At 47.9% G+C, this 129,657-nt stretch overlaps 8 protein-coding genes across 8 annotated transcripts; 4 read left to right on the top strand and 4 right to left on the bottom strand.

The window, feature by feature from the left end:
- Positions 1 to 10,064: 10,064 nt before the first annotated feature.
- Positions 10,065 to 11,018, bottom strand: LOC135813407 (uncharacterized). The gene has a single exon (XM_065326504.1). It carries the CDS (start codon positions 11,016 to 11,018, stop codon positions 10,065 to 10,067), a length of 954 nt encoding a protein of 317 aa, XP_065182576.1.
- A 799-nt stretch (positions 11,019 to 11,817) lies between these two features.
- LOC135814541 (synaptojanin-2-binding protein-like) lies at positions 11,818 to 17,344 on the top strand. Its single transcript, XM_065327669.1, has 4 exons — positions 11,818 to 11,977; positions 12,110 to 12,246; positions 14,601 to 14,741; positions 16,622 to 17,344. The coding sequence occupies exons 1-4, from the start codon at positions 11,926 to 11,928 to the stop codon at positions 16,703 to 16,705; spliced, it is 414 nt and encodes a 137-aa protein (XP_065183741.1). The 5' UTR covers positions 11,818 to 11,925; the 3' UTR covers positions 16,706 to 17,344.
- Positions 17,345 to 22,083: 4,739 nt separating this feature from the next.
- LOC135814540 (protein Daple-like) lies at positions 22,084 to 55,158 on the top strand. The gene is made up of 37 exons (XM_065327668.1): positions 22,084 to 22,578; positions 23,175 to 23,260; positions 26,208 to 26,316; positions 26,775 to 26,844; positions 27,033 to 27,091; positions 27,511 to 27,594; positions 27,973 to 28,037; positions 28,225 to 28,300; positions 28,527 to 28,577; positions 29,599 to 29,747; positions 30,135 to 30,216; positions 30,477 to 30,635; positions 31,232 to 31,322; positions 31,597 to 31,652; positions 32,098 to 32,174; positions 32,749 to 32,816; positions 32,948 to 33,017; positions 33,440 to 33,605; positions 34,158 to 34,285; positions 37,787 to 37,876; positions 38,281 to 38,320; positions 38,749 to 39,449; positions 40,562 to 40,921; positions 41,504 to 41,683; positions 45,014 to 45,103; positions 45,350 to 45,413; positions 46,491 to 46,544; positions 47,145 to 47,207; positions 47,425 to 47,487; positions 48,103 to 48,297; positions 50,316 to 50,461; positions 50,805 to 50,879; positions 51,055 to 51,115; positions 51,623 to 51,913; positions 52,442 to 52,606; positions 53,035 to 53,365; positions 53,830 to 55,158. The coding sequence occupies exons 1-37, from the start codon at positions 22,528 to 22,530 to the stop codon at positions 54,471 to 54,473; spliced, it is 5,310 nt and encodes a 1,769-aa protein (XP_065183740.1). The 5' UTR covers positions 22,084 to 22,527; the 3' UTR covers positions 54,474 to 55,158.
- A 984-nt stretch (positions 55,159 to 56,142) lies between these two features.
- LOC135814539 (uncharacterized) lies at positions 56,143 to 74,760 on the top strand. The gene is made up of 4 exons (XM_065327667.1): positions 56,143 to 56,404; positions 57,636 to 58,017; positions 58,718 to 58,796; positions 71,609 to 74,760. The coding sequence occupies exon 4, from the start codon at positions 71,640 to 71,642 to the stop codon at positions 74,205 to 74,207; it is 2,568 nt and encodes an 855-aa protein (XP_065183739.1). The 5' UTR covers positions 56,143 to 56,404; positions 57,636 to 58,017; positions 58,718 to 58,796; positions 71,609 to 71,639; the 3' UTR covers positions 74,208 to 74,760.
- A 7,285-nt stretch (positions 74,761 to 82,045) lies between these two features.
- Positions 82,046 to 90,592, bottom strand: LOC135814538 (transmembrane protein 116-like). Its single transcript, XM_065327666.1, has 13 exons — positions 90,054 to 90,592; positions 88,861 to 88,904; positions 88,457 to 88,520; positions 87,601 to 87,723; positions 87,088 to 87,189; positions 86,731 to 86,789; positions 86,421 to 86,486; positions 86,063 to 86,120; positions 85,693 to 85,764; positions 85,086 to 85,137; positions 84,757 to 84,849; positions 83,960 to 84,045; positions 82,046 to 82,613 (listed from the first exon to the last, which is right to left on the bottom strand). The coding sequence occupies exons 1-13, from the start codon at positions 90,129 to 90,131 to the stop codon at positions 82,443 to 82,445; spliced, it is 1,068 nt and encodes a 355-aa protein (XP_065183738.1). The 5' UTR covers positions 90,132 to 90,592; the 3' UTR covers positions 82,046 to 82,442.
- A 1,388-nt stretch (positions 90,593 to 91,980) lies between these two features.
- LOC135814537 (uncharacterized) lies at positions 91,981 to 109,468 on the bottom strand. Its single transcript, XM_065327665.1, has 8 exons — positions 109,281 to 109,468; positions 107,778 to 107,862; positions 96,335 to 96,427; positions 95,354 to 95,997; positions 95,106 to 95,164; positions 94,772 to 94,912; positions 93,872 to 94,361; positions 91,981 to 93,551 (listed from the first exon to the last, which is right to left on the bottom strand). The coding sequence occupies exons 2-8, from the start codon at positions 107,800 to 107,802 to the stop codon at positions 93,393 to 93,395; spliced, it is 1,611 nt and encodes a 536-aa protein (XP_065183737.1). The 5' UTR covers positions 107,803 to 107,862; positions 109,281 to 109,468; the 3' UTR covers positions 91,981 to 93,392.
- Positions 109,469 to 110,638: 1,170 nt separating this feature from the next.
- Positions 110,639 to 117,314, bottom strand: LOC135814536 (galactose mutarotase-like). The gene is made up of 8 exons (XM_065327664.1): positions 116,889 to 117,314; positions 116,282 to 116,328; positions 115,630 to 115,787; positions 115,135 to 115,341; positions 114,026 to 114,107; positions 112,012 to 112,168; positions 111,635 to 111,809; positions 110,639 to 111,227 (listed from the first exon to the last, which is right to left on the bottom strand). The coding sequence occupies exons 1-8, from the start codon at positions 117,113 to 117,115 to the stop codon at positions 111,147 to 111,149; spliced, it is 1,134 nt and encodes a 377-aa protein (XP_065183736.1). The 5' UTR covers positions 117,116 to 117,314; the 3' UTR covers positions 110,639 to 111,146.
- A 9,738-nt stretch (positions 117,315 to 127,052) lies between these two features.
- LOC135814535 (protein disulfide-isomerase A3-like) lies at positions 127,053 to 129,380 on the top strand. Its single transcript, XM_065327663.1, has one exon. The coding sequence runs from the start codon at positions 127,154 to 127,156 to the stop codon at positions 129,083 to 129,085; it is 1,932 nt and encodes a 643-aa protein (XP_065183735.1). The 5' UTR covers positions 127,053 to 127,153; the 3' UTR covers positions 129,086 to 129,380.
- Positions 129,381 to 129,657: the final 277 nt, after the last annotated feature.

Below are 129,657 nucleotides of genomic sequence, written 5' to 3'. Positions count from 1 at the left end.
AGGGAGGCAAGAGCTGACGAAGTGGGCTGGTAGGATTGGAGCACAGTAGCTTGTAAATGTAGGTACACGCAGCTACCATGCGCCGGATAGACAGGCTTTGCAGCATTGCGCCGGGGCCAATCAAGTGGAGGGCTGAGCGCTGCGTCTGGTCAAGTCGCTGCAAGTGACAATCTGCTGCGCCCATCCAGACCAATGGGCAGTACTCCATTACTGGGCGCACAAACCCACGGTACACTGTAGCTCGGCTGCGAGAATCCAGGAGCGGCGAGGCCTTCCGCAGGAGCCCGAGACGCTGGCGTGCTCTGATGGCGATGGTACGGAGGTGGTTGCGGTGGGAAAGTTGGCTGTCCAAGATTACCCCAAGAAGCTTGAGGTTACTCTCTCCATTCAGGGGGACACCCGCAAACTGTACTGCTGGGAGGTCCCAGGCGGGGCGGTGATGGTCAATAGTCATGGCCTGGGACTTGGCTGGCTCGAACGCAATTCTCCAGCTGGTGCCCCAATTCACAAGGGCATCGAGAGCATTTTGCAGGACTGTCGAGCTGTGGGCAATGGTATCCATGGCGGACAGGCACTGAAATAGCGTTGTGTCGTCGGCATAAGCGGCCAGATCTACACCTGGTGGAAGGTGGTCATCGGCATCGTTCGTGTAGAGGAGGAACAGCGTCGGTCCCAACAAGCTACCTTGCGGAACACCGGCTGTGATGCGGTGTGGGCTGGACGACTGCCCACCAACGACAACACTCAGGCGCCTGTCCAGCAGGTAGTCCCTCAACCATGCAAGGAGCATGCCGGATACACCGTACCGCTTGGCTTTGTGGATCACACCTGGGTGGGAGACTCGATCGAACGCTCCAGCAATATCCACAGCAACAACCCGCACAGCTCCGCCCCCTGCAGCCACGGTACTCCAACGATGGTGTAGTAGGGTCAGGAGGTCCTGCGTTCCCAGGCCGGAGCGGAATCCGTACTGGTTAGTGGTGAGGATGTGCCGGCGCTCAAGGAATCCCATAAGGCTACGATTGATGATAGCTTCCATGACCTTTGACAGTATTGGCATCTCGTGGCAAGCAATGCCAATACATGAATTGAATGAGAGGAGGGTGATAGCCAACCACGGCCAAATCAACAAAAGAAAAGTAGTAGACATACATGTATGATTGTAGACTACATGAATCGATGAACGAGCTTGGCAAAATACGTGGAATACTGTACGACCATGACAGCATGCACACGTGGGTGCACGTGACGTTTTTTCTTCTTCTTCAAAATACTGTATTCCAACAGCCTCTTTTACGGGCAAAATTGAAAGCAACACAATGATGAGAAATCAAGAGGGGTAAACACAATAACTTTATCAAATCTGTTGACACGCGCCTACACACACACGCACACACACACAAGATCTTCATTTCAGAAAGCAAGAAGTCCGTCTCAGTTGACAAAGAGCCAGTCCCCGACATCCTTCTACCAACATCCGGCGAGAGAGAGCTTGCCCAAATCACCACCACACCCGCCGAGGTAGAACAGCTCCTAGGAGCCCTTTAATCCTTGCAAAGCCCCTGGGTTTGACGACATCCCAACAAGACTCCTCAAGACCACGGCGCGTGAGCTGTCGCCGTCACTCTCCCGACTTTTCAATTAGTCATTTCGGAGAGGTGAACAACCACAGGACTGGCGTGATGCCACTGTGAGCCCACTGTACAAGAAAGCCGAACGGTCATTGGTATCAAACTACAGGCCCGTATCACTTCTCAGCGTTATCACTTATCAGTAAAGTGCAGGAGAGGATCGTCCACAAGCGACTCTACAAGCACGTCACACCCTTCCTCCCAGTGGATCAATCCGGTTTTCGTGCCAATGATAGCACCGAACTCCAGCTCGCCAGACTCGTGCACGAGGTTTCCGAGAGCCGAGATAAAGGTCTTTCCGTCCACACAGCTTGCTTTTTTGATTTCTCGAAGGCTTTCGACAGAGTCTGGCACGCCGGTCTCCTCAAGAAACTGCAACACCTCGGCCTGAAGGATACCGCCCTGCAATGGATGGTCAACTACCTCACCCATCGCCGTCAACGTGTTCGTGTCGGCGACGCCTTCAGTGAGTGGCAAGCCATACCAGCAGGGGTGTCCCACGGATCCGTTCTAGACCCCCTGCTGTTCTTGATCTACACCATTGACCTGCCCTCTGCCTGAACCAACTCGAACACAAAGTGCAGCCAATTTGCAGATGACACGGCGCTCATTGCAACACACCAGAGCCGTTTGACATCGGAGTTGTCCCTGCAGTCAGCCGTTTCAGCTGCCGCAACCTGGCTGCGCAGATGGCACCTCCTCGTCAATGCCTCAAAGACCGTTACATTGTCGTTCACACCAAACCACCAACTCAACATCACTCTTAACGGCACACCCCTAAAGCAAGTCAACGAACACCGTCACCTTGGAATCATACTACAAAACAACCTCCAATGGAACTCACATGTCACGCACATAATAAACAAATCCAAAAAACTCCTTCACCAACTTCGTAAAACACGAGGCCAACTTAACACCCCCAGTCTGCTCGTATATCTACACCGCCTACTTTCGCCCGGTTGTAGAGCACGGCAGTCTCGTGTTATCCAACACCACCCGCACACAGAAGGACCAATTAGAACGCGTTCAGCGACGAGCAGCCCATATCTGCTTGCGGATCCCCCTTTTTGCACCAGTCCATCATCACGGCTCACTTCTTCATCATCTCCAACTCCCCACATTAGTCTCCCGGCAACTCTTACGACAGGTTACTCTTGCCCACAACATCAAGTACATCCGCGCTCCCCTTCACCTGCAACAGCCTCACCTTGCACGACCAATCACAGAGCAGCCATATGCACTACGACACATGAGAACATACACATTGAGAACATCACACACATACCGACACACCAACTCACCCATCAACCTGCCCCTTCACAATTTCAACCAACTACCCCCCGACCTGCGTGAAACAAATAGCAAGCATGCGTTTAAATCAATGGCGTCTAGCCTCATTCTATCATCCACATGCTCCTGAAGTAGCTCATACTGTACCCCATCGTAACCCCATTCCCCTGCAATGTGTTCGGGTTTCCTTACTTGCTAGACTGATTTTATATGATTCTGGACTGATTTGAGTCATAATTATTATCTTCCTTATTGGCCATGGGCCATCGTGGAAATAAAGAATAATAATAAAAAGATAGTAATGATACTCAGTACTTAAACTGCAGGAGTTGCAAAGAAAGTTAAATCAATGCAGCCTCCGCGTTTTGCTAGGACAGCAGACTGATCATTGACGCGGCGCATCCGCCGGGCACCGCGAAGGCAGGCAACACTGGCACGCAGGAGACCAAAACCAAGACGACAACGCAGCAACGCCGTCACCATTGCGTATGGCTCTCCGGTTTTCTCTCCAGACAGAGCTAGGACAGCAGACTGATCATTGACGCGGCGCATCCGCCGGGCACCGCGAAGGCAGGCAACACTGGCACGCAGGAGACCAAAACCAAGACGACAACGCAGCAACGCCGTCACCATTGCGTATGGCTCTCCGGTTTTCTCTGCAGACAGAGCAGCAATTCGCTTGAGAAGAGCGGAAGCAGCTCGACCGGCTCCACCTGTGGCTGAGAATACGACTGGTACGAAGGAGGCTCGCTCAACTTCTTGCACCCTCTGACCATACCTGCGACGCTTCTCGCGCTCATGGCTCAGGTAGCGAGCAGCGAGAGAAGAGGAACGGTTCGAAGGAGCGAATGGGTTAAACACCTGTACATCAAGATAAACGCATTCAAACCGTCCTCCCCACACGCCACTCGCCGCCACATCCAGACGGGCCTGATCCTCGGTGGACGCCGTCCGGTAGCGGAAAAGCTCGCCGGTGAGGGGTTGGAGATGAGGCTCTACTTCTACGCTGTGTGCTACCTTCTTCAGTTGGCCAGCGATGATGTCCCGTACCTCATTGTGGCGAAGCGTCAGGAAACCACCAGTGGGGCAAGAGAGAGCATGCTCAACAGAGAAGGTGGCACCACAGACACAAGTAGAAGGGAGCCGTGCCGGGTGCCAGCCATACCGCAACGCCAGACCATCGCGAAATTCACACTTCGACAAGCTGAACCCATGCCGACGGAGAGGGCGACACGTGAGCCAGCTGGATGCACCCGCCTCACTGCCAATGTTGATGGAGTGCTGGAGGGCAGAGGAGGCTCGGGCGGTGAATTGCCGAAGGGCTTCTGCGGCAGCTGCCTTCACATCCTTGCGATTAGAGGCCGTCAGGCTGGCGACCTCTGCCAAAGACTAAGGGCGCATTCGAATTGTCTTCATCAACTGTTCAAACAATTTTATAAAGAGATTAGTTGAAGTGTCGGTGCGACGTTAAAATAAACTTCTACAACAACAACAACAACAACAAGTGTCCCATTAGAACGGTTTCTATCATTTTAGAGTTTTTCAGTGGAATTGTCATGGCGATGATGACGTCCGATCAGTTCGACCATCTCCACGTACTACGTGACCTAGCTATTCCAAACTCTTCGAAACTACCGTATTTCCCCGTAAGTTAGTACGTACTAACTTTCGAACTTAGCAGCCACATGAGTTTGTTTTTCTTTTTAGTATTTTTGGCACCTATGACATCAGGGAATGGATGGCCCACGCCTGGAAAAAAACAAAAACAGAAAACAATGAGGAGCTACAAAGCATTAAAGACAGTCAGTGCGGTGCGCACATGTTCAACGGTTTGAGTGCTACGCACATGCCACAGTTCAGAAATGCAAATTGCACTCGGCAGCCACCAGTTCGGTCGATGATGGTTGAGCTACTGCAACTCTGCTCCAGGACCGGTGTCCTCGGAGGGCCATAATGGGCGAGCGAAGAAGGGCGAACCCCACCCTGCATCTGATCCATGCCATTGTGATGGAGTAAGGCTCATTCTTCTTGTCGCTGATGATCAGTCCGAGCCGCTTGTAAAGGGTAGTTGCCGCCTTGCCTTGGCCTCCGGTGGCACTGAATACGAGGGGAACCGTGGCATGCTCCACCTCACGAACACGCTCCTCATAATGCCGACGCTTCTCACGCTCATGCTTTGCGTATGCGGCGGGGATGGAGTGGACCGAGTTCGAACGAGCATGAGGGTTGAACACCCGAATATCAAAGAAAGCTCGCTCAAACCGGCCACCCCATACCCCGCTGGCAGCAACATCCAGCCTGGCACCATCCTCACGGATAGCCGTCCGGTGATAAAAATTCTCACCAGATAACGGCTGAAGGCGTGGCTCAATGCTGATATCATGAGCTGCTGATGTGAGCATGGTAGCGGTCAAGTCCCGCAGCTCGTTGTGCCGCAGAGACGGATAGCCACCTACTGGGCAAGGCAAGGCGTGCGGGACAGTGAAGGCAGCTCCACAGGCACAGCTCTGGGGGAGGTGGGGCGGAGTCCGCCCGTAGCGGTGGCAGACAGCATCTCGAAACGCGCCCTTGTGTTGTGAGAACCCATGCTGCTTGAGTGGTCGACAGGTGAGCCAGTTCGACGCACCCTTTCCGGCCGCAAGATCCATGGACCTCTGCAGGTCTCCATCCACGCCATCGTACACCTCCTTGGCATGACGCTGCTCCGTCTTTCTGGCGTCTGCCCTGGCTTTAGCTTTGGCTGCCCTGGTGTTGTCCGCCTCCTCCTGTGGCGGTGTAGCCACATGAGTACTAACTTTCGGGGGTGGTACTATCTTTCGGGGAGTACTTTTTTATCGGGGGTAAATGACACGCAGTGGGAAGCCTGCGCAACTCTAGTGTCCGTGCATATGATGTATGTACTGTACGGTGTCTGTACATGTAGGACGGGTACGAACTTACTATCTTTCGGGGGAACTGTCTTTCGGGGTGATAACCTCGGCAGTGGAAAGTGTATTTTTTATAGGGGGTACTAAGTCATTGGGGAGAACTAACTTACGGGGAAATACGGTAATCCGCCTTCCCATCGGATGAGTTTCGAGGAGCTTCGTTTTACTGAAGAGGCCAATAAGGCCACCTCTCCAGAAAAACGAAACTCCTTGAAAAGTCAAAGAGTGACAATTCGAACGCGCCTCTAAACTGCTTAAGTAGTAAGAGTCTCCCAGGTTGAAACTCTGGGTGAGGATTGTTGGCAACCAGGGAGCCGTAAAAATACGTATTTTTACGACTCCCTGTTGCAGTGTTGGCAACATAGGCATAGGCATAGGAGCAGTGATGACGTGCAGTAGCCATGGTAGCGTAGCGGATCGCCGAGTACGAGACTACGATCACGAGTCAGTAGATCTTTAAAGGGGAAGTACAGTGGATATCGGTTATAAAGTCATCGGTAATAGTGATAAACCGGCTATATTGATACAAAATGAAAATATCAAAAGCAAAACCAGAAAAAGCCAGTCAAATTATCATTATAACCAATATATCGGATATAGCGATAAATCGGCTATAAGGATACAGAATCACAATTCAAAACACCTCTTTGTACAGAAAAAATGTCATCTATAATGATAGCAGCACACGAGTGTGAGGCATTTGTGTCTCGACTTGGAGCCACATGTGTGTTGTCATAGGGTATTCTGGTCTGATGCTTCCTGAATGATGCCTTTAGGCCAAGAAGTTCTACACTCTAGACTGGGGAAGGTGCAGCAGCATGCATCATGTATCAGTACGCTACATTAGCGCGATCGAGTACCCACACGTGTATAATATGTATGTATGATGCGCGCAGTTGAAAATCGCCTGTAGTGATATACCGGTTATAGTGATAAAATGTGAAAAATCAGAAGGGCACGTTATAACCAATATCTACTGTATACCCTAAAATCAAAATTTCACCAGTTGTAGTCTTCGGGGTGCTGAGTCGAATGGTCTTGGTCCGAGGAAGCTGCGACGCTCCCTTCCTACTTGAATCCCAATCGAACTCGCGCACTTCCACCGAAACTGGGTAACTGCGCCCTACTAGATGGGGATTTGTATGCAAAATGTCACTAAAAGCGCCATTTCGTTCTTATAAAAGCACGGATGACCGCGATTGGCCCATATGTTGTAGTCTTTTGGACGCTGAGTCGACTGGTTTTGGTCCGAAAAGGCTGCGATGCAGCGTTCCTTCTTTATTCCCAATCGAACATGGTTGAACAAGCGGTCACGTGCTCCTGCGTACACCAGTCACCTGGTCACTGTGCCTGCAGGGTACAACTTACTAGCCTGTTTGACCTTTTTTGGGTGCAGTCCTGTCACTCGAGTTGAACTCGAGTTGAACCTTGGTGTGAAAGTTGTCGCCTGCTGGCGCGGTGACCAGGTGATTTGGGCACCCAGGAGCACGTGACCGCTTGTTCAACCATGTTCGATTGGGAATAAAGGAGGAACGCTGCATCGCAGCCTTTTCGGACCAAAACCAGTCGACTCAGCGTCCAAAAGACTACAACATATGGGCCAATCGCTGTCACCCGTGCTTTTAAAAGAACGAAATGGCGCTTTTAGTGACATTTTGCATACAAATCCTTTTAGGGTATACTTCCCCTTTAAAGTTTCTGGACGAACTGAGCTGGGGTGTGCGACAAAGCCTCAGCTGGAGCGAGAAACTCTCCCGGTAGACGTAGAGGACAGCCATACAGGAGTTCGGCGGAACTGCAACCCAGATCCTCCCGAAGAGCGGAGCGAATGCCAAGGAGCACAATAGGCTGTAGAGCTATCCACTGATGAGGGCGAGTGTGGGCTTTGATAGCTGCCTTGAGCTGCCGATGGAAGCACTCAACCACGCCGTTGGCCTGTGGATGATAAGCTGTGGTGTGGGAACGGCAACAACCAAGGAGACTCAGCAGCTCCCGGAAGAGGGTCCCCGCTTCTTACTGCCAACCAATTGGATCGGCTACAAGTCATGCCGAATCGGGCGGTTTTCGGACTCTCGCATCACACCTCCGCGCGTACCCTCCTGCTGCAATTGGACACCTACAGAGTATCCGAGATATTCAGGCAGAAGTTCATCGTTCTGCTCTGGAGGTCTCGGAATGGGCACGCAAGTTCTGATCTGCAAGCCCTCCTAGCTCTTTTGTCAGCTGGCCCAACTAGGTTGCACTCCATCATGGGTCTGCGCCAACCGCCAGTTTCCACGAAGGTTCGGCAAGGGTTGCCTCGCGTTCCGGGGCGCCCAGCTGTGGAACACCTTACCCAGCGATATACGTGCCATCTCCACGCTCCGCCAGTTCCGCGCCAGCATGATCCCGTACACCCTTAGTACCTAGAGTACCAAACGTCCTGTTTGATGATCAGCTGGCTTAGTTTTTCTCCACCTCTATCCTCATTACATCAGTCCCCAATTTCATTTATTACTGCTTTCTATCTGGATTCGCCACCTTTTCATTGGGCAGATCTGCCCGTTTGGTTTGCGAATTAAAATAAACACAACAACACAACAACAGGGCAGACTCGAAGTTAGCACCCCGGTCCGTGGTGATGACGGATGGCACGCCGAAACGAGAGATCCAGGTCGACACCAAAGCAGCAGCTGTCGATTCAGCAGTGTCGGGCAGGGGCATGGCCTCTGGCCATCGGGAGAAGCGGTCAACACACGTCAGGATGTATGTGTAACCCTGGCATGACGGGAGCGGACCAACGAGATCAATGTGCACATGTTCGAAACGCTGGCCAGGTGGCAGGAAACGACCAACAGGACTCTTGGTGTGACGCTGGACTTTGCAGCGCTGGCAGTCAGGACACGTGTGCACTCACTCCTTGATGTCTGTATGCATGTGAGGCCAGATGTAGCGAGTTGCGACGAGACGGCGGGAAGCTCGAACACCTGGGTGTGACAACTGATGCAGGGAGTCAAACACAGCGCGCCGGAATGAAACGGGCACATACGGACGAGGCTGACCAGGAGACGTGTCACAGGTGAGAGAAGTAGGGGTACCGGGCAACAGAACTGCTTGCCAGGCGAGTGAGGTACTCGAAGCTGCGCGTAACTGGCGAAACTGAGCATCGGTCGACTGAGCTGCAGCCATAGCGGCAAAGTCGAGGGCAGGCACAGCCGTGGCACCCGCAGGCAAGACGGGCATGGCAGCGGGACCAGCAGACAGGTCATGCGCAGCAGTGGCATCAGCAGGCAAGACAGGCGCAGCAGCGGCACCAGCAGGCAGTACAGGAGCAGTAGCCAGAGGAGGAGCAGCAGCAGCAACAGCAGACACAGCGGTAGCACGGGACAGTGCATCAGCAACCGAGTTATCTGTGCCCTTGATGTGGCGAAGATCCGTGGTGAATTCGCTGATGTAGGCCAGCTGACGGAGGACACGAGGTGGATGTGTTGTGGTGGTGGACTGCATGGCGAATGTCAGTGGCTTGTGATCCGTTAATATGTAGAACTGGCGGCCTTCAAGCAAATATGCAGCGGAGACGAGTAGGGGCTGCTCGAAGGACGTACTATACCGAGAGCCAACATGTGGTCGAATTCCTGTCGAGCGGCTTTGAGTTTGTCTGGGGCCAAACGTCGGACAACTAGTCACACGTGCGTGGGCAGGTGGGCCTGTGTCACGATGTTGTGTGTGACAGCATGCCTGACTGGTGTGTGCAGGCTGCGATTGACATCCGTGAGCTCAGGATACTGCGCCACAATACGGTAGCACGGGTGTGCAGGGTCAGAAACTGGCAATACCGGTCGCACAGACAAGCCAGTGTTGATGTGACCTATGGACGCCAGAGACGTTGAGGAGTCGCGTAAGCAGCGCTGGGACAAATCGACCTGTAGTCCATGGTGTGCCAAGAAGTCGAAGCCCAAGATGGGCGTCTTGACGTCTGCAATGACGAAAATCTAGTGAAACTGACGGCGGAGGCCAAGCGTTAAACACAGTGAACGCTCGCCATATGTCCAGATGGACATGCCGTTGGCTGCCTGGAGCTGGACAGAGGATGGCGGCTGGGCCAGGTCTGCTCTGGAAGGCGGGAGAACACTCACGGCTGCACCGGTATCGATGAGGAACGACCGTGCTGTGGCGGGGTCCCGAACATAGAGGAGACGGCCAGGTTTCACTGCGGAGCCAGGGACCGAGGCCGTATTTAGTTCCTGGCAGTCCCGTTTCCCGACTGGTATTGGCAGCCGGGCCGGCAGTGGAGGGCGCGGTCTCCAAATCGGCGATGGTAGAAACACAGACCGTCACGACTAGGGCTGGAGTCCCGTGACGATGTCCGGCTACCATGGCGACTGCTCAGACGAGAGCGAGATAACTGTTGTACAGCTGCAGTTAAATTGGCGATCTGGCAGCGCAGATCGTCCAGCTCAGATCTCGGAACGTTGGCAGCGGGTGCGCTGGCAACCGGAGCAGCAGCCACAGTTGCAGCAGCAACAGTTGCAGTGGCGTGTGGGGCGGAGACCTCCAGGATGCGGTCGGCCATGTCGGCGATCTTGTCCAAAGACATGGAATCGCCAGAGGAAGCCAATACCATCTGCACCCCGGCGGGCAAACGCTGGATAAACAGTTCCCGGAGCAGACTGGTATCGATGTCTGCACTGCCCAAGAGCTGCTGCATGCGACGAAGCAACTGACTGGGTTTGCGGTCACCAAGGACCTCTTCTGTGAGGAGGTGACGAAGTCGTTGCTGCTGGGACTGCTGAGTTTGGCGGACTAGCGTATCGCGCAGCTGCTCGTAGGGACGATCGTCAGGGGGAGATATAATCATGTCCCTTATTTCAATAGCATACTCCGGTTCCAGGGCACCAATCACGTACTGAAATTTTGTCAGCTGCCGTGTTATCTTGCGGGTGGCGAAGACTGCTTCAGCTTGAGCAAACCACAGCTGGGAGTCTTTGGGCCAGAAAGGGGAGAGTTTGATGGTCACACTGGACTGCTGCACTACAGGCTGGTCCAGTGGCACGTCAGCCGGCTGGCTGGGGCGCACTTGATCCGAGAGGGTACTGCGGCCACGGCTCACGGGTACGTTGGTGTCGGCTGTAGCTTGGTCGCCAGTGGCTGCATCAACAGCTTGCTGTGCAGAGGCCGTAGGCGTAGACATAATGGCTAGCGGGCGTGCGTGGGCACGGAGCAGTACTGTAGGTGTGGACTTGTCGGGGGTCACCAATTTAGAGGTCGGGGAAACCAAGTTTAATGTGTGCCTCTAATTCACACAGATTTACAGAAAACCACTCGATTTTTTATGGTAGGATTCTTCCATATCCCACACAATCAACTGGTAAGTATGATGCCAAAATAACTGCCTGTTAACCACAGAAAAACATCGTGCATGACCAAGAAACCAAACAACCAGTCAACTGCATACCTGTAAAACTCTCTGCCATGGGGTGAAGAGCGAGGCCTCAATAAAAAAGCCTCCCGAAGGAGAGAGTGGGCAGCTAAAAACGGAGCATGCGTACAGTGTGTATAACTAGCAAGGTCAAAAGATCAAATAATGAGCAGTACGCATGTACGTGGAAAATGCCATATAATGCGTATACGTGAGCCAAATATGTAACCCATGTAGACAAATAATGCAAAGCAAAGAAGTAGAGGTGGGAATATCATGAATACGTACGTGCAAGTAGATAAAGTGATGGAAAACGATAGGGTTTACGGAAGAAAACGATTAAACCTAGAACTATGTCTATGACTATGACTTGTCTTATGACTGTGTGTGTAAGTAGCCGGTACTAGCCGCACTACGAAGTAGATCTACGAGTCCTCGTACCGCGGGGTGACTGCGACGGGTCGACCGCTTAAATACCGTGTGACGCGACGGCCGCGAAATGTTCGATTTTCATGATTTATAATTATTTTTTTTGTATGCACGGAGATTGGAGGTCATACTTTTTTTCAATACAGAATCGTGACCGTTGAGCGATATCGATCTCCGGAAGAGTTGGTTCTTTCTCAGCAAAGGATTTGTAAAAGTCTCAGATACCTCGAGCAGCCATCCCTAGAAAAGTATGGAAATCCAACCTGAAATTATGGAGATCAAATTGAACAAAGGCCCAAATGGTAATTAATCTTCCTCCGGGAACCCTGCTGTTCGAGTTTATCGACTTGCGCAATGGCCATTTCGATTTTGTAATTATTTCCTTTTTACGATGTTTTGATGTGCGTATAATTCTATGTATCGTTTGCATGTAGGCCTTGGTTTCAATATTAGGGGAGGCACTGACAACGAGCACCGCACAGACGATCCTGGCATTTTTGTCACGACTGTGAGAGAAAAGGGTGCTGCTGCTGAGGATGGCAGACTTCGCCCCGGTGACAAAATAGTAGAGGTGAGTTGACATGTTGCTCTGAATGCAAGATCGTGCCATTCCAATGTGCAAGCGTGCAGAGAATCCATGCAGGGGATCACTCTATTAAGGCAGCCACCTGTGCAAAGAGACTACTAGAAGTAAGACCAATGTTTGTATTGTGATTTCCAGTTAATAAGCTGGATGAGGGGATAAGAGGGAGGTGATCAGCTGCACAATCGATTTGGCGAATCCCGAGCAAGTGCGCTCCCAGTGACCGTAAATAATTTCATGGGAATTTCGACTGGTTTCTATGTGCTGTGATTTTACAAACCGGCAAGCTATTCGTGACAGATCGCGCTCTGCATATTTGATTGAGTTTGAAGATGTCTTCTTTGCCACGTCGCGGCACACAAGAATGGCGCTTGGCGTTCTAGTCTCTACGACAGGATAGCTGCCATCAATAGCTTTCCAGAGAGTAGTTGTTTGTGAGAAAGGGCGAAAGGAAAGCGGAGATATGGCAACATTTGTATTTTGTGCCCTGTGTTCATTTTGAAGTTGGTTGCTCCAACGAGGAGCACACGCTTCTTGCCGAACTTGACACTTGACTGACTCACGACTGCCATCCGGAGCACACCAGGAGCACGCCGCACCTTCCGCTCGGCAAACCTGAAAGAAAGCACCACTCCCTGCTCAATACACAGTGTTTCGGGGAATTCACCCCTCATCAGTTGAGCTTGAGTAGGCTGAGGAAGATTGTGCCTGAAAAGCACCACTTATATACTGCTCTCCATGCCAAACCATCACCAGGGATACAAACTTACAGAGACGCTTTGTTTCCAGCGCGACAAACACCCCGTGAAGCCCCAGGTAGCAGCGTGAGTCAGAGTCGCTCATGGAGTTGTGCTAAACAGACGTTGAGAGCCAGTATAGCTATTCACAACGCTGTCACCTCCAACAACTAGTCGCACGTCCGCGTGAGGGACAACAATACGAACTTAGAAGTTGCGACTTCGGCGGTAATGTCATGAAGTTGGTTGCTCCAACGAGGAGCACACGCTTCTTGCCGAACTTGACACTTGACTGACTCACGACTGCCATCCGGAGCACACCAGGAGCACGCCGCACCTTCCGCTCGGCAAACCTGAAAGAAAGCACGACTCCCTGCTCAATTCTAAGTTCGTATTGTGTTCATTTTGTATATGAAATTCTTAACGTTGAGAAGGATGCCAATAACTCACAACGAGGCCGTATTTTTTATGTGCAAGTTATGTTTTCTTGGAAGTCTGGTACTACTTCCAATTATTTTCACATACCACACACATATGCTGCTAAATTGGCACCTATACGTCTTAACACGGAAATTGTACATATGCAAATTGTCAGAGTTCCGACATTGACATGATACTGCCAAAGCAAGTCGACTTCGGAGCGGAAACAAACGCCATGGCCACCACAAACTTCAGTGGCCGTGCCTCGCTCGCAATTGAGAGCAGCATCGCCCCAGAATCGCTGTCCGATGGTTCCGTAAGGTCGTGTGCACGTCACGCTGTGCTGCCGTCACTCAGGTACGTAGAAAATCGATGGCCTAAATTTCCGTCCCTGGGAGACTGTCGACACGGAGATCGCTCTCCATGGCTTCCCCACCATAAGCACCATCAGATTCTTCCAGGTACATCACGACTGCATCGTCTGCAGCGGCTGGAGCTCTCGATATTTGCGTGAGAATTTACTTGGCGTGCGCTCCGCTCCACAATTCGAAATTCGCTTGCATCGGCGGCTGGAACGAAGAAGTTATCTACCGGTATATGTCGTTGGTCCCAAAGCCAAGGACTGCTAGGTCCTCGTTGGAGAAGTCATCTGAGGACGAATGGAACTCACTGCGCAAGAAGAAATGCACCTGACGAAGTTTTGACAGATGCAGACGGCATTGTCGGCGCGCGTGTATTTCCATAAGTTTTCGATCGCGCAGTTCTCAATGAAATGAAATGGGACACGCGTAGATCTCTTCAGCTACCGATAGGATCATACCTAGGCTGTGTGAGGGCCACGGGAAATCCCTATGGGCTGATGCTTCCTGTCATGCCAGGCATTGTTTTGTATGCATGTCGAATGCGTCGTTTACGATGCGGTGCGTTCAAGTATGGGGCTGCCGGTTACAGGGTTAATATTCTAATCCGGTGTTTGGCTGCACCTGTGAAAAAAGCGGATTCTGTTGCATTCCATTTCGTATGTGCTTGATCTCGTTTTGTATAATTATACCACGCAGATTGCCTCCCCCTCCCCAGGTGAATGTGTCTTGGTTCTTGCTCTTTGTTTTCTTGCATCAGCTCATGCCAGGAAGTCATTGCTGTTTCTTTCTGTTGTGGTCCACTTCTCATCCTGTCATGTCACAGGTGAATGATATTGATGTGTCAGGCGTAAAGCACTACGAAGCAGTCCAGGCCTTCCATCAAGCTAAGGATACCGTCAAGCTCAAGGTTATCCGCAACCCCCATCCAGAGGAAACATCTGAGTCAGAAAATCCGCCAGCCGAGGTGCGTTTGCAAGATGTCGTGGGCATGTGCTAATAATTGAACTGTTATCAATGCCTCTCTGGCTGTGTCCCCCGATAAATAATTGAACATCACAAGAACAGACACGCCTGTATTAACTGAGGGCTGTAGTGAATCTGAGCTAGGATTGCTATCAAGAGTACTAGTACATTGCCAAGAATGTGCAACTCCTATCTTGGGCCATGATGGACTTACCCATGGTGGAAAATTTCATTGCTGCACTTTTTGGCAGAAGTTTGATAAAGTGCGTATCCGTAAGCCTTTCCACGATTGTTATGTAGAAAAGGTAGGGCTGAAACGAACCCCAATAGAGGCGAACGAAACATTCTGACGAACTGTACGCGTCGTTTGACGAACTCACGAACTGTTCTTTTAAACGAAGAAAGCCGCCACAAATGTCCACCCAAGCACTCCGTCACATGCGTAAAACAACCAAGAATTGGACGCTCTGCAATCACTTTCTTTTTTGAATGGCTGCGGTTACCTGTAATGGGGACCTGAGGCCACGGGTGGCTGGCTGAGCTCTGCACGATATGCATGTACATTATTATTTTCAGTACAAGCAGGAGACTGCATGTACCTACGCATGCATCGACGAACGTTCGACGCCTTGAAGTCCCATTTGGAGCGAACCTAGTCGAACGTTCTAAAATTCATTTCACCCCTAAGAAAAGGTGTCAGGTTCAGGGCGCATGGTTCTTTAGCTTTGACGAGCGTAGCTGCTTTAAGAGGAAGATCTCTACATTTTTCCATTTCCTTTTAATCTCTGGCTGCGCGCGGTGGCTACATTGAGCCAGATGACCACCAAAAGAACTCCGCTGTGGGCTGAGAGATCGTCGAGTTGCACACTCTTGGCTCTGTACTAATGATGCTATCCATGACCAAAGCGAATAAGCCAGACTATTGGAAATGTTCCGCATCCCGCAAGCTGGTATCGTCAAGTCCGTAAAGAAGTATGTGCTTCCTTTCCAACTTAGTGGTCACACCAGTACTAGCTTTCGGGCACGAACTAACTTTCGGACCTGACTTGTGCATAATGGAGAAGTCCTTTTTCTCCAGCACATGCCGTAGCATATACATGGGCATGCTATGCGCTGCATGTGCGAACCGTGCCGATACTCATTTCCGGCATTATGCTTACCCCGGCTGTCTCGACTTCAGGAGAAAGTGTCAAAAGGATGAAGGTTTTTTTAAATTAATTATTTGGGCGGGTGCTTATGTACGGGCTTTCACAGAAAGAAATTGATGCACTGCATCATATTGTGCACCTCTGAACTACATGATGATAGTGAAATTCTGTACTTACCTGACTTGCCATCCAGTGGAAGTAGCTTTCTTTTTTTTTGCATCCCTATTGTCAAGCAAAAAGTACCTCTGAATGAATATGGCCGTGCATACCACATGTCGTGCAGGGAATAAGGGTTCACGATTGTACCCGAACAAAAGGCGAAAGGCCGACTTCGGGCTTTGAGCAAAAGTTTCTTCTTCTACAGTACTACTCAGTGCTTCACATCTGTTCTTTGAGTTCAAATCTGAACTGCATGGCTGCATTGTTGACTCTCGTTGCCTTGCGGCCACTGAAGATGGCCAGATCGTTAACAGTACTAATATAATATGTATATACGCTGGCTCATATGTATTTCATAGTGAGGTAAGACGTAACTGTGCCCTATCAGTACAGTATTCTTGTTTCACATTGAACTTTTGATTGCCGGGGTGATGTTTTCGGGATGAGCGTGGACAGCTCGCCACTTCAGGAAGATACCTGCAGTCCTGCCATTGTACAATTCCTAGCTTGCCTCGTCTATTCTGAGCAACGTTTTCCAAATGTGTTTCTGTCTCCACTGCTCTCGTGTGTGCAGGGTGGCTCTTACCTTCCCTACATTGTTGTCTTCGGTCTTGTCGGCGTGGGAGCATACTTCGCATGGAAAAAATACAGCTCTTGAACTGCTGCCATCACTATTTAGACTTTGCAACGAAGCAATGAAGCACTGAAGCGTTGGTTGCGGGAGGGCAGATTGGCCGGTGTCTCCTTCTGCCTATCATTGGGTCGAGACACCTCATAGCAAGACGTGTCTCTCTTTATTTTCTCTCGTATCCAGCCTCTGCTGATTTGATCTTTGCCGCACATTCTTGTTTGAATGTGAGGTGCAGTCCTGTCCCCTCTTCTGGACACCCACGCTACTAGCGTGCAATATTTTGAATCTTGACGTTGATAACTCATTTTGGGTGTTATACTTGTCTGTATCGCGTATATAGGTAGTGCTGCTGCTGCTGTCAATGTCGATCTGACGAGGGTGAGTGAGGGTGAGTGAGGGATGTGCTGCCTAAGTAGTATTGTGTAGTGCATCCTGTTTGTTGTGGCCTTCCTGGCCTTGTGGCCTTTCTGGCCTTGTTGTTCTGTATCTTGTTCTTCTCATTGTTGTGCTTCCCGCTGTTACTCTTAATCCCATGCCTGCTAGTTCTAGCCACGTTTTTGCAATTTTTTGCTTTTATGAGTGTCAGGATCGAACTTTTTTTTTCTCCGCACCACAAGCATTCAGTTGTGGCTCATATGCCATGTATTATACTAGCGTTTGAAAAGATCCGAGTGTCTCCTCATTGTGTGTGTGTGCGTGGGGGGGGGGGGCTAATCTTCCAGTAGGCTACTTGCAGAATTGCTGCAGAATTTCTTGTTTTCAGCCGCAGGATTCTGTACGGAGTTCATTGATATTTTTCAACTCTTTGATAATTGCTGATAATTCGAAGTTAGCAAAGTGTAATTCGAAGTTCACTGTACATTGTACTGGTCAGTTCACTGTTCAGTTTGCATGAGCAGGCTGTGCCGGTCAGCTCAGTATCCGTGAAATCTGTGTGTAGGCTGCGTTTACACGACAACGCACGGTCAGTTTTCCGTTTTCAGTCCCACATTTCTTTTTTCGTTTTCGTACGTTTAGGCCACACTTTGTTTTTTCTATGTTTCTCGTCATCGCCCGCGTAGGTTTTCAGAAATTTCGGAAGAAAAAACAAGTTCATACTACGTACATGTGTACATGTATGTATTGTACGCTGCACATGCTGCAGCAGCTAGATGCGTCAATCAATAATCGTAAACGTTTGCACCACAGCATGCAGCAAAGGAGCGCTCCTCGTCTGTTTGCTGCGATGAAGGCTGTCATGACGAAGCTTTCAGTCGTTCACTGGCTGAGCTGAGCCTCGTGGGTCCCAGGAACAGTAACTCGGACGAGTTCCGCGGCAACTGGCGTCTGTGGAACGATGTCGTAGGCAGAAAATCCAAGCAATAGACGCATGGCAAGGAAAAGATGAGCAGCATGGAGACAAGAGTTTGATAAGCGGACACAAGAACGTTTAAGTAACAAAACCAAAAATTAACCTAATGACGAGTGGGAAACGTTTGTTGATGCGATAGCAGATAAATGTATGTTCTCTTCGCCATCTCGTAATCAAACTTTATGCTCTCATTGACATTGTTGCAGTTTGCCTGATATTCGTGGGCTGATGTGATAATGTAGTGCAATCATGTATGAGACTACATGTACATGATTGTACAATGTATACATGAACATTGTAAAATGTATACAGTTTTCAGTAGAAATTGTTCTTGTTTTTTCCTTGGCCTTTGTTTTTTTTCCGCCCGCCCGCGTACCTTTTGTTAAAATTTGCCGACGAGAAACATAGAAAAAACAAAGTGTGGCCTTACACGATCAAAGCCGATCCGATCGAGGTGGTCTCCGTTTGTATCGTTTTCAAGCGTCTACACGAGAGCAAAGAATCCGCCAAAGTTTGTCATGTGCCAAGTGTTGCCGTGGAAGCACCAATCATACTCAAGTAATGTTTGAAAACAGGCACACGACAGCACACGTCACATGACGAAAATTGTAAAAACATTTTTTTGGATTGTCGGATCCGTGTAAACGGCCGAAAACGAAACAAACGTGACGGAAAACTAGGCTAGCACACCGTTTCGACTGTTTACACCAGGGAGTAGTAAAATACTGTATTTTACTACTCCCTGGTTTACACACCCGAATTTATCCAGCACAACATTTCCGTTTTCAAATTCTTCCACCTTTGCCAGCGTTTTGGTTTTCTTCCGTTTTGGTGTACAACTTTCACGTTTTGCTCGGCGTACCGTGTAAACCATGGATCCGAAAGGATTTCGTTGCGTTTTCGCCCCCAGCGTTGTCGTGTAAACGCAGCCTGAGGTCCACAGCGCAACTCTGCGTGACCATGAGAGCATTTTGACATACATATTGTGTTGTGGGTTCATGTTTGGATAATTAGAATGTCCGGATAATTAGAAGTTTTTTCCTGGCATTTTGAGGTTTGAATTATCAGGATTCCACCTGTATACTGAAGTAGGCTCTGCATATCTGTTCAAAGTTACACTAAGTCTTCCTCTGTACATTATTTCTCCGAATACCAATTTCAAACGATCGGTAGGGATTCAGCTAGCGTGACACATAATCACTGATGACTGCGATGATTACATGTATATCTGTTGCATCAAGCGTCTTTGTGACTTTGCAAACTGTGGACAACTGTGGAATGCGATAACTACACGCAGGGTCTGCCATTACAAGTCATGTCCATGACATGTAGATCTACATACTGTCTGTATTACTGTAATAGGCAATACCGGTTGTGAGTTGCGGATTGAAGCCAGAAAACTGGAGCCGCTTGGCTGTCTGGACCATGGTGATGCCGTATCTAACTACTTGCACACCGGGTAGGGGACTTGTTGAGGTGACTGCTTTTTTCCCCCGAGTCTGAGCTGAGCTGAACCGAGCTGACACTTGCCACCGCAGTCTAGTTCTCAGCGGAGGTCTACCGCCGGTAGATCTACCACTACTACACTCTACAGTGTAGTACTAGTAGTAGTACTAGTAGGACAAGTCGCTAGCCGGGCTATTGACTTGTACTACACTACAGTCTACCATGGTCTACAGTCAGTACACTGTGATCACCCCATACTATTATTGTACTTTAGAAGTATTTTAGCTGTAGTGCATGTACATTCTACTAACTAAACCTTGTTTTGTTGAAACAGTCATCATGATCAGTGGTCATGTTGTTGGTTGACAGCATGTCAAGGCGGAGACCACCGTGTTCGGGAAAGCGATCTTACTACAACCTCCGTGGTTGGTAGAGCCGCGGTCTTCATGACCATCTGAACCCGGCCGTTCCAAAAACATGACCTACCCCACAATCGATCAATCATGTACTATACAGTCAGACCTCGCTTATCCGGTCCTCTTTTATCCGGATCCCTCACCATCCGGAAGAAAATCGTTGGTTACCGATTTACAGCATATGCCATGCATACATACAGTACGTGTATTCGATTATCCGGCTCCCTTGCCAATCCGGATATTTTTGTGGAAAACGGACGTGTGCGGTTACCGGTATATGCGAGGTCTGACTGTACATGTACTACATAATATTATGTCATTTTGTAGAATCTTCAATTCTTCATACATGGCCGATATCGACCGGATCGGACCTACGATAAAACTGGGATGTGATCTGGTACATGGTAGGGCGCAAACTCACGCGATCGGATTTAGCAGGTTGTATTACCACTGATTACTACTAGTACTACTCGTACTGGTAGTAGTAGATCTGTCAGATTCAGTGCTAGTGTACTACAACGAGATCTACAGCCTAGCCGAGTACAGCCTACAGGGCATCATTATGATCTCTTGCTGCATCTTGCTGCATGTTCTGTTGCATTTTCAGATGCTCTTGTATTTAAGTCTATCATTCATACTTATTAGTAGTATCAAGACAAGAGTACATAACCCCCCAGGGGTTATGTACTCTTGGTAGTATACCATGGTATACCCCCTTGCTTGGCCTGCACAGTCCATGTTGATTCCGACCCCGGGATGGTCGGAGGAGTGCCCTGCGCCTGACCAGAACAGCTCAAGTCTTGAGTCTTGTAGCACCTACTAGTAGTACTAGTAGGTGCTACAAGACTAGTACTACTCCCATTTTTGTCTTTGTCCGTTTCATTACCTTATGGCCTATACTAGGCTATAGTCTTTGTAGGGATGTGCACATTATTACCGGTATAAAAAAAGTGCGATCAGCTCCATCACCATGATCACCATGAATATCACTGCACTGACTCAGGTAACTGGTTGCATTTGTTCGGGTCTGACTGAGTCTGTGCATTGTCTCGGTCTGTTTGCCATGCATGCATGGTAGAGACAGTACTAGACTAGAGAGTAGAGTCTCCATGTGCAGGGCCGGACCGGGGAGTGGTAGATCTACTGAGTCTGTCTGTAGATACATGTATACCGGTATACAATAATCACAATAATCATGACTGTATTATGTGCAAGACAAAAGTCCATAAATAATTTAAAACACGTGTTTATGCACTCTTGATACGTACAATAGTCATTATGACTGTGTATAGCTAGATAGGTCCATGCCATGCCATAGCATACTCGTGCATAGCAGATCTATCGGTCCGGACCGTTACCGTAGGCGTCTACCGTAAAAAAAAACTTTAAAAAAGTCATGTAGTCTTGTACAGTCTGTATCGGCTATAGCTATAGTGACCGGATATAAGAATAATATTCTTATATCCGGTATATCGGCTACAGTGATATTGGTACGAAATATCAAAAGCGAAACGTATTTTATCCAGTACAAATATCACTATAACCAATATTATCGGATGTAATGATATATCGGATATTAATATTATGATGGCAACAAAGAATCAAAACATGCATAACACACTATAATATTATCGGCTATTGTGATAACTTAAAAATACATGTAGCAATAATATCAAAGGCCCAATTTTTTTACTTTCTTCACGTTGCTTTTTTTTATAGTGATACATGATGTACATGTACATGCACATAACAGAATTTTTTATGGAAATGCGGGCACTGTCAACTATGCAGCATATGCTCATTTGTCAAAACGCCATGCTGGAAGTACATGTCATGATGATTGTACCTTGTATTTCCTTGCCTTTCATGTGTAGATTGAAAAAAGAAAAAAAATCGATCGTATCGCATAATTATTATAGTGATGCATCGGTTATAGTGATAAAATCACGGAAATCAAAAGGGTACGCTATAGCCGATACAGACTGTACACTGACTGACTCGTACTCCAGCTCTACTTACTCTGTGCATGTGCATGTCTGTGGACTGACCTGAGTCTGTGCCTGTGGAGATCATGCATGTTGTGGGCCATGGCATGGGCAAGAGTAGTCTTGCCTTACTCGATCTTGGGCATGGGCCATACTGCCCACATACTCAGGCTGTGAAGTGCCAGTGCGGTGGCGGACTCGTACTCGACGATAGAGCTGCAACGACTCAGCGGAAAATAGGTTTGTCGTTTGTGAAGTGGGGCTGATCAACGTTCGCTGGACATTTCTTTCGCGCTGCAAAACTACTAACTGCGAGTAGTGAGATATATCGATGCTGCACAGGATCAACCAATTTTACATAGCCCGCAGTCGTGTGCATTTTCAGTCTCCATCTCGGGTATCTGTGTAGGCTTGCCTCATCTTTACTTATTATTTGCGCTAAAGCAATGGCGTTGGAGCCGAACCTGGAGAGGCCTTGACTCATTTTTGAAAATGTGTTGGAAGAGACTGAACTGTCAGCTGTGAACGAGGCCGGAGGGCTCGGTTTTCTGCAGTTGAGGCGTTGTAGCTGGACGGGGATCTACGCTATTGCCAACCCGTTCGCCTTGTCGCTTAGGACTTCTCTGCGACGTTTGGAAGCGAGCAGCAGCTATGGCGGAGACTAAATTGGCAAATTTCCTCAGTTCGCCATTGATGGCATGGGTAGGTTGATTGGTGCAGTACTGTTGTTCTTTTGCCTTGACGCTAGTAACACCGTTACAAATCTGGGCCGTATGCACAGATGTCGCACATGTGAAAACCGTTGCGAGCATGTTTGTGTCAGATATTGTCATGCCTAAAGTGAGATATCGTGACTAAACTCCCACCGAGGAGGACATGAGGCCGAGCACAAGATTCTATTAGTGCGAGTACGGGTACTTCCGTGTTCTGTTTTTTATGCGTGTGCTGGTGTTGTGGAGGAGGGACGGTGTGGGACACACGAACCAGTACGAAATTGTGCTCGTGTCAGTTCGTGTGCTTGCCTGGGTATTGTGCTCTGGGCGAGCGAAGATCTTTCCAACACGAGGAAATGATAGACCATGGGATGAAAGACCGGCACTTTTGACTCAGTCCACCGGGATCGAATGCTACAATATCTTATTGTGACAATCATACATACTGCTTCCTTCTCTGACATGACCGTGTTGGCGTTGTTTGTTCGCGACTTTGTATGACATGTTCTTCACAGACATTTTCTATGGTGTGTATACGCATGGTGCGTGATGTTTTGTCACCATTCATGTTCCTGGACTCTGCAGGTCAGGACATACGAAGATCGATATAGGTGTAACACCGTTGTATTGCTGGCGGACGGCATTCTGTTGAATCACATTATGCAGCAAATGTAAGTGTGACTCACTCATGGTAGACATTGCGTGCAGAACAGAATATTTTCTTTCTGTCATTCAACTGATGGTTAGAAACTTAGAGGTACCTCTGGCAAATGCAGGATAATAATATCATTTTCTAAGTGCCTGCAAAATACACTCATTCATGGATGCCACTACTGCTACTAACACAACAATAACTCTGTGTGGCACATGTGCATCTCCATGGCCACTGATCACTGCAGTGTGTATTCAGAAGAAGAGGTGCTGGGCTGCCATTGCAGCAATGTCCTGAAAGTGGCCACTTAAAGTTAGTTGTGTGATGGACTCAGTTTACTGCCATCAATGAATGTGGTGAATACAAAGCTGTCAGGGTCATCTCTCTGCCTAGTCCATAGGACCATAGTCTGAAGTGTTCAGTGTCTGAGTAAGGCTACGACTCTATGAGTATGATTTGGCGCCCTTGGCATTGTACACAGAGTACAATGACCTGGTAGGGTTGCACTTTCCGTCAAGAGATTTTCAAGATATTGTTTTTTTTTGCAGTCCTCAGGATACATTTGGAACGTCCATTACCAGTTTTTCGACCAGTAATGGAGTATCAAGGATACTCGTCGGTGGCATGATGCACACTAAGTTTCTACATGCATGGATGTGGTGTAAATAGCTTACCAAGCTGTGAGAATAGGGCGGGTTAAACAGCTTTAAACCATACAAACATAGCAATTCCTACATTGTTAAGGTACAGTTGCAGCGGGGCTGCGTTGGCAATCTGACCTCGGTAATATGACAGCCCCGTGGCTGAGCGGCCCGAGTGCTGCGACTCCCAACCACTGTGCTATGCAGTGAACACGATCGCAACATGTGTTTGGTTGGGTGTTCTAGAAGATTGTGTTAATGTTTACATGGTGACAAAGTAAGTAGTAAATTAAAGTTCGTACACCCGTGTTACCAATTGGCTATATAAATGTGTTGCGAAACACAACCAGCTTAGGTAGTTTTGCTTGTACCAGGCCACTACCATGCCTAAGTGTGCCAGGGTGGCAGATGCAGTGTCTAGCGGTAAGCGTGTGGCAAAGAAAAGGGAAACCCATTTTCACCTCACACATTATGTATAGAGTGGTTGCACGTCTCGCCAAAGCGGCCGCAGACCTGAGTACCATGACGTAATCCAAGGTGGGCGGCCATGTTGCTGCACAGGCAGCACAGCAAGAACATCAAAGAAGAGTGAAGCGGGTGGCTTTTTGGCACTATTTCTTGCTCTTGTTTGATTGAGAATCCGGCCCTCGGTTAGAGCTCCGCAGACTGGGAGAATGTCATAGATCAAAGGCTTCTCGGCTGCACCAGTTTTCTCGGAAGTGTGCCGCCCAGAATCTTATATTTCTGTCGAGCTACCCAATGACGCGCTCCACGTGGGTATGGACATTTTCAATGGTGCGAGTGTCATGAACAGCAGCTGCTGAAAGTTGAGATTTATTCCTCGTGAATGCTGGTATACGAAGCTGGGCACCTGTGCTGGCAATGGCTTCGTCAATATCAAAGCCTCTCTTGGCGAGTACAACGTCGCCTGGTAACGGATGGTCTAAAAACGCTGACTGTTCGGTGAGGCGCCCGTCGCTTGCCCTGCCACCCCGTGGATGAGGAAGAAATGATACTGTTCCCTGAGATGCACACAAGGTGCTGCAAGCGGATTGCCGATGCCCTGTACTCCTAGTGTGTGAAGGCCAGGTTATGCAGCGGCACGTCAAAATGCAGCTTGATGACAGCGGTCATGAACTCTTGAAATAGAGAGACACACGTGGTATGTGCCGGGAACTCCTCTTGAGATGTGATCAAACGCATGCTGAAGGATTTTCGGAGATGGCAGGCCGGTGTAGAAAAGTACATCATCACTATTCTTCAGGAACTCTTCAGTGTTAAAATTGGCATTGCAACAAAGATTGCTGTGCACTCACCAGAGTGGAGTGTACCCGGTTTGTCACCAGGAAGCTGCCACTGTCCTCTGCACTGTAGGTAACACCAGTTCGGGTTGCAACATCACGTGCTGCCTGCTGCAGTACATCACTTGCTTGATCAGGTTCCGCACCTCCCACGCCCACCGTTTCAGCGCCTGACCCAATGTCCATGTCACAAACTTCAAGCGCAGCCTCACCACCACCAGTCACATGGCCGCTGTGCATCTTCAAACTCCTCCGCTGCATATTTCCAGGGAATGGCAGCTCAGAAATACCCCACTGATTGACGACGCTACCGCGTTGCTGCCGGTACCGCTACTGGACATGACTCCTTGCCCAGTAGGGGAGGTCACAATGCTTGCTGCAGCAGCAAATCTGGCAGACCCTGCAACTCGGCGAGCGTGAGTCCCAGAACTGATAGCAGACGTGCTACTCGAAATACTGCGCCCTAAATCCGAAGTTGGCACCCAGTCCACATTGAGTTGGTCAAACAAAGCCGCAGGCATACCGCTGTGTCTCGCTCAGCTCCTTGGCCTGTTGACCAATGTGTGGGATCACTTTCGGTATCCTGAAAAGACTCACATTATCTCTAGAATTGCGGGTGACATTATAAATATTACAGGGTCAGTCTGGCCGGGTCAAAATAGTAGGGGGGGGGGGGGGGGGGGCAGGGAAAACAGTTATCCCGTAACTCATTTTTCCATTTTCTAAATAACTGTCTTGCAATGCGAAATGCAACGTACGGGCTGAACACCTAACTTCATCCCAGACAAATGTGCCTTTATCTCTAGTACTGACTATTGACTGCGTTCTCGTTGAATGGCATGAAAAAACACAAAAATCGGAAAATGAGTGTGTGGGGGGGGGGGGGGGGAGGGGGCGGCTGCGCCCCCTACCCACCTTTTGCTAGAACCCTGATTATTAGGTGCGCAGGTACCTAAACTATAATGTCTGTTTTCCTAGCTGAATATGGTGCTATGATTATACATTCCGATGCTCTCTTCTATAGATACCCGGACAGTTCTACAAGCATGGTCAACACGGAGATTAATGGTGATGCGAACCTTCGTGCTCAAAACCTCACCATTTTGATGCAGTCCATTCGGCACTTTTTTGAGGTAAGAATTGCAACACCATGTACAGTCAATGTTGCGAATAGCGACCCTCAATCGGGCTCCAGGAAATTGTTGTTATTTTGAGAGGTGTCGTAAGTTGTGGGGTTGAAGTAGGTTGAAAGTATGCAGATGTATTCCAATGGTTCCTCCCTCTGAAGAAAGTGTTGTTATTGGTCTGTTGTCATTATATCTGAGGTTGATTGTATAGCTATTGACAGGAATACGACACAACACCAGCCATCAAACAGCGATTTGATATCAGAGAGACTTTTTTCTCCAAATTTGTCAGTGATGACTTCCGGTAAGGAGAGAAAGAGAGAGAGAGAGAGAGAGAGAGAGAGAGAGAGAGAGAGAGAGAGAGAGAGAGAGAGAGAGAGAGACAGAGCTTAAGCTGACTGACGAAAGGACTGACTATGTTAACCGCCGTGTGTTTCCTGTGTGTGTTCCTGGTATGTGCATAGAATTATCTGCAACAGCTCATAGTTATGCAGCTTCCGGACATCATGGCCATAGCCTATGAGCCAGAATCTGGTAAGCATCATACAAACTGCAGTGCTGCAGGTGACACTACTTGTACATCTAAGAACATTTTAGTGCGAGTTTCAGGTATACTGGAGGTACTGTAGTTAGTCGGTATAGTTACGACCCCGGCAGCTGTGCGTCCGGGACGCCTTTGACAGCGGTGCTGGAACTGTTATTCTGTGTCTTCTCTACTGTAGACTACAGCTTGGATCAATTGGAGAAAATTCTCCTGCTCATGCTGGGTTGTGGCGTGCAGGTACGTTGGAGAGAGTCTGGCATCACTGGATACATGCTGGAATGTCTTGGTAGCCAGACGGAACTTTGATATCTCTACTGCATTCTCGCCCCATTTTCATGTTACAGTCTACATAAACACAGGAGACGGGTAAATGATTGACTGGAACTTGAAGTTCTACGCACTTTAGAACAGCAGCTGGCTGATGATGGCGTTGTGCAGGAAACTTCAAGTTTGTTGCTCATCTCCTATGTGTGTTCGTGCACGGGCGTATGTATACGTGTACACAGCTTTGCACTTAGGTGCAGTGAGTTGTTCAAGCTGCTCAGCCTGATTGGATCTGTAATCCAGCACTGAAACGGTTTTTTTTTACTATGTATCTCCAGACGTTGTGCATATTGTCTCCTTTGTGGTTCTAAAAATCCTGTTGTTTCCTCCAGTGCGAGGCCAAAGAAAAACTTATAGAAAATATCAAGAAGATGGACAGCAATCTTCAAAGCAGTCTTGTGGTCCTCATTCAAGAGGTAAGTGGTGCTTGTAGTTGTACGGCTTGTGCTTGGACTATGCTATGAGGGTGTGTGTGTGTGTGTGTGAAGTGATACAATGCCGGCAGCTCTCCCTTGCGCAGGTACTGGTGCAGGAGTTTGCAGGTACTGGTGCAGGAGTTTGCAGGTACTGGTGCAGGAGTTTGTGCTATTGGTGGATATCCCTATGCCACTGTGTCCTATCCCATTGTCAGTTTGTTGCTGCGCTGGGGTTTGTGCATCCCAGTTTTCTGTTTGAAATTCTGACCAAAGAAGGAAGTACTTGTATACGCTCATGCCAAAGTCTGTAGGCTGGTACTCACCACGTTAGTATATTGAGCATTCTCTTGCACTGTGTCTTGTCCCCTGTTGTGTCAGATCACGCACAACGCAGACAACGTGTACTCCATGGACTTTGAAGGTCTATCCACGTTACAGAAGAAGTAAGTCTTGCTGCAAAGGTTAGCTGAATTAAGGCAGTTTGTCTTGAGCTGTGCGTGTCAACCGTTTCAAGATAACCCTGTAGCGCTTCAGTTCCAATGTCGACGTGTCTCCATAGTTTCGATACCACTGCACAATTCTTCACTATCCCATGTTGCTGTGGTACATGTATTACTTGCTGATGTGCAGGGATCTGGAAGCGGAATGCCAGAATGCATACATCCGACTAAAACGCGTGACCAGAGAAAGAGATAACTACTACGCGGTAAGTACCTCGGCCATTGACCCAACTATGAATTATCTATAATGCAATGCCTGTATTGTATGAGATATGCAGGGAACTTCCACCATCCGCGGCATGGCTAGTCAATCTGTGCCAAATTTTTTCGTACTAGGTGGTCGATGACTTGTACATTCCTGCTCGCTTATGTTGCTATGGATATTGAAGAATGCTTTGTTCTCTCCTGTGTCCTCCTAAACACTTCCTACAGTCATTCAGCGAGGCTGCACAAGAGAAGAACCACTTTCGCCGTGAACTGTTGGTATGTACCGTGGGCTATCTCAGAGTTTGTCATCCTTCAATGAAGCATGTCCCTTGTCATGTAGGATTGGAGCAATGCAGAATGATGAATAACCTGCACTGATGAGAAGGTCAATATCAGTGGATCTGTTTCAACCCAGTTGTATCTTGTTTCTGTTAGAAAATGTGGAGTGTAGTTTTACGAAGTTCTCCTAAATCGTCAATTCGGAATTAAGTAGCAGAGGTTGTGTTGACTCGTATCGGACGTTCAGAAAGGAATTGTTGTGTTCGTTATCGCAACAGTGCTAGAGATGAAGGCTCATGCACACTCTCTCGCCAATTCTACATTTCACTACACTACACCGCGAATATTATATTATTAACACATGGATATTAGTACAGTTGAACATCGATTATCCGACCACCTCTGGGCAGACAACTGTCAGGCGGTGTTCAGATAAGGCAAATGTTCTGGATAAGAAAAAACTGTCACTCACACACTTTCAGTGGTTATTACTAGCCGCACGACCTTTTTACTTTTTTCTTTTCAAAATTTTCGTATTTTTTGAATGGCTTACTACATGCACAGTGCGTACTCTACGGCACGTGCGCCCAAAAAAACTGTTACGGATAATCGAATGGTCGGATAGTCGATGTGCGGATAATCGATGTTCAACTGTATGCAGTCTCAGAGGTCCAGTGTTAGCTCCCGGCTAAATACGCAGTCCCCTCACACTTGTACAACACAGGTTCCATAGTTTCAGAAGTATTGAATATGGAAGAAGTAGAAGACTTAAACTTAGAGAAAGGGAACGACAAAGAGTAGACAAGAGAGAAGAAAAACTGGAGTATGCGCTCTTCTATACGAGATTCTCATCACTATGGTGAAGCAGCGGGAACTTCGAATAGTGAGTAGAGTGTATCATACTGTATGGATGTCTAGTATAAATACACCTGTTACAATTCCTTTCGGTACGTTTTAATCACAACCGGTCTCATATTGGCCTCTACACTTTGTCTGCATCATTTCCTTGCGTGTTTAGGAGACCAATGGCCGTCCACCGTCCAGTCCCCTTGGAGGAACTGTGTCCCGCACCAGCTTGATTAGCGATGCGACCGCTGTAGGCCTCATCGCTAGTCAAACCGAAGTAGCGGAGCTCAGAACAAAACTCCGGGATGTTACGGACCAGATGTAAGCTGCGGATGTCTTATAGGAATGCCGCATGGTAATGTCTGCTGGATTAACAGATGTAAGCTGCGGATGTCTTATAGGAATGCCGCATGGTAATGTCTGCTGGATTAACAGACGTAAGCTGCGGATGTCTTATACTTAGTTATAGTGATGCCTGGTTAAGTCTGCTGGAATAAGTTATGGCAAGGTGGACAGGTTGGTATGTTGCTGCAATAGGGCACTAACTTATAGAATAAGCACTTGCCAGTGCAAGTACCACCTTGATAGTTGATACATGGAGTGAATTCAGCAACGCACATACATTGCAGACAGTGTTAGTAATCTCTGTGATACAAGCATTGTGTTGATCACATCAGTTTTTGTTGGGTTGTTCCGATGCAAACACAGGGATCTGAAGAGTTTATCACTGACGGAGTCCCATAAAGAGATCATCATGCTACAGGAGAAGATCACCAAAGTTCAACAAGAGGTGAGTCTGTCGCTTTGTAACTGCTGGTCTCCAGGACATTAGCTATGGTGATCGAGGAGCCAGCAAAAAAATTGATTTCTTCTTTGCTTCATGTTGGATAGCCTAATTTGTGGGGAAAATATGAGTTGAAATCACCCATCTTGTTTAGAAGTACATACGCGTATTACCGTCTGGTATATTTTCGTTTATCGTGTTCCGTACTATTGTGTACTGCAATGATTCTAATGAACATGTTGACTGGCGATTGTGCCAATGCTCAGAAACAAAGAATGATGGAAGAAGTCCAGTGGTCCCGGGATCATCATGATGAACTGGACTCGCTGCGTCTGAAAGCTAGGCGCATTGATCAGTTGGAGACTGACAACAGCAAGCTGCGGAGAAAGCAGGAAGACATGGAGCATGTCACCAAGCTGATCAAGGTACGCTATTCAGCTTTCTTTTTGTCTACGGCACCAGACACAGCATAATTATGTTGTCATTGGGCTGAAAACCCTTTTTGCTGCTGAGGGTCTGATGCAAAATCTCAGGTTATGGCACAGGCATATTGGCATACGAGTAGCTCTGCTCCACGGCATCTCAGCATGAAGGTTTTTCGGACTGATGCCCACTTGACGTACTACTTTATTACTCCATGTGAGTGATTAGTACTTCATTGCAGTGATTAGTACTTCATTGCAGTGATTAGTACTTCATTGCAGTGATTAGTACTTCATTGCAGTGATTAGTACTTCATTGCAGTGATTGATTCTGGAAACACTGCCGGCTACGCGCCTGTGTGGATGCAGCTGCACGCTCAGTCACTCTTGTGCCGGTGATGTACCCACTACTGTGTACACAGCCCACTCCCTGAGAACAATAGTCCGCATGATCCTACCCATAGTGTTCTGTGGCTGCTGTCCATTGTAGTCGGCCGAAATGAATGAGCTCATTCTTTGCCCTCAAGAACATCACGTCATCTTGTTCTGTGTTTGGTTCTTCCACTACTATGCATGTTTTGTGCTCTATGGGAATACAGGAAGTGAAGAATGAAAAGCGGCTGCTCGTCGAAGGGAACAAGTCATTGGAGGCCGAAGTGGAGCGTCTAAACAGCCGGTTCTCTGCTCTTGGTGGGTGGACGTGCATGTGCATGCACCTGACTATGCATTGACCATACACTGGCCATGCTCTGACCATAAACTTACCATGCTTCGACCATGCACTGACCATACTAATCATTCTGACCGATCAGTCTGTATGTAATGCACTATCAAGTCTCTTCAATGCTCCTGTATTCTCAAGTGAAAAAACCCAAATGAACAGTGCACACATAGACAGTGTTACTGCACTGTAAACAAATGGTTCATCCCAACTTTTGCATTTCAATCCACTCTGTGCTTGTAGACGATGTTGAGATGGAGAATGCTCAGCTTCAACAGCAAGTGCGGGCATTGACTGAGGTTGGTGATTCTATCTCCTATGCACATCGAGTCAGGTTGTAGAACCCCGGCAACCGTGACTCTAGCAGATCACATACATTCTGCGGTGTCTTGCTGTTCATTTCATGCAGTATGCTGTGCGTGAACTATGTTGTTTTGTATGTTGAATTGTTGGATGCCAATTGCACACAACCCCTTTCTGCTTTTTCCGCCATTTCTCTTCCTCGCTGATATTCGCTTGGTGACCGCGAGTGTGCCTATGGTCTTATGCCGTGCACTTACAATCACTATGATGATGGGTGTGAAATATGGACCACCATGGTGACGAGTGTGGATTATAATTAATAATTATGGTAGGCCACTGGCCCGTGAAAAGTTCCTCTGTTTGTGGACAGTTTCTACTTACTATTATCATGTCTCAGCTCAGCCTGACCAGTGACTGCACTTTCCTGTTTCCAATCTTTAGGCAAAGGAAAGTGACATGGAGCAACTTCAAGTACTGATGGAGCAGAATGCCAGACTGGAGCTGAACGGCCAGCAATAGTAAGGCACAGCATTCGTAAATTTGTGAAGTATTTCTCCATGGGTTCAGGTACAGTAAAACCTGTAACTAAAGACCACCGTGACTAGCGACCAGCCTGCTACTACAGACCACTTTGCCAGGCACGGACGGTCTCACATTCATATAATGGTTGTACAGTGCAAACCTCCAACTAAGGACCACCTGCCACTAAAGACCGCTTTCTCTGGTCCCAAGGGGTGGTGGTTGTTAGTCACAGGTTTTACTGTATTGTCAGCTGCATGCTTGCTAGTACCAAGGTACTTCAAGTAATTGTATTTCAAACTATTTCAGTACTGTGCGCATAGTGCTTATAACAATCCTACCGGTGTGCACGTGACCTATAGTAGTGATGATAAGAGACTGGGTATGTGTCCAGGGGAGAGGTAGTGGATGAATCTTTGGTTCACCGCAGACAATTTGGGTGTGTTTGATTTTCCACTGAGTTCACTGACTTTTTCGAATTGGTCTCTTTGAGTCAACATGGGTTTACTCGTGGTATTTGTGACATTGTCTGCCTCTGATATGATGCACTGTTCTCTGTTGTGTGTCCCACAGTCTTGATCAGATTGAAGATCTGAGGCAAGAATTGGACAACTTGAAGTTTGCCACGCCTGCTGGCTCAGGTACTGCACTGTACCCTTAAAAAAAACCTTGCATATTGAACTTTGAGATGACACTGCAAACGATGGATGGCATGGAATACCAAGAGATGGTCATTGCTGTTTGTGGCTTTTCTTCCTACCCTATTCTGCAGTTACACCATCCCTGGGAAATGTCGAGTTCAATCTGGCACAGGCTGCCCAGGAGAAGTCTGATGCTGAACTGTGAGCTGCACGCACATAGTCGTCTGCATGTGTTACAAATCACTGACATAGTGTTGCTAATCACTGATATTGTCACGTACATCAGACGGTGTTACAAAGCGCTCACCTAGTTGTGTGTATGTGTTATGAAGCATAGACATGCGCACAGCAGCACTGTTACAAATAGGAAAACTGCAGGACCTCCACAGATATAGGGGGTAAACACATTGTAGGAAGACCTCAACTGTGCATGCACGAATCATGGTAATGATGTCATGGCCTGGAGAAGTCTAAACAGTCTAAGGTATCGGCTTCAGTGCAAGCCAGGCGTAACTTGGCTTGGCATGGCGATTTCCGAAATTTGCTATTTGTATCAGAACATACCGCTATTGTGGCGAAAGTGATATGAACTGTGGTTGAATCTTTCTGCTGGCTATGCCTAGACTCCAAAGTCGACTGGCATCGCTGGAACGGGACAATCGTGAATTGGACCGTGCTGCGGCTGACTTGCGGGAAACGAAAGCACGCCTATCAACCCTGGAGACGCAGAATAAGACCATGCAGTCACAGCGGTTTGGTGAACAGAAGGAACTTGCAATTGCTCGTGAAGTAAGTGGTGATGCATTCTCCTGTGGCCACCTGACCGTCTCAATCCTGAATATATGCCTGTGGATGCCCATTTTGCATTGATACATGTTTTTTGAAATATAATTAAAATAGAAGAAATCACTGTGCTGTAAGTCTACCAATTTTCGGCCTGTTCAGATTTCGGCCTCCCAGGGCTAAAACCCATTTTGGCCGCATTAAATTTTCGGCCTGTACTGCTGCCACTTGTATACACTACTGCCACACTGAACCTTGCAAAACAAAATGTCGGCAGCAACAAATATTCGGCCAAACATGACCAGGCCGAATATAGCTGAAAATAAAATAAATATGCGCCGAATGTTTGTTGACTTACAGTACCTGCAATTCCATTAGATTATATTGACCACAGGCGAGGACTACGTAAACCTTCCCTCTCTCACGTTGTGTAGAACTCCATGGGAACTCACTGGGAGGCTTCAGAGTAGACTGATAAATAAGTTTCAGGTTCAGCATGGATTTGGAAGGACCTTCTTCATGGGTTGCGGACTCTCTGTGGGATTTTCTTTCTTTCAGGAACTGAAGCGTGAACGAGAGAAGGTCAAGGAGGCTGTTGATGAGAAGAAGAAATTCAGGGAAGATCTTCAGCGGCAATTTGCCCAACGAGAGCATCAGGTGCAGGGGCAGCTTATTGAGGAGAAGCGGTAAGTCATTTAGCGTTCAAAACTGCTGCTTAGCTATTTATGATCTCCTTGTGCAAATAGTTTTTCCACCCGGCCTGAAACCCATGAATTCCCAGTCGCTCGCTGAGCCTCGCTCTCTGTCACTCTGCAGAGCAGACCAGCGATTTGAAAAAAATCTAACTTCACTCACCAGGAACGGAAGTTGATGATCTTGGGCTCTTTGGAAAGCTTGAAGCCTTCTCTGTCCAAACGAAACGAATAATCACTCAGCATGAGCAATAGAGTTGCCTTTACGCTCCGTTGGGAGCTGCTCTATCGGGCCTCGAAGAGATACTCCACACGCAGTCACAAATTTCTTCACTTATACAGTTTTACTCAGACAGCGCAGAGGAAAAATTCAAACTCTCTCAGATTCCTGAAGTTCAAGCGCTTATTTTGGTACCCGACACGCATGGGCTGTGCCGCTGTGAGTCACAGGGAAAGTCCCTTCCCGCGGATCTTCACTCGAAAATCCGATGTGCGAAATGTTGTGCCCTGTATTTCGGGCGTAAATTTCATTTCCACCTTCGGCACTCCAATATTTTTACTTTTCGCCCCAGCAAACGACATAACATTGGAAAGCTTATTCCTTCAGCTTTCCAACGAGCTGTCAGGTGTGAGAATCGAAGAAAGTATAACAGAGTTGCGAAGGTTTGAATAGCGAGGTATACGCAATCCGAGTTCACTGTACATACAGTACATTTTCTACCCGAGTATACTCGGGCTTGGGAAACAGGGCATGTAGAAACATGGCCACAGTGCAAATATCAAGCGAATTTTGCATACACACTTATTTTTTCCAGCAGCGTATACCCCAAGCCCAAGGAGTCACAGAAAAGTATAATATTGAAAATTCCAGCTTTCTATGTGACCCCAGGGCCATAGGAAATATATACATAATTGCGAACTATTCTGAATTATAATGTGAACTTATAGATATGAGTGTCAATGGCCTATACCAAGCCTTTATCTTGTGTATTTCACTAGCAGCATATGCCCTAAAGAGTCACAGAAAAGCAAAATATTAAAAATCCCAGCATTCTATATGACCCCAGGGCCATAGGAAATAAATAATTATATACAATTGCGAACTATTCTAAATTGTAATGTGAAAGTATACATGTCAGTGTCAATGACCTATACAATGACCTACTGAGGTTGCGTTTGGTTGGGCATTTTCAGAACGTAAATGACAACTATTCTGGAATGGGAATGGGTGAGAATCACCTGACCAAACAAACGCGCCAGAATCAACTTCTTCAAGTAGGAATCATTTGACAGAACAATTCCATGATGTTGTGGAACGGCTGCTCTCTTCACTTTTACCCGACTCTAGTTTCCTTGAGAGAGTCAAGGTACTTCTGAGTGCATGATTTGAGGCACTTGAATCTGTCGCTACATTGTTTGGCTTCCGGCAACCGTTATCATTTTTGATTCCGGAATGAGAATGCTCATGCCAGCATGTGAGGTGGAATGATCATTCTCCAAAAAGAGTCAATCTCAGCAATTCCCATTCTGGAATCTCAGCGATTCCCATTCTGGAATGGGACCAACCTAACGGAATTGTTTGACCAAACAAACGGGCAAGAATGATTCCCAGTGATTCCCATTGTGGAATGTGACCAACCAAATGCAACCTGAAAGTACCAAGCTTTTCTAACCTAATTTCTAGCGGTAAGCATCATAGGCAGGGGAATGGAACAATTGAAAACAGTCTATCGTTTGTGATGTTTATCTGTTTATCTCTGTTTATCATCGCGGCAGGCCGCACTGAAGCAAACGGTCTTCGCCTGCGCCGGGTATGCTGGGTCTTCCAGCAAACACTGCAGTTGGCACCCCTGCCTTCATTCTGTGGAGTGTGGGCAGTGTGTAGTTGCTTGAATTTGGCTACGGCAGGGGCGTGCGTAGTTTCCGGTGGTGCACACAATACAATGACAATGACACAATGACAGGCCACCGAGCTGCCGCACAAGGTTCTCACGAAAATTACGTGGCAGGCCTATCAATTTGTCCTGCGTTCAGTGTTTGGCAAGCTACCACCAATTTGGAAGCCGTTATTGTGGCTATTTCTAGCATATCCTAAAATAATACTTTGCCGGTAGGACCAACATTCAGTGGATTGTATGCATTATTGGCATCACAAAGCGTATACGACTTGAAGCCCCACTTCACTGGCTTATGTTTCACGTATACCTTCATCTGCTGTCCACCCTTGAATCTGATTATCCTCTCGTCAAGCGATACTTGCGCGCCCGGTTGCCATAGTTGCTTGCACCGGCCGCGCAAGTGACCGTATAAATATATAATTTTCCGGAGTCGATCATTGTCTGCTCATTCACCGAACGGGGAGCAATGGAAAAAGGCCTTTATGGCACGACAACGAGCTCAGGACAACAACTTCCGTGTCCAGAGGCCATGGTATATACTCCTAACGCTCCAATGCTTGTCTACGTCTGGAACCTGAACTAGGCCAAAATACAACAACAGAGCTATGAAACTTCTAATTTCTTGACATGGAGCATCTAGCCATGACCCGTTCATCTCGTTCTCGGGCTGAAAGTCGTCCGGCAGGCGAAGTCCGTGTTCTCTCGCCGGTTCGCAGACACAAGGCTCTGGCTCAGGGTCGATGTTGTTCCACTCGTGGAAGATTATAGGAGCGGCCGCGGCGTGAGCGCCTCTTCCAGGCCCATGTCCACGTCCTCTTCCTCCGCCACGTGGGTGATCAGCTGATTGGCCTCGACCTGGCCCCGCTCTAACTCTTCCACGTGCTGCGACTTCTCCTCGGCCTGGTCCTGGGATTGGGAGAAAGTCGTCGTCGTCTCCAGAGTCACTCATGCTGCCGCTGCCATCAGAGCTCCAGGATGCCCCGGCATCAGCGGAAAGTGTGTCTTCAGCAGCTAAATTCAAATCGATCTCCTCCTTGTCGTCCGACGGCAGCATGTCGCGTTCATCATTCGACTCGGAGGAAATGCTCTCACTGGAGGCATCATCGTCCGAGGAAAGCATCGCTAGCATTGCTAGAGCAGCGTCCGTATCTAATTTGGCAGCCATTGCTTGTTCTTCTTGTCGTCAAACAGCAACTTTGGCTTGGGTTTGGACGAAGTACTGTGCAAATGCCAGTCTGTCTCTAACTAGTTTCCGCACGGATGTGCTTGAGTGCGCAGTGCTTTGTCGCGCACTTTAGAACCTCGATTCCTTCAGATTTTTAGATACAAACCACCTTGGAAATGGGTTTAGATCGAAGGCAGGTTTAGTTCATGACCCTTTCCCCTTTGAACGAGAGTTCTACGAGCTAAATCACGCCATGTGGAACAGAAAAACGAATGCGTAGAATTCTACGCATTCAAGTATGGGTCGGCTTTTAAAGGGTTAATATATCATATCTTGGGTGCTTTTGTCACATTGCATCATCAGTCCTAAGTATGGCAGAACTAGTTGACATATCAACATGAAATTCCTTTTCTGTGTGCAAAAATTCTACAGCAAGTACTTGGAGTTGGAACAGCGTGTTGATGATGTTGCCCAGCAGAAGTCAGAGGTTGCACAAGATCGCATTGCTAGCTTAGAAGCAAGGTATGGACAAGGTTTACTTCCAATTTGCCACATGTTGTTGGGCAGTGCTCCTGGCTGCCCCCCCCCCCCCCCCCCCCCCCGCCTTCCCCACCATGCGCTTATAAGGTGATTGTCCAGTTGTTGGGGGATAAGAGTGATCAAGGTTAGATGCTGTGGCAATGGTCCTAGAGTGGTTGGAAGTTGCTGTGTGTTGGTTTACCATTGTGTTCCATTTCCTTGTACAGTATTCCTGCATTGTATTTTCTCTTATGGTGCTCCATGTGTCGACAGTATACCTTGTACTAGTATGTAGAACTTTCTCGTCACCATCAACTTCTTGTGTCTGGTTGTCCTCGTCACCATGAACTTCTTGTGTCTGGTTGTCCTCGTCACCATGAACTTCTTGTGTCTTGTTGTCCCTACAGATTGGACTTGTCCGAGAAGGAGAAGTTGCAACTTAGAAATGTACGTTGATCTTGATGTAGACGGTCTCTGGTGGACAATTTGAGACTTAGCCATCCACATCCTTGAGTTGTGATAATAGTTGTGTGAATTGTATGTGCTTGATGCTAAGTGCATACATACACCTTCCGTTGCCTTGGGTTGGTTAGTACGGTGGCGCACCTTTTGTGGCAAAGAAATTCTGCTGGATTAGGCAGGGTGCTGGATTAACAAATCTGATCTACTGTTGCAATGTGCATGAAGAGGACATTTTGGCTAATGAAAATTGTGCTGGTTTATAGAGGGTGCTGGTTTATAAAGTGCCGTATTAAAGAGGGACGACTGTATCGGTGTATTAGTGTACTGTCACGGTAGTGATGGTGTTATGGATAGCACCTTCTGTTGCCAGCCATTTTCTTCATACATTTTCTTTTGCTGCTCTACCTGTGTAGGATCTGACAAGCGCTTCTGAGGAGCTAGCCGTAGTGTCAGTGAAGCTGGTGACAGCTAACCAAGAATTGCGCTCCACATCCGATAAGCTTGTCTCCACCAGTGAAGAAGTAGCTATGGGTAACGATCGCTTGCGCCTTGCTGACGACCAGCTCGAGGAAGAGAAGCACCGTGCCGATCGACTTGAGAGGCAAAACGAAACAGAAAAGACCAAGGCTGAAAACCTGACAAAGCTTCTCCGAGAAGAGAGAGTACGGCGAGAGGGCCTGGAAATTACTCAAAGCGAAACAGCCGAAAGAGTAAGTCGTTATGAGCAGCGTCTCAACGAAGAACGTCAGCATGTCCAGGGATCCGAGGCTGATCAAGAACAACTCAAACGGCGTGTTGAAACACTGGAGCAGAAATTGGCTGAGGAGAGACGGAAAGCTGAAGTGCTCAGAGAAGAGAGGAAGGCAGAGGAGATCAGGACTGCTGAGGTGGGTACATCACCTGAAGTGCAGAATGCCAGTGCGCTGACGAATGGTGAAATGACCGAAGTGGATCAAAATCCCCTGGCCATGGCTCCCTCGCCGATGTCTGAGCACAGTAGAAGTTTAGCAGTGCCAGTGATGGCCCCGGCACCTGTTCGTGTGGAGCAGAGTAATGCTTGTGTACAGACTACGTGTACCGAGTCCCGGGAGATGGCTTGCCAGACAGAAGTTGAGTAAGTTACCACTCTTTATTCTATCTTTTATTTTATTTATTTTTACAAAGACCACTTAAATGCCAAACATGAGATGCAGCTAGGGGAAGCACGCACAACTTTCCAGCATGCTGTTGTGACACGGATTAAGCTTTGTGAATCCAGCTGCGGTTTCATTCCTTCACACCCTTATGTAATACCATATTACTGATCATTGTCAATCTACCCGCACTACCGCTGTGAAGTGGAGTGCTACTGGTGGAGGTCAACATGTTTGTAGTGCTGAAACGATTATATCGATTACTCGTTACTTACTCGATAAGAAATAGATCGAGCGGTTATTATTACGAGTCGTATAGTGCGAGCAGTTCCCATAATTATTAGTGGGCCTATGTTTTTTAGTCTTTGTTGGAACAATTCTTACAGATATGCTAGCCCACTGTAGCAGTGCTTCCAGTGCCACCAATCATACATTTACAAAGTCCATGGCACACACACACACACCTTTGACCTTTGACCTTTGACGCCCATCGCCGGAGGCGATGATAGCAATGCTACGGCAGAAGCCATAGCAACTTGTGCTGGGATTGCACCATTCAACAGCTTGCAAGGCTGAAGAATTGACCGTCACTATTCAGCCTGGTCTACACCATACAGCTATTTGAAGTGACTTTTTCTGGCCAGTGAATCCCTATTTTTGGTCTTTTTCTTTTTTTCTTTTTTTTCTTTTTTTCCCACACACACATCACACCACATACTCCGGCATGCACTGGCTGTTGGTAACCACCCAGGAGAATGAAAGAAAAGTCAGGAAGAGTCTGAGAAAGAGAAGAAAGACGTGTGTGACCATAATCGTCGGGAATCGAACCCGCAACCTATCGATTGGAAATCGCTGCACATACCACTGCACCATATGGGACACACACACACACACACACACACACACACACACACACACACACACACACACGCGCGTGCACGCACACACACACACACACACACACACACACACACACACACACACACACACACACAATGTGGCTGGACATGGTTGGCATTGTTGACCGACTGAAAGTAACAAGAGCATTGTGTCCTGTGTGGTATGTGTTGTTATGTATGTGGTACACTTGCAGGTTATGGTTGGAACAAGTAGTGGCATTGGCTCAGGCAAGAGGATTCCTCGGTGGACCAGATGAAGAAGAAACAGTACCAGAGGACCAAGCAGAGACAGGAGAAGATGATGCATCCGAGAACGCTGGAAAGCCAATGCAGGCTGTCGCACCTGTGAAGATGGGTGCAACGGCAACTCCCCAAACAACTCCCATAACACCATCGTTTGTGACAGCTGAACTTACCAAGTCAGCATCGACCGTGAAGGCCACTAAAGTCATCACGCCTCGTGCTGCAGCATCGCTTCTTCTATCTTCATCGCCAGCTCTCACTCGTGCGGTATCATCACTCATTGCATCTCCGGGTTCATCTCCATTGCTGAGGTACAGCAACAGAATGGTTAAGGTTTACGTCGAGTTACGATGATATGCATCTATGCACTGTTATGTATATCTTAGAAAGCTGTGACCTTGCTGTCGACGTCGGTCATCTCAACCATGCAATCATGTTTCAACATACATACATATGAACCTATGTGCAATGCACACCGGTCTACAGGAAGAACCGTGCTTTGGCCGAGTGGTTGTGGGTTTGCCTGCGAAGCAAAAAAGGTCCCGAGTTTGAGACCCGTGCACGGTTGCAGCGCAGTCATGCAAACTCTACTTACAAGACCGGTTTTCTATGGAGTGTGCCGTGGTTGATAAAAGAAGCTTATGTACATATTTGCTTGTGGCACACTAAGACATGCACACACCCCTGCAATTTATGGGGTTTCAGCTTTTCTCACTTTTTCTGTAAACTATAATAATGGTACTGCTGGGGGCTGTTGTGTTCTAAGTTCCTTTAGTAGAATTTGGTGATTTGTGTAGTGTGGCACTGACTGACTGTACATGGATTGTGCTGTACAGTATGGTAACAACCAGGCTGATTGGTCAAGAAATCTCCTGTGTTTATCCTGCTTTCAGTCGCACTATGAAAGGCGATACCATCACTTCCAAGTCATCCACTGGTCTAGCTATCGTGCCGGCCGTTGTTGGTGTTGTGGAGTCTATTCGCGGTGTGATGGAGACTGTTGGTACGCCCACCACTCAGCAGAGAACTACCGGCGGTACATCGCGTCAAGAAGAAGCTGCAGATGTCCAACAGTGAGTACACAGTTATACTGGAAATGAAGTGTCTGTGCTGCTCGGCTGGATTTGTCTTTATTCGTGTCTTCTTTGTCACTTGTTTGGCATAGAGTCCTGTAAATACGAACAATAGTGAGAGTTTTTATGCAGAGTACCAGTATCATCAAAAAATTAATGGACTACTTGGTCCGGCTCATCGCAATTGTCGCTTATCTATCGCCACTAAGAAAAAGAGTTTTGTTGCCACTCTGCGAAATTTTCAATAGGCATAGTGAGGAAGCATGATACATGAATACTCTCCGCCACAAGAAAAAAATTTGAGCCATGGAATCAGGTGAAGCGAGTCATAGAAGGGAAGGAAGGTAAGCAAAATGCACGAAATAAATCAGCGAAGGAGCGGGTTCTTGAACTCAGACTCTTACAGGTCCAGAGTTCATTCAACTCTCCATCACTCCTGCCTGGTTACATGACCTTACATTTAATTGCTGGTGTCTAGCTGCTGGCGTAGACTGGTAGAGCATCTCTTGCTTTCTCAGCCTGTCGTATGGCAGCAATGGGAAAGGAACAGTTGTGGCTGTCACTTCGGTGCTTGAAGGACCCTTGGGCAGTGTGACCTGTGTGTCACCACAGTGTGTTTCAACAGAGCCTTCGAATGAGGCATACAGGCCTCTCCAGACAGCTGTCATACGCTCCACTGGATACGCTGACCACGACTATTGTAATGCTGCTGCCAAGTCCAGAAGGAACAAAAAACCAAAACGTCTGCATCGCACATCGAAAACACCTTTCTTCTTCAGCATGACGCTCATAGTCATACTCCTCTGCCGTGCACGCGTGCCTGCCACTCTCTCCAGGCTAGGATGTCAGTTGCCCCTGCTACAGTTCCCGTCTTCAGGTCGCTGCGCTTGGCGTTTGGCAACACAGACAATAAATTCATCGCGATTCAAAGCGCTAGTCGCGATAATTTTTCTTTGGTGCCTCGTTTGATCTTGCCATCACAACCTCCCAAGCAAAAGTAAGTTAGATATCGTGATTGGACTGGGTTTTACCTGTCAAAAAGTGCGTGGGAGATAAGCGACAATTGCGATGAGCTGGACCAAGTAGCTGTATTCACAGATAGGTGGAATGACGTGGTATGGGATAGAAGCGGTGGGGTCCTTTTCACGTGATCACAACACAAACATGCTGCCTTTCTTCTGGCCTTGCTGAAGACCGTTCGCAGCCTCATGAACATGGGAGTGTGCTCCAGCAGCTCTCAACTTAGCTGCATCGCCGGCGTGGCCGCCTGATTTGAGCCAGCTCACTCTCCAGAGCTCTGTACCTTGTCTTCCACTCGTTCAGTACAGGCTCCTGCTTTTCAACTTGACAAGCACTTCGAATCATGGTTACCATGTTCCTCCTGCAGTTGAATTCAAAATTTTTCTCAAGATATTTCATAGGAAAATTGTTTGCTCCCCACACCGGAGCTCGTGCTTTCTGCCGACTTGACTTGACACTTGACTGACTCAGGACCGCCATCCAGAGCACACGAGAAGTCCATCGAAGTCAAGTCGGCGGAAAGCGCGAGCTCCGGTGTTGGGAGCAAACATTTTCCCTATGTAACCATCGCCGAAGTCACTACCACTTTCTCATATTACAAAGAAGGGTTGTGTTTGGATTTTTCGTCACTGCGGTGGTCACACTCAGTCGTGTGATCCTTAGTGGGCTGGCCAGGGACCTAGCAATGTGCCACATACACGTACTAGAGTATTACGATGCATTGGAAGACCAATTTGAAAGCATCTGAACTCATACGCGGCGTGCGTCTGGTGTCTTTGGTGTGTGTGTACCCTGTCTTCCACCTCTTCATGCATGTGCGTAATTATATCTGCACTGCATTCACACATGCTTTGTGCTCGTTGTTGTTCTGGTCCTTTGGCCCTGTGTTGTCATTTTTTTGTCGGTGTTGTCACGGTGTTGTCACGGTGTTGTTATTTTGGTCCATGTTGTCATTGTGTCGTCAATTCCATCGTTGTTTTGTTGTCACCGAATTGTTGATGTGCACTCTTGTAGCCGAGCCATTCGAATTCTGCTGAACAGGATGGTGTTACCCACGCCAAATACTATACTATAGTGTAGTGTACTGGTGTGCTGTTGTGCTGTTGTGGCTGGCTGTAGAGTGTGGCATGCTTGTGTTGATTGCGGCATACTGTGGCGAATGACAAGAGCTGAACTGGCAAGTGCTGATCAACAATAGTCATAGCACCCACTGCCCTGTGTACGGATTATGTGGCTGTGTGAAATGATATGTGTCACCTGACGTTTGGAAGTCGCTTTTGATCTCGATGTATTCTGAGATAATAATAGTACATATATCCATGCGCATATTACTCTTTGTATGAACTGTATATTTTCTAGCCAAGAAGTTGTGCCTGGCTATTGGCAACGTCATTCCTGAGCATAACTTCCAATGCATGTATAGTGCTTCGTTCTAATTGGTGCCTTACATGCTGATTGTGGTACATGAACATGTATACATGTTATATATCTGGTTAGCTTGCTGTGGTGCTCGTACGATGACGGTGTGTGATACTGTTTTTGTCTCTGGGTGGGACATGTAATTTTGTAATGTTATGTGGAAATATGCCCACAAGACTAGAGGTCTGTGTGTAAACCTGGGCCAGTGTTGGTTCGTGCGACAGTCATGTCCTTAGGCATCGGTAGCTAGCGGTCATGTGTTTCATAGAGCAGAATCCACTTGACTAATCACGCAAGCACTATGGCGCTCAGACAACATAGAGTACCAGTCATTGTCCAATACTAACAGTGACTAGCAGTATAATGTTGCCGACATTTCTGGAAGAGCAGGACAATTCAACTTCCACGTGGTGACTGCTTGTGTTGTAAGTCAGTATACAGTGCAGAAGCTGTGCAGGAATGGTGAGAAAATACTGACTCGTGGAAGTGCCGCAGAGGCAAGACATGGGACATAACAGTTGTAGGTATATGATCAGGGATGCCTAGGGATGCCTAGGGATACCTAGGGATGCCTAGGGATACCTAGGGATGCAGAGAATTGTGTGCGGAGCTTCTCAACTGAAATAGAGCAAGAAGAAAGGAACAATGAAGACAGAGTACATGTACAGTGTACTGCGAGCAAGCGACTGTAAGTAAAGTGTGCCTATTTAGAAATGCAACGGACCTGGCTGAGAATCTAACAGCCTTTATGTTACTTCTTAGAGCAGATACATCAAGAAAAATGTGTTTTTAATCCACACAGACAGGGCACACATCTGATATGTTTGCTTGAATATATTCACTTGATTGAAGACGTAAATGCAGTGGGTTGTTCCCTGGTGTTCATTGCAGGACTCTGAACTTTTCTCGCGGTGATTCGCCGACACTGGGAGGTTCTGATGACCCGCTTTCTGTTAGCAGAGAGCAGTCAGCGTCCAATCTGTAAGGATATATTGTTGAAGGCTTTGGGCTTGCTTGGTTTGTATTGCAATATCACTGTTGAGTTGCAGGGTACGGATTTGTGTTTCTTATCTGCCTGTCTGGTCAAGTTTTGTTACCATTACTTTCACTGGCTTTCTCTGTAGCAGCTTTCGGCGTGGCTCTTCTCTATCAGTGAACATAGCGGAATGAATGGGAAATAGAGATGCCAAGTTCTTTGAAATGGTCATTGTTGTCTGGTTCCTGCAGGAATGAGAGTGGTAGTTATGATCCAGAGGGTCTCCAAGCTGAGCTGAAAAGAATGAAAACTGAAGTAAGGCTTCACAACACTATCAGCCTGTGCTGCATCATGTTCCCAGCACAGTATCTTGTCAATCAGCTAAGTCTGAATAGCTGCATGCAGTGAACAGACACATACAGAAGTACAGTCTTCAACTTGCTTGATCAGTGAAATCTGACCTTTTTAGACAGCCTTCATATCATGGGTACTGTGTAGCACTGGCACTGCAAACATGGGATTTTGGCCCGGAGCAGGGTACTTGCTTAGCTATTTGGCTTGGATTTCATCAGGCACAAACCTAGTAACACAATGCGTGATCACGAAATCATGCTTGTCCAATAGGCGGAAATCGGTGCTTGTCCATTCTCAGGCGATGTGTTCTAGTGGTACATAAGGCTTACCAACTGTTTCTCAAGTTGTCATGAATTCATCACATGCTTCATTGACTAGAGATTGGTCAACCAGTGAAGATGGCATCATGCACATAGACATTGATAGTTGTCAGGTACCTATGCATGTAGTGTACCACACTCACACGATCAGTCTTTGCATAGGTAATGATCTTGAGCTTTTTGGTGGTTACTTGTGCCACACACCGCACTAGCCCACCAGTGAAACTTGCCATTTGTATTGTATTTTATTATTTTACTTGGGCATTCCCAATAGACCCTGAGGTCTTCTTACAGGGTGCCCAAGATGAATGAATGTGTTAAGTTCCTGGCGAAATGAATTGGGGACATGATTAGTGCGAAGGGATTCGGGAAGCGCATTGAAGCGGTCAGCACCAAGGGATGAAATAGATTTGTATCCAGCTTTAGTTTGCACAATGGGTAAAGAAAGGGAATTATTGACTTGCTATCACCAGTCCACTGGCACTGCAAACAACAAGGTAACTTTGGGCATGCAATGGAAGACTGTAGAGGAGGGAGAGGAAGCGGGGGTTGTTTGAAACCGAGGGCTTCTATTTTGCATGTCCCTTCACTTGGGATTTTATTGGAGAAAGACTACTAGTCAAGCAATAATTATTACTGTACTTTTAGGTTCTTCAGGTAGCAGTGCTACTCCTTGTTCCTAATTGTGCTTTGATCAACTCTGTCAATTCTCTTGCAGTACTCGGCCTTGGAGAGCCAACTGAACAGCATAAAACGGCAATACCAGGGGGAGGTAAGTGCGGTTCGGGATTCACAGATGCTTTGTGATAATCTTTGCCTCCGGTCACATAAACCTACTACACTGCAGTTGGGAAGGGGGGGGGGGGGAAGGGAGGTGAAGGTGAAAAACTACTACTATAGATTGGAAAGTGGGGAGGAGGTGGCATCTGGAACGACATGTTTGCTGTGGTGCCAAGTCCCAACCTTGGGTAGGGATAGTCGTCGTATTCATTTTCTGCACCACTGCAGTGTTTTTCATTCACTTCAGTTGTATTTAGAATGAATTTCTTATGCTACAATATGGGAATATGCAAGATTTGTTTGTTTGTGTCGCATACCAAACGGGTAATGATGCCCAATTTTATGATGGCGATAAAGTAACTGCCAAAAGCCAATGATACAACAAACCTCTACGAAAGAGAGAAGAACACAGACTGCAAATACTCAAAAAGAAGAAAGGAAAAAAGAAAAAGAAAATAAAAGGAAAGGGTTTGCTCCCCACACTGGAGCTCATGCTATTCCGCCAACTTGACACTTGACACTTGACTGACTGAGTTTGCGTCTGTGTTTTTTCTTCGCTTTCTTGTCATTGTGTATTGTCCGTTGTGAGCAGCAAGCGGACCTGGAAAGTGAAATCAGAAATCTCAGACGTCAGCTTCATGCTAGCAAAATGCAGGTAAATATTGGTAACTGCTGTTAACCAATGTTAGTCTTGTGCTGTTTTAACCAATGTTAGTCTTGTGCTGTTTGTTTGTGCTTCACACACATAGTACTGGACGCCTCACAGTTCTTTCCGTCAGCTTGAAACAAGGCCATGCCGCGCTGTTGTATTGGTTTATAAGATTGCCTTGTATCTTGCGAGTGACCAAGGTTTGTTGTGCTGATGTGTGTAGATTTCTGAACTAAATGATGAACTTGGTCGTGTCAGGAAACAGCTGAGAACAGCACACCAGCAGGTAAGCTCTTTTAGTCGTTTCAGACTTTCCTAGCTCTTGAGACATTCTCCATACACCGTCTACAGGCCACAGAAAGCTACGATTGGACTCTGACAATATGTTTGTTGGTCATGTTGAAAACCAGCTAAATTGACGGTATGGTCAGGAGAATTCAACTTCCATGAATATTGCTTTACTTAATGGCTACCGAAAGGTCCTAAAGCACTACCCTAAAGTGTTGCTGTGTTATCCGGCAGCTGTACATGTATACATATTGTAGACCGTCTCCTAAGAGGATGCATAGCAAAGTTACACGAGTAATCCTGTCTTCTGTCTGATTAGCAACCTTTTGCTGCTCTAGTCGCTCTTTCTCACCGTACGTATACCTTAATCTCCCCTAACGTCCCTAAGACACAGGCGTGTGTGTTCGCATTCTATTACTGTGTGATCTGTAAGTCTTTGGAGTGACTTCCGTCAGCACGATTTACTGGCTTAGTTCTGGTTGTGGTCGTACTGCACTAGAGCCAGCATATCGTTTCAAACGCCAGGACATAGTCACGGTGGGATTTCATAACCTTGTACACTGTACTACTGTCACTCGTGTACATGCTGTAACTCTACTGCCGTGCGTCACAGAGTTCTAGTATGGAGGATGAGCTGAACCACAGTCGTCATCAAGTGCAAAGTACTCGCCAGCAATGGCAAGAAGCACGGCAGCAGCTTCATGCCGCCGGTGCTCAGTTACAGGTTGCGCAGATGACCAACCACCAGCTGGAGACGCACAGCTCTCAAATCGAAGCTAACAATGAGGCATTGAGCAACCGGTGTGATGTAAGTTTTGCTGCTGATACATTTCCTACGTTTTTAAAGTATGTGTTTGTGTGTGTGTGTGGGGGGGGGGGACGGGGGGGGGGGGGGGGAGGGGGAGGGTTACAGCGTATGTGTGAGTATGTGTGTGTATGTGTGCATTTATGTGTGTATGTGTGTATGTGTGGTGTGTGTGTGTGTGGTGTATGTGTGGTGTATGTGTGGTGTATGTGTGGTGTATGTGTGGTGTATGTGTGTGTGTGTGGTGTGTATGTGTGGTGTATGTGTGGTGTATGTGTGTATGTGTGGTGTGTGTGTGTGGTGTATGTGTGGTGTATGTGTGGTGTATGTGTGGTGTATGTGTGGTGTATGTGTGGTGTATGTGTATGTGTGTGGTGTGTGTGTGGGGGGGGGGGGGGAGGTAATAGTACAGTGTGGGGTGAGCAGTGCAAATATCTAGCTCTTTGGTACTTCAAACATGCAACATGAATGTAGGCCATTTTGATTTCTACTCGAAGAACGATATATTTGCTATCTGCACGTCTGGTGTCTGAATTCTTTTGTTTGAGGTGCACTTGTCAATGCTGTTTCTACTTGTTAAAGGGGAAGTCCGGTGAAAAATTTAAATTTCAGCGTTGGTAGAGTTTCGGCCGCTGAGTCGAATGGTGTTGGTCCCACATGTCCCCGACAAAGCGTTCTCGAGATATTTCCGTTTGAAAAACTGAGTTTCGGGGGGCTGCGCCATGACGTCATGCGGCCGCGCCACACCCTCCGCAACGTCATAGCGTGCAGCTAGGTCAAAAGGAGTGCGTGAAAGCAATAGTGTCAGTGCTATTTCAAATGATTTGGCGACCCATAGTAGGTGGTGCAAGCGACTCCGAAGGCGTAACTCCTTGTGAGAGTGAGGATGCAGCCATGGCTGACCTTCATGAGTTCGGTCTGGGGCTGAGAACCTCGGTATTCAGCTGAAGAAATGGCCGCGCGGGCCGGTCAAGAGTGAGCGCTACTGAGTTTCCGACTGGTGAAGAAGCAGCAGCTATTGCAGACGAAGCTGATATAATTATCAGCTCGCTGGAGAGCAGAGTCGCCAAAATGGAGAAGAGTGATGCGAGTGCTCTAAGACTAAATGTTGTTCCATACCGATTCGCTTAGACTCCAGTAACCTGCCACATGGTGATGTTTTGGTGCGAACTTGGCGTATTTCGGACACTCAATTGGAGAACAGTGCAGGCTCTTTGAACTACGGGCACGACTCTTCGCTCGCAACGCTACGGGATCTGAAAGTTCTAGGTCCGGGAGCTGTTCGCTGTTTTGTCACTTGTCACGGTTGTGCACTCATCGCTGTAGCATAAAATAATGAGGCGGGAGCGGAAAACTAAAATTTTCTTTCTCAAAGCACAACCACCACCGGCAAGGAGAAACGCTCGTTCTCTGACTACACGACTGATACGAGTGTAGTACATGACAAGTCCGTGTGTTGACTAGTTTTCTGAGTCTTGTGGCTCGAGTCTTGTTGTACCTACCCCAGCATGGCAGTGCGGGAGTAGTTCCGTGTGTGATTAGTTTGTTGACTACACTACAGGTAGCATGCACGCAGCGCATTGCTAGAGCCGTAGATAGAGGCCAGTGCATGTCGACGGAAAAAGTCCAACTCGGAAACGGCTAAAATACGGTATAACCTCGAGGTTTACCGAGCTGAAAATCACAGGGTACGTAGTGTTTGTAACACTGAATCGAATGGTCTTGGTCCGAAGAAGCTGCGACAAACGGTTCCCCAATCGAACGCGCTCCGAATATGGCCGTTTTTGTACACATCTAGATGGTGTGGCCACCTGGCTGCACGCTGTGACGTCATCACCTGGATCTGGGTGAGGCGCGCTCAAATCCGCACATGTTCGATTGGGCGTATCTGACGAACCATAGGCCGCAGCCTCCTCGGACAAAGACCATTCGACTCAGCGCCCCGAACTCTACGGACTGTGAAATTTAAATTTTTCACCAGACTTCCCCTTTAATGCCATTTCTGTCCTATTCCAATGCAGGCCCTGGAGCAAATGAGCAGCAATCTTAGTGAAGAGATCAGAAATCTGTATGCTGAAGTCAAGAAGCTGCTGCTGGAGAACAGAGAGCTGAGGATGAAGAATGATGAAGCTAAGGACAAGTTTATTGATGACGAGCGGGTTTTCTCGTAAGTTTGAACAGCACTTTCTACTGCTCCGCAACCCGTAGCTATGTAGCTCCTTAGCCGATGAGCCGTGTGTATGGATGTATGTGCACATGGGAAGAACAGAGAATGACTATTGACGATTGTTATGCAACTTAGCCAAGGCACAGCCCGGCATTATTATTATTAGAATACTGCATGTCACAATGGAGATGAAGGTCAATACCCATTCGGGCTGGTTGTATAAAGGATGTACCTGGTCACAGAAAGGCAAGGGAAGCATGTAACCTACCACCACATTCGTAGTGTGTTGAGTTGAAAATGACCATGCTCTTCTTTTCTTCTCCTTGTTTGTACGTGCCCGCAGGGATCGTCTAGCAGAGCTGGAGAATGAGCGTGGTCGACTGAATGAGCAGCTGGACACTATCAAGAAAACCAAGAAGTAAGTGGACTCTTTCAGTGTAGCCTGTAGCTCTCCTCTCACTGCTAACGGTCTGTGTTTAGTGTGTTGCCCTTGATACTCCCATACTCGGAGTCCTATGTCCTAGTTCTGTCATCACTCCCATCAATATGACATGCTTCTGCATATTTCCTTTCTTGATCATGTGCAATTGCAGGAAGAAGTCAGCACTCAGTAAAGTGGCGCATTTTGGAAAAAAGGCCAAGAATCTCCTTGGGGTAAGAAGAGCTGAGAACCAGCTAGACGATGCACAACATGTTGATCAGCATGATGACATGATACTAGCATACAACAGGTAGTTTACTATTCTGCTCCAATCCCAATGTTCTTCATAGCCCTCCACAGGTGAATATCATGCATCTCAGAAATTTAGTGTTTTGTCCTGCAAGCCTTGCACCTTGTAGCATTAAAAGCACATTCCTTTGCCATGCACTGGAGCGCCTGCTGTTTCCGTGTCACTACCACTAACTGTACAAAAAACGTCTACATGCGTATATCAGACGCAACAATAGATATCTCACTAAAATTCAGTATCACTGTATGTGATTCCAGGCACTAAGACTTAGTAGCACTATCCCGGCAAAGCCCCCCAGTGTTGAGTAACCATTCTAGACTGTCCATAATCCAGTTCTTGCATGGTGATGTGGGCACATGCATTGGGGTTCTCTGAAATACAACTGACAAGAAAATCCATTGATGATTTATGGCCGATGTTCTTACTGTAGGGAGAGAAAGATCGCCGTGGGCACACGAAGACCGATGGTTACGATTCCAGTTCATCTGGAAGTGGTGCGGCCGGCAGTGTTCCCCAGTCGATGAGCATGCCGCGGTTTGTAGCGCGTGACCGTGCCGACACTCTACCCGTACCGCATGCCATGTCCGGCTCTGGAAGTCTGGAGTCGTTCGGTGGAAGTCTCGTACAGCTAGCCGGCGTACGCAAGGCGAGGAGTATGGCCGGGTCGCTGAACGATGCAGTCACCGTCGCCAGTGGACACAGCCATGAGGACGAGGACGGTGTAAGTCAAACACTGTTTACCGTACAGTATTCACTTGAATCACCTGCCGATGTGCTTGGTGTTGTTGGTTGTCAAATGGCTCTCGAGTCATGTACCACCCATTGTATAGAATTGATGAACTGTGCCATGTGTATCTGTGCAAGTACTCTAATTTCAGAGTTTTTAGGTGCTAAATATTTTCGGTATGAGGGCAAAAGGCCAGGTAACTGGTTAGGTGAACAGAAATCTTCGGTGCAGAAAAGCAGTTCCCTATTGGATCATGTGTGTAAGTGTGTGTTCGGTGTATTGAAATTTTAGGTATGAAACAGATGCACCGAAAGTACCGAAAATAAAAGTACACCGAAAATTTGTGAAATTACAGTACTTGCAAGAATTCAGCTTTTCATGTAACCTGTTGTGGCCGTATGGTCTTGGTCAATGTGTAATTTTGTGGGTGACTGTTTGTGGTACATGCACGCACTGCTGACCTGTTTGTAAGATTGTGGGTGACAACTGTGTATTGTACTTGCAAACACTGACCTGTTTCAGGCATCACAACTGGAGCAGCTCATGTCTGGACTAGCCAGAATGGACAGTCCAAGCACCAGAGCATCTATTGCTACATCATCACCGGCCAGTCGTCAGCGCGGTGGTGGCGAAGTTGTCACACTTGAGGACTTCCTCAAGGAAACCGACAAGACACCTGTGTCTCGGGTACGAGTGATGTGTATAATTAGTATTGTATTTGGTTATGTGGGTTGTGTGTGTGTGTGTGTGTGTGTGTGTGTGTGTGTGTGTGTGTGTGTGTGTGTGTGTGTGTGTGTGTGTGTGTGTGTGTGTGTATGTGTGCGTGTGGGGGGGGGGGGGGGCGTGTGCGTGTGTGTGTGTGCGTGCGTTTGTGTGTGGGGGGGGGGGGGGCGTGTGCATGTGTGAATGGGTAACTGCTACATACTCTGTTGCTGACGCAAGCCCCTAGCTTGTACACCCACAGTATTGCCACATCACTGTACACATACATATTATGTCAAGACATAGCCTACAGGCTGCAGCACGGTCATTTTTCTATGTGCCAGGAGGTATTCGCTATCAGATGAAAGCTAATTTGTATCCATGGTTGGTGTGTTGGCGTTGTTGGCATGCAGCGGCGAATGTTCAATGAGGTGTTGGTAGACTCGCCGACCGAATCCAGAAGGCTGTCTTCTAACGCACCATTGAATCCGTCAGCCTTGGCCGCAGGTGGCATGAACCCGAGGAGAGAGGTGGCAGCTATTGATGCACCAGCATTCCTCGAGTCTCTGAAGACGACGCCACTACGGCAGCAGTCATCTGACAACTTCCGGCGCCAGAAACCAATCCACCAAGGTCGAGCAACGCTGCGACAGGGCAGCGTGGATTCCCGTGCCAGTTCTCAGAATAGTAATGACATCGTGCCGGGAATGGAGCGCAGCGCTAGTACATCGGCTGGATCACCAAGTTAGTACATGTACCACACAGACACGTACATGTACCACACAGACAGCATGTGCTCAGTACATGTTATGTTATGTTATGTTATGTTAGGTAGGTAGTGTAGCTATTATTGATGCTGTAGTGCTGTAACCTGTGAAGTTTGATCCGTAAATTATTTACCTTCACTGCCTTTGCATGATAGTTAGAACTGCTCAATGCCACTACGGTCAACTTGGCTAATAACGACTGCGGATATAACAACGATTCGCGAATAACGACAGAATTTCAATGCCCAGAGCAAAGTCCCATCTAACTGTAATACATATAATGAGACTTCGGGTATAAGGACGCTTCGCGAATATGGACACTTTTCTGATGCCCCGCCGAGTGTCGCTATACGCAAAGTTGACTGTATATGCTTTCATGTACCTGCCAATGATTGTTGCTCCTTTTTGCTCAATGTGTGTGGTATCCTCTTGGGTGAACAGGTGTGAATGCATCTCAGACACATGTTCCTAATTCACGTCGCTTCCCCAGGGCATCCAGTGCTAGTTCCATTGACAGTCACAACACAGCGCCCAGCCCTCTCACCACGTCGCACACTCATGTCGGAGCTGCCATGTCGGCAGGCACGCCACCGCTCAGCAGAAGCCGTGATAGTCAAGGCAGCTTCCATCAGCCCCTGACTCGCACCAAGGCACTGGCTGACGGCGCCAGTGTCGGCTCCAATCCCCTGGACTCGTCTGGCTCGGTGAACCGCACTAGCACGCCGTCTAGCGGGGCTGCGTCCGCATCTAGTCGCTGTACCGAGGATGGTGATGTAATGACTGCAATGGATGCTATCATGACTGCAGGACCTACTGAGCCTACCTTCACGCTGGAGCCTCCCGATGGCAGTGCAGCTCCCCTGGATCCTTCTCCCACAATAATACAGGAACTGCAGCAGTCACCGACAAGGCTCAGTCCCGCTAATCAGCGCCGTAGTGTGTCTGGCCGCTCGTCGCCTCAAACAAACGCTGATCCTCCTCCATCAGCTGCTGCTGCATCCGCTGCGGCTGCTGCTGGTGCAAAGCCAGAAGACGGCGAAAACAATGCTGAAAGCGCAAAATGGTTTGAGTATGGTTGTGTTTAATTGTTGGGCCTCGTTTGAGAATGCTGTGCCAGCTGCTGTCTGTCCTGTGATGGTTCACGCCTCTACGTACACTATACGAATGCCCTTTCGCTAGACGCTTCTATAACTTCAGAGATGTTTTACCTTGCATGCTTGTGTACCCCTTCACCTTGACAGAATAGTCCCTGAAATGAGTCATTGTATGGGAGGCAGTTCTCTATATCATATCACTTCCTTCCCTACCCCAACAATTCGCAGCAATCACGACGGTGAGCTGCAAATATCGTCTGGACACTATTATACCTGACTCGAAACCTCTAGCCGTGTGCGGGGGCATGTGAGCCTCCACTCCAAGTTTGTCACTGCATGTACAGCAACACATACCTCCCTTACTGCTGACTCTGATATTGTGTTATTGTTGTACTGAGCAGCACACACAGTGCTCGGCTCTGCCGTTACCCTGTTGAGGTGATTATTTCTATTCTTTTGTAAATCCGCTTATGTGTACAGCTTTTTTTGGACAGGTTTTGTATACACCTTTAGCTCTATTTTCCCTCTTGTTTAGATACCGACCCCGCTCTGGCGACCCTCTAGCGTCGTTGTGTTACTGAAGTAGCTGTTCTCGCGTTGTCCTCAGTGGTAGCTGTGTGTATTTACTATTGCCTTGGCTATATAATTATTACATGTACATATATGCATAACCAGCTCTGCTCTTGGCTTGATAATGATGGAGTGTGAAGCACTCGTTCGAAGCACTTGTTCGAACTATTTGCCCCCCCCCCCCCTCTCTCTCTCTCTCTCTCTCTCTCGCTCTGTCTCTCTTCTAAGTTCTAGCTGGCATGAAAACTGTGGAGAGAGAGACCACTCTACTAACAGTCTGTATACAAAGAGAGAGAGAGCATATCAGCAACGACGTAAACACTGGATATTATGACTAGACGTTGTGACGCGTTAGACTAAGGAAATGTTTGGCTCTGCTGGTAAACGAAAGCCAGCCCTTCCGCCATTTTCAATTTTTATAACACCAGTGCACCAGGCCGAGTGATATTTTACGACTCCCGAATTACTGACCAATGCTAGCGTCTATCATGCCATCACGTGATATTGACAATATTGATGGCATGATAGACAGGCAATCCCCCCCCCCCCCCCCCCCTCAGGATATGATTGTCATGAAAATGAGTATTGTCACTTACTTACTGTACCGTTCTACTCCTTGGTTTGAGGAGATTGAGAAGGGAGAAGTGTAACTGTTTCGTGACTACAACTTAGTACAAGTTTCTGTTCGGGAAAAACGCAATAGTTATTATCTTTATCACTCTCTTAGTACATGTACATGTATTCTATTGACTCCTTTTTGGGGATTGAACACATGCTTTCGCTAGTCATTGACTTCGCACTAAGTCCATGGCATAGGAGATAAAACCCTCGTAAAGGCTTCACTTCGGGTTTTTACTCGGCTTTTATTTTCATATTGACCTCGTAGATCTACGTACTGTTAGATACAGGTACTACAGTCATGTAGGTAACTAAGTAATAATTAGTTAGTTCTAGTTCTACACTACACGACTGTAATGACTATGTCTGTATACCATGGTATACCATGGTACTATTGGTAGCCTAGTAGATCTACACTGTAGACCAACCTGCAGATATTGCGGTTCGTGTTATGAAAAAATCACAAGCCTCAGTCATTCCACATGCAGAGAATGATTTTAAAATTTGATCTGAAGTGGATTGTTGGCTTCGAGTTTGTAGCACCAGTACAGTAGTCTCTCGCTAAATTACTACTATACTAGCTTGGACAGTGCCTGCTAAGGCCTATAGGGACACGGTACTAAAATTGAATCTTGTGTGAATGTCAAGCTCTCTTCGCAGCACAAAATTTCCTCAAGATGAGCTGGACGGTGACGAATGTGCCCATCCATTTCATTTACTTTGGAGACAGACAGGTTAGTTATGCCCATGTTGTGGCAAACGGTACCTTTGTGGTATGTTGCCATTGCTAGTGTAGTACTAAACTACTTACTTACCTCGCGGCCCTTCCTCCCCAGCAACGACGCAGTGAATGTACCGCAATGGTAATATTTTTTGGCGGGCAACATAGTAGCATTAGCCATTAGTACAGGGAGCACGCTAGCTAGCTGCACACTCCCAACTGGAACAGGACAGATCAGATTGGAGAGGGCACACTGACGCGTAATCATGATGAATATCTCGGTACTACATGTACTATTACTAGCTGCTGTTCATGCCATGATTGGATCCAATGATAGTGCGGCATGCTTTGCCAGTGGAAACCATGTACCAGCTGTTTTCTCCATGATGAAAGTCATCATTATTGTATTACTACCATACTGTCTACTAGTAACCATAGTAACGTTAGTGGATGTAGCATACATTGTAGATGGCATGTGACATTAATTGTTGGTCTCACCAAACCTCAAGAGTAAAAGGGTAGCAGTTCAGGGGCTGCACAGGGGGACCAGGGCCTTGGCCTGGCAGAGGAACGCAGTTAACATTACTCTGCTCTATTCGTGAGGTTGGATTTCACTTTTTACATTTTGTACGTGTACATGCATGTGCAAATACTGTTTGGTTGTTCTTGATCCCAGGGCCATGCCCGCTACAAATCTGTTATAATGATGTAGTACTAAGTTAGTATGCCGGTAAGCCGAGTAAATTGTCTCCTGTCTCCTGACCCACACTAGCGGCTACAGTGCTGCTCGGTGAAATCCGATCAACGGCCCGAAGTCAATGTCATGCTGGGTGCTGTGCTGCCCTAGACCTCTGGGCAGTGGGATGTAAACTGATGCAGGGAGGAAACGTGATTCATTTGACCGGATTTCACTGAGCAGCACGGTAGCTAATGCCTAGCTACCCTAGCTACACTAGCTACCCTGATCGTTTTATGATGACGGGCGAGTGCATGGGTACAGGTACATTGCTGTACTTCACTGATCGATATCTATACTTCAGTACTATAGTCTACCGTCAACTAAGCGATGCGAGATCAATTCAAGATGATCGTGTCACGTGGTAGGGATGCACCAATGTAGCACGGCCATGCTCAAATGGATTACTAGTACTAGTAGTAGTTGATGTGCTTATACTGTGGTATACCAGTGCATGTTTTAAATCAATTCTTCAATCTGCGTCTTCCGTACTCTTAATTCTTATTAGGTGCTCGGTGCATACATCACAATCACCAGTGCTGCTACAGCCATGACACAGGTGTTCACGAATCGATGATCAGAAACAGCTGGAGAGTGTTTGACAAGCAACATGTCATAATCCTGGAAGATGGCAGGCTGGAGCATGGAGGTATGCAGTCACACAGCCTGTGATGGCATCGCGCGATGTCAAGCAGCTCAGAGTGCTGTCTCATCTTTGTGACGCATCCCTACAAGAGAAGTACCACTACTAGGCTCCATTTGATGGACTAGTAGTAACGTTCTCGTGACCAGCCAGGATTAAATCTGCTGACAATGCATGGCATACATTTGCCATGTGTACCTGGTGTACACAGCTCCTTACAGCTGTGGAAACTGTCACCAGTTGGCAGGTGAGCTGCAAAGCGTGTAATGTTGCTATCCTAATCCTTGAGAAGCTGTCGTACAGAATGCCTGTGGTCGCTGATCGGACAGTGTGAATGTTACGTCTTGCGTATAGCTTACACCTGGAGTGAGGCTGGCCATAACAAATCTCCAGTGACATCTCTTGCATTGCAATGAGGATCTCCAAATGCAACTCTCCCTCTCTCTCTCTCTCTCGCACACACACACACGCGCACACACACAAACACACACACACACACACACTCACACTCTCTCCCTGAGGGTAATTACCGATGGAGTACTGAGCAGGTGTCCAATCACAGTGGCACAGTGGCTCAGTGGCAATCACAGTGGCTCAGTGGCTCAGTGGCCGTCATGAAAACACAGTAAAGTATATAGTACACCCTGTATACATGGTATACTGGATTGCTGAGGACACTCCACCCACTGCATGTCAGCCGGTGTATCTCCCACTCCCCGTACTGCCATTGTCATACTCAATGATAACACACAGTGGTACTCAATGAACACTGCCCGCGCTGTCCAACTGTCTTGTTGTGTCTGGCCAGGGCTATAGAGAGTTCGTGTTGTTTGAAAAAATGGCTTTTGCTTGAGTTTTATGTCTATAAGAACATAACTTCGTCGTTTCGTCTGACTCCTGTGCTGCTTGGTGCCTTGACGTCCCTGACGTTTGCTTTGTACCAAAAGCAGCTTGCCTATGTCTACGGTTGAAAGTCCTGTACGGCTAGGAGAACGACAGGTCAACACGCCTAGCGGGACCAGGCAGGTAAGAGTTTCACTCTGTCTTTGTTGCATGCGCTCAGACATCTGACTACAGTACCGGTATTGCTTAGGTTGCCAGCACCAATTTGGCAAATCTACTCTTTTGGCGATGGTCACTGCTCACTGCTGGGTTCTCTCCCTCACCCCGAAGACGTTCTGTTGGTGATTGAGAGATGGTTTGAACCCAAGAATGGGAGAGAAAAAGTTAGCTGCATTTGCAGTGTTGACTTGCGGTGTCATATTCACCGTGGCAGTAGCAAGCAAAGAAATGCCCTTCATATTCCATCATTATGACTATCAGTACTCGAAGTATGACTATGAATGAGACTATCATTGCGACTAAATATGTACAGTGGCCCGTGTCGTTCGCTTATCCCGAGAAGACCACAATGCAGCTAGTGTGTGTCCAGTGCTCTACAGGTTCCACTCTCGATTACTTGGGATCAAGTCACGGTACTGGGATGGCTCCGTCCCCACAGCCCTTTCAGGGGCGTAGCACCCGCTAAGACTGGTACGACCATGGCCGTACCACTTTTCAAAAAAATGTGGTCCGTCTGGAATATGCAAAACAGTAATAAAAAAATCGGGGTTCCTCAGATTGAACTCGGATGGAGAGCCAAGGATTATTTATAAAAAGTAAAAAGGACCAAGGAACTACAAGTTACACTATAATAACCTTATGTTTAAATATGATCGTTTAGTAACTGGTGGTGTTACGTATAGATTATAGACCGGTTAGGAGGTAAGACCGAGGTCCCCCGAGGTCTTTTACGAGGTCTATATATCCTGTATAGACCAACTATGAGGTCTATAATCTTTTTATCGTGTTCTCCACGCAATAGTTTCTCTTCATATACGACATACCCTTGTAATTCTAGTATTATACTATAGCCTATGCCGCATTGTAGCACAGTGGCTGGGTGGTAAGGAAGAGTAACTGAGATTCACATGGTTGTGGGTTCAAATCCCATCTTGTGTATTTCTGCTTTCTTCAAAAAATTCTTTTTTAAGTTGGAGAGAAAATTTCTAAGTCCAAGAAATTCTAAGGAGTCAAATATAAGTAGTCAAATATATATGGAAGTTTCCGGAGGAGGAAGGAGGAAACTGTAGTTATCACCAACCCTCACCGCGCCCAGCTCACGCTGCTACGGCGTGCGACCTGAGCTGGGCGCCCTGCCCAGTATTGAACTGTCCTCAAGCCAGTCACGTATTTGGCAGCCCAGTGAGCTGTCTACCGGATCGCAGCGTTTAGAAGCGCCAAATGCGGCAGGGCCAGTCTCAGGCTGGTCGCGTAGGCGTCAGGCCGGCGGGCGACCGGCAAGGCTGCATTCGCATTTGGATCACCGAAGTGATACAGGTGCTTCGACGGCACTCCGTGGCACATCAAGGAGGCATCTGGGGCCCAGGCAGCCCGCCCGTAAGCGCACCACCGTATCAGGTATGCGCAGGTGGAGCAGCAGAGCAAGATGTGTGCCGGACACTCACCATCATCCGGTCGACTGCATGGTTGTGCGACCTTACACAGCCGTCACTCATTACTTGCTATTGCTTGCAGAAGGCCAGATTTTTCTTTTTCTTTCGTTTGCTCTAAAGCTAGTTGGTTTACATGGTTTATACCCGTACCTGAGCATGGATCCTACTCAGCAGCGGATTGCTGGTATTCCTCGTTTGAGACCGCGGCGACGGCAGCGTCGGCCCTGACCAACAAGCCTCGGGCGATGAGCATGCCGGCCGAAAATGCAGGCATGGACACTGTCGTGTATGACCAGTTTAGTTGAGTTCCTTGGAGGCGCTATGATGCCGGCCGGCGCATGTGTTGGCGCACGGGAGACGATTAGGACAATACGGCGTGCGGAATACGTCGAGCTGGCCACAATGCTTCCTTCCTGTCCTGCCCACACGCAGCCAGCAGCCAAACGTGTTAGAATCGATCAATCCGATGGCAATCACTGAGTGCGGAATTGTCATTGGCGGCTCCTCTTCTGGCAAGAGAAAAACTGAATCTCTAATCTACTGGGTCGAGGCCTGGCAGACTTTCAGAACCATCGCGCCTTGCAACACGAGCTTACGCCCTCTGGGGCCCTAAGTAGTCCGACAAGAAATTCATACTGCACGGCGACAAAAGGGCAGTTGGAGCAGTCTGAAATCCGGGACTTGCCGAAATCCAACCGTGACGGAACCAGCCCACTTCAGCCCCCGCATGGTAGCAGAACACAAGGCTTTATCTCGCTGACTACCCATATTACTGTCACGGACAACTCCGCTGCGGACGCTCTTTCACGCGGACGATTAGTCCATTTCCTCTCATCGGCTCCCTAATCCAGCTGCTGGACTGGGCTTAGTCCCGAACTCATGCTATGCGGGAGCAACTAATCATGGCAGCAAACCGGCTGAACTTCTTCTCAACCAATGCGTGCCTCCTTTTTCATTCGCTGTGTAGTCTATCTCTCTCAGCACACGTGGGTAAGCACGCAAGCACACACACACCCACGCATACATACATACATACATACATACATACATACATACATACATACATACATACATACATACATACATACACACACACACATACTCTCTCTCTCTCTCTCTTTATCCTCCTCTCCTCCATCCCTCACCCTGCTTCGCCTCTAAGTGCTGTCGCTCCCCTCCCCTTCCTACTCGTACTAGGCGGCATTACACCAAGTCTCAGCATGTGGGGTCTACTTTGCTGTTTTGGGGCTTTGTTTGGACATGGCTAGCTGTTATCTTTTTCCTTGCGGCTGTCGTCGCCGTTGCCATTGTTGTTTAGATACCACGGCGAGCCGGCAGTACGTGCCGGTGTTGGCAGGCTGGCGACCTTGTTTTACTTTCAGTAATTAACACTTTACCCGAGGTGCGACGGATTAATCCGTCACGACCGCGCAGGGCATATTCAGACACGCGTATGTGCGTTACACACACACACACTCACACATTATGCGCACCCGGCGGGCAGGGCGATTGGCCCATGCTGCTTATTCAGTTGTACTAGCGGAGGCAGGGGCGATTCCCCTACGTAATCGCCCATGCGGCGGAATACCCGGCGGCCTGATACGGCGGCGTTGCGAGCAAATGCAGGGGTGGTTCCCTTTTGAGCTCTGTTTGTGGCGGCGGCAGAGGCAGGGGCAGCGCCCCTAGCCCATGCGGCGGTTGACCCGGCGGCCCGACATGGCAGTTGGCCCAGCGGTCCGATATGGCAACTGACCCGGCGGTCTGATATGGCGGCTGACCCAGCGGTCTGATATGGCGGCGGCTGACCCAGCGGTCTGATATGGCGGCTGACCCAGCGGTCTGATATGGCGGCTGACCCGGCGGTCTGATACGGCGGCTATGCGAGCAAATGCAGGGGCAGCGCCCCTTTGCGCGTGTTGTTTGCGGCGGCATTGGTCAAGGCAGGGGCAGCGCGCCTCGCCTGGGTGGCGTTATGCCCGGCGCTGCGGCTATGTTTGCAAAACGCAGGGGCCGCTCCCCTTTGAGCTTTGTAGGTTCACAGCTATGTTTGCAAGATTCAGGGGCAGCTCCCCTTGGGGCCTGGTACAGTTATGTTTGCAAAAAACAGGGGCAACTCCCCTCCGAGCCTTGTATGTAATCGTTTACAGCGATGCTTGCAGAAAGCAGGGGCAGCTCCCCTTAGTGCGTGGTATGTTTACAGCTATGTTTGCGAGGAAGAAACAAAAAAAAAGGGCTTGGAGCTGGGTATGCTTACGGCCACGTTTGCAAAATGCAGGGGTAGTTCTCCTTGGAGCTTTAGCTAGTTGACAGCTACGCGACAAAATGCAGGGACAGCTCCCCTTGGAGCTTTGGATGTTTACAGCTATGTTTGCAAAATGCAGGGGCAGCTCCCCTTGGAGCTTTTAAAACTAGTTTACAGCTGTGCGGACAAAATGCAGGGGCAGCACTCCTTGAAACTTTGGATGTGTACCACTATGTTGGCTAAATGCAGGGGCAGTTCCCCTTGGGGCTTGGATGTTTACAGCCAGGTTTGCAAAATGCAGGGGTAGCTCCCCTCAGAGCGTTTTAGGTTTACAGCTAGGTTTGCCAAATGCAGGGGCAGCTCCCCTTGGAACTTTGGATGTTTACAGCTATATTTGCAAATACAGGGGCAGCTCCCCTTGGAGCCTTCTAGTTCTACGTTTACAACTATGTTTGCAAAATGCAGGGGCAGCTCCCCTTTGAGCTTCGTAGGTTTACTGCTAGGTTTGCAAAACGCAGGGGTAGCTCCCCTTTGGAGCTTTGGATGTTTACAGCTATGCTTGCAAACTGCAGTGGCAGCTCCCCTGGGAGCTTTTGAAGTTGGATGTTTACAGGTGTGGTCGCAAAATGCAGGGGCAGCTCCCCTGGGAGCTTTGGATGTTTACAGCTATGTTTGCAAATGCAGGGTCAGCCCCCCTTGGAGCCTTGGATGCTTACAACTATGTGTGCAAAATGCAGGGACAGCTTCCCTTTGAGCTTTGTTGGTTTACAGCTAGGTTTGCAAAACGCAGGGTAGCTCCCCTGAGCTTTGGATGTTTATAGCTATGCTTGCAAAATGCAGGGGCAGCTCCCCTTGGAGCCTTGGAAGTTTACAGCTATGTTTGCAAAATGCAGGGGCAGCTCCCCTGGGAGCATTGGATGTGTACAGCTATGTTTGCAAAATGCAGGGGCATTTCCCCTTGGAGCTTTGTATATTTACAGCTAGGCTTGCAAAATGCAGGGGCAGCTCTCCCTCGGAGCGTGGTTTGTTTGCAGCTGAGATGGGGAGTCCAACCGAAGATCTCCTTTCGAGCTTGCTTGTTCGCATTTGCTTGTTAGCACCGTAGCTCGGGCACCCAGCAGGTCCTGACTGGCCCTTAGCGCATACTCCCGGCCACATTTATTGCCTGTTGCAGGATAGGGGCCTCACCCCATATTTTTTTTGGACGATCGGCGGGCGGGAAGCCGTCATCGACCTATTAAAGAGGCAAAATACAAGAATAACTGAGAAACTAATAATTGTATACAACGCGCCAACCATTTGGCTCTGTTGTCGGCTCTGCGGGGGGCACCCAGGCATCCCCCTCGTGCGAACACCACCCGTGGAAGCGGAAACGTTGTGACGGCGTATTCAGTAGTGCCCAGCACCAGCAGGACCTACCAATCAGGGGAAAGCCTAGCAGTCCTTCATGGCAATTCCCTTGGTAGACCCCCTCAAGCTGACACAGGATCTGGCCACCAGGAAGGGGCCTGGACGGCAGCTCTAGGTCACCGGAAGGTGGTCAGGGTTGACCCGCAAGAGATGCATGTGCAGTGGAGCCTTTGACTAAGCGGCCACCCCTTGGGGCCAGAGAAAGCGGTCTTGAGGGGCAGGTGGTCCTTAGTTGGAGGCTTGCACCGCAAACTATGAATGTGAGACCGTCCGTGCCCGGCGAAGGTGTCCATAGTACCAGGCGGGTAGCTAGTCACACTTGTATCCAACACGACAGCCCTTCGGCTGTTGTCTGCCCGGCTTGGGGCGCCCAGGTATCCCCCCGTGCGAACACTACCCGCGGAAGCTGACAAGTCGTCAGCGTATTCAGTAGTGCCCAGCACCAGCAGGAGCTACCAACCAGGGGAAAGCCTAGCAGTCCTTCATGGCAATGCCCTTGGTAGACGCCCTCAAGCTGACACAGGATCTGGCGGCCAGGAAGGTGCCCGGACGGCAGCTCCAGGCCGCCGGAAGGTGGTCAGGTTGACCCGCAAGAGATACATGTGCGGTTGAGCCTGTGGCTAACGACCACCCCTTTAAGCCAGAGAAAGCGGTCCTTAGTGGCAGGTGGTCCTTGGCTGCAGGCTTGCACCGCACAACCGTTATGAATGTGAGACCGTCCGTGCCCGGCGAAGTGGTCGGTAGTACCAGGCTGGTCGCTGGTCACGGTGGTCTTTAGCTACTGGTTTCACTGTATACCGAATCAGGCATGCCATCACAGGTCTACAGCGAACAGCACAGAGATCGACGGGACCAAGAATAGGGGATAGCGTGCGGCGAGGCCACCCCCATTATTTTTGGGAGGCACGGCTTCATGTTAGAGCAGTAAATTGCAGTTAGGGACTCAGCTGAGTCAAGCTGGACTCAGCGTGTCAAGTTTGGCATAATACAATAAGCGCGCTATCCCCAAACAGTTGTGTGGTTATTGTGTGAGTGTATATGCAGGAGTCCGCGGTCACGTGAGGGGGGAGTGATAAATGGAAGCTTCCGGAGGAGGAAGGAGGAAACTGTAGTTATCACCAACCCTCACCGCGCCCAGCTCACGCTGCTACGGCGTGCGACCTGAGCTGGGCGCCCTGCCCAGTATTGAACTGTCCTCAAGCCAGTCACGTATTTGGCAGCCCAGTGAGCTGTCTACCGGATCGCAGCGTTTAGAAGCGCCAAATGCGGCAGGGCCAGTCTCAGGCTGGTCGCGTAGGCGTCAGGCCGGCGGGCGACCGGCAAGGCTGCATTCGCATTTGGATCACCGAAGTGATACAGGTGCTTCGACGGCACTCCGTGGCACATCAAGGAGGCATCTGGGGCCCAGGCAGCCCGCCCGTAAGCGCACCACCGTATCAGGTATGCGCAGGTGGAGCAGCAGAGCAAGATGTGTGCCGGACACTCACCATCATCCGGTCGACTGCATGGTTGTGCGACCTTACACAGCCGTCACTCATTACTTGCTATTGCTTGCAGAAGGCCAGATTTTTCTTTTTCTTTTTTCGCTCTTTCCCTTCTTCCAGGCACGGCTTCATGTTAGAGCAGTAAATTGCAGTTAGGGACTCAGCTGAGCCAAGCTGGACTCAGCGTGTCAAGTTTGGCATAATACAATAAGCGCGCTATCCCCAAACAGTTGTGTGGTTATTGTGTGAGTGTATATGCAGGAGTCCGCGGTCACGTGAGGGGGGAGTGATAATGTGTATTATCCATATAAAAATCGCTCTGTGAGCGGTTCTGAAAAACCTTTACTGGTACTGCCCAGTCGTAAAAGTAAGAAATTAGAACTGGCCCATTGTCCCCCCAAATGCGAACTGATCCACCTAAATCGCGAATGACGGGACCCGAACGCACCAGTAGCACGAGGTCGGGAGGGCACAGGATCACGGCAATTATCATAGGGTAACACCAGTAGTAGTAGTAGAATTTATTATTTTGATAGGGAAGCCTACCGCTAGTACAGTACATGGCCTATGGTCCGGACCAACGTCCCCATCTGCATCCACAGGTAGGAACCTCGTGCTACTGGTGCGTTCGGGTCCCGTCATTCGCGATTTAGGTGGATCAGTTCGCATTTGGGGGGACAATGGGCCAGTTCTAATTTCTTACTTTTACGACGGGGCAGTACCAGTAAAGGTTTTTCAGAACCGCTCACAGAGCGATTTTTATATGGATAATTTCAGCTCTTTTTCCGTTCCCTCCCCACCCCAACCCCGAAGGTAAACATGATGACCACGCGCGCGATGTACTGTATGTAGCCAGGCGACTGCAATAACACACTGATACATATCAGCCCTCCCCGCCTCGCTACCCCGCACACAGATACACAAACATGTGTACGCACATGGCACACACACGTGGCCACGCACACATACGCACATGCACACGACACGAACAGGAAATTCTTCATGTATAATGCCATGCAAAGCAGTGGCCACCGTACTTGAGGAAGTCAGTTGTGAAACAAAAATAATTCAACTACAGCGTGTAGACAAGCTGACGGCCAAAGCACAACATAGCAAACATGACATTTGCCCAAGGATTGCAGTTTGCAGACCATGCCATGGAAGCAGCAAACACAGAATGTAATATCATACAAAGTGACAAGCAAGGACGTGGCCATCATACACCAGAAACTTGCAGAAAGTCACATATCCAACAGATAGAGAAGTGAACAGCAATCTGATACAGCCCACACAGGACAAAGCGGACCTGATACTCGTCCCAGGATCGCAAGTGGCAAACCCTTTTCAATGCATAACATGCAGGTGTACGTTAGACGCATGAACATCTGACCGTGTCGCCAGCATACAATGTCATCACATGTTTACCCCACAAGTTACACACATGCACAGTAGAAGCACAATGAAAGCAATGGAAAAGTACGATGTGGTTGCTGAAGCATCTTCACACTTCAAATTCAGACTTCAATGTGGTCGTCACGGGATGATATACCTGCAAGATACAAGTGATGCCGGAAGAAAGAAAGCAGAAGGTCGTGAGGTAGGCTATGACAGGCGCGTCGGAACGACTTTGGAGGTGGGGCGGCCATGGAAGGGGGGTCCGGGGGTCCTTCCCCGGGAAAAAATTTCAAAAATGAAAGCCAATTGCAAGCATTTCCGGGCATTTGGTGCCATTTCAGTGTACGGTAACTACAATGAAAGACTTTTGATTCTGCAAAAAACCAAGAAGATGCTACGATCGGGGACAAACATTACCCTCCCCCGGGAAAAAAATTCAAAAATTGAAGCCAATTGCAAGCATTCCCAGGCATTTGGTGCCATTTTAGTGTACATGGCCTTTTGATTCTGCAACAAACCACGATCGGGGACAAGGATTTGCCACGTTTGCGCTGAGATCATCGCGCTTTGTTGCAGTGTGCTAAAAAAAAAAAAAAAAAAAAAAAAACGGCCGAAAAAGTGGGGCGGCCATGGCCGCCCCGGCCGGTGCGGTTCCGACACCCTTGTATGAGACACCACAAACGGTTCACCTACATGTCTGTTCAGGGCTAGTGCACTCACACGGAGAATTGTCATAATAGAGCATTTCCCAAACTGAGAAGTGCAATGAAATCCACTTGCATGCACAGGAGCAATTTTGCAATATTGTGATGCGCAATTCGACACGATCTGGGATGCTGCGTGCGATGTGCCCTGCTGTCATGATAGTGACAGTCACCGCGGTATGTTTTGTCAACGTCGCCCGTGCACTCTTCTGTCAAGTCCAAAGTGCTCACATACTTGGCAATGTTTTTGCAGTGATTAACTTTTATCCTAGTTATGTCACGGGTAACTTTAATGAAGTACCCGCAGGCCGTGTCGATCTGCACATCGTCCACTCTCTCATGTACTTGGCCTGCTTTGTCTGTGTATCCATTTCATGTGCGATCCACAAAATCGACTAGACAGTGGGTGCAATACGCTCTCTACCTGAAGACGTTCTTCTGGCGACATCTCGCCATGTACTTGGCCTGGCTTTGTCTGTGTATCCATTTCATGTTCGATCAACAAAATCTCAATGCACTACAGAGACTAGACAGTGGGTGCAATACGCTCTCTATCTGAAGACGAGAACCATTAAATTTTTTTTGGAAAAGTTATACGTACACCTGAAACGTAATGAAGTACAGGAATAGAGAGAGTGACTACAATATGCTCTCGACCTGATAATAGTGATAACGTGAGTACAAGACACTCTCCACCTGATAACGTGTTAGAAGGTAACATGTCTACAGTCCCACCGTACCCTTCCGACACGACTGTAGACCATTAAATTTTTTTGAGAAGTTATACGTACACCTTAAACGTAATGAAGTACAGGAATAGAGAGAGTGACTACAATACGCTCTCGACCTGATAACGTGAGTACAAGACACTCTCCACCTGATAACGTGTTAGTAGAAGGTAACAGGTCTACAGTCCCACCGTACCCTTCATCATTCCTCATTCACCATCGCGCCGATACCCTGGCACACACTGGCAACATATCAATGGGGTGCCTTACCGTCGTCTAGAGGAGACGTCTTCGCAGCAATATTTTCCCTCCTGCGCATTCAGTCGCCGACGCGACAGCGTTCACGGGGCCGTTCCAGTTGCGGAAGACATTCGATTCATCGGGCCAATTCAGAAACAGGGCCGTGGACACACAGGGGGCAGAGGAGAGACATTGTTAGTGGACAAGAAATATGCAGTGGCAAGTGGCGAGTGCCGCATGGATGTCAAGTTGTCATGCACAATTCAGCTATTACTTACGGTCCAGCTAGGCCTGCCATTGCTCGCTCGTCCTGGTTCCTCCTCGTTCGTCTTCCTGCACGTCTGCACTTCTCCTTCCCCACCGTTGGCTTTGCGGTACGAGGGTGCCGGAAGGAATTCCCACCATGTATCCATGTACATGAAGTCCCACCATGACTCTCCATGTACATGTCCACGGCCACGTCAGCAGTTTGTATAGTACCGGAAGGAGTTCCCACGATGTCCTCCAAAGGCCTAGAGCGGACGTCTTTGCAGCAATTCTTTTCGCCCTGCGCATTCAGTTCGCCGACGATGTCTCCAAAGGCAAAGGCCTAGAGCCTAGTAGAGAGGACGTCTTTGCAGCAATTCTTTTCACCCTAGTACCCTGCACATAATCATTCACTCCGCCGACACGACAGCGTTTACGGGGCCGTTCCAGGTGCAAAAGGTCCACGTTAGCAGTTCTCAACTATTTCGCGTACGGGATAGTCGCCGCGACAGCGTTTAAGGGGTCGTTCCAGGTGCAAAAGGTATCCATCAATGGCACTTTGCAGTATGGGGCACGGAAAAGGGGGCCTCCTCGTTCGACTTCGTCGACTTCTGCAGTTCTCCTTCCCGTCAGGGGTACCGAAAGGGGCCTCCTCGCAGTTGTCCTTGCCGTCAGGTCCACGTCATGCGCAGTTCTCAACTATTTCGCGTACGGGATAGTCGTCTTTGTCGTACGCGACATCGGCGTTTACCGAGTGGCATTGGCACAAAGCAGACCGTTGACGGGTCACGTGTCAAAAAAGTATCAACAACGTGTCGACTACGTGTCGACCACGTGTATAGCGGTACACTCAGCGGTACACTAATTCTCGTGCCATTCTCGTGTCACAAAACTGGAACATCGAGTACCAGTATGGAAAGGCTTCAGACAGGAAGCCTTTCCAATTTGACTAAAGGGTCGTCGCAAAAGCTTTCTGTCGTCCCTGAAACGAACATCGTTCATTTCGTACTCGGACCCCCTCCCCTCCCTCTAAAACGAACACAGCTTGCTATGCTGGACGACGAAAATCGCATGCATGTACATGTCATATGTACAGTGTCGGTCGACTTGCGATTTTGGCTCGCACCCCCTCCCCCCCCAAATGAATCATGTTCGTTTCAGGGACGACGAAAAACTTTTGCGACGACCCCTAAGCAGTCAAATACGCGATATATTTGACCGCTTAGGTATCAGGGAAATTAGTGGGGTCAAATACTAAGAAGGCGATAATGGATATTATAGTGTAACTTGTAGTTCCTTGGTCCTTTTTACTTTTTATAAATGATCCCTCAGATCTTTGACTTTTGTTTGAGTTTGACTCATACTGGACTCGACACAGCTATCAGGTACACTTGGTTCACGGCAACTTATTTTATCTGCACGTGAACCATAAAATTCTATGACTAAAAATTTGTAAAAAAATGTGCCAGAAGTACCCAGAACACAGGATTTTGTGTCTTTTTTTTACAAAATGTTCCCATGGGAGGACCCCACGACCGACCTTCACAGCCCGCTCCATCCTTTGGTCGTACCAGTTCCCAAGCCCCTCATATACCCCTGGTTTTTAGGAAAGGCTGGAGAGGATTAATTTTATTCCATACTACCGCCAGTTGATCCAGTTGAAAGCCAGGAAGGGGAGAGAGAGAGGGAAGAGAGGGAAGAGAGTGCCAGTCGCAAATATTATTTGTTTTGTAGAGACGCACAACTTGCCCTCCCCCCTCCTCTCCCCGTCAGTTTGGCTTTCCACTCCACTGATCCACTGTTGATCAGCTGCTGTGCTTCACCACAGCAGTTACCGAAACATGTAATGCAAAATCACATTGCGATGGCTTGTTCCTTGATTTCTCAAAGGCGTCCAATTCGGGCATTGTATTTCTCCGTAGATGTACAATGCAATACCGTGACAAAACTGCTGTTATGTAGATCTTGACATGGGCTGAATGCTGGGCTATTTGCAGACCAAGCACTGAACATCACGACATATATACACACAACATGGAGGTCAGACAAAGCCAGAACACATATCATTAGACTGTTCTAGTTCTAAGTCAACTGTGGGAGACACCTTGGCTGCTCATTGTGTGTCTTTGTCACGGATAGTGACTTATGCACTGAATTTATGTGTATGCAATCCACTAAAATTCTACTTGGCGGTTCAATTGTGTCAATCATTCATAGGGTTCCCTGTAATAAGACGACGAGGGTTCCCCTATTATCCGATCCGTTTTCATAACTAGGCACTACAGTTCTGATTGTGTGCATACACACGTGCAATTGAAACAAGTAATAAGCCTCTTGTACGGGCAAAGCTGAAATTCACTGTAGCTCAATCTTGAAAAAAAGCGGTACGAACTCTAAAACCAGAAAAATAATAATATGCAGCGCAAAATAAGGTGAAGGAAAATAATAACCGGTCAAGGGCTAAATACAAACAGAAGAAAAACCGGAATCCGCGAAAATTATAACATACAGAATGAAACAATCAACTTGGAAACAAACAGTCTAGTCGAATACGGGTTATGCCACATGACCCCAGTATAATTATGTTTTAGCCCTTTCTTCAATTTTGCCTCTGTTTGTCTATCTTTCTATATTGGGTATCTTTCTATATTATGTATGTGTCTGCATGTCTTTCTGTCTGTCTGTCTCTTTCTCGCTGTCTTTCTGCCTCTCTGTCTCTCACTCTCTCTGACTCTCTCTGTGTGTCTGTGAGTGTGTGTGTGTGTGTGTGTGTATCTTCTCTCTTTCTCTCTCTCTCTCTCTCTCTCTCTCTCTCTCTCTCTCTCTCTCACTTCGCGGATTTATCTATAGATCTTTTTTCTCTCATCTCTCTACTTTCATGTATCCTACTGCAGGGATTCTGTAACATAGAACAGCCTGTAGACAATGACCAGCAGTAGTACTGAACCCGGACTTGCTACCGGCAATAAAGGCAGCAAAGATGATGAGCTCAACGATCAGTTGAGGATTGGCAAGCTGCCATGGTATATTCATGTTCTCAGACTCACAGTTACGTGTGTAGTCATCCCTGGCGTTCTGGCAAGTGCCGGTGCTATTGTGGAGGCGATCGTCTATGGCACACTGAACAAGGCACATTTCAATGAAAAGTATGCGCTGTACTCGAGCCTGATTGCCATTCCCCTCATACTGGTGCGCTGGTACTGGCAATGGCCGAAACACCTGCTCAAGCTAGAGTTTGCTTACTATGTGATAATCACCACTGGCTTTGTGGCTGCAGTATATTCCGTGACTATTGCCGGACCAGAGGTATATCGCACTGGGGAGCATATTCGCAAAGTGTTTGGTGGTCCCGACAATGCCAGGTACTCTGATATATCGACTGCGGAGGATATTCACAACTGGTTATCAGCGACAATGGATTTTACATTCCATGACAACTTGGAGGTATCTTTTGGTTCCCGGGAACTGCCTGGAAGAATGGCCTTATTATCTTCTATGCGAGTAATGCAGTTCCGTAGTCCTGTGAAAGAATGTTCCAAATACATCAAGAGCCTCTTAATTGCAGGGGCATCTCAGTGCTACGAATCACGAAGCCAGTCAAGCCGGCAGGACACCAAACCCTTCTCCAGTCTCAACTACAGCTATGTTAACCCATCGTATGTGTCCTTGTCGCTAGAGAGAATCTATGCAAGTGATCTTGTCCTGCACGGTCAAGAGTACAGCTATCCACTGGCAGGACACTGGGTCATGTTCGATCTAAACTTCTCCAGACGACGGGTACTGACAATGCTGAGTGCCATGAGAAACCCAGACCATCCCTGGATTGATTATCAGACAGCCATGGTTGCCTTGACATTTGAGGTTCTCATAACTGATTCTCCAAAGACCCTTTTCTGTGTAGTGACATTTGTCATTGAGAGAACTACCAGTGGTCTGTTCGTACCCAGCCCACCCTACATCGGCATGAACAATTTGAACGACGTGGAGATCGGCGATTTCCGGACTGATCTTCCTCCTGGCAAATGCATCCCTGTGGCCACACACAAGGACTTTTTCACACTGCTCTATCTCATTGTTCTACCCGGTGTGCTGTATACCATGTTTCGGCATGTTCTGCGAGCGCACTACAACTTGTCCAAGTACCTGCTGCACCCGTTCACCTACTCTGAAATCGGCTGGGCCATCTGTGTGCTTCTATCAATGATCTTCCGCTGGCGTGCTGTGGCATTTGAGCATTGTGATATTGCTGAAGTTCCCCAAGATATCTATGGAAGCAATGAGACAGAAATGGTCATACTGTTTGAGTCACTGGGTTCGGCTGACTCCTGGTTTGAGTCACGTCGTGTTCTGGGAATGGCAGTGTTCCTGCATCTCTTCACGGCGCTCAAGTTTGTTGTACAATTACCAGCGTTAAGTGGTCTGATCCGTACACTACAGCTAGCTGGTCGTGAACTCACTTCTTTCTCTCTGTCATTTGCAATCGTCTTCACTTCGTTCGTGTCCATGTTTTACATTGTCTTCAGTATCGAAGCTCCACAGTACCAGTCAATTGCTCACTGCATTGGCACATTGTGGCTTGGAATGCTCGGTGAGTTTGAGATCTCGCCGGAGCTGTGGCGTGTGAAGGCTTGGACGCTACCCGTCGTCATCGTATTTACATTCATTTCCGTGTTTGTGCTGCTGACTGTGATCGTGGCCATCATCAGCGACGCACATGAGCGAGCTCGCCTCGAGAAGGAGAAGGCGCAGGCGCAGAGACAACGAATTTCCGACATGCTGTCCAACTGGAAGCAGCGGAGGTCACGCGCCGCCAGTGCAAGAGCCTCTATGCCCAGCCGTCATGGCGGTCGGGCGAATTCTCTGTTTAGACGCCTCTCAATGACACCACTACTGTCCAGGAGCAGTAAAGCCAGCAGCACGCATAGCTCTAGTAGCTCTAGTAGCATTGGCCTTCCCGCTAAAGATTCTCCTCGCGACTTTGCAGGAGTGGTGAAGTCGACCATGCTGAGGCCACCACCTCAAGGACAGGAAAGAATTGCAGAGGAAGAGAGCAGAGGCAGCCAAGAGAACCTAGAAGGCGAAGCGTCTTCATATGACATCTTGCCAGCAATCACTGTACGCCGCGTCAAAGCCAGTAGTGAGACTGGATCTGCAGTTGGATCAACCTCTAGCCTCCTCCGTAATGGCGGCGCTTCTGATGCACGAAGCTCGAATGAAAGCAGCCATTCCCGTACCAATCTCACGGCGGTCTCGTCAACCGAGTTGGATGCAGGTGAGACGCACACTGAACCCAAACCCTCCTTTCTCAAGGATCTGTATAACGGTGCCACGCGTAGAAAACGCAAAGTCATGCCTGCCTCTGAGCCCCTGCCTCCCATACAGACAGGAGGCTACAAGAAAAGTAGTGACGGTGCGACATTGAGCGCTTTCACCACTACCCAGACACATGTGCAGAGGAGTGACCATGACCTGGAAAAGGGGGAAAGTCCCTGATTAAATTAAGGCAGTGGAACCTGTATGTACTGCTGCATTATTTCTGTCAAATTATCAGTTTTATCAGTATTATTGTTGCAATGATTAAAAAACACCAAGTCTTGAGTAAGTCTTTGTAGAGTGTGTACAGACAATTCATCCATATTTAGACAATTCATCCACTTTCAGGTGAGCAAATCCCAAGCTAGCATGCTTCACAATTTTGTTCTACAATCACGGTTTCCAATTAATTGCCTTCGCATTCTGACTTCACGCCCCCTGTATGTTGTGCTTGATTGCTTTGAGTCGTAGACCCACCAGTTGCTTTGTGATCACGTCCAATGTATACACATCATGTATGTGCTTTGCCCGCTACTTCTGGTAGTTTGAGCACTCTCAGCGCTGGTACATCGAGCTGTCCTAATGTCTGTGGTTCTCGTAGCCATGGCTGACAGTTCAATCCTATTTTAAGCTCGGAGTTGCACTGATGAGGCCTCATTGGCCAAAACAGTCTGGCTGTGTGCATCATGTACATGTACATGTATGTGCAAAATATTACTTTCCTCTTCTTAGACTCTTTACCGTGTGAAAACCTCTGCTTGAGGGCAGTGAGGATGCCAGCGCACAGATGGCAATGTGTAAAGTGCATCACTTTCAAAGGCCTGACCATCATCTAGCATGAAACTAACGGCACTCGGCAGGGGCTCTTCTACAACACGCCTTCTATACCACTCGAGTCTACAGTGGCAGAATATGGCATCCAACGTCATTAGTATCATGTTCTATGTCACATGTGGCCTGCGCTACAGCTATGTATAGAGGTTCTGCGAAGGATTCCCTTGGGTGAGTCAGTGGAACTGCTTTTGGGCGCTAAGTATAGAACATGAGTCAACGGATTCGCTTATGGGCGCAAAGTGTGCAGCGTGAGTCGCTAATGCAAGTGCGCCGCAGTGCCGCGGGTCCGCGACTTTGCCGACCCATCTCAACTGATGCATGATGTAATCACGTAATCAGTGCTCGAACTTAACATCACCATGGTGATGAAGCGAAACGCGGCTTGCAACTTAACTGAACATTCGTTTCTACAACGAAGACTTGGAATTAGCAAGGCACGGTCCTAGCGCCTAGCCTAGGTTACAGTAGGTATGTGATCATGGTGATCCCATGACAATCAACGTGTCCCGTATTCCGTAACTGGTAACAACGGACAGAGTCTAGACGTCTGTTCACACGTATCACTTGGCAGCTCGGTCACGTCACACACCAATGATCAAAATCCTACCCATGTCCATGCAGCATGCTCTTCACGCGACCTTGCCAGGACCTATGAAGTATGATGATGGGGGGCCGGGGGGGGGGGGGGGGGAGCCTCTTGTACATGTACATCAGGGAGTCGTACTCAAACTTAGTTTGAGTACGACTCCCTGATGTACATGTACGGGCAAAGCAAATGTGCTGACATATGAAACAATTATCTCAATACAAAAAAATGAACGGACCTATGATGTATGATGATGGAGTGTGGCTGTGTACGTACGTGTGTAGACGATCGGTACGAGTCTGCGTGTGGCTATGCGCAATATGCGAAAATTTGACTTTTGTGTCTAGCACTAAACGTGTCACTGACACAGACTAATGCCAGGGAGATCACCAGTCAGTCGAGCAGGAACCACTTGGCACTTGCTTCCTGGAAGCTGTCCAGTATAGATGTTACGAGCGGAGACGACGCTACTGCTAGTAGTAGTGGCAGCAGCAACGAAGCTGTCAGTGTTTCCGCTGTCGGAGTTTCTTGTTGTGCCGAAATAGGTCGCCTATGACAGTAGAGAACGCGACGCAGTCATCTTGTTCGAAAAGCCGCAAAGTTATCTTTCCATTATTTTGTTGCGTGCGCATTGACTCCTGTATAATTATTCATGCTGCTGGGCGACTGGATGCCTGGACAGTACCGACGACCTTCTTCTGCCTATGCCTATGCCTATGGACTTATAATACTAAGTAAGTCTTTGGTGGAAGTCTTACTGAACGGCTGCGGGGATTGTTCAACGACAGGTCAACATGCAGACTAGACCCTCACTCAGGGGACTGGGTAGGCCGGTAAGGGTATCATTCAGTCTTTGTTGCTTGTTCTGACTTCTGATCACAGTACTATTATTACCTGGTTTGAGGGAAAGAGACAAACGGGAAAAGTCTGAAGAAAAAATTGACTGTCACCACCAGGACTCGAACCAGGGACCCTCGCTTGTAGCCAGCGATGCTCTAACCACTGAGCTATGGTGTAGTCGTCATCCCAGCAGAGGCCGTTCAACATTTTCTTCAGACTTCGTAACTCACAGCGGCAGACAGCGGCAGGGAACTATCCTGCCGTCTAGGTGATGGGTTTTCCTAGGCCTCCCGCGTTTGGGCCTCTCAGATTGCGCTCCCCCTCTGACATCTGTGTTGGACGGGCTTGAGCTTGGCAGCTCTTTGGAGGTGCGTGCGGAACCGCCATTGGTGCAGCCCTCGGGTGTGCCTCAGTCTGTGCCTCTGGGTGCTTTGCATGGGGCTGCGCCTCGAGTGGTGACAGCACCTCTGCCTCCCCCTGACCATCCTCCTTCGAGGTCTGTGTTGGTGGGGAGCACCCGCGGCGGTCGATTTGTCCCACCGGAACCAGAGCTGGATTCAACAGAAAGACCAACAACCATGGCTGCAACAACAACACCAGCTTCACATCCAACAACAACACCAGGTTCACATCCAACAACAACAACAACAACTAATCCACAAAACAAAGCAGCAAATGACAGACCACGGAGATCTACAGCAGATTACAACCGGACCTATGAATTCACGGTAAAAATACAAAGGAAACAATCGGAAAGGACGACGACTGACGTGAAGGCAACGGCATTCACGGTTGGCGTGGGTGGTGAAGGTGAGACGCAGGACGATGCAAGTGAGGAGGAGAGTCAAACCGCGGTGGATGACGGAGCAGGGACTGATTCGGACAGTAAGGGAGAAGGTGAGCTGAGTGAGGGTGAGAGTGAGTGTGAGGGTGTGCGCGTGAGTCGAGATTGTGTGCGTCCGTCTCGTAATAACAAGTCTTCAGTATACAATCATTTGGTTTCTAGTACTGACTGTTGTCGTACTTATTCTGATTCCTGTTTTTCTGTTTTGTGCCGTGCTCGTCATGGTTATCTTTTGCAGTTACAAGTTTTGGAAGCTGTTTGTCAGCGCATTCATAAGCCGAATTTGTGTGTCCAGAAAGATAGTGTTATTACCCTAAAATTGTTCAAATAATGTTCTGTTGTGTAGTGTGGCAACGTTGTTGCCACTTGTGCCTAAATGTGTTTTGTCACCTTCTTGTTTATTATTGTTATTATTATCATTCGTTCTCACTTTTTTGTTTTTGTTGCTGATACACACTTGTCACGCTTAGTTCTTACTTGTATACCCTTGTTTTCTGCACACTTTTGTGAGAAATCGCACCTCGATATTCCAGTGCTGTCATTGTATCGTGTCACCCTACCTTGATTGCTATATTATTTCCTTTGTTCTCATTTTGTTCTTTAGTACAACGGTGATTCCTGAAGAGTGTTGTACGAAAACTTGTTCGAATCATCTTTTTTTTCCATTGCCCTTTTTCTTCTTACATGTATTTTTCCTTACCCTTTAGGTTGTTTCTTGCATCGTCTCCATCGCTTACATTGTTTGTTAATAAAGTAGTCCACATGTCGCTTCAGCTCGTCCTACTTATTGCCATATTATAATTATTATTATTTCAAATGGTGAACGGTACTATTCGGCCAATAAAATCTAAAGAACTCTTCCTCTCCTCTCCTCCATGCGCTCTCACAGCCGACTCACTGCTACCCTAGTTTCAGTATCTACCTGCAACCCTTCCTTGGTTGGTGTGTGTAATGGCTACTGAGGGTAGCAGTGAGTCGGCTGTGAGAGCGCATGGAGGAGAGGAGAGGAAGAGTTCTTTAGATTATTATTATTATTATTATTATTATAAGCACTATCGCGATGTAAGCGGGGATGCCTACTTCACTTCTGCCATTCAGGATGATGATAAAGAGAAAGACAAACAGAAAGCTCAGAATCTTGAGGAACAATGCTGAAGAGCAGAATAGCTGTGATCGATTGGATGCACTACAGAAAGGTGAAAATGATTAGTTCATTGATAATAGCTGGTGAGTTGTCTCGTCATTTCTGAATATTCGGTCTGGAGTGGTTTGAACAGTTTGGTTCTAGCAAGTTGCCTTCAGGGTGCGCCAGCCTTTTCTGTCTTGGGCTCTGGTGCGCCAGGTCTCAAGATCAGTCTGCGTCCGGGTGGGGATACCATGGCTGGTCAGGTCGGCGATGACGGTGGTTGCAAGGGTGGTACGCGGCCGGCCGCGGAAGCGTTGTGCAGCCGGGTCACTGGCCCGGCGGAAGTATGCACCCATAGCGAGTTGTGCCGGGGTGTCGACTGGTGAGCGCAGAACGTGCCCGAGGAGTCCGATCCGCAGGCGGTTGATGGTGACGCTTAATGGCTGGGTTTTGCACCTCCTGTACAGGGTCTTGTTCGATATGTGCCGGGGATGATGCATGTCAATGATTGAGCGTAGCTGTCGTCGGTGGAAACTGTCCATTCGAACCATTTCAGTTTTGGAAAGACCCCAGGTGCCACTGTTGTACGTGAGGACAGGTATGATGTACGCCTCATACAGTCGCAGCCTGAGACGCTCGCTGATTTCGCCTCGTCGGAACCAGATGAGGTACATGGACCGGAATGCGCAGCCAGCAAGTTGTCTCCGTCTCGCAGCGTCTTCAGCATCCCCTAGCAAAGAGCCCAGTTTTTTAACTGATCTCCACACTTCGTCGTTCCGGTCGGGTTTCCTGGATACTTCTGCATACTCGGTTTTCGAGGCATTGATATTCAAATGCCATTTGCCGAGAATGGTTGGGGCAATGGTTTCCACTTCCCGAAGGTAGGCTTCACTGTGGCTAATGAAGTCAACGTCGTCTGCGTAGCCGATATCGAGGGGCAGACCGCCATCTGACAATGGTCGGGCCGGCAATGCCTGTCGCAGCTCCTTGAGGGCAGCCTCTAAGTAAACGATGAACAGAACGGGAGAGAGGCTATCACCTTGTGGGACTCCGATGTTTGTGGAGAACTTCTCTAGCGGTGCACCTCTTACGCGGGGCTCAAGCCATGTATTGGCGAGCAGCATCTGCACTATGCGTAAGTCGCTGGAGTCCAGGAATGAGTGCAGGACCTCAAGAAGGACATCACGGCGAACAGTGTCGAACGCACGACTCATGTCGATGCCAAGGATATGAATCGTGTCGTGGAAACGTTGAGTCATGGCACCCAACCACTTGTGGCACCATATAATATCGCTGGTACTACGATGGCGTCGGAATGCACTCTGTGACGGGGATAAATTTTCCTCAACCCGTGGCTGAATGCGTTTGAGCACGATCAGTGATAGGCATTTCCGGAGTACCGAGAGCAATACGATTGGCCTTGTGCTGGAAAGTGGCCCAAGAGGTTTCCCGGGTTTCTGCAAGAGGATGAGCGTGCCTCTGCCAACGTCCAGTGGGTCGCTGGTCTCTAGTGCCAAGTTGATTATATGAGGGATTCTCTGAGCAACAGATGGTGGGCAGCGATTCTCTGAGCAACAGATGGTGGGTATGAGCAACAGATGGTGGGTATGAGCAACAGATGGTGGGTATGAGCAACAGATGGTGGGTATGAGCAACAGATGGTGGGTATGAGCAACAGATGGTGGGTATGAGCAACAGATGGTGGGTATGAGCAACAGATGGTGGGTATGAGCAACAGATGGTGGGTATGAGCAACAGATGGTGGGTATGAGCAACAGATGGTGGGTATGAGCAACAGATGGTGGGTATGAGCAACAGATGGTGGGTATGAGCAACAGATGGTGGGTATGAGCAACAGATGGTGGGTATGAGCAACAGATGGTGGGTATGAGCAACAGATGGTGGGTATGAGCAACAGATGGTGGGTATGAGCAACAGATGGTGGGTATGAGCAACAGATGGTGGGTATGGTGGGTAATATTTCAGCATCTCAGCAGTTAGCATGTGAGGACCAGCAGCCCGTCCGTTGTCCGTTGTTTAAACGTTTCAACGCCGCGGAAACCTCTGACGCTGTGATTGGCTTGCAGTCAGAGTCACGATTACAGTACTGATGTTGGTAATAGCAAGAGTAGTATTATAAGCCGTTAGTTATACAGTCGAATGTCACTGAATAGGCTGCCAGTACCAAACTTACTCTCTCCACATCATCATCATGACTGTTTTTGGAGCGATGATCGCTGCTCACTGCTCTCCCTCACACTGAGGACTATTTTTGTTGGTGATTTGGAGCTGATTTGAGGGGAAGAAAACTACGATAAAACTGGAGTTGAGCTACCTAGGTATCTACTGAAAAATTGAGCTACCGCTGGACAGCAGCTGCCGGACCTGTTAGTAGCGTTACATTGTATGGATGAGCTAGCCCTGTCTCGGCCTGCAGTCTGCGGCGTTCGATACCGTAACAATTGCATAAAAATTATCGCAGAAAAGTAGCAATGGCGGGGAAGGCCTAACTAAGGAGGGGGGGGGGGGTGACCGCTTTTACCACTACACAGATGAATTCTAGAGATCTTGACTTGCATGTTGGTGAAAAGTACAGTAAAGTTTGCGCATCCGCGTTACCACCAACTATATGCAACCTGAAACACAACTAGCTTAGGAACTTCCACTCATGCCAGGTCACCACCGACCGTGCATACCGTATTATCTCTCTAATATAAGCACAGTCTCCAATAATAGCACGTCTCCGATAATAGAACACCTTGGGGCAGCATTCAAAAAATAAAGTGCTCAGTCTCCATTATAAGCACACTGTGTAAATTCATTATCTGTACCGGCGAAAAAAAACCGAAATGTGTGTGTCTGACATGAATTTGGCATGGCAACATGCCTCTGAAATGAGGTTTAAATAATAATGGAACAGTCTCCAATAAAGGAACGTCTCCGTTAATAGCACGGGACGGAGGTACATTGAAAAAATAAAGGACCGTGCTTATATTAGAGATAATACGGTATCAAGGTGGCAGATGCAGCGCCTTGCGGTGAGGGTGAGATGGTAAGTTGCGCAACCAATGTGCAACAGGGGGCGAAATCTCATTACTAGCTGCATCATTGTTACCCCAACTCCAAGTAGTATACAGTACGTATCGCCTATAAGGTTGGCGGCTATAGTAATATTATCGCCTATAGTGATCACATTCAATTTTCAAAAGACCCTACTACATTTTTTGCATCGGCTAAAGTAATTGATGTGAAATCAAGTGGTGTCAGAGGCGAACCGGAAGTCACTTCATTGTGAAAAATTGCCCAGTGTTGTTTCGTGAGTTCTACCTGTAGTATAACCTGTATCAGCTGTCCAAAATGCCTCCATTGTGAGGATATGCTGACGTGTGTCAGGAGCCTTGGCTGCATAGGCCTACTATGCAGTATGTATGTGCACGGCATGCTGAGTCTTTTTGATGCCCTACTCGCATACGTACATGCAGTATCGGTCATAGTAATGTAGTTCATCAAGTTTCATGTAATGTAGTTCACGCATGCATCGAGGCATTTGGTAGATGACCGGCACGGTATGCATGCAGTTTGCATCACCCAGCAGCAAGGTCTGCGGAGTACGAAATGAACGATGTTTGTTTCTGACCCCCTAGGGGATTGGGGGTCATCTGCAGCAGCTGAGGGAAAATAATAGCGACCGGGGGTCCCCTCCCATATCAGATTGCGAGCTCGAATGCCCCATCTCCGTCTGTCCCATGAGCCCTGATGAGCACACTCTTCCTCCAGGTCAGTGGATATGCGACGCAATCACAAAAAAATGTTCCTAATTATTACAATGTAGTTTAAAAAAATCTGTGATTGGTGTCCTCGTGACAGCAAATAAATATTAGATGAATTTGGAGAATTACAGAATTTACAGGAGTGATCGGGAAATTCAAACCAAATCTTGGAATAAGTAGACTAATTTGGACTAATTTGGACATCAACCTGCTATCATAAAATTGATCATGAAGGTGTGACGGCCAGCGCTCTGCTGTGCTGTTATCCGTCACAAGAGTTAACCAGTGATGCTAACTAAGCTTTCGGGGTTGGGAGTTCCAATTCTGACAAGTACACAAATTATTATCAACTCTCAAAGTCGCAGCAATAGCATAATGGTGCTCAAAACATGCAGTAAAGCTTCAAGCAAGAGATCTAAAGCGAAGAGCTGAGGCTGCTGCCAGAGCCAGGTCCAGGCACTGAACCGTAGTTATTGATTTGCTCACGGAACGGCAACGCATTGTAGTTCTTCGGATTGCGGAAATTGCTTCTCGACCAGCCGTACACCAGGCAGTTCAGAAAACCTTGCATTGGCATTGTCCATGCCTGGCACAGGACACGCACACGCGCACAAACACACACATACACACATACATACAATCAGGCACCACCAGGATTGTGCTACATAGAAGGCTAAATAAGAAAATTATGGGTTGGCCATTGTCCCCGTCGGCCCAAAAAAAGGGGGGAGGGGCACCCGGTGGTACTTGAGCCGCACCATGACAAAAGGGTGCTTATGGCAACAATTTCACAAACTAAGTTATGGATACAGCGCAATGGCTGAATTCTCACTTAAAAAACGCATTCAAAAAGCTTGATAAACTAATCAAATTCAAAACTAAAATGTGTACTCTCAATATTTCATACTCAACTTTCAAACGAGTTTTTCTCAGTTTGATGTCGCATGCAATAAGCACCCCTTTGTCGTGGCTCATTTTATTATTCTAATTTCTAACGCTAAAGCACTGCTTTATCACGCACCCTTTTATTATGAGCAGAATTCCTTTTGTCCTGATCCAGGACTGCTCATATTTTTAGGGTTGTTTTTCGCTACATGTATCGTCATTTTGGATAGAGCGGATTTAGTCGTGGAGGAATGGGTTTGCAGTGCTGTGTTTCTCAACAGTTACCAGCGCATTGTCATTTGGAGGAAAGGAGTCAGGAAAGATTGCACGGTCTCCCAAGGACCGTGGAAACTGTCTCAATTGCAGTTTTCCTTGCCAGAAACCCATCTCAACAATGTAGCTTCGCAGGTCCATTCCCGGTGGTGGGACATTTAGAGGACATATACAACGTACCCTTGCAAATGGACATACATAAAATGGCTATCTCCGAGCCGTGAACCATAGGTATTCTTGCGGAACAAGTTGCGCGCAAATGAATTTCAAATTCACCGTGGTCGGCACCGAGGCTGCATTATCACAAGTGCTAGTTGGATTTGTTTGTGGCAACCCGTGCAATCCGACCAATCCAATCCGAATCCTGCTTCGACATGTTAAGACACCAAGTGGCATGCTCGAGGTTCTGCATTGCTAGCCTGTGCACCGCACAGACAGTAGACAAAACTGCGGCCAAGTCGGAACTGATACCAATGCAGCTCATTTCCTGTTGTAATGGTATAGCTGATACACAGCAGTGTGCTGAGAGTGCGAAGGCAGAGCGTAGTACAAAGTGTAATGGTGGATCAAGGGCTGCAAAAACCAGCCTTGCTCCACTGTTGTACTGTGTAATAGAGATCATACTTAATTGAGACTGTCGAATACCACAGGTGGAAACGACATATTTTGAGTTTCATTCAAATGTCATAGTAAGGAGCGTACAAGTACCTGTGGAAAGTCATAATTATTATTATAAAGCATGCAATTTCCAAACGGGCGTATATAGTTTCATACCTGGCCCATGAGAACACCAAACTGAGCGTTGTTCTTAACATCCAGTCGTCTGCCCTTCACTCTTGTCCACATAGTCACGATAAGAGCTGTAGCAGATCAGAAACACCACACAGCCAAACTGCTACTGTCAGAGCGCCAACGGCTACAAACACAAAGAATGATAATTCTAGTAATAAGGATCTGCTCAGAAACTGCTTAGCGCAGCGCAGAGCCACAGCATGCATACATGAAGAAATGTCATTTCAACAATGACCTCCACTGACAAGTCAACATTCCTGTTTTTCGCTGTACATGCAATTATCCAAAAACACATGCCATGAAGACATGAAAAGTCATTGTGTCCTTTCTTCATTTCAGAAAGCGACCAAAACAACTGCTATTCCTTTTTGCTACTCAATTCTCTCCTGCCCTTAAAACCAAGAAAATCACTAAGAGAAGATACATACCAAAGAGACGCAGCCTCTTTGGTATGTAAGAGGCCACACGTACAGTGTTGCCAATGAAATCCAACCCAGCATAGATGTACTTGTGGTAGTGTTGTGCACACCCCTCAGAGCTCACAGAGCTCGGGCTATGCAGCACCCCATGCAGCACCCCGTGCTATTCTATTCGTGTATATCACACTGACCAGTAGTGCACATGATCAGCACTAGTATTGCACTATTTAATTTCATTCTTTTTGACGGACCTCTCAAGGGCAAACGACTCGAAATGCCAACTAAGTTACTTGATCACGAGCATGCTATGTAGAAGTACTTGCAAGTGCACAGAGAATATACACATTGATGATCACTTACTTAGCAACCAGCATATGAAGAAGACACAAATATATAGCAGCGCCCGCTTTTGAATCTGCTTCTCCTGAGCTCGTTCGTTGGAGCTGAACACACCTTTATCAGGCAGAAAACATGCAATCAAATCCAAATCAAGCCTCATTACTGTCTGAACATAATGTCCTCTCGGGAATAAAATCAGCATAGTCCACACCACAATATATACATTCCAGCTGTGTAGAACGCCCAACAGTACTCTAGACATGAAGAGTAGTTTTCTTTGCATCACGCGAAGGCAGTTTAACACAATGATCATGACTGCAGTTTGCGGTGTGTATTGCACGTGCTCTTACCCCGACCTCTGATAACTCTCTTGATCATCACACGGACATGTCCATAGAGAACCTGTTCATAACACATCACGCCAACCAAACCAAACGAATAGAGTGTGCTGCGTTTCACAAAAAAAACCCTGAGCACAGAACACAGGCATGTAGTCAGGCTCGTGTGTAGTCAGCATAGTTTGGTCACCGGCACACCAGCAAATGGACACCATAGGTACTACAATAGGCAAAATAGGCAAAATGGCGACTATGAGGATGCCGGTGGTACATGGTCACCACGCCACAGATGTGCGAGCTATGATCCTGGAACGTGTGCCAGTGAGGGCAGTACTATGTACAGTTGACAGAGAATAGTCACGTGGCTGAACTACCTGATGTGAAGTATGTATATGTGATGTCATACAAACTCCGTTGCCACGGGTCAGGGTGATCCTGCCCGTGAGCTCAATTTTATTTTCGCTTGAGTTTCAAGAAGAAGCCAGTTGCTTGTTCCAGTATTCCTTGTACTGTTTGAGAGTGTGGGTCGGACTCTCTTAACTCTGGTTTGGCGAAATGACATACTAGCAGCAGAGGACCGATCTGCAAAGACAAAGGTCTATGATCTCAATCTTCTCACCAAAATTGCAGTGAAGGACACTGTGAGGACAACGATGAATACAGTTGATCCATACTGAGCCATTGTGATACCCTGAAAACAGCAAAAACAATGGTGATGATACCAACGATATTAACAAGAAGATAATTCAAGACGACAACAAGAACACCGACAAACTATGAAAATGACCCGAACAAAGCAAGTTGCAACATACATCATAGACACGGATCCCGCGCGGCCTTGCTAACTACAAATTAATGGCAGGAATCCCACACATTTTCTATGTCATCAAGTTTCCATTTGGGAATTCAAATTATCTCACTTTCATCTGTAGTATCACCACATTTGGTGTGCACAAGCCAGAATGGGGAGAACTGGAGAAATCACTCACCGACCACTTGTCTTCATCACCATTTTCAGGAAGATCTTCTGCCCACAGTGTCACACATCTGATACAGCACATCGTAGTAATGAAGGATGAGGGCAGGGAAAAGAGAGAGGGAGAGAGAGAGATAGAGAGTGGGAGAGAGTGAGAGATGTGACCGTTAATTATTTAGCTGGAGTAAGTTCTAAAACTCTGAATCACTACCCTATAACAATTGCATATTACACACAACGTGCAACTCCATGAACTACACTATCGTGGCAGTCAAACCAACGGACACATAGCATTCACCTCTGCTTACATTGTCCTCCTGATTATCACAAGGTGAAACAAAACAAAACGAAATTCATTAGAGCGGGCTTACCTTAGGCAATCGCTCTTTGGGATGCCACTCGTTAGCCTTGGGATGGTCAGTGCGATGGGCAGTATCCTGATCAAGAAATCGACATCAACACACAAACACAGTCACTGTTCTGTAGACAGCAGTGCTGAAACAAATGATCAATGCCGTGACATCAAAGTACTTGCACATTGAAGTATGACTGCAGCGCATGGGATGTTGAGCAAATGGAGCAACACCTTGCATATCATACGGTCTTCGTTACATGCTGTTTAGTGGCCACACAACCACTGGTCACCACACACTTGGTGCCAAGCACAACATCGCCGCTTACCAGCACAACACATAGGCTATCTTCTGTATAATGAACCTCCTCTGATTGAACGCTGCTTTCTAAACAGGCCAGAAGAGCACACATATAGACAACCAAAATGAAGTGATCTTCTCAAATTACATTATAGTGCAAGCACATACTACAGTCGTAAACATCTGTCTGCTAATCTACAGTTCGGTGAAATGCAAATTTTGATCATTTCAAGGCTGCCAAATAGGCAAATACCGTGATGTTGAAAGATACAAATAATCTAAGCCCCCCCCCCCCCCCACGCACACACATGCACACAAACTCATGTGCTTGCACAGTGTCAATGCACACATGCACACATCAGTGTCTGGTGTGAAGAGGACCTACCCTTTCCCGGCTGCTACTGCTTGTCATGCTCATCTCGTACACCTTCATCCACGTCACCAAGGCATACATTACAGTTAGCAGATGTGTCAGAAGCTCCAGGCACTGCAGTGCACACCATACCCACCGGCAATGTGAGAGTTGGCAAAGAACAGACACAGAACATTTGTACTTTGTACGTACTGTTGAGGCAACGAACTGAAAATAAAAAACCAGAACGTACCTTTTCAGAACAACAACAACAAACAACTAAGGGACAGTTCGTAAACACTAGTCATTCTTCAAAACGAAACTTTGCAACTGCCCCCCCCCCCCCCCCCAACCTCCAGGGACGTGCTGACATCAATCTTTTCAGAGCACATCGACATTTTTCAACTCACTTATGAAGCAAACCACCTCCCCCACCCCACCCCACCCCCATTACATAGTTTCGCTTTTTGTAATGTTATTTACGGACGAACCCTACAAAAACCTAACGAAGAAAAAGAAGCCAATGATGACCTTGCTTGCACTTACCCAAACAATAATAGCGACAATATTGCAGGGCTCGTCTTTGTGATGGATGAACAAGGCATTCCCTACCACCCAAACACTGGACAGGAGGAAGTCAGCAATTCCTAGGAAGAACAATGGGTGAATCTGCAAAAAGAGGATAGCAGTCACACCGGCCCGGGGCATTCAAACACACACACACACACACACACACACACACACAGGCAACACACACAGGCAACACACACACACACACACACGCAGGCAACACAGGATTCCAGCTAGCCATCAGTGCCACAACATTGTTCGTGGAGAAATCAGCCATGTGAACAACGGTCCATGCAGACTGTCCCCCAAAGGAGACAATGAACCACGGAGCATAGATACGATAACTCACAGTGACAATACCATCCCTAATCTAGTACTTACAAACTATCCGAACAGGATCATGCAGGAGGATCAAGAACAGTAAAACCTGGCTTAAGTGAAAACCACCCCACGGTGCAAGCAAAAGCAGTTGTTAAAGCCAGGTGGTCTTTAGAACCAGGTCCCACAGTGTCTGTGTAGAACTGTCCGTGCATGGAAAAACGGTCGTTAAGAGCAGGTGGTCGCTAAACCCAGAGGTTGCTAAACCCAGAGGTTGCTAAACCCAGAGGTTGCTAAACCCAGAGGTCGCCTACACCAGGTTTTACTGTACTAACAACTATGAAAAGAGGATCATGCAGGAGAGGGTCCAGTACATGACATATCATGCAGGAGAGGGTCCAGTACATGACATATCATGCAGGAGAGGGTCCAGTACATGACATATCATGCAGGAGAGGGTCCAGTACATGACATATCATGCAGGAGAGGGTCCAGTACAGGACATTGTAGTTACCTCTGAAGATGATAGCTTGTGTTTCTTGAGAATGTAGATGATAATCGACACAGAACCAATAAAACTGCAACGATCAGAAAGGAACAAACAAGAAAGCCCGCCATTGTGGCCTTACTGCAATGTAACACGATCGGCACATGCCCCAAACCAGACGATGAGTGTTACTTTCTGCAGCGTGCTACATTGTACGGAAAGAAGAGAAGGGTCAAAAAACGTTTCCATTGGGGATAGCGGTAAGAGAAATGGTGCATGCACTTTGGTCATTGTTTTTGGGGTGCTCATTGCACCCTTGGTGCATTGATCTGTTTTCTGTCTTTGTGCGAGCTTGTGTAGAGACACCATGCACTGCAACCGCCATACTCTCCACCAAGGCTTCATACACCAGTCGGGGACATTTGCCTTACCTCAATGAAGAAGCTGTCAACCTCGAGTACGCCAGCACATTCAACTGTACAACAGAAAACATTCACAAAGCCGTTCACAGGAGCCAGTATTGTGAGCGACTACTCCTGTTCCGGTTTGCACCGAAATTTTCTAATTGCTGGTTTTCAGGGGGTTCCCCTGTCCCCTGCCCTTTTTCTATTTATTATTATTTCGTGCTCCAGGTTTGTACGATAATCTCCTAATTTCATTCACACCATGTCTTTTCGTGTTCGCGACTTTTCGCATGGTAAATTCTGAAAAGTGACCTTGAATACGATCTCAGCAACGTAGCAGGCCAGTTTCAAATGAACAAACCGGCGACATGGTCTTTCGTATAGATTTGGGTGTAGGTAAAACCAGCCAGACGTATTTCTCTGATATAGCAAGAACTCGACAGTGCATACTGCCATGCTGGTCAACTGCACACGATTTTAAAATCCCAGCCGGTACTCGGATTTTCACGTTCTTCTGTTATATGTTTAGCCAGTTTAGGGCTGAAGCGACCGAGGATGTTCACATTCAAAGCAGACAGTGTCAGACTTGAGTGCAGCAATTACTCCATTTCCCAAGTTACATGGTTATCTACATAATACCAAAATAGACCAATAACAAGGTCGAAACAGCATGCTCTCCGGAGATTGAGTAATACCAAAATAATTGAAAATACGCATGAGTAAAAGGGGAACTCAGAAACATAGCCATTGAATCCCGCCTTCCCTCCCTCCGCTCAGAACGAAAAAAATGTTGACATACATACACACGTCACATGACTGACTACATGCATACACAACAAAAGTCACAACTAAAAGTTAAAACTAAAAAGTCTGCACTGCGAGTGGCAACTCGTAACATTTATTTGTCCTTTCCCTTCTCCATGAACGAGCTTGTTTCTTGGCATTTCTAATTTTCTACCTGTACCGGCACATGTAGTTGATAAAGTGGAGTTCTTTTTCGGAGAGCCTCGTTGCGCCAAAACTGGCAAACGATTACAGTGACGGTAGTGGTCTGCCTCACCACGCACGCCACTTCTTCACGAGAGACCACGGGGACAAGGCACACGGCACGGAGCATTTCACATAGCGAGTCAAGAGCCTTCATAGCACGAAGTGTAGACCCAGAATAGATGGCATTTCCATCCTCTCTTCAGTTCTATCCCTCACAGATATGTGCTTACCCGACTGACGTTGACTAGCGTTCCGGAGCAGTCCGTTAGTTGCAGCACGGAGGACTGGTCTAGCGTTCCGTTGCCCATTGCTGATGCCTGTGGTTGCAACTAGAGTTGAGAGGCGTGTTCATATCACCGCCGAGACTAATGCGTAATGGCGGCGATGGTCATATGGGACAGGCTGAAGAGAGAGCTACCAAGTTGAGAAACTCATTGCAGAACAAATGCAGAATGTGTCCTTCTTTCATACAAAGAAAGGAAACCTGGACTTCGTTGACTTGTAAGGTTAGTGACGTAGCGCGCCTAGCTGTGCCGTCAGCTGTCGACTTGTCGTTTCAATGCACTGGTTGCTGCCAATGTAGACTCTACAACACTGTCACTGGAGCTTACCCACTCGGCCTGCACACTGGCAAGCTCAAAGCGGAGACACGAAGAATGGTCGTAGAGACTCGGAGACGGTTGCGTCCAAGCGAGTGGCAGGAACGAAACTGATGTTTACCATGGTCTACGCCCAGACTGGGCTAGAGACGTGAAGCCTGTGACATCTCCTTGCTACTACTGGCAATCACGTGCTGCTGCCGTGACTCGCACCGCACCGGAGAGATCGAGAGTACTAGTAGAGTGTAGATGGTAGATCTACCCTTACTTAGTCTGTAGGTCTACAGTAAAGGTGCAGGTGCTAGCGCTCTATGCCAAGTGCACTAGTGCCGCCGCTGTACTCGTATCTAGAGCAGCAAGAATCTACACAGTACTCGTACACGGATAGTGTTCCCGACCTTCTTTTTTGTGTATTTCTTCACTAGCTAGCTCTTTTCATTGCGGGTTTGAGGGAAAGTTGCAAAAGGGAAATAATACTTTTTGTAGTAAATACTAGCAGTGACTCGTTTGGCCAAAGCATTTGTAGCTATCCTTCTACGGGTGCCTAGCTGGGTGGTCTTGCACTGGCACAGTGTCAGTGGCATTCAGAGGCAACACAAACATTCTCGACTCGAGTGCATGTCTCACATCATATCAGCGGTGAAAAGGCCTGGGTGGCTTCACCTCGTGACTGGCAATGACAGCAAGCATTTTACTTTGGAAGCAGGCTGCTACAGCATGTAGATCTTCCAGTGCTAGTGTAGTAGTAGTAGTAGCCTTGTAGGTCACTAGCTGCACCGGTGATACTCTGGCTGAGTCAGCCTTTCACACCTTTCAACTAACTTCTCTTCATGCAGTTTTTCGCCTTCACTGAAATGCATTCCACATTTTATCACGTGAGGGATCAACATCTCATGAGACAACAACGGATTAGCACCATGCAGACAGATTCTATTCGCATCCATTTCCTCGAAAATGAATGAATGCTGTGTCGCTGCTGTTGAACACCAACAATAGACACCCTTAGCAAAAAACGTTATGTTGTAACGGTATTATCGTAAGGGGGAAAATAGCGTGATTTGGGTTCGACCTTTAGCAAAATGCACGCTATTTTTAGTACGCTGTTGCCACGAAAGTAGCTTTGATTTCGCGCGGTACAACCCTTTTTGTCACCATATACGCGATACAAGGTGAAATGCGTACGGACTATGCAATATTTGGCCAAAACACGTACCGTTGGTCACAACGATAAATCAGCCCCCATAACGTTTATACGCTGCAGCTTCAACGCTATTTGGGTGATCAAGGTACGAGTACCGTAAAAAATAGCGTTACCGTTGTTTGCTAAGGGTGTCTATTGGCCCATACTGCCATAGCAGTGCACAATACTAGTAAAGAATACTTGTACTGCAGTAGTATTACCTGCAGCAAGAGTACATACCCTGAGTATGCAGGCTACAGGTGTCGATCTGCCCTACACACGTTCACAACATAACCGCTACATACATGTTTATACAAGAACAGAATTCGTTCTAAAAAATGCTGTATGCGCGCACCCAGAAAATGCTCTCCACAAATGTCAATCCCATCCAGGTACAACATCGGCCAAATCGATGTCTCCTGAAAATGTTTGATAACATTTGTGCCACTTGAAACAAGAACCAATCATCGGCAGAACGCAGAGCATGTGGATTACACTCGAGAGTCTTGCTTGCGATGGCAAAGGAGGCGAGCAATACACCAGAAGCTAACACAAGAGATGTTCCGAGAATAGTAGCAGGCAGTTCTGTTTTAGAGCACGATGTTGGTGCCCGCAGATAAAGCAACACTGTGAATTCATCTGCAAGAAATAGTATACACTTTTAAAAAGACTGGTGCATTTGCAACAACAATATAACACATGAGCAATAAATACAATACGGAGCATCAGCAAATCGAATTTTCCAGTGAAATTCGATAATCGTCACGAAAAGCTCTCAATCAGTCGAAACTAGGGCTTTGTTCGACTGAAAAATGCCCGGAAAGAGAAAATACTTTTCGAATACTTTTCGAATGCTAAGCGCGTACTCTAGAAGAGTACACGGCGCACTACGAGTACTCATACTTGCGCATGTACATGTAGCTACTACAAGTACAAGTAGTAAACTAGTGCTTACTACTGTACATGATAGTGTAGTCATTATACATGTACATGTATACCATGTACTAGTATACAGAAATCGAATCCGAAAACATGATTGTAGTCGTAGTTGTCAGTGCACATGCACAAGGCACAGTCGAACCGGACTTCACGCTTTCCTCTCTCTCGAACTGTGAAACGTTTTGTCAAGTGTGCTTTTTGTTTCATTTCAAGATCCTGGAATCATGGTTTCTTTCACCACCTACCAGCCGCGCGCGGTATATGCCTCCTGCTCCCAAAAGAGAAGCGAATCCAACAAATCGACTTGCTCTGCAACAAACGCAGCCATTGCACATCTCAAAATCCCAGTCCTCAACAACAGGGGTAGATCTACTCAGGCTAGAAAATTGAACTCGATTCGAAAATACTGGACTACGCTACATGCTGAACCTCTTTTTCATTCGAATTTTCGGTCTGATTTTCTCTTTGCCATTCGAATAATCAAATCGAAAATTCGATTTGCTGATGCTCCGTAATATCGTTTTCGTGAAATGTTAGAAAATAGCTGCGATGAAATAAAAAATCTTTGTTTTGTGGATTATGACAGCAAGGATTTCAGTTGTCGTTGTCGTGGCTATATTTTACTTTGCAATTACATGTACATATGTCATATGGGCAATGTGTCCACTAATTATGGCGGCAAAGGTGATGTGTCAAAGCAGAATAACTCATAAAGGGAAAGTCAAAACAGGTTTGCTCTTGATGGAATCATGGCATTGTGACATCACATTATAGCGTGAATACAGACAAAAGTCCCAAGTTTCAATGGGCATGCTACAGTACAAATCAACTGCAGAAGAAGAGTTCAACATTCAAATAATCTGCACTTGACCTTTACATTGCGAGCAGCCAGCGTATGTAGAGTAGTCGAGTGTTTTCCAGGTGGAGGACAAACCCAGAGACGCACCAGGTTGAGTGCTAGATGACAGTGGCCTGGCCTTGGTGTAGTGAGGCAAGCGACTCAGGACAGCCTGCAGAGTTAACAACAGCAGCAAACACACACTACATCAGTTTACATCACAGAAGACAGAAACTCGGTACACGTAGTACTGTATGACGGTATGCTCACCAACGTACCAGTGATACCAGTGGCACGGCATAGCACCTGCCACCCAAACACAACACTAATGGACTACACTGTACTAGTACATGTACATTCAGCTGGGGAACAATCACACTACATCACACTGCATGTACATTGCACATAGATTCAGACAAGAAAAGAGAATAACACCAGCACGCACACATAATTATGGTGACTGTGAAGTGAGAACTGCTCTACCAGACTTACGCTGTGTGCAACAGACTCTGCATTGCTGGGACGCCACTGCACATTATCCAGGACATGTGTATGCGATGTTAGCGCAGTGGGGCCACTGGTACCGTGCGCAGATCGCTTCTGTCCACCGTCGGCAGCATTACCTGTGACCATGGCTGCACCGGCGTGTAATGCCTGTAGTAATGAAGTGACATTATTCGAACACCAAGCCGACAGCTGAGAGCAATGGCGAGATAGTAGGCCAGTAGTCACTTCCAGTACACCGCTGCTGTTGTTGGCATTTGCACCGCTACCGCCTTTGCACTCCATCACGGGCACGGCTGTTGTCGTGTTCGTGGCGTGTTGCAAGCGCTGGCAAGCAACGGACAACTGCTGGTAGGTGAAGCGCAGGTCACCGAACACCTGCCGCTGCTCGGTGAGAAGCTGGTGAATCACACCGCGACTCTCCACCAGCGAACCCTGGAGCTCCGACTGCAGAGAGGATAGTTCTTCAATCATAACACTGCAGTAATAACATCCACATACAAGACGCACAAGACAACACAGGCAAACAGAATGGCATCGTTTGCTATGCATATTGTGCAAGAATAACAGGAATGAGACCTAATAATAAATGAAACCAATCATTAGTAGGTCCGTCCTGCTTGGTTACCGAGCAACATGAATAACAACAACATAAGCTGCACATAAACAGTACAACATTCCTTTACTTGTAGTACTGACACAGCTTTTGGCATTGCAGTCTATCATACATACCCACAATTCTACACTCGTCACAGCACAGTTGCAGTACCTTACAGGCAAAATATCAGTTTTGGGCTCCAAACATAGCTACTGAGATGCACTCAAATGCCAGTGTATGAGTAGCAATCCCAGCAAGCAGCAGCAGCAGCAGTGGCCAGCAGCACTCACCTGCTTGCTCTGTACTTGCTCTGATAGACATCGCACTGTATGGCTAAGTGCTCTACACGTTCTCGCAGCAACTGTAGCTCCTTTTCACGTACACTCAGCAATTCAGTGCTTTCAGCGTTCTCATGGCAAAGACCATCAAACCTGACCAGAACGCGCCACACACAAATACCAAACAGATACAAATGTCAAACAACTAGCAATGGGATGTCAAGCCGTCCAAAGGCAGCAGTAAATTCTAGCACTGGTGGCATGCTGATAACTTGACATTTCAGTCATGGACACATTTAGCCATCTGGCTAGATCCAGCAGATACCAAGAAGAAATAGCTGCATACCTTTCTTGCAAGTCATCACCAATGGATGCCACCAACAGCCGCTTTAGCTCCCCATTGCGCTGAAAAAAAAAACAGAGCAAAAGGCAAAAGGGAACTAAGGTAACACCTAAACATTTAATGAATAAACACAGTCGAAATAGAACAGCAGGATGGAAGAATAAAACAATATTGGGAGAGAGAGAATGGGAGAGATTGTAATGAAAAGTGTGTGGGAGCTGTGTGTGGGGTGATACAAGAAGGGATCTTACCTTTCTCTGGACTACCAGCTGATGAGTCAATTCTGCCTTCTCCTTGAGCAGTTTCTTGCAAGCTTGTTCGGATGAAGCGATAGCATCAGCTGAAGTCACCTCTCCAACAGAGCGCAAGTGCTCCAGTTCTATTTGTGACGACTCGGTGTCAGGCGACTTCTTGTGCTTTCTGCCAAGGTGCGATCGGTCGGGTGAGAGGTGAGCGCCTCCATTACGTGCTTTCTGAGAGGATACAGCTGGTAACTCCAGAGAAGACCGGGAATGTGATGACAATGATGATGATGCCAATCGTTCCGGCAGGGTACTGCTAGAGCTTGTGCCTGTAGATATTGTTGAAGACTGTGCCTGGTGTTGTGCCGGGATGCTAGCAGTGCCACGGACAGCAGCAGCATTACTCTTGCTTACATTGGCGATCGTATGTCCAGGTGTGCGCGGCTGATCAGTGATAGTTGATACTGGTGCTGTGAACGCTCCCGCAGAGCTAGCCGTGGCAACACCAGCAACAGCAGACTGTGCAGGCTGATGCAGTGGCACTGGTTGTGCTAGGCTCATTGCTGGTAGCTGTGGTGTTGATCTGCCACTGAGTGAGAGTGGCGGAATGACTGATTTACCATGGATACCCGATACAGGTTGGAATGGTATACCTACGTTAGCAAACACACACATGCACAACACACACACACACACACACACACACACACAAGACAAGCCATATGAACTCGCCAAAGACAGGCAAACCAAGCCCCCCCCCCCCCCCCCCCCCTGTCCTGCGTGTGTTCCTGTGTACAATTCAAACACACACAACACACACACACACACACATGCACAACACACACACACAACACACACATGCACAACACACACACACACACACACACACACACAGACACACATGCACAACACACACACACACACACACACACACACACACACACACACACACACACACACACACACACAAAATGTGTCCATGGCACTTACAGTGTGTGGCAGATTTATTAGACTCCTGCAGAAAGCTACCACCATGGCTACTTTCCATTCCATCACCTTGATATCGTGTTGGCCAACTGGGCCCTATACATATCATAGCAGAAAACCAACAAAAACACAGCGTAAGGATCACGAACACAAATGTTATTTATCCAAAAAGATATTCTGGAATTCCCTTTTCTTCTTTCTATACTTGGTGTTCAGCCATTATAGTGCAGAGAGAGAGAGAGAGAGAGAGAGAGAGAGAGAGAGAGAGAGAGAGAGAGAGAGAGAGAGAGAGAGAGAGAGAGAGAGAGAGAGAGAGAGAGAGAGAGAGAGTGTGTGTGTGTGTGTGTCTGTGTGTGTGTGTGTGTGTGTGTGTGTGTGTGTGTGTGTGTGTGTGTGTGTGTGTGTGTGTGTGTGTCTGTGTGTGTGTGTGTGTGTGTGTGTGTGTGTGTGTGTGTGTGTGTGTGTGTGTGTGTGTGTGTGTGTGTGTGTGACACTTCTGTGCTCTGCGATGTCTGCCAGCGTACTTTCGCCCACCAGAAATACAAGAATCGCCACAAGTGCCTGGCCGAGAGGAGGAAGCCCATATCTGAGCAGTCCGGCAGCCGACTATGTAATGCGTGCGGGAGATGGTTCTTGAGTGCTGGCGGGCTAGCTTCGCATAAGTGTCTCTCCAACTCGGCTGCTGAAGTGGCGTCGGTCTCGGCTGTGGCATCGGCAGACTCGGTCCGGAAACAGTGGGTTGCCCTGCCCTGCTGCAGAGCGCATTGTCTCGGCTGCGGTCGCTGCTGCAAGTCATCCCGTGGTTTCGACCTGCATAGCTGTGCAAATTTCCTGTCCAGGAAGTAGAGCGGCGTTTCTGGATCCAATGCTGAACTCAGTGCTGTCGACCCCTGCACAGGGGACACGTGACCATTTGATGGCAGTGTTACCAAGGACCAAGGTGTGTGTGTGTGTGTGTGTGTGTGTGTGTGTGTGTGTGTGTGTGTGTGTGTGTGTGTGTGTGTGTGTGTGTGTGTGCGTGTGTGTTTGTTTTCTTTCTCTGGAAGACTGTATGCACTAAGAATATCAAACATAAGACACTGCTAAAACTGAGAAGAAACTTAGAATTGGATTCAACCACTGTTCACCATGAACTCTTTTCAAGACAAGGAGAGAAGCAAAACAACAAAACCAAAGCTGCTAGAGCACTGCACGCGGAAAAACTCTGCACGTGAGATGCCGTGCAGCGGGAAAAAGGCCATACATCTGAAGCATACGTCTCGTGCACAGGAGCACAAGCCCGGGAAAAACAGGGTTGATGATCACATGATTTCACGCATGAGTGATACCATACATGACCTACAGACCTAGAGAATGATTGTAGTGAAAACAGACACATAAATCATACATTTCTCCCCTCTTTGCTCGAATAAGGCAGAACTATGGTTGACGGATGAGAGCAAGCTAACGTAAACAGAAGAGATCACACTACATGTATAGCATGGATTGAACGCTGCACCAAACTTGAGTGGAACGGCCAACGCCGGAGAATTGGACTGTCACCTAAGAACAATTTTGAATTTTAAGATGATGAGAAAAACAGCAGATAATGATCTCCAAGTCGGGTGCATGACCATATCAATGTTCCTTAAGAACATGTCACTTTGCTGTACAATACTGTTCGTTGCTGCTAGCAGTTCACACGGAGCGAAACTGTTCACTACTGCTAACAGTTCACTGCTCACTCTCGAGTGGAATCAGGACATTGATAGCACGTCGGTACACCCGCTTGCGGATCTTGACGTCCACTACGCGTACACAACCGTCCTCAGCCGGGTATACAGCAACCACTCGACCGAGTGGCCAGGTACTTCTAGGGGTGTGTGCGTCAACACAGATGACGACATCGCCCACCTTGATGTTGCGTTTCTTCTGCTGCCACTTCTGCCGGACGTTCAACGTTGGAACCACCTCCTTCACCAACCTTCGCCAGACGTCTTGAGTTAGGCGCTGTACAACTCTCCACCTGTCATGTGGATCAGGCTGTCCGTCAGGCTCCAGATGATCGATGGCGTGGTGGATATCGCGATGACCCACGAGGAAGTGCAGTGGCGTTAGCGGCTCTAGATCCTCGGCATCGTCACTGATACTCGTAAGAGGTCGGGCGTTCAGCATAGCCTCCGCATGAACGAATGCGGTCGCAAGCTCTTCATCACTGCACACTCCATTTTCGAGAACGGCGTACACTGCACGCTTCGCCAGCTTGATCATAGACTCGAACACACCTCCGTGATGTGGCGCGCTTGGTGGATTAAATCTCCAGTTGATCTTGTTTGACGCCATGTCTGCCGCAACATCTTCAGAGTGCTCCAGCTCTTCCACGGCGTCTCGCAGCTCTGCTTCAGTAGCGACGAAATTGGTGCCGTTGTCAGAGACGACATCCTTCGGTGTGCCTCGCCTCTTACAGAATCGGGAGAAACACATCAAGAACCCCTGCGCCGTCATGTCGTAAGCCATTTCCAAATGACACGCACGTGTCTCCAGACACGTAAATAGGCAGAGATAACGCTTGGCACGGCTTCGTCCACGGCCTTGCCTTGTCGAGAACGGCCCGGCGTAGTCCACGCCAACGCCAGAGAACACTCGTTCAGTGATAGCGACACGCTGCTCAGGAAGCTGTCCCATGAGTTGGGATGCTGGCCTGTTCCACCGTCGTCTGCAGCCGTTGCAACCGTGTCGATGCGACTTCACTGCCTGCTTCCCGCGGACGATCCAATAGCGTTGTCGGAGATTTGCGAGTAGATAGTTGACTCCGAATTCGTGATGACACTTCTCATCCTCCGATGCTATGACGAGTGAGGTGATCTGGTGCTTAGGTGGGAGAATCACGGGCCGGCGTGTGCATGCCGTAACCTTCGTGCTAGCATTATCGAGCCGTCCGCCGACTATCAGCACTGCAGGATGCTGACTTGTATCCAGTTCTGGATTCAGTGGCAGCAGCGGATCGCCATTCTCAAGTGGTTAGCCACGCTCAAGACGGCTGATGGTGCGCCCATAGGACTCGCGTTGAGAAACGGAGAGCCAGTACCTCTCTGAAAGTACCATCTCCTCAGCCGACAGCTCCGGTACTGGAACACAACTGCCGCTGCAGTCGCAACTCCCCTCTGTGCTGCTGGCTGGGAGAGGTTGCAGCAATCCATCTGATGTGGCAGGTGCACTGGCTTTGGTTGATTCAGCTGCCTGCTTGCAGTTGCGGAGGAAACGAAGGCACCAGCACGTCACGCGAAGAAGTCTCTTCCATGACGAGTACCTGGCTGGTGACAAGCGAGACTGTGCAGGCTCCGCTGCTGTTGTGACAAACGCAGATGCCAGGGCTCGCTTCGTCTCTCCACCGACGTATGATGGCACAGTGATCTCTCGAATTGGCCACTGATCGGGAGGCGACGACAGGAACTCCGGTCCGGACCACCAGACTTCATTGTCAGCTAGCTTCTCCGCTGTCAATCCACGACTTGGCAGGTCTGCGGGGTTGAGTCGGCCCGGGATATGACGCCATTGAGCTCCAGAGGTAGCGGCGTGAATCTCGGAGATTTTGTTCCCGATGTCGGTCTGAAACTTCCGGCTGTGAGATCTGACCCAATACAGCACGTTCATACTGTCCGTCCAGAATACATGGTCTCGGACTGGCAGGTTGAGTGCTTTCTCCACCTCGAGGCTCAGCTTCGTGCCGAGGACCGCTGCCTTCAGCTCCAACTTTGGGATGGAGAGCTTGCGGATTGGAGATGGTCTCGCCTTCGCCAGGGCTAGCGTCGTCTTCACCGTTCCGTCTGGATACTGGCACCGTATGTACGTAGCAGCAGCGTACGCTCCATCAGATGCGTCGGTGAACGTGTGCACTTGGATCTCAGCAGTGGAGGGGTCGAGAGTGGCCACCTTGAAACACCGGTCGACTTGGACTGCTGAGAGTGAGGGTAGCTCCGAGAACCATTGCGTCCAAGCCTTGGCATCATGCTCGTCCAGTTGATCGTCCCAGCCATACCCTTTGATGCATAGCTGCTGGAACATCATCCGCGAGCGAATCGGGAACGGGCAGATCTGTCCTCGCGGGTCGAATACTGTGGACATCTCCTTCAGGACTGTCCTCTTGGTCATCTGCTCAGCTGCGCAGCCGGAGAAGACGAAGAGGAACTTGTCGGACTCAGCATTCCAGGTGACACCTAGAGTCTTCGTGGATGGCAGCGTGCTGTGACTGTGATCACCCACCTCGGCAACAGCTCCTGGCGCACGATCCTCCTCTGGAACATCGGCCATTACTGCTGCAGAATTGGACAGCCACTTGCGGATGTTGAATCCACCATCATGGAGTAGTGACTTCACCTCGAGGCGCACACGCTTGGCTGTGTCATCATCAGCACACGAATGGAGTAGGTCATCTACGTAAGTGTCATCGTGGACCGCGGCCGATACGTCAGCTGAGTAGAGATGGCCAAACTTGTTGGAGGTCTCCTCGAGAGCTCTACCCGCCAGGTACGGTGACGCTTTTACACCAAAGACGATGCGGTTGAACTGGTACACCTTCGGCTCGTGCTGCGGGTCGTGCCGCCACAAGAAGCGGTGGTACTTGCGGTCTTGTTGACGTAGCTGGATCTGCAGAAACATCTCTGATATATCGCCGACCAGGGCCACCGGCTCCAGGCAGAAGCGAAGCAGGACGTGAACAATATTGTTCTGTGCCTTTCTGCCAGCATACATCTCCTCGTTCATAGACGTACCTCCCCAGTTGACGGACGCATCGAAGACGACTCTCACCTTGGTGGTCACGCGATCATTCCTCACGACTGGGAAGTGGGGAAGATACCATTGATCACTTCCGTCCTCTGCCGCTGTGGTGGGCTCAACTTCTTCGATGTAGTGCTTCGTCATGTAGGTTGACAGCACGTTCCGGTATGCCTCGTACACAGCCGGTCGTTTGGCGAGCGAGCGCTCCAACGACTGAAGCCGCTGCTCAGCCTGCTTTGCGTTGGACTCGAGGCTCGGAATCCCGCTCGTCGCACTCCACGGGATGCCCATCTCAAAACGCGATCCATCGTGTTGAATCGACTCGGTCACTAGCTGTTCTGCCCGTTGCTCATCAGGTGTTGAGTATGTCTCACCCATGCCGACCTTCTCCAACTCCCAGAAGCTGTTGACAAGTTCATCTAGTCTCAGGTCCTGCGTAGACCCGACGAGAGATGCACCAACACACGTCATCTCGGGCTGGTCATAGGAGTTGTCAGTTGCGCCGTAACACACCCACCCGAGTGGTGTCAACCGAGCTAGCGGGTCACCAGGCTTGCCATGCCGTTCCTCCAGGGACGTGTGAAGCTGTGCCGCATTGAGTCCAATGAGGATGTCCACCTGAGCATGCTGCTGGTGCCTTGGGAACCTGATGTCGCTCAGGTGCGTCCAGTTCTGTTTCTGCGCGTTCCAGTCGACAGGCTTGATGGCACCAGTCACTGTTGGAAGGACGAAGGCAGAGAATGCAGACTCTTCGTCGCCTCCCTGTCGGGTGATAGTAACCGCTACTCTCTCACGGTCACCTCGGATGGTCTTGCCACCTAGTACGGTAGTCGTCAGTGTTTCGACATCTCCGCTGTAACTCAGCTGCTTGGCCAGGTCTTCTCTGATGAAGCTGACGGATGATGCCGAATCTAGCAGTGCGGTAGCCTCGACGACGTGAGGACCATTCTTCACTGTCACCGGCACTGTCATGAACGATACGTGCTGAGACTGGGAGAGACTGTCACTCGCGAAGCAGCTGGCTCCGACATTGACGGCAGCAGACGAATGTGCACCCGCTTTGTCACCTTCGGCGGTTTGTGCCTTAACGACCGGCGCCTGTTCGCTGGGCTTTCTCTCCGCGTGTAACATTCTGTGGTGCTTCCGCCCACACATGTCGCAGGGCTTGTTGCGACACTCTGCCGATCGATGCTTAGCCGGTCTCAGGCAACAGATGCAGATGTTGAGGGGCTTCACGAAGCTCCAGCGTTCAGCAACTGACATCTTCGCGAACTCATGGCAGTCTGCAAGTTGATGCTGCTTACCGCACTTGATGCAGCTCTTCGGAGTACCGGCTGACTTCCGCTCGCTGCTCTCGGCGGCTGTTGTCAGGGTGTAGTGTTGACGGCGCTCTGACAATTTGGTCCTCTGACTGCCACAAGCGGATTGTCTTTCTGCAGCAGCCTGGCGCTTGTCCGAACTGCTGCTGGATGACACTGCTTGGCTCTTGTAGCTGTTGCGCTGGCGCTCGTCCACCTTCCGCATCATGTGCACGACGTGAAGCAGCCAGTCCGCGAATGATTGTACATCGCATTTCTGGTCATCATACTTCTCAAAGTACTTGAGCAGCATTGACGACGGGACTTTCTCCGTTGCAGCGAGATAGAGCTCTCGGCCAGGGGTTATACCACATGACCTCATGTTCACCAGGACACTCCGCAGCTTCAATGCGAACTTCTTTATCTTCTCAGTGTCCTTCATGGTAGTGATCTTCGGCCACGTAATGATTTCCTGCTCGTGCCGCTCGATCTGACGATCCTCACCACCATACCAGGCCTCGATCTCCTGCATGGCTGCCTGATAGGCCCCCGGCCCGTCCATGACGTCTTCTATCAGCTCCTCAGCACAGCCACCCGCGAGAGCCTCCCTCAGGCGTGCCATCTTGTAGTATTCTGTGACATTCGGATCTGCGCCGACCAGTCCCATGAATTTCTGCCGCCATCTCACGTAATTGTCTTCATTGCCATCAAACATGGGCAGCTTCAGTGCCTTGAGGTGGCCACTCGGGCGGTAGGCCGGCGTCACTGTCGGGGCACCCTGATGCTGTCCGATTTGGTGGGCTGGCACTGCTTGTGCTTGGCTACTCGGGTACTGGGGTGCTGCTGTTGAAACCATGTACTGTGGTACAGGCATAGGCTGATATGGATACGCCGGTGTGCTGGTGTATGTCAGGCCGGGTCTGACCTCACGCGAGATTGTCGGCTGACTACTGGTAGCTGCTCCGTGCACCGTCACGCTGGGCTTCGGCACAAACGGAGGGGCGGCTGCTGTAAGTGCTGTCATTGGTGCGAACGCCTGGCTCACGAAGCCAGAGCGTTGAGTTGGCGCTGCACTGGATGCGGCTACGGCGCGCTGTGCGCTGAGACCGTCCACACCATGCGGCCTAGTTGCTGATGCTCCACTGGTGGTGCTACTGCCTACTGCACTGATAGTAGCAGGTGGTGACGGAACAGCAGCATCCACTGCTGGCACTGGTCTGCTGCTCACTGGGTGTGCTGGTGTCCTTACTGCCCTTGACAGGGTAGTTGTTGGCTGTAGTCTGCCTGGATTCCTGACAACAAACTGCTGTGTGGATCTGCTGACATGTTGTTGCTGCTGCTGCTGCTGGTCCCCTGCCAGTTCTGAGTTCGACTTTCTGTTCCTTAGTTCTCTAACATACCACAGAGGCAGCCTTCTGCTGTAGTCGGAGCTGCAACTATCCACCTCTGTTTCGTCGTCATCAGCATCTGAACTTGCTGAACCAGTAACACTGGGTGGCACTATTGGCGATTGCCCAAGCACCATCTCCACCGGGTTTGCCTCAACATCACCCGACGCATACGCTGCGTCTGTAACTGTGGCTGTCGGTTCGACCAGTCCATCAGCTGACTGTGGTGTAGACCCACGTCCTGTGCCGACCACTGTACTGGTCGGTCCAAATCGGAAGGTGAGTAGACACTTCTATCTTCGCTGCTGTTCTCACTGTAAGCAGATGCGGAAGAGCGGCGACGAAACTCAGACTTCGCCCTCTCCACCGTGCTTGCCTTCTTCATTAGATCGAGTTGGATGGCGATCGACTCTTGTCGCAACTTCGCCACTTCTGCTTCCTTGTCCAACTCCGCCTGTAGTCTCTCGACTTCCTTGGCTATTCTTCTTTCGGATGCACTAGTCCTTACACCTCTCTCATCATGTCTTCGCTGTGTTAGGTTTCCGACGTCTGCGTCGGAGGAAATAAATCACTTGGGCAGCTTGCCCTTCGTTGATCTTGAACTGACTCGCTGTCCAGGTATGGCACTGGCGTGGCGAGAATGCCACGGAGTTCAGTCTACACGTTCATGTCATGTTCAGTTGCGATCTGCTTTCTCTTCCTGATTGCCATTGCGGTCATGCTGTCTGTTCTCTGTGATTTGACCTTTATCTCCTGGCATCTTACTGTCTTCATGTGCTCCCCTTGGGGGCACCTTGATGCCTGATGTAATATCGAATTTGTACAGCGGGCTACCATTTAGGTTCCGCTGCGGTCGGTTTCGCTGAGCCAGCCTTGGCACCGTGTAGCCTTTTTGGTTGTTGTGTTCTTGTGCGTGCGGCATGAGGTTTTTAGCTGTACCTTTGTTTGGCTGCGCTGCCTTTTGGTTTCCAGAGAGTTTTTCTTTGCACTTGTAGTTTCTTAGAACGAAATAGTCGGTTCGTGACATGGCGTTCTACTTCTAATCAACCATAAAGTCTTTCGTGTTGTGAGTGACTCCGTCGAGTGTGAGCTTGGTATACGGCCCATTACGGGACTGCGTGCGGCAGAAGCCTAGCGAAACACCATTTGGTAGCAGAGGATGGTTTGATAGTTGATAGTTTGATACACGTTTCGATCGAAGAAATTTAGTTACGAGGTTGGATTTCAAAAATAGTTCCAACCATGGAGGAAGAACGAGAGAAAAGTAGTGCATGCGGAGAATATAGTGCTGAGACTGAGACAGCGACGGCGGCATCGATGTCAGAGCCGACCGGAGAGGATGGCGCTGGTTCTGGTGAACCTACGGAAGGCATGGAGAGCCTGATCATGAAGCTGAAAAGTGATAAGATACAACTAAAACGCAATCTAACGAATACCCGACGTGGGTTGACGATAGGAATGCGCGACAATGAGGTCGACGCTGTGGGTGCAGGACACCTTTACGATGAGCTGTGCTGCTGTGAGCAAGCAGTAACAGCAGTGCTTTCCGAGCTGAAAAGAAAATATGAATTCGTAAACGATAAAAGGAACGTGATACGGACTTTGGAGGAAATGGAGGAAGTCGATCGCGAAGTGCAGACGGCAATTGACAGATACGACGAGTTTGTAGAGTTGTGGACTGCAAGAGCGAAGCAGTATGGACAGGCTCAAGCAGCACAGAGCCAGTTTGAACGAGGGGAGTCGTTTCCTTTACTGGGTGTGGATGTGTGGATGAATTCGGACTACGCCAAGGCAGTAGATCAACTAGTCGAGTCGGTTTACGACAAATGCAGAGTGAACTGAGTGCGCTGACTTTGGCAATGGAAACAGATCGCAGGACTGGACTGCTACTGGAAAGATCACCGTCACGGAGGACGCCGAGAGGCTTTAGTACTGATGACAGCAAGGACACAGCAGCTGAAGAGACCAACACCAGTCCAAAACCGGGTGAGCAAGGAGCTGATCAAACGGAGAATAGCCTTCCCCCTGCACACACCGCTGAGTCTGTCACCAGCCTCCCCAGTTCAAGTCACAGTGTACAGTCTAGTATCACGTCTTGTACTAGTAGTAGTACCACTGCACAGCATGTACCTGTCACAAGCTCAAGTGTGACTAGACCCATACCTAGTTCTGGACAAGCTGTACCTGTGAAGGACCATGTTTCTCTGGTCAAATCTAGTGGTCATGTAGGCAAGTCTGTGTTGAGTGTTGGATCTTTTCCAGGACATCCTGGAGCTAGCCTCAACTTTCAGGCCCCTGCGTTCCGGCCTGCAGCTCAAGCTCAACCAGTAAGCAGCAGAGCACCTGTGTACGGCACTGGGTTGCCCAGCAGTGATGTCTTTGGAAGGCTGAAGAAAGTAGCTGTTCCGACCTTCAGCGGAGATGTGCGGATGTACGAGACCTGGAAGGCCGCCTTTATGGCATGCATTGACGCTGCACCTGTCTCTCCACAACTTAAGCTTCTACAGCTTCGGCAGTATGTTACTGGTGAGGCACTCAGAGCAATAGAGCAGCTTGGCTACACCGCAGAGGCATACAGGATATCCCTGGAGAGGCTTGAAAGAAAATTCGGCGGACAACGACGTCAGGTGGCTATACAGCTGGAAACATTGGAAGCATTCCAGCCGATACAGCGCTACAACCCGCAAGCACTGGAGAAGTTTGCAGATTTGCTCGAGATTGCCGTAGTGAACCTCAAAGATGCAGGTCGCCACATGGAGCTACAGAACGGCACATTCTTCTCCCGTCTCCTGAGCAAGCTGACGAAGCAGATGGTGGCTCAGTACCAACGTTGGTTGTACGAGCACCAGCAAACTTGTAGTTTCTTAGAACGAAATAGTCGGTTCGTGACATGGCGTTCTACTTCTAATCAACCATAAAGTCTTTCGTGTTGTGAGTGACTCCGTCGAGTGTGAGCTTGGTATACGGCCCATTACGGGACTGCGTGCGGCAGAAGCCTAGCGAAACACCAGGCACTCTGCTCGTCCATCCTGAAGATCCGGCTCGAAGGACCAGTATGTTTGTTTTCTTTCTCTGGAAGACTGTATGCACTAAGAATATCAAACATAAGACACTGCTAAAACTGAGAAGAAACTTAGAATTGGATTCAACCACTGTTCACCATGAACTCTTTTCAAGACAAGGAGAGAAGCAAAACAACAAAACCAAAGCTGCTACAGTCCATTCATAAAAAAATGGGTCCTGGCTCTGGCGAGCTCCCGTATTTGGCGATTTTTCGTGATTTCATCGTACACAGTGCAGTGCTGCGAACTTTGAAATTTGAAAAAGGGTCCAAAAAGGGTGCCTGAACTGGGGTTCGAACCGCAGAATGCACTGTTGCAGGCGGGGTCAAACGGCCTGGATTTTGATGGTTTTTCCCAATTCAGTGCTTTTGGGGCAAAACCTGGCCGAAATCCTATTCTTGCTATGGCTTGCTTTTTGGACAAAAAAACTTCAGAAACATAATTGGAAGAGGATTCCATATGGGATTGCAGAAAAAAATTCTAAAAAAACTCAACGTTTGACCCATTTATGGCCAAAAGCTAGAAGTTCATTTTTTTCTGAATGGACTGTAGAGCACTGCACGCGGAAAAACTCTGCACGTGAGATGCCGTGCAGCGGAAAAAGGCCATACATCTGAAGCATACGTCTCGTGCACAGGAGCACAAGCCCGGGAAAAACAGGGTTGATGATCACATGATTTCACGCATGAGTGATACCATACATGACCTACAGACCTAGAGAATGATTGTAGTGAAAACAGACACATAAATCATACAGTGTGTGTGTGCGTGCGTGCATGTGTGCGTGCGTGCGTGTGTGGTAGGATTCCGCGTTCAGACAATTCAGACTGATGTAATATACGTGTGGTGTACCACAAGATGCTACTCCATGACAAAGACATCGAAGCACCAGTGTGGTCAGCATGCAACACATTGCCAGTAAGGTTCATATCGGTTCTACCTGCAAATTGTTCCATATTGGTCATGCTGCTTGATACAGGATAGCTGATAGGAAAATGTGCGGAGTTGATCTACAACGCAGCAAGCTGTACAACAAGAACATGCACAGACATAGCAAAACAGCTTCAACCGCCACAGCAGACCACAGCTTCAACCGCCACAGCAGACCACAGCTTCAACCGCCACAGCAGACTGCAGGACTGTACAGAGCAGAGCTGCACATATGATACTTTGCACCAACACAGGAATATTATACTATGCACCAACACAGGAAAATTACTATTGATTGAGCAAACTGAACAACCGTCCTCCTTCGCCCTCGTGGTATGGAAATCCCGATGCTCAGAGCTTATAGTTAGAGCTTGGTTTTAAGTGCTTGAGTTACTCTTTGCTCTGCTTCTACACAAACTAATGCCGTCACTCATAGGTAGGTTTCTGGTGCACTCACATTACCCAAACTTCCTCCCATTTTGGTATATGCAATATGCATGCGCTTATTTCTGGCGGTGAACAGGTGGAACGTACTTCTAGCTGGCTGCCGTCAAGCTACGTCTCTTTTCGAATTTGTAAGTTTAAGTAAAGTTTGCACGTCCGCTTTACAACCGGCTATACAATTGCGTTGAGAAACACAACCAGCTTAGGAAGTGTCGCTCGTGCCAGGCCACCACCATGCCTGTAATACCAGGGTGGCAGATGCAGCACCTAACGGCGATTTCGAATTTGTAACAACTACAAAATTGTTCCTAGGGTTCCTAGTAAAAAGGCAAGGCCTGCTGGAAGGTAAAAACAACTCAGTACCCAAGTTCAATCCAACAGTGGAACAAGGCTATGCTACTGTCATTCTGAGTTTCTGAATTCATGAATATGGATTCATTAGACAATCTCCAGGTCCGCCGGAACCGGTCCGGTTGGTCAGGTTATTACCGGACCAACTTTTTGGCCGCCAACACGTATTTCCTACTGTGGCGGTCATGTGTACCCGCCATATCATACACATGATACCACCGGACCAATCAAAAACTGCTTCCGGCAGTCCTGGTCTCTGTATGGGAATAATGGTCACCGAATGCATCCGTTCTAATTATCCGTTGCCTAGCTAGAGATGCATCGTCCCATGGTACTGAAATCGGGTATGGGGAAATAACCGGCCTTGTAGCCGACTTGGAGCCGTGCTTGCTCCGGCCTACACTGACTACCGTACAGTACACATACCGGTAACCGCACAGTATCCATGGGCCCCTGTTCAATCTGTTAGAAAATGGACGTGCATGCCAGTGCACACCCATACCCCGACTCAGTCAGTCCAATGACCATGATGACTCCTATACTAGGCTATAGGCCTATCATTTGTAGTATCTTTTCGGGGCATAGCACTGGGTATGGCCAATCACTACTCTGATCAACAGCCAGTCATTGACAACCATTATAACTTTGCCTGCACATGATTGTATAGAGCAAGAATAACCAGTTGAAAATGAACAAATGATCGGGATGTTTCACTCACCAGGGCTAGCCAGAGGGAATCAGATACTATTGGGATCAGCTCCAGGAAGACCAGCACTGTACAGATAAAGTTGCGACTAGCAGACTTCCTGCAGATGCGGGAGAGAGTTAGCTCATGACATGAGATGGATCATGGAGAACAAGACGTTGATTTTTGAAGTGAAATATGCACTGATCGTGATCTCTCAATCTTCGAAAACCAGCAAAGAAAACACAACAACAAATCACATGCACCTGTGACGTGTGAGTGACGTTTCAATCCCGTCATGCCTAATAATATAATGACTCATGAGTCATGGCATATGGATATATGCCCGTATATGGCCACATGCCAAATACCACATTTACCAGGCAGGGAGGGTCGAACGTTGTTGTTGATGGCACATCACATTGCTACCATACCCCTGCCCCCCCCCCCGTCCTACACCAAGTGTCCATAAAATTAATGTTTCTGCACTCTTGGTATTACATGTAGTATCATGAGCGCCTGCCACTTGCCTACGCCTCGGTCAGAATTGGCTACCTTTTAACCTACATGTATATACTACCGATAAACAAGTGTCCAGCTACATATGTAGCAGTAGGTCTGCGTACTACCGGGGCCTCCAAGCCGCTCCAGTCCAGGACCGGCATGGAGTCAATTTAAATAATTTTTATGATGTAGGAATCTGGACCAGTATATCTGGTACCCACTCCCACACACTATTCTATTGCAAGCTGGATCTTATTGTATTATGAAAAGAGATGAAAATGCGTAGCAAGCAGGGAGTCCTAAAACACCGATATTTTACGACTCCCTGGTAGCGAGAGTCCCCCATCCATCCATGATAACCGGTAATCCACATGTCATTGCAATATCTGCACGAACATGCAATCACCTACACAGCCACACCACAATATGCCTTGGCACCACCTGATTAACTTTTGCAGTGAGCATGAATGATGCTTTGCGTCCTGAAAGAAATTGGCTCGACAAGTGCTGGATTGTAACGAGGGACACAAATACATACAGGTGTTCTGTGTAACTGTGTGTGCAAGCAAGTGTGTTTGTGCAAAAGCAACACGCATTCGTGAATACGTGTGTGAAAGAGAGAGAGAGAGAGAGAGAGAGAGAGAGAGAGAGAGAGAGAGAGAGAGAGAGAGAGAGAGAGAGTGAAAAGGAACATTGCCGGTAGCTCAATCAGCTCTCCCGCCCATTCACAGATCGATAAGAAATGTCGGCAATACTGAGTAGCTAAGTGGTAAGAGCATCGCTGGCCTCAAGTGAAGGTCCTTGGTTCGAATCCCGGTGGTGAAAGTCAATTTTCTCTTCAGACTTTTCCCGTTTGCACCTTTCCCCTCAAACCAGTGAATACTGAGTAGGTTGCCAATTAGGATTTGAATTAGGATTTATATAAACACATTTCTAAAACAGGATAAAGATGCATTCAGCCAGCAGTGATAGAGGAGTGTTTGAAAGCGAAGCAAAGTGAAAAGGGAATGAAAATTTTAGCATTCAGCTTGGACCAGCCATAACAAGAAATTCTACTAGAAGTAAAAAATAAGGAGAATAAGTTTGAAATAAGTGATGTGTGAAGGTTCTAACTTCTAAAGAAGAGGAGCAAGATATAATGCTACAACATGCAGCTAATTGGTAAAAGATACGGCACAAGCAGGCTAACATAGTGACGCAAAATTCCTTCAAGATTCCGGTAAGTCTTTGAAACGGCAAAACCCATGATGACAAAGGACACAAGAGACGGTGGTACATGGAAGCGCGACAAAGTAACATCAGTTACCTCTTTGACAGGATCTGAAAACATCGAGAACATCCAGTACATGGCAAGGTCCATTGCAGTGTGCCAACCTTCATCCAGTGCACCATCACTCAAGCATAAAATTCGTAGTGAGTTCGCTCATGAAGAGGCGGCCCCAGAGGCCTCAAGATGTAAAAGTACTTCAAATCCCTCTGCAAGCAGAAAAGAAACAGCACACAATTGTGGGAAATCACTTAAGTTCGGTAAGCGCTCAAACTTTCGCAAATCGTTACTGGAAAGTTTAGTTCACAGGGTCATGGGAATGTTGGCAAGTTTCGTACTTCAGCAGCACTAGGGCTCTGCTTTTTTTGGTGGTGGTGGGGGGGGGGGGGGTCTTTTACCCTTTAATTTTAGAGCGTAATTTCACTCATCACAGCTGAACATTTTAAATATCGGCATATGAGACTACACTGGATAGAGTGGTATAGATTTCAAATGGCCAGAGTGGTGGATGGGACTTAGGAGCATGGTGAACCATTGCTGATGACGGTGCACGTCTACTGGAGTACTACTGCAAAACCATACGCCCCCCGGCCCGTGGCGTTGTCTCTCTTCTTACCTGATTAATGGCATCCGGGTAGAACTGAGCCTCTAAGCACACGGCACTGTGCTGTGGGTAGGCTACTCCTTCCTTGCCCACTACACTGCCATCCAGAAAGTTACTGGTGTACAGCTGTACGCCAGGCATGGTGGTGTACATTTTCATGTAGCGACCACTGACTGGGTCACGCAACCTGCAACGCATCAGAAACACACAGACACACACAGGCACACAGCCAGACAGACAGAGGAATAAAGAGTACCGCATTGCCTTGCCTGAAGCAAACAACAGTGTAGAGCTCTCCAAAGACATAACTGGACGATCAGAGGATGACAGTACAACAGTGTAAAAGCAGCAGCAGCAGGAACAGCATGGACAGGAGAAGCAGTTCTTACTTTGCAACTGGACGATACTTCATGTAGTTGCCAATGATCTCATAGCAATGGTCATAGCCTGGCTGACCACCGCCATCTACCTGGTGCAAGCGGTCACCAATGACACGCGGCTGCTCGGTGAAATCAAACGGTGTGTCTTTGACAGGCAGAAATGTGCCTACAGAGCAAACAAACATACATAGATAACTCAGTCTGATGAAGTTTCTGAACACAAAAATCAGAGTAACGGAAATGTTTTTGTCTTTGGGTCGGTTGCTTTGCCCTTGTGCGGCACACTTTGCCCTAGCTAGGGCATAGAGTACTAGACTGTATATGCAGCAAGGAAGCTAGACATTTTGTCTAAAGACATGCCGTACTTGGTGAAAGGTAAGGACTGTACAATGATCTTGTGCTCAGCCAGTGGTATCTGTGACCAGTACTATACAATGTCATGTGCTCACCCAGTGGTATCGGTGACCAGTACTATACAATGTCATGTGCTCACCCAGTGGTATCTGTGACCAGTACTATACAATGTCATGTGCTCACCCAGTGGTATCGGTGACCAGTACTATACAATGTCATGTGCTCACCCAGTGGTATCTGTGACCAGTACTATACAATGTCATGTGCTCACCCAGTGGTATCTGTGACCAGTACTATACAATGTCATGTGCTCACCCAGTGGTATCGGTGACCAGTACTATACAATGTCATGTGCTCACCCAGTGGTATCTGTGACCAGTACTATACAATGTCATGTGCTCACCCAGTGGTATCGGTGACCAGTACTATACAATGTCATGTGCTCACCCAGTGGTATCGGTGACCAGTACTATACAATGTCATGTGCTCACCCAGTGGTATCTGTGACCAGTACTATACAATGTCATGTGCTCACCCAGTGGTATCGGTGACCAGTACTATACAATGTCATGTGCTCACCCAGTGGTATCTGTGACCAGTACTATACAATGTCATGTGCTCACCCAGTGGTATCGGTGACCAGTACTATACAATGTCATGTGCTCACCCAGTGGTATCGGTGACCAGTACTATACAATGTCATGTGCTCACCCAGTGGTATCGGTGACCAGTACTATACAATGTCATGTGCTCACCCAGTGGTATCTGTGACCAGTACTATACAATGTCATGTGCTCACCCAGTGGTATCTGTGACCAGTACTATACAATGTCATGTGCTCACCCAGTGGTATCGGTGACCAGTACTATACAATGTCATGTGCTCACCCAGTGGTATCTGTGACCAGTACTATACAATGTCATGTGCTCACCCAGTGGTATCGGTGACCAGTACTATACAATGTCATGTGCTCACCCAGTGGTATCGGTGACCAGTACTATACAATGTCATGTGCTCACCCAGTGGTATCGGTGACCAGTACTATACAATGTCATGTGCTCACCCAGTGGTATCGGTGACCAGTACTATACAATGTCATGTGCTCACCCAGTGGTATCGGTGACCAGTACTATACAATGTCATGTGCTCACCCAGTGGTATCTGTGACCAGTACTATACAATGTCATGTGCTCACCCAGTGGTATCGGTGACCAGTACTATACAATGTCATGTGCTCACCCAGTGGTATCGGTGACCAGTACTATACAATGTCATGTGCTCACCCAGTGGTATCGGTGACCAGTACTATACAATGTCATGTGCTCACCCAGTGGTATCGGTGACCAGTACTATACAATGTCATGTGCTCACCCAGTGGTATCTGTGACCAGTACTATACAATGTCATGTGCTCACCCAGTGGTATCGGTGACCAGTACTATACAATGTCATGTGCTCACCCAGTGGTATCGGTGACCAGTACTATACAATGTCATGTGCTCACCCAGTGGTATCGGTGACCAGTACTATACAATGTCATGTGCTCACCCAGTGGTATCTGTGACCAGTACTATACAATGTCATGTGCTCACCCAGTGGTATCGGTGACCAGTACCAGTGACCTGTACTATACAATGTCATGTGCATACAAGGATCATGACTGTGCTTACCGAGCGGTATCTGAACGTCATTGACTGGAATGTACCTGTTACAGAACAGCTCAAGCTCATGTCCTTTCACTGAACCAGAATCCTACAAAAACAAGAACATGCACAAACAGCATGTAAATATCCACCTCAACTGAGAGTTGGAGAGGCAGAAAACTAACATCCCGCTATGACTTTCTGCAGTTCCAGTTTCTGTGCAGAGAGCTTGCCTCAACCTACGACACACTCACTCTGCCCATCCGCAGGTTAGACGTCATGTAATGGCGCTCTGATCTATTCGACTATTTACCTGGTCTCCCTAAGTGCACAAACGCGTCCAGCCTATGTGACAATGCCAGACGTCTGCTCAGATACTGGAAAGCAAGGGTTTTTCATGAAATGTGTGCAGCTATTCACTACCCATGGATAGATAGGTGAATGAAGAGATTCAGTCCATGCATAGAAAACCAACAGGAGGATAGAGACAGTGGAATCTGGACAAATCGATAACCATCAAGCAGTGCTATAGTTATTCAGATTGCGTTTGGTTGGGCATTTTCAGAATGTAAATGACAACCATTCTGGATTGGGAATGGGTAAGAATCACCTGACCAAACAAACGCACCAGAATCAAGTAGGAATCACTTGACATAGCACTTCCATGTCGTTGTGGAACGGCGGCTCTCTTCTCTTTCACCCGACTCTAGTTTCCTTGAGAGAGCCAAGGTACTAGAGTGCATGATTTGAGGCACTTGAACCTGATGCTACATTGTTTGGCTCGTGGCAACCATTATCATTTTTGATTCCGCAATGAGAATGCTCATTCCAGCATGCGAGGTGGAATGATCATTCTCCAAAAAGTATCATTCTCAGCGATTCTCATTCTGGAATGGGACCAACCTAACACACTTTTTTGACCAACCAAACGGGCGAGAATGATTCCGAGTGATTCCAAGTGATTCCCATTTGGGAATGTGACCAACCAAACGTAACCTCAATCGCTACAGGCATTGAGATCAACCTGCATTGATAGTTTGATACGCGAATAACTACAAAATACAGATAACGACCACATGCATCGTCAGAGTGTTATATGCTGCACGTGACACTCCATGTACGCACACTCAACTTACATGACCAGCAAGGTTAAAATAAGAGTGGTTGGCGATAGAGATGGGCGTAGCAGCAGTACTGGTGGCACGGTATTCCATGCAGATGTCCGTGTCATGCACGTAGATCTCAATATTCAACGACACAGCACCAGGAAAGCCTTGATCGCCATCCGGACTGGTGTGATCGAAAATCACCACATCGTGCCGTTGGTCCACTTTAAAGTTGGCCTGCAGGACACATGTGCATGTGCACACACGCACGGACGCACACGCATACACAAACAAAAGTCACAAGACATACAACATGTAGTAGTAGAGTAGCGGAGGCATACGTAAGCAACTCAACTGAACCCAAATAGCACTAGCACAACAAAGCATAGACATTGTCATCAGAACAAGGTCAACTGGTCCAGGGTCGGGAGAGAAATAGCAAGCTGATTAAAATTGCAGTTAGGAATGACAAATAAAACGTGCATTCGTAAGACCACATGTTCAAGACTGTGACATTGAGCGCACCTTGTCGAATCCTTTCGTGCCACCGTGCAGACAGTTTGGTCCGTTGTTTTGTGGTAGGATGTGCTCAACATCATCGAGCGTAAATTTGCCACCAGCAATACGGTTGGACACGCGGCCAACGTGGCAACCAAAGTAAGGATTCTTCGCACTCAAATACTCTGTAGCAATGGATGAAAGACAGGACAAATATGAACTTGAAGGAGGCTATGCAAGACTAACATTCAACATTCCATTGGAAATTGCTGGCTACAATGTATAAATTACACACGTGACTGACAGCTACTCTCAAGTGCTGTGTGTACAATCAGTACAGTGAGGGCATGCCTGACTAGCGCTTGCTAGAACATTCATACAGCAGCTCTGGACAAATGCCAAAATCAGAACCCACGGACGGATGCGTTAACACTATGACAAGTTTTGCTTGCAGTAGCTTTCATTGTGCACGCAGGAGTTGTTGCGAAAGTTTTTGGTCGTCCCTGAAACGAACATTGTTCATTTCGTACTCTGACCCTCCACCCCGAAATGATGCAGCTTGCTATGCTGGACAATGCAAATCTTACTTACCGTGTCGGTCGACTTGCGATTCGGGCCTACACCCCCTCCCCCAATGAACGATGTTCGACAAAAAAAAACTTTTGCGACAACCCCTTACCTTCCACAGTTTCAAATCCGTGCACCACATCCACGACCTTGCCATCCCTGAACAGAACAGGAAACATAGACAACACAGTCACAGAATATGAGGGCACAGTCAGCTGCCACAAATTTCAAAATACAACTTCACCATTCGCTATACATGATCATGTACAATTTACAAATGCAAACCTCTTCAAGTTTCTATGCACAACGCCAACGGGCAAGCATGTGCAAATTGTGTCGAAATCAGGGAGTGTGGCTATTCCTGGTACATTATGTGTAGTGAAACTTCAGCAGGCGCGTAGCATCGCTGTTGGAGGTGGTCCGGCTGGAGGGGGTCTGGGGTGTCCCGGGGAAATTTTTGAAATTAGGGTGCAAAATCCTGCATTCTGGGCACTTTTAGCATTGTGTTAAAAAAAGTGCTACGCGCACGCGCCCCTGATGAAGTACCCTGGATACAACGTACTACGGGATGTAATAAAGTACTATTTTAAAGTATTTTAGATTATAAACTTTGGTTATACGTATACTGTAGTGCCTCGGCTAAAGAGTACTGTACAGATATTTGTAAGGCCCTTGATGGTATGTTTTACTGAGGTTTCACCACACGTAGCGATCCTTACTTGTCCGGCATGCACACTTTCTGAACAGTTGCTCCCAAGCTGATCACGTGAACCTCAGCTTTCGTCTTGTTGGTAAATTTGAAGCCGTACACAATGTCTCCGTCTGGCATCTTTCCAAACTCGTACTTCTCTACTGTGGACATGAACGAATCGTCAAATTTGCCGTTCCCCATCATTACTGAGACGTATGGCTTCGGCGCAGGCTCTGTTTCACCACCTTCCGCCATGACTGTCTGATATGTATACTGATAATTATAGATTACAACAAACTACACGTCTACAGCGATATGGGTCAAAGCCTGGACTAAACTGGACTCTGAAATGACGACCAAGAACACGAATATTAGAATTGCTTGAAAATGTGATGAACTCCTGGCCGCGAGAGATACATGCACTTCAACTTCAAGCCTGAACATGAAAAGAAGCTCTTTTTTTCAAGCACAGAGCAAGACTACGTCGAGTACGAGTACGAGTCGTACAACAGGCCATGTGTGTGATCGAAGGGAAATCCCCCCTGGAGTCCTGTCATGTTGTGAGTCATGCCAAGAGTCCATAAACTGTTTATGCACTCTTGCCTTGGTCATGCGAGAGAGCTGCGTGCCTGCTAGCAAGAGTACATAACACCAAGAGTACTCTTGATAACACCCTAAGGGGGGTTATGTACTCTTGCTGCTAGTCATCGACTCATACTAGTACTTACTAGCAAGAGTACATAACCCCCCTTTTACGTACTCTTGATACTAGTCATAGCCCAAATTTGCTAGCAATTCTTTGAACAAAATATCGGATGCGCAAGTTGCTAGCAATTTTTGAGCAAAATATCGAGTTTTGGTGGGCTTTTCCAAAAATCCAAGGCTTCTCAACGCAATCTGTCACCAAGGTTGAAAACAAGCACAAAAGTTGGACAAAACAGACTCATGGCCACATTTTGTAGAAAGTTGAGCAGCAGCAGGAGCTAAATCAAAAATTCCCTCTTCATCAGCGAAAATTATCGTTGAGTTTTCCTTGAAACTCATTTTTTCTCGAGCAAAACCAAAGCAAAATACCGACGGAAAAAGGAAATGCCAAGCAGAATATCGAAATTTTTGTGGCAAAATTGTGCGGCAAAATATCGATGTGCGCTGATCAAATTTGGGCCATGACTATGTAGTGCCTGCCGCGCCGGCGTGTACGTGTGGCTCCCTCGTCAAAAATTTAAATGTTGTAAAAATGGTTGTAGGGAGTCGTAAAATACCGGTATTTTACGACTCCCGTTAAAGGGGAAGTACGTATACCCTAAAATCAAATTTTCACCAGTTGTAGTCTTCGGGGTGCTGAGTCGAATGGTCTTGGTCCGAGGAAGCTGAGACGCTTCCTTCCTCCTTTATTCCCAATCGAACTCGCGCACTTCCACCGAAACTGGGTGACTGCGCCCTACTAGATGGGGATTTGTATGCAAAATGTCACTAAAAGCGCCATTTCGTTCTGATAAAAGCACGGATGACCGCCATTGGCCCATATGTTGTAGTCTTTTGGATGCTGTGTCGACTGGTTTTGGTCCGAAAAGGCTGCGATGCAGCGTTCCTCCTTTATTCCCAATCGAACATGGTTGAAGAAGCGGTCACGTGCTCCTGCGTACACCAGTCACCTGGTCACCGTGCCTGCACTCAGCCCTGCAGGGTACAACTTACTAGCCTGTTTGACCTGATTATTATTATTATTATTATTATTATTTGAAACTCTTGCCTTCCCCTCTTTGGTCTTTCCATAACCTTGAACCTTCCAAGTTGGAAGGCTGTCGGTTAGCGCTACGGAGATGTGTTAAAGTTAGGTGTCAGGACGTCGAATGTCTCAGTACTCTGTCAGTTTTGTGCCTAGTTATTGCACTTTCTGACTGTATATAGTATCATGTTACAGTGATGGAGAGTTACTCTAAACTCGTATCCATATGTCCTTTTCTCTTTTACAATTATTATTATTATTATTTGAAACTCGGATGTTGAGCCATAAATAAATGTAGAAGAGAAAAGGACATATCGATACGAGTTAAGAGTAACTCTCCATCACTGTAACATGATACTATATACAGTGACTGTATATAGTATCATGTTACAGTGATGGAGAGTTACTCTTAACTCGTATCGATATGTCCTTTTCTCTTCTACATTATTATTATTATTATTATTTTATTTATTTTACTAGGGTGTTTCCCACAGACCTAGACCTGTTTACTTTACTTTACTTTACTTTTTATGGTCTTCTTACGGGAGCCCCTAGAAAGCATGAACGAACAAATGGGCGATAATCTGCTACCTTTTTTGGGTGCAGTCCTGTCACTCGAGTTGAACTCGAGTTGAACCTTGGTGTGAAAGTTGTCGCCTGCTCAGTGGCGCGGTGACCAGGTGGTGCAGTGGGCACCCAGGAGCACGTGACCGCTTCTTCAACCATGTTCGATTGGGAATAAAAGAGGAACGCTGCATCACAGCCTTTTCGGACCAAAACCAGTCGACTCAGCGTCCAAAAGACTACAACATATGGGCCAATCGCGGTCATCCGTGCTTTTATAAGAACGAAATGGCGCTTTTAGTGACATTTTGCATACAAATCCCCATCTCGTAGGGCGCAGTCACCCAGTTTCGGTGGAAGTGCGCGAGTTCGATTGGGATTCAAGTAGGAAGGGAGCGTCGCAGCTTCTTCGGACCAAGACCATTCGACTCAGCACCCAGAAGACTACAACTGGTGAAAATTTGATTTTAGGGTATACTTCCCCTTTAATTTTTGAAAAAGCGATCCTGTCAGCTTTTTCGACCGCCACCACAACTACTTGGATGGAGCATTACCACACAGGCAGAAGACAGAACACCAGATTTTGGACCAGCGCTAGATTCATGACCATACTCCATCTCGTAGTGAGGTGCAAATCAGGGAGTAGTACAATACCGGTATTGTACTACTCCCTGGTGCAAACGCCCCCAACAAATGCCTGGTTGCCGTCCACGGCCGTGACCCACGCTTCTCTTGGTGCTATCCATCTCACAACATCATCGGATGAATCAAGCTTGGTTCAGTTTCATAATTCAAAGTTTCCCATTGTAAGAAGTTACTAAGAACATTGTCTCCTGATAAGCCGGGCTGAAATGATCGTGGATTTTCACCTATTGATTACTCTTTGGCTAGTTAACGATCGCTTTATCGATTACATGTATATCGTTAGCAAATAGTGTCAGAATTCTGTGCAAAAATTACTCTGTTTCCACACGCTATGTCTTCATAACACCCAATCTGCGAATAATACCAAGAATCTGCATTAGTGAAGGAGTAGTTCCGAAACATGGCAGTTTTGAAGTCAATTGAACCTCAGAATACGAACCATACCCCTGGCAACTGCATACTCACAGCGGAAGCTGATTCAAACTTACAAAAACCGGGGTTTTCAGTACCTTTCCGACTCAGAATCCCTAACGAGTAATCTAAAACGTAACGACTACAGTGTAGTTGACTGTTAAAAGGAATTATTGATCGGTTTAATACCAAATAATTGGTATACATGTACTTCAGTAAGCGTTTCAGCCCTACTCCTGATGATTAGAATGAACCTCGAGTATAGACTGAACGACATAATAATTATTATTATAATTCACTGAACGTCTGTTATAACATTCTGCATTGATCACTGTGGCCGCGCAGACTGTCGTCAATGTTCCTGGTTTAGGCTGGTAAACATGATGAGATGATGATTGTACATTGTATGTCTTGCATCTCCTACAGTGGACGAGTCATACCATGGCTGCAACCGAGGGTCTCTGCGCCACATAGAACTTTCTGAATGTGTGTGTGTGTGTGGGGGGGGGGGGCAACTTAAGAACACAATCATGGACTTTTGCTCCCCAGCAAAGCAACAACAAAAGACAGAACACACACACACACACACACACACACACACACACACACACACACACACACACACACACACACACACACACACACACACACACACACACACACACACACATACACATATACACACACACAGTGTAGCTGCAGAAAAAGGAAATCTACAATGATCTTGACCTTGTGTAGCGCTATAGCATAGCATGAAGGAATATTGAGTTGCAGCTAGCCGATGACACACATGATACACATGATAACATGACTTGTACCCGTGTGGGTACATGTAATGATGTAGACCAGTGCAAGTTCACTTCATGTCTTCCCTGCATGAGATGCTACTGTACAAGAATACAGAGGGCACGCCGGAACCAACGTTGTGGCTACCAACGCATGTTTTGATACTGCTTGTAAGGGCATACATGTATGTCACGCCATATTATACACAAAGTATGAGACTATGGTGTGACCGGACCAATTGAAAACTGCTTCCGGCGGTCCTGTACAGTAGTACATGTTACTGTATGCTTGACAAAGTCAAAGAGGTTTGCCAGACTCTGTGTCATGATCCTACGAGGGAGTACACCTACACTCATACCTCGTTTATCCGGGCAGTCCGGGACCTTGCACTGCCCGTAACTTTGAAATGTCCGTAACTCCGAATCATATACATCTTGATGGGGAAAAGGCCATCGATATGGCATATGACGTGAATATTTCTACGAAAAGTGACAAAAGAGTAGTAATACTTCCCCTGAAACTCGCCCAAATAGTGCCCGGTAGACCGAAGTGCCCGTAACTTCGGGGTCCGGATAACCGAGGTATGGGTAGGTGTATTAGGACGCAAGCTTGGCTTGATTGTTTAAAACCTAAGCAACCAGGCATGATGATGACAGCATACTCTAAGTACTAGTAACCGGATGATGACAGCGTAGGATTAGCAAAGCGACTGCTCTGCTTCTGGCCCAGCTTGTAGAATTGAGTTTCCACTGATGCCAAAACAGATGTGAGAGTGGTTACTGTATAACGCTTGCGACAATAAATGTTTGCGTTTTACAAATTGAGACTGGTTTGAGCTGTTTAATGTTTGCGAGTCGTTCTACAGTCGTTCTACACAGTCGAGTCAGTCCTTGCACTGAACCTTACATGGCGCGAGTTTGCGTTGTTCAAAGTTTGCGATTCGGGGGCCTCTCGCAAAATTCGCAAACATTTTTACGTCGCAATAGTTACCCTTTTTACAGTATGCTATCATCATCATACCCGATCCCCCCGAGGGAGTACTCTCACTTTGGGACACAAGCTTATGAAGTGACTTTGTCTCATAGGCCTATAGGCCATCCTAATATAAGTGTTGGACATCAACCCAGCCACTGTAAATGCTGAAGTCTCTCGATTGCATTATGTGATAATGTCTACAGATTGGGTCACAGTGTGACTGTGTCAGGAGTTTCGTGACGCTTACCTGCATGTCGCGTGGTGTTCAGACGTACAGTGTAGACTGAGCGAAATTAATAATAATAATAATATCTTTATTAGGATGACCCAGAGGCTTGTCGCCTATCAAGGGGTTCACCGCTTTGAAGGATGTACATGTACATGTACACGTATGAGCTAAAGTGAAAGTAGTGAAAAGTTGTGCAGCGTGAATGCGTTGGGCCGAGCACACGGGGGGGGGGTTATGTTACTTATGTACATGGCGTAGGCATACCGGAGAGCGAAGCACTATGTTTGCAAGTGAGTTTGCGAAGCTCATTCTTGAAAACAATAATGGATGGTTCTGCAGTTAGTCTTGGTGGGAGGCAGTTCCATAAGAATTGACGAAAGGTCAGTTGCAGTCCAGGACCAACAAAGCTAGACTGCTCTGCTTCTGGCCTTGCTTGTACAATTGAGTGTCCATGCAATAATAGATGTGAGAGTGAATACCTTACCAGTACCCCATTGATATTTATTTATTTATTTATTTATTGCAGCATCTCATAGCACAGTGAGAACACCGGCCAATACAAAGAGAGAGGGTGTTAGCCAACCACGGCAAGGAAGGGAGAAGGGGAGGAGAAGAAAAAGTAAAGTAACAGACTCAAACTGAATACGTAATAACTGGTACTTCACTACTACACTAGTTCCGGATCATACTGCTAGCACATGTCCATTGTTTTGCAGTCCTAGATCCCGGGAGATAGATGCAGAGAAACTAAAAAGTACTTCGGTTTCGGTTCTGAAGACTGAAGTATAATGTAGTTCCAATGTTCTCTTCTTTATATCTCGGCCAGCCAGATTGCTTCCGTGAGTTCATAAGTTCCCTCGCGAGGTCGCGCTCGGGATAGATGAAAGGTCAAAGGTCAACCTTATATGCACAGTTAAAGGGGAAGTATACCCTAAAATCAAATTTTGACCAGTTGTAGTCTTCGGGGTGCTGAGTCGAATGGTCTTGGTCCGAGGAAGCTGAGACGCTCCCTTCCTACTTGAATCCCAATCGAACTCGCGCACTTCCACCGAAACTGGGTGACTGCGCCCTACTAGATGGGGATTTGTATGCAAAATGTCACTAAAAGCGCCATTGCGTTCTTATAAAAGCAAGGATGACCGCGATTGGCCCATATGTTGTAGTCTTTTGGACGCTGAGTCGACTGGTTTTGGTCCGAAAAGGCTGCGATGTAGCGTTCCTCCTTTATTCCCAATCGAACATGGTTGAACAAGCGGTCACGTGCTCCTGCGTACACCAGTCACCTGGTCACCGTGCCTGCAGGGTACAACTTACTAGCCTGTTTGACCTTTTTTGGGTGCACTCCTGTCACTCGAGTTGAACTCGAGTTGAACCTTGGTGTGAAATTTGTCGCCTGCTGGCGTGGTGACCAGGTGATTTGGGCACCCAGGAGCACGTGACCGCTTGTTCAACCATGTTCGATTGGGAATAAAGGAGGAACGCTGCATCGCAGCCTTTTCGGACCAAAACCAGTCGACTCAGCGTCCAAAAGACTACAACATATGGGCCAATCGCGGTCATCCGTGCTTTTATAAGAACGAAACGGCGCTTTTAGTGACATTTTGCATACAAATCCCCATCTAGTAGGGCGCAGTCACCCAGTTTCGGTGGAAGTGCGCGAGTTCGATTGGGATTCAAGTAGGAAGGGAGCGTCGCAGCTTCCTCGGACCAAGACCATTCGACTCAGCACCCAGACGACTACAACTGGTGAAAATTTGATTTTAGGGTATACTTCCCCTTTAAGACCGCAGTTAGCAATCCGATATAGCTCATGTGGTTATTTCTTCGGGTTGCCGAACTCCGGCCTGCTCGCAGGTCGTGGGTTCGATTCTCGTGCGCGACACAAGGTCTGGTTTATTTATGGCTTAGCCTTAGGATCCGAACCAGCTCCTCCCTGAACCGGTGTCTGCACGGAATTTGTGGTGGTTGCTCGCGTTCTTGGTCAAGACAATGTGAGGGAACGGCTAATTGATCGGGAGGCATTACTTTTTTTCTTCACTTTTTCCTTTTTTTTCAACTTCTTCTTCCCGATCCCTGTCCTCCCAACTACATGTAGTTAGCTCCTTCATCCGGGTTTCAGCTGGACGATGTGTATACATGTACTGTCTTTACTTTCTCATCTCTCCTGATTGTGCAACTAACTTACTTGCCCTGCATGCTTTGCCCCGCATAAAGAATTCTTTGAGAGACCTTAGGAGGCACAGAGCCTGAGGCATCCATTGCGGAGAAACAATTGGAGAGGCCAATTCATGGTCTTCATTCCGGTGTAGGAAGGATGGGAGACTCATCAGGATTATTGATGTCAAGCTATTTCACTGAGCTAGTACCGACTCACAAGGATCGTGTTGATCTGTTGATCAGAGATTGTGCTGCATGGCGGTCAGGTGGCTCGCGTTTTTGGAAAAGAAAATCGGAGATTGATACCGAAGTGGAATCTGAGACACGCAAGTCCGAGAGGAGAGTAGAGAAGACAGAATATGTCATTCAGAGATTGCGAGCCGACTGCGTGGATGACACTGGAACTCAGGACGAGCTCCTACGATGCCACAAGTATCTCCTGTAGTCACATAATATCTGCAACTGAATATGGAGTGCTGATTCGGACCATTCCATTTCCCTGGTCCTTGTGAAATACATGCACCTATAACATTAACCGAGTCGAGTTTATACTGTACTCGAAGCCGATGGAACACAATAGGAAAGAGAAGACAACCAACCCAACTCGACGTGAATAGAGCTATGACTACTACATGTACTAAGACGAGCCGACCTCTCCTCCTGCTCCAAGTGTGTGAGAAGGGGGTACACAGTAGAGTACACAGGTGGTGCATCTGACTGTCCATCCATCCATCTACCAACTATCACATGGGTCATCCTCGTCCATCACCGTAGCTGCACATGAGTTGTGGACGCTGATGTCCTGAGCAAACCATGATACCAAGGCTTGGAATAGAATCTTGCACCACATTGCACTGATTCCTTCTACCTTTCAGTTCTCGAGTCGGCAGCCGATTCGTCCCCTGTGGATCATCATTGTCGTAGGTGCCCACGAGCCGTCATTTACGGTTACCGTATACTCAGTACATTCTGCATTGCTGCTATACGTCTAGCCTCTTGAGAGCTGTGCGTGCTCGGCATGGACCGGCTTTACACTTTAGTCCATACACATGTGCGTCGCACAAATCGTCAATTCATCCGCCATCATCAGAACCCAACCAGGTGGATTCAAGTCTTCCTGAGAGCATCCTGCCTGCTTTCACGCCCGAGAGCACAATCTGTCATGTTATTCCGGCCATTGTCGACCCGAATGAAACATGTTACCTTGGCGTGTAAGAGGGGTTCACCACCCGATGATTTCGGACATCTACAATGCAGAGATTCTCCAGTGACACGACTGATGATGTCCGAGTTTCCTTAGAGCAGAGATTTCTTGTCGCATGGAGACATTAGTCACTCCAAAGACCTTGGAAGCTGTACTGAAGAGTCACACCATGCTGAAGCAGTTGTTATCTACAGATTTGAGTACATGTACATACATATCGTGTCTAAGTCTTTCGGTACAACGTGTTTTCTGACCGGCAACAGCCAGTAAAGTGCTCATGACGTACAGTATACTATACATGCCACACTAGTATTTACAGTACTTCACCACAATTCTGTCCCACAACTTCTCACTCAAACCTTCCTGGTATGCGCATGTTCTGTGTGATTAGTGAGTGATGTGCTAGCATGTCTTCTTGGCTGGGGAGTAGGAGCTAGCCTCCAGCTGGCCCAATGGTCGGTCTAGACTCTAGCCCGGGAATGTCTCGATCTCCAGAGGGAGGACAAAGTTGCCGCAGAAGTCTCCCGGTGGAGTGGTGTGCTTAGGACTGTTTCTTTTTGGAACAGATCATCTTCCTTGCTTTCAGATCATGACCATGACCAGGCTCTCAAAAAAGAGAAGTCGGGTTTCACTTGGAGCTCACCGCCATAGGCCTGGTAGATGGGTACAGTACCTGTAGTGTAAACTCGTACAAGTCATAGGGCGCGTTCGATTACACACATTTCGGTCAATTCTAGAATTAGTTATGGTGGATGCACCGTTCGATTACCCAAATTCCGTCGTCAATTCCAATTCCGTCAATTCCGCCAATTCTGAAGAGAGGGCGGAATTGCTAATTCCAGAATTTACACACTTGACGTATAACGCCATGCTAGGTCCACGTGCGCGAGAGGGTGCATCGGATCCCACGTGCACGCGTGATCCCCTTTTATGATTTTTACGTGTAGTCGTTCGTTTTACATGGCCGCAATCCGTTCATTCTGGTCGAGGATTCGGCCCAAATGTGTAATCGAAAGTGCCCATAGTCTTTGCGTTTTGTAAATCCGAAATTTCGTAGGGGAGACGGTAGATCTACAATAATAGTACAGTATGCGGCTATGCGCTGGCTGCCATGAATACAATCTGCCTCTGAGTCTGATCTGTCACTCTGTGCTCACGAAGCGTGATCTTTCACACGTTACTGTACTGACGTCTGTGTCCCGCTACATGTAGATCTACAAGACTTAGTACAACACTTCAAAAATCAAACAGCGAAAAAGCAGCTCGCCGGCGGCGCGACCTAGATAGAGTACTGGCACTAGATAGACGACTGCGCTACAACAAAGTACAAGTGCAAAAAGAATCAAAAGATCCACGCCATGGCTTGGGCCCGTTGCCTGGGGGGGGGGGGGGGTTGGGGGATACAGTCATGTACTCCATCATATTCATAAGCATAGCGCTACTGCAGACCTCTACCGGTAGAGGTGGCGCATAGTGTAGACCACCTTTTCGTTTGAGAATTTCATCAATATCCAATTATTTGGATTGCGAAAAACACTGTTCCCCAGCGCAGCGTTCTATTTTCTAATTATTTAAACCCTGCTCTACCCTACGATGTTGCCTTGTACTCACCGCAGGACGGTGGGTCTAGCAGTCGTTTTACTAATCACCGCTGGAGTAGCGCTGTCGGAGAAGACGAAACTAGACGAGGATGGTATTTACGATTTCCGAGAGGATAAGATATTTGATGATGTGATCGAGGGTAAACGAATTGTATCGGTGTTCTTCCACGATCCTCACCTGGCTGCTAGCGAAAGTGTCAAGTACGAGTATCGGTTGGCGTGCAAGGAGCTGAAAGAGGAAGGAGTGGATATGCAGTATGGTATAGTGGACACATCCAATGCCAATACACGTGGCTTGTTACGCAGATTCAGTATTTTCAGAGTGCCAACAGTCCTGATCTTCCATGAGAGCATACCATATCAGTTCTATGGCAACCTGACCCGAACGGGTTTAGTTGAAGTGATGCGCGAGCATGCTCAGCCTAACTGGAAGTCTGACCACGCTGATGGCATTGTCACCGAGCTTAGCGATGACACTATCCAGGACTTCACGTTGTCTCGCCGAGCTGTAATGATGATGTTCTATGCGCCATGGTGCAACCATTGCAAGCAGATGGAGCCAGCGTACATGGATGCGGCGGAAATGATGCAGGAACACAAACCGGCCGTACCCTTTGGACGGGTCGACGGAGCCAAATACTCGGACATCTCCACTCGCTTTAACGTCACAGGTTTCCCCACGCTAATCTTCTACAGAAATGGCCAGGAGATTCGGTATGATGGTGCGAGATCAGCGCATGAGATAGCCCAATGGATCAAGGTACGCATTGCACCGGCGTCTACTCCGTTGAAACCGCTTGCAGGGGCCGCGAAGAAACACGGCACCATCTCCAAAGATGCCGTTGTTGTTGGGTTCTTCCCCAGTGATGAGGCGCCGGAGCTGGTAACCTTTCACGAACTGGCAGATGCATTCCGCGGGGATTTGAAATTCGCTCACATGATTGGTAGCGATGCAATGGAAATTGCAAGGCAAGAGTTTGGAGTGACAAGTGATGCACTTGGATTTGTCATTATCCGTGATTCGCGATTGCCAGTCAGGAAAGGTGAAAAGAAGTACGCTGTGTTCGACGATGATATGTTCGACTATGCTGCTGCCAAGACGTTTGTGGAGAACAATTTCCGCTCTCTCGTAAACTTCGGGACGAAGAAGAACTGGATGATGCGGTTTGCTCCCATTCGTCCATTGGTTGTGGTCATGACAGACATTGAGTGGGAGTCAACACGTCTTATTCAGCACGAGATTGACCAGCTAGCCCAGGTTGCCGAGAAGTTTCCCGATATCAACTTTGCAATTGCAGACCCCGAGGAGATGGGCGAACTTGTACCTCAGCTTGGCCTCTCTGATCATGATGAGGATGCAGTGGCGTGTTTCATAGAGGATGAACGCTCCAGGTTTCCATTGCCGGGTGCATTCACAGCTGACAAGATGATTGAACATCTGCAGCGGCATGAAAATGGTGAGCTCAAGCCATACTACCGTTCGCAGAAAGAGCCATCGCGCAACCAAGGACCCGTCAAGACACTAGTTGCCAGCTCTTTTGAACGCCTGGCTGGTGATGTCTCCAAGGATGTTGTCATTCTCTTTGTGACCCAAGTCAGCTCCGACTGCCAGAAATTTGAAGCTGTGCTGAAAAAGGTTCACAAGCAGCTTGTGTCTGATTCCACCCTGTTCTTTCGCTTTGATGTCGAACTCAATGACCTGCCAGTGAATTTCAATGCACCAAGTACCCCATCCCTTGCGATGTGGCCTTCTGGCAAGGAGAGGTCCTCACAGCCCGAAGTATACAAGGGCCGTCGTCGCATTGACAGCATTCTGGAGTTCATTCGCAAGAATTCCGGTTTGTCACAATCGAGCACGGCTGAGGATCCTGCACCGGCGAGTAAAGCAGAGAGTGAGCAGCAGTCCGATCATGAGGAGCTATAATGAACGAGCTGCTGCACTAGCCACCTGAGCTGTGCAGCTTCTGATTTAGTTTTTGCCGTTTCTAGCCTTGCTCCAGCTGCTGATCTAATATCTGTCACCTTGCTAATTGCCGTTGCTTGTAGCCACTCATCCCCGTGAACAATGTTTGTAATTTGGAAATTACTGAGCTTCACATGGCATACACACTGCTTTCTCTTTGTCTGATTAACGCTTTCCATTGCTGTTGAGGCTGATTTGACCACTGCTATTCGCAAATCCTATTAATTTTTGAAATAAAGAAAGTTGCAGAAAAGGACATTGCGTCCCCTGGACGTGGTCGCTTGTGAAATAGGTGGCACTAGATAGTAATACCGTCTGGAAAGTGTTTTGAAGGTGCTGTTGCTAGTATTTTGCACAATGAAGGAGTTCTATTTGCCATTGGACCGGCAATGCTCGTTAGAACTGACTTCTACACTACAGGAGTCGAGGGACACCCACCACAAGGGGGGAGAAACAGAAACGTATGCTCAGCATAGCACGGTCGTGGTCCTGGCATTTCTGTGTGTGTGCGTGTACGTGGGGGGGGGGGGGGG

Source organism: Sycon ciliatum, chromosome 4 (assembly GCF_964019385.1).
Source record: "Sycon ciliatum chromosome 4, ocSycCili1.1, whole genome shotgun sequence".
NCBI lineage: Eukaryota > Metazoa > Porifera > Calcarea > Leucosolenida > Sycettidae > Sycon > Sycon ciliatum.
The sequence above is the reverse complement of the archived record's forward strand: the minus strand, read 5'-3'. Positions and strand labels throughout refer to the sequence as shown.

What these genes read in the sequence shown, in the direction of transcription:
- LOC135813407 (XM_065326504.1), bottom strand. Translation starts at nt 11,018, where the DNA reads ATGTCTACGCCTACGGCCTCTGCACAGCAAGCTGTTGATGCAGCCACT.
- LOC135814541 (XM_065327669.1), top strand. Translation starts at nt 11,926, where the DNA reads ATGGAAATCCAACCTGAAATTATGGAGATCAAATTGAACAAAGGCCCA. An exon ending in CCGGTGACAAAATAGTAGAG is followed by an intron (nt 12,247 to 14,600) that starts GTGAGTTGACAT and finishes GTCATGTCACAG; the next exon opens with GTGAATGATATTGATGTGTC. An exon ending in CAGAAAATCCGCCAGCCGAG is followed by an intron (nt 14,742 to 16,621) that starts GTGCGTTTGCAA and finishes TCGTGTGTGCAG; the next exon opens with GGTGGCTCTTACCTTCCCTA.
- LOC135814540 (XM_065327668.1), top strand. Translation starts at nt 22,528, where the DNA reads ATGGCGGAGACTAAATTGGCAAATTTCCTCAGTTCGCCATTGATGGCA. An exon ending in CAGCCGGTTCTCTGCTCTTG is followed by an intron (nt 31,323 to 31,596) that starts GTGGGTGGACGT and finishes CTGTGCTTGTAG; the next exon opens with ACGATGTTGAGATGGAGAAT. An exon ending in GCCATGAGGACGAGGACGGT is followed by an intron (nt 51,914 to 52,441) that starts GTAAGTCAAACA and finishes GACCTGTTTCAG; the next exon opens with GCATCACAACTGGAGCAGCT.
- LOC135814539 (XM_065327667.1), top strand. Translation starts at nt 71,640, where the DNA reads ATGACCAGCAGTAGTACTGAACCCGGACTTGCTACCGGCAATAAAGGC.
- LOC135814538 (XM_065327666.1), bottom strand. Translation starts at nt 90,131, where the DNA reads ATGGGCAACGGAACGCTAGACCAGTCCTCCGTGCTGCAACTAACGGAC. An exon ending in TTGTCGCTATTATTGTTTGG is followed by an intron (nt 87,190 to 87,600) that starts GTAAGTGCAAGC and finishes TGTGCACTGCAG; the next exon opens with TGCCTGGAGCTTCTGACACA. An exon ending in GTGATGAAGACAAGTGGTCG is followed by an intron (nt 85,765 to 86,062) that starts GTGAGTGATTTC and finishes TGCTGTTTTCAG; the next exon opens with GGTATCACAATGGCTCAGTA.
- LOC135814537 (XM_065327665.1), bottom strand. Translation starts at nt 107,802, where the DNA reads ATGACCAATATGGAACAATTTGCAG. An exon ending in CAATATGGAACAATTTGCAG is followed by an intron (nt 96,428 to 107,777) that starts GTAGAACCGATA and finishes TGATATGTATAG; the next exon opens with GGCCCAGTTGGCCAACACGA. An exon ending in AGCAAGTACAGAGCAAGCAG is followed by an intron (nt 94,362 to 94,771) that starts GTGAGTGCTGCT and finishes TTATTACTGCAG; the next exon opens with TGTTATGATTGAAGAACTAT.
- LOC135814536 (XM_065327664.1), bottom strand. Translation starts at nt 117,115, where the DNA reads ATGGCGGAAGGTGGTGAAACAGAGCCTGCGCCGAAGCCATACGTCTCA. An exon ending in GCACGAAAGGATTCGACAAG is followed by an intron (nt 115,342 to 115,629) that starts GTGCGCTCAATG and finishes TGTGTCCTGCAG; the next exon opens with GCCAACTTTAAAGTGGACCA. An exon ending in TGACGTTCAGATACCGCTCG is followed by an intron (nt 112,169 to 114,025) that starts GTAAGCACAGTC and finishes TTTGCTCTGTAG; the next exon opens with GCACATTTCTGCCTGTCAAA.
- LOC135814535 (XM_065327663.1), top strand. Translation starts at nt 127,154, where the DNA reads ATGTTGCCTTGTACTCACCGCAGGACGGTGGGTCTAGCAGTCGTTTTA.